Source organism: Notechis scutatus, chromosome 6, assembly GCF_049901735.1.
Source record: "Notechis scutatus isolate UNSWTSFEM ecotype Mainland chromosome 6, rNotScu1.2, whole genome shotgun sequence".
In the NCBI taxonomy this organism is placed as follows: domain Eukaryota; kingdom Metazoa; phylum Chordata; class Lepidosauria; order Squamata; family Elapidae; genus Notechis; species Notechis scutatus.
In genome coordinates, this window is record NC_142014.1 from 80545747 (window position 1) to 80667642 (window position 121896).

Below are 121896 nucleotides of genomic sequence, written 5' to 3' on the forward strand. Positions count from 1 at the left end.
GAGTTTGGTCTATGTTGTGCCATGCATTCGTGAAGTGGGTATTTTTTTTTTACAAATGAGGGTCCCCAGGTACAGAGGCCAACCACACCTGCCTTACCTCCAAGCGTTTGGGGTGACAAGGTCCTTGCATGGCAAATATTGCCAGGCTACGTATTACTAAAACTCGTTGAGAGCGCATCATAGAGGCAGCGCATCATAGAGGCAGCGATTTTGGAACCAAGGTCTCTCCAGTGTGGCCAAAATCTGGGACCTCGTTGTGGTTCACCGGCAGCCGGTGCAGCCAGCAGTGGAATCGGACAGTGAGGAAGAAAGGGGACCAGTCAGGGAGTCTGGAGAGGACTCGGACGAGGATCCTGCATCCGATGCAGAGATAGGGCCAGGACCATCTGGGAGTGGGGTGCTGCCTTCGGAGCCTTTGGAGTTTGGCAGCAGTGAGGCAGAGGAACAAGGGGAGCCTGTTCCCAGTACGTGCGTGCGCAGAGCTGCTAGAAGGCGAGAGCAGCTGAAAAAAAAGGGGTGAGTTGGGAGTAAGGCTAGGAAGTGATTGCCCCTCCCATAAGGGATAAAAGTCAGGCAAAGATGACGAAACCTTTGCAGGAAGCAAAGTAGTTCGATTGGTTCCAAGTCCTCCTTGAGGCTCTGTGTACTTTGGTTGGTTTTTTTCTTGTACTTTGGTTGGTTTCTTTTATAATTAATTGGATATTTCTGTTTTTGGCAGCATTCGACAAAACTGAAAGGTATGTGCTTATCTTGGGGAACTGTTTAAGATCTGGCTGGGAAGGCAAACAATTCCCAGCATATAAAGCAATAAAATAGGTTTTGCTTTTAAAACAAGTTTGTGATTAATTACGTTTGACGAAGCCTGGGTCAGAACAGACCTGTTATTCCTCCGGGAATGAAATTTGGGGAAATGGTGGCTGCTTCGTTGCTGCTAGTTGTAGCTTGTAGTCACACGATCTACATTTTCAGCGTACTGTGACAGTTTCCCAGCCGCTCTCGCAATCCCTCATTCCCTCTGATACTTGTACGGGTAGTCCTTGACGTGGAACAGTTCATTCAGTGATCGTTCAAAGTTACAACGGCCCTGAAAAAAGTGACTTATGGCCATTTTTTCACACTTACGACTATTGCAGCATCCCCATGGTCACAAGATCAAAATTCTGATGCTTGGCAGCTGGTTCATATTTATGATGATTGTAGTGTCCTGAGGTCATGTGATCATCTTTTGTAACTTTCTGATGAGGAAAGCCAGTGGGGAAGCCAGATCTTAACTGTGTCACTAGAAGACCTCTGTTATTCTGTAGTTCAAGCCTTGGAAGGAAAAAAAAAATCATGAGGCCAAGAAGGTCTGTTTCGCCTCATCACTGTCATGTACGACTCCTATTTCTTGCGCATTTTCACATTGCTGTTCTGACCAAGACTTATGGAGACACTAACAAACACACGTTAGTCCCAAAACCCTTTTTTCTTATTTCAACAACTGTGAATGTTAGTCATTCACAGCCCGTAATGAGTCCCAAACAGTTTGTAATCGTCCCATGGAAGTCTGCCAAAGTCCTTCAGGATAAGTCTGATAACCTTTATCTTCCTTGAAATGCTGCCAACGACTAAATGTTCAATTAGTTATACGAGGCCAAACAGAGCACAAAGTCAACATGGAGCTTCAGAATTTAAACCAACCAGAACAAACAAAGTTGCTTCCTGCAAAGGCTCCTGTCTCTTTGCTCCCCCTTTATGTCTTATGGGAGGGGCCAATCATCTCCAAGCCTTACTCCTGAGTCTCCACTTTTGTCTTAGCCTTCTGGCAGCTCTGTGCAAGCAAGCACTGGGAACAGGCTCCTCCTGTTCCTCTTCCTTGCTGATGTCAGATTCTGGAGGCTCTGGAGTCAGCACATAACTCCCAGATGACCCTGGCCCCATCTCTGTATCAGACGCAGGACCCTCATCCAAGTCCTCCCCAGACTCCCGGACTGGCCCATGTTCCTCCCCACTGTCCGACTCTGCTGCCAGCTCTGCAGGCTGCCCACAAACCACAACAATTGCATGTAGCCTCCGTTCCGTGGGGATGGGACTTTTTGATGGGAGGGTCTCACTTGGCATTGCTGAAAGTATCTAAGGGAGCATTGCAAATCCCACTTGTTTGAAGTGTCATGGGCTCATGTCGTGTACTTTTGTCTCCTTCAGGTAGCGGCTCGAACCCTTTCCAACATTTGGAAAAAAGCGCGATCCTCCAGGAGGTAGGGTGGAGTCTTCTTTGACTTTATTTTTTTGTGGTTGGTTCTATCTCTGTGGCCATCCATTTCTGGTTGATGTGCAAAGAGATCACAATATTTATTTTTGTGTGTAATTGCTCGTCTCCTTTGCTGAGGTGGTCAGCCGGTGGGACTGAGAAGGGCCTTCTCTGCATTGGCTCCCCTCCATCATTTGGAGGAACACGCCCTCTCCTGGTGATTGGCCCAGGGACACCCACCTGTCTTTCATGCCTAAGGTGGGACTAGAACTCACCCTCTCCTGGTGATTGGCATATATAATTTTTATATAATAGAATATAAGCAATAACTAGATGGAAAGATTAGAGGTTAAAATTGATATTACTATGCATGCTTAAATAGTATTACCATTGGCATTAAATGGAACATTGAAATATTGAATAACTACTTTAAAACAAACATGTATATTAATACTAGTATTACATAACTTTGATTAATGTAACAAATATTACTACTACTAGCTCGATACCCATGCTTCGCTACGAAAGTATGTGATCGGGCTTAGTTTTTAGGGAGGGAAATAAGGGGCAAAAAAATTCTGCCTCTGCCTACCAGCATCCATTGGTATTCATCTGGCTAGCGTCCTGTCAGTGTGTGAGAGAGTTGAGGGCTGTTTGGAAACTGAAGCAGTATTTGCTGTGTGAGCAAGGAGACAGCAAGGAGCCTGGGCTTGGCTTAGCTCAACTGTTCTGTACTAAAGCTGCTTGCTGCTGTGAAACTGAAACTGAAACTAAAACTTTTCTGCTTGTGTTTTGCATTTGGAAGAGATTTCTTTTTTCAGGTGGGGAGGGAGTAGAACTCCTTAGCATCAGAGTGTAATTAATAATAATAATAATATAGGAAATACTCTAAATGCTCTGATGGTCACTTGGAAAAATCCTTTCTTAGTGAGCCCCTAGAAGCCAAGAGGAACATAGGTGCCAACTTTCAATTTTGTAGGCTTTATGGTTCTGGAGATTTTGTGATGATGCCTGAGGGGGTCTTTCACTTTTATATATATAGAAGATTAAATATCTTTATTAAATATACTGTGTGAAGTACAGTCATATAGATGCTACTTGTATCAACATGAATTATACCCAGAGGGCCACACTGTTCATGTATTGATATTGATGTATGTATAAAAATAAAAATCCAATAAACTTAATAATAACGATGATGTCCTTGGTTTTTCTCTTTCCCTCTCCAGGCTCGTATTTTCAACGAGACGCCCATCAACCCACGAAGATGCCTGCACATCCTAACCAAGATCCTTTACTTGCTAAACCAGGTAAATGCAGCTGGTCCAGGGCAGGACAGCGGCGCGTTGCTCCGTCTGGGCCAGCTTGTGGGGAGCAGAGGGAGGCTCTGGGTGAGGGGAGTTATTGCAGCCTCCCTGAAATTCGGGACGGGGCCAGCGTTCCCATTTTAAGAGGGACCCCAAGGAATCGGGGTAATCTGCCTCCCGCTCTCCCCAGGCCTTCCAGGAAGGTTGGTGGAAGATCAGAATGAGGGTTGCAGAGCTTCTGGTTTCCATGCTGGAGGTGTCGGAGCAGCAGAAAACGGCCCGAAAAATGGCCAAAAAACAGGCTGTTTTTCAGGCCGGTTTTCAGGCTGATTTTCAGGATGTTTTTCAGGCCATTTTCTGGGCCGTTTTTCAGGATGGTTTTCAGGCCTCTCAGGCCGGTTTTCAGACTGTTTTTCAGGTCGGTTTTTAGGCTGTTCGGGCTTCTGGGCCATTTTCAGCTTTTCAGGCCTTCAGGCCTGTTTTAGGCTGTTTTCCGGGCCGTTTTCAGGCTGTTTTTCAGGCCGGTTTTCAGGCTGATTTTCAGGTTGGTTTTCAGACCATATTCTGGGCCAGTTTTCAGGATGGTTTTCAGGCCTTTCAAGCCGGTTTTCAGACTGTTTTTCAGGTCGGTTTTTAGGCTGTTTTCTGGGCCATTTTCAGGCCATTTTTCAGGCCTCCTTCAGGCCTCTTTTAGGCTGTTTTCCGGGCCGTTTTCAGGCTGTTTTCCAGGCCGTTTTTCAGGCTGGTTTCCGGCCATTTTTCAGGTTGGTTTTCAGACCATTTTCTGGGCTGGTTTTCAGGCCTTTTCAGGTAGTTTTCAGGCCATTTTGGGGCTGTTTTTGGTCTGAAAAACACCCCAAAACAGGTTGGTTTTTTGGACCATTTTCAGACTGAAAATGGCCCAAAAAACAGCCCAAAAATGGCCTGGAAACACCCCCCCCCCCAAAAAAAAGCAGCCAAAAAACAGGCATGCACACAGGTGTCTGGCACATGCGCATGCACGCATGTTCTGCTTTGGGCACTCGGTGCTTGAAAAGGGTCGCCATCCCTGCGGCCTAGCCCATCTCCTTTTGCCACCCAGAATCCGGTGTGAAATTAACTGGTGTCTGTTTTGGTTTCCTTTGTGGGGCCGTCCCATCATTTGAGACCAGGAGAAGGGACAATGGAGCCTTTAGCCGTTGGAGGACCCTGGGCCTTGGCCTAAAGCACCACTGATTTGTTTGTCTTCTCTAGGGGGAGCATTTTGGGACCACGGAAGCCACCGAAGCCTTCTTTGCGATGACAAGATTATTCCAGTCCAACGATGTGAGTGATTTCTTCGCTGGGACCCTTGTTTTCCTATTCCTGGGTTGGGGGCTGCTGGCAACCTCCTTAGGGGTGTCCTTCCTTTAAAACGGGGTCTACAGCCTTGGCCACCTTAAGACTTCTGGACTTCAACTCCCAGAATTCCCCAGCCAGCTATGCTGGCTGGGCAATTCTGGGAATTGAAATCCACAATTCTTAAGGTGGCCAAGGTTGGAAACCGCCACCCACCCACCCACCCCACCCCCAATGCTCAAAGGCCCTTAGACAGGTCTTGTGCAGTGATAAAACTGCAGTGGCTCAGCAACCCCTTGGAAAATTCAACTTTAATTGTGGTCTTTCTGCAGCAAACCTTAAGGAGAATGTGTTACCTTACCATCAAAGAGATGGCCAACATCTCAGAAGACGTGATCATCGTCACCAGCAGGTATCTGGTCTTGATTCTGGGGTTAGAAGCATCATATTTCAGCTGGAATAAGAATAGGAATAGGAATTGGAACGGAATAGAACAGAATAGAATAGATTATGGAATGGAGAAGAGAATAAGAAGAGAAGAGGAAAAGAAAAGAAGAGAAAAGAGAAGAAAAAAAATGGAATGGAGAAGAGGAGAAGAGAAGAGAGAATAGAATAGAATATGGAGAATAGAATACGGCATGGAGAGTAGAATAGAATAAAACAGAACAGAATAGAATAGAATAAGGAATAGAACAGAACAGAATATGGAATGTATAGAATAAGAAGAGAAAAGAGAAGAGAAAATATGGAATGGAGAATAGAATAAAAGAAGAGAAGAGAATCTGGAATGGAGAATAGAATTATTTCCATTCCCAGCCAGAACTAATCTTAAACAGTTCCCCAAGATAAGCACACGCCTTTTGGTTCTGTGGAATGCTGCCAAAAACAGAAGTATCCAATTAACTATAAAAGAAACCAACCGAAGTACAAGAAAAAAACTGACCAGAGTTCACAGAGCTTCAAGGAGGACTCAGAACCGATCGAACTACTTTGCTTCCGGCAAAGGTTTCGTCATTGAGGTCTGACTTTTATCCCTTATGGGAGGGGCAGCTGAGGAAGCTTCTGGATGTGAAGCGAAATGTGTCTCCAAAGCAAAACCAGAAAGTCCAGTTGCCTCTTGAAAAATAAAAAAAGCACTTTTGAGACCATGATGACCTGGAGGACTGAGAATCTCCATAATCATCTTAATTCGAGTGTTGTGTTTTGTGTTTCAGCCTAACTAAAGATATGACAGGGAAAGAAGACGTTTACCGAGGCCCGGCAATCCGAGCCCTGTGTCGGATCACGGATGTGAGTATGACATCTTTCCAGTTGTAAAAGAGGAGGATGAAAACGAGGGATGTTTTGGGTCATGGATGAGATTTTGAACCCCCGGCTGAATGCTGGGGGGGGGGGTGGGGTCTCCGGAGATGCGGCCTCCAGCCTCAGTTTCTTTTATAGGTAGTCCTCAACTTACCACCACGGTTGTGAGTCATGATGATTGTCAGGGCTCCAGTAGTAACCCCCATTTAAATCATGAGTCTCTAGCCTGATTTTCAAAGCTCAAAAAAGATTCATTAGGAGAAGAAATGCCGGTGTAGCCAACACTGAGGCACATCATTCATGGTCACCCTTGACCCTGGTCCCCGTCCCCCCCGGGCATATCGTAATTCATATTCTCCAATGGGATACCTCCATAGCCCAGAGTCACCAATCAGGCTCTCCAGTTAGAATTTTCCCCGGCAGAAACTTCAGTCACCTGGAAACTATCTTTGAAAACATTTATGGAATACAGTTTCTGTTTTGCAGCTGCTGCATTGCTCCCCTCTCCCTTTTCGTTGGCAACTCTAAAAAGACCCTAGAAATATTTTATGAGTTGATAACGACGATCGGGAAACAGACCATCGCCCAACCGATGGGGCATCGTCAGCTGGGGAATTCCAGGAGCTGGAAGTCCAGCCATTTTAAAATGGCCGATGTTTGGGAACTGCTGGTTAAGAGCAAGGGTCTTGCCAAACTTGGCAACTTGAAGACTTGTGAACTTTCAACTCCCAGCCACTATGACTGGCTGAGGAATTCTGGGAGTTGAAGTCCACCCATCTTAAAATGGCTTAAGGTTGAGTAACTGCTGTGGCCTGTTGGCCCCTGGGCACTCCAGCAGCCGAATCAGAGGTGGAGGAGGAGGCGTGGGAGTCAAGGTCAGCATCAGGGCAACCTGGGAGCTGCGAGAGGGGGAAGAGGGAATGGAGCTGGCAGAGAGAGGCGGAGCCTGGGCCACCCGTCATCCCTCAGATGGAGAGTCAACAGCCCCCAGGTCTGGAGGTGGCTGATGAGGAAGAGGAGGAACAGCTGGGTCCAGTGCCTGATACGTAGATATGCAGAAGGCAGAGGAGAGGAGAGCAGTGGAAATCTATAGGCCGGTCCTTGGGACGGAAGAGCCACCGCAGCTAAAATAAAGGAATCATTGCTTCAACTTCAGAGGGTTTGTCGTCTTTGGGGAGCTGGGTCAAAATAGAAGCACTAAATTGCTGGCTGAGGAATTCTGGGAATTTAAGTCCACAAGTTGCCACCTTTTGGACTCCTCTGGTTTGGGGGCAATTGGTTTCCACAAATGTGAAGGGCTAGAAGCTTAACCTTTTAAGCCAGAAATGGCGAATATCTCGGCCAACAAAATTACTCAGCTTTGTTTTGTGAAATACTAAAGGTCCTCCAGTGCAGTGGTCCCCAACCTTTTTTATTCTGGGAGTTGAAGTCCACAAGCATCAGCTGGACCGCCATCTTGTTTTGATGAAAAAACTTCCGGTGAGCTTTCTACCGTGAAGGGCTAGAAGCTTAACCTTTTAAGCCAGACAGCGAATATCCTCGGCCAACAAAATTACTCAGCTTTGTTTTGGACGTCCGGTCCGTGGACTAAAGGTCCCCTGCTCCAGCGAACGTAATTCCATCTTCTGTCATTTCTGGCCAATGTGCCATTAGAAAGTCTGATCTCGCCTCCATTCTTCTCGCTTTCTCAGGGAACGATGCTCCAGGCCATCGAGAGATACATGAAGCAAGCCATTGTCGACAAAGTCCCCAGTGTGTCCAGTTCTGCCTTGGTGTCGTCTTTGGTGAGTAAAGAAGGGCCAGAGCTCTCGGTCCTGTGATCTAAATTTGAATTCTGGGCAACCAGCATGTATTTTCGACAAGCAAAGTCTATGACAGAAGCCAGATTTGCTTAACAAACCCGCGATTCATTTAACGACTGGGTGTTCTGACCCAAACCTTGTTCCAAGGAAAACAACACCAAACAGAGGTAACAGCAAAAACCTTTTAATGATTCTTTACTCATTCCGTTCCTTCCCAGTGAAAAGGCTGTTTCAAACTAATGAAGGATGAGCCTTGCGAAAGTGGTGCAAGGCTGCCAAGAACTCTAGATAAAGTTGCCAAGGAATATTTCAACACAAAGAGTCTCCAAACACACCAACCAAGATATTCTGAACATCCACAAGGCTTGAGTGGAAAAACGTCTTTGCTTCCTGCAAAGAACTCCGGTTTCTCAGCTGGCTTTTATCTCTTTAGGGAGGGGCCATTACCTTGCAGCCTTCCTCCCAAGTCGCCCGTGCTTCTGCAGCTGCTCTTTCCTTCGAGCAGCCCTGCGCACACACGCACTTGGCACAGGCTCCTCGGGGGCCTCTTCCTCACCGCTGCCAGCCTCCACAACCTCCGAAGGCAGCACTCCACTCCCTGATGGTCCTGGCCCCATCCCTGCATCACACACAGGCCCCTCACCTGAGTCCTCACTCTCCGAGACCTCAGCCGTCCCCACCTGCTGCCGGCGAACCACAACACTGGGCTGGGGTGGGCTTCAAAAATTTTAACAAGGGGTTCTCTGCCCTATTGTTGGGTGGACGTGACCATGGTGGGCGTGGCTAGTCGGCCTCCTGCACCATAGCGGGGGGAGCGTTCTTGTCCTCCCTGGGCTCCTGAGGAGCCTTCATGCAGGCCCTGTACTTACCTGCGATTCAAAATGGGCTGCATGGTGATGTACTTACCTGCGATTCAAAATGGCCAGCCAGGGATGGGATTTGCTGGTTCGCCAAACCAGCCATCAAAAAAAATGATAAAATTCGCTACAGCTTCGCCTGAACCGGGGAGAACCAGGTAAGTAGCCCCCCCCGAACTGGACTGTATCTAACAACACAAAATGGAGTGTAGAGAAAAGGAAGGGTTTTTAACATTTAGGCAAGTGAAAACCAAATGCACAAGTATAGCGTGACCTGGGGGTGCGAGACGATATTCCAGGGGGTACGAAAACTTGGGTTCAGAAGTTTCAAAACGATAGCACGTATGTATAATTAGCCTGTTTCTCCCAACAATACGGCCTCCCCCAATAGGACGTCCCAGCATGTTTTATAGGCATGAAATGAAATGAAGCCCCTCCCCCCCAAATTAAGGCCTATATTAAAACATGCGAAATGGGGGGGAATGGCGGGGGGGCTTGCCGTTAGGAAGTACTTTTGTTGCACACCCGGATATGGTGCTGCCTGCGTTGACCCCGATACGAAGTGCCCCACCAACGCCAAGGTCAACATCCAAACCGTCGCCACCCGCCCGAACATGCAAGGGGGGGAGGAATTAAGTCACCCCCGAAAAGACGGCCTAGCCATTTTTGGGGGGCTCAAAAAAAAATAAGACCCGGCCTTATTATATGAGAAACACGGTATATGTATATCATTATTTACTTTTTTAAGGGGTGTGAGAATATATCAGAAGCGTTCTAGGGAGTGGTGGGATTCAAATAATTTAACCACCGGTCCTCCGCCCTAGTGATTTCTTCCAACCACCAGTTCACCAAACTGCTCAGAAAGTTAACAACTGGTTCTCCCGAACTGGTGCAAACTGGATGAATCCCACCACTGCTTCCAACCCTTTTAATCTATTAAATCTAGCTCACCCTCAATGCCTTCTTATCTCCCGTTCATTTCCCCTTAACAGTCAGTTGGCCAGTTTCTTGCAGAGAGCTTAAGCTGGCCATAAATATCTATACAGGAAGTCCTCAGCTTACAACTGTTTACTTAGTGACCTTTCAGACGTTGTGGGAGCTTTGTCGCTGGCAGCTTTCAAGAAGAGACTGGACTGCCATGGTGTAGGGTCTCCTGCCTGTGCAAGGGGTTGGACTAGATGACCTACAAGGTCTCTTCCAACCGGTGGTGGGATTCAAATCATTTAACCACCGGGTCCTCCGCCCTAATGATTTCTTCCAACCACCAGTTCAGCAAACTGCTCAGAAAGTTGACAACCAGTTCTGTTGAACCGGTGCAAACCGGCTGAATCCCACCACTGGTTCTAAGGGTGCAGAGTTTAGAAAAGGTTGGGAATCCCTGGCATAGGTGGTACCTGGCTCAATTGTAGTAATTGTGAGAGAGATCTTGGAGTCCTAAATGAACCAGTCCTAAATATGAGCCAGCCTTATGCAGCAGCTGCCAAAAAAACAACAACGCAATCCTAGGTTGCATTAACAAGAGGGATAGAATCAGGATCACGTGAAGTGTTAATATAATATAATGCCTTGGTAAGGCCACAGTTGGAATTATACTGGAACAACCCAATTCCTACAACCGTTCTTCGTATATTTTAGCCTCCGGCCACTAATCCTCTTGGTTGCTCTTCTTGGCACGCTTTCCAGAGTCTCAACCTCTTTTTTTTTATATTGTGGCGACCAAAACTGAACATAATATTCCAAGTATGGCCTTACTAAGGCATTATAAAATGTATTTATACTTCATGTGTTAATCTTGAATGTTAGATACAGTGTCCTCCTGGTTTGGAGATGCAACCCTTCCAGATAAATCTCTCCTCCTTCAGCTTCCAGACTCTTCAAAACACACACACACACACAGACACACCCCAAAAACCGATCACTTGATGGGCATGACCTGGGATTGGGCATTAACCCAGATCGGTTTTGACCAGAGCCACAGCTTGAGATTCTTGATTCTTGACCCTCTTTTCCAGCATATGATGAAGATCAACTACGATGTGGTCAAGAGGTGGATCAACGAAGCCCAGGAAGCTGCTTCCAGTGACAACGTCATGGTCCAGGTAGGGATCCCCAAGAGCAGGGGAGGGGATCTGGGAAGCTTTCTGGATCCAGGCTGCAAGTTGGAAGTCTTCTGGAGGCCACTCTGGTCAGTCCACCTTTCCAGCGGTTTACAGAGTCAGCCTCTTGCCCCCCAACAATCTGGGTCCTCATTTTACCAGCTTCGGAAGGATGGAAAGTTGAGTCAACCTTCAACTAGTCAGGATCCAACTCCTAGCTGTGGGCAGCATTACCCTGCAATACGGCATAGTGGAGGGATGGATGGATGGATGGATGCAGAGGTGGGTATTCAGCAGGTTCTGACCAGTTCTGGAGAACCGGTCGCAGAAATTTTGAGTCGTTCGGAGAAGCTGCAAATCCCACCTCTGACTGGCCCCATCCCCATCTCTTCTCCGCCTCCCATTGAGTCCCAGCTGATTGGCTGGGTCTTCTTTGGTTGCCCTGCACAGGAAAATGGAGCTGGAAAGCAGGTTAGGTGGGTTGGGGAGGGAATGGAGATTTTACAGTATATCCTTCCCCTGCCACGCCCGCCAAGCCATGCCCACCAAGCCATGCCACGCCCACCAAGCCACACCCACAGAACCGGTAGTAAAAAAAAAATTGAATCCCATCACTGGATGGATGGATGGATGGATGGACGGACAGATGATAGATATGGATGGAGATAGAGATAGAGAGATGATGGATGGATGGATGGATGGATGGATAGATAGGATAGATAGATAGATAGATAGATAGATAGATAGATAGATAGATAGATAGATAGATAGCAGTAGCACTTGGATGCCACTTCACAGTGCTTTCCAGCCTTCTGGGGTTTACAGAGTCAGCCTGTTGCCCCCAACAATTTGGGTCCTCGTCTTACCAACCTGGGAAGGATGAAAGGCTGAGTCAGCCTTGAGCCAGTGAGAATCGAACCGTTGGCAGTTAGCAGAGGTAGCCTGCAATAGTGCATTCCAACCACTGCACCCGCCCTGTACCATCATAATTCTCACACAGCTTACTGAGGGCCTTGTCATCACCAATCAGGAAAGTCAGTAGCGAAGCAGCTGTGTTCCCACATTCTAGGTCAATCCCCCCCCCCCTTCCAGGAGGCACACCTGAGAAGGTACTCTACCTGTGTTGAGGTCTCCTTCGACCTTTCCCTGGCTTTGAACTGACCCCGGTTCAGGGAATGAATAAATCCTGTTTTTCTTCTTTCTTTCTTTCTTTCTTTCTTTCTTTCTTTCTTTCTTTCTTTCTTTCTTTCTTTCTTTCTTTCTCCCTCCCTCCCTCCCTCCCTCCCTTTCTTTCTTTCTTTCTTTCTTTCTCCCTCCCTCCCTCCCTCCCCTCCCTCTTTCTTTCTTTCTTTCTTTCTTTCTTTCTTTCTTTCTTTCTTTCTTTCTTTCTTTCTCTCTCTCTCTCTCTCTCTCTCTTCCTCTCTCTCTCTTTCTTTCTTTCTTTCTTTCTTTCTCTTTCTTTCTCTTTCTCTCTCTCTCCCTCCCTCTTTCTTTCTTTCTTTCTTTCTTTCTTTCTTTCTTTCTTTCTTTCTTTCTTTCTTTCTCTTCTCTCTCTCTCTTCCTTCCTCTCCTTCCCTCCCTCTCCTCTCTCTCTCTTTCTTTCTTTCTTCTCTTTCTTTCTCTTTCTCTTTCTCTTTCTATTTCTCTTTCTCTCTCTCTCCCTCCCTCCCTCTTTCTTTCTTTCTTTCTTTCTTTCTTTCTTTCTTTCTTTCTTCTTTCTTTCTTTCTTTCTTTCTTTCTTTCTCTCTCTCTCTCTCCCTCTCTCCTCTCTTTCTTCTTTCTTTCTTTCTTTCTCTTTCTTTCTTTCTTTCTTTCTTTCTTTCTTTCTTCTCTCTCTCTCTCTCTCTCTTTCTTTCTTTCTTTCTTTCTTTCTCTCTTTCTCTCTTTCTCTCTCTCTCTCTCTTTCTTTCTTTCTTTCTTTCTTTCTCTCTCTCTCTCTCTCTCTCTTTCTTTCTCTCTCTCTCTCTCTCTCTCTCTCTCTCTCTCTCTCTCTCTCTCTCTCTCTTTCTTTCTTTCTTTCTTTCTTTCTTTCTTTCTTTCTTTCTTTCTTTCTTTCTCTCTGGTCCACAGTACCATGCTCTCGGTTTGCTTTACCATCTGAGAAAAAAGCGACCGACTCGCCGTCTCCAAGATGCTGAACAAATTCACCAGATCCGGATTGAAGTCCCAGTTTGCCTACTGCATGCTGATCCGGATTGCCAGCCGGCTGCTGAAGGAGTCTGAGGAGGGGTAAAGACATCTGGGGGGAGGGGTTGTCGGCAGGGGGTCCAGAAGAGCATCTGGAAGGGCTCTAGGTTACACGAGGGAGGCTGCTGGTTTTGTGGCAGGCTTATGATTGTTCGCCTACGGACAGAATCTTGCCACGCTAAAGCCATTGTCTGAATAACTAAACCGGTCGTCCTCACTTGCAACCACAATTGAGTCCGGCATTGTCAGAAGGTTGCAAAAGGGGGAATCACAGGAGCCCGGGGACAGCGCTACCGTCATAAATACAGGTAGTCCTTGACTTACAGCCATTCATTGACTGATGATTCAAAATTACAACGTGTTGTGTCCTGTCAGCAGCCAAATCAGAGGAGGAGGAAAAGGTGTGGGTGTTTTGGGAGCATTGGGAGCTGCGAGAGGGGGAAGAGGGAATGGAGCTGGCAGGGAGAGGCGGAGCCTGGGCCGCCCGTCATCCCTCCGATGGAGAGTCAACAGCCCCCAGGTCTGGAGGTGGCTGATGAGGAAGAGGAGGAACAGCTGGGACCGGTGCCTGACGCGTGGATGTGCAGAAGGCAGAGAGGAGAGGAGAGGAGAGCAGTGGAAATCTATGGGCCGGCCCTCGGGACGGAAGAGCCACGGCTGCTAGCGAAGCCCCACCCGAGCTCTGGGGATAAAAGGCAGGAGGTGGAGAGGAATAGATGTGACAGACAACTATTCATGTCTCTGCTGGACAGGCTAGTTAGCCTGCGTTGAGAGAGAAACTTTTTTGCTGGGGTTGCCGGCGCTCCTCATAAAGGAATCGTCGATTGATGACAGAGGGCTTGCCGCGTTTGGGGAGCTGGGTCAGAACACAGCGGCACTGAAAAAAAGGGACTTAGGACCGTTTTTCGCACTTAGGACCGTGGCAGCGTCCCCACAGTCTTGTGATCAAAATTCAGGTGGTTGGCAGCTGGTTCATATTTATGACGGATGCCGGGTCCCCGGAGGGGAGGGGGGAAATGTCACGTGATCCCCTCTTTCGAACTTCCGACAAGCCAAATCAACAGGGAAGCCAGATTCGATTCACAGCCGTGTGACCAACTTAACGAATGCAACGATTGGCTTCCCCCACCGCAGCAAAGAAAGTTGTAAAAATGGGGCAAAACTCACTTAACAACTGCCTCTCTTAACAAGGATGAATTTTGGGCTCCATGGTGGTTGTAACTTGAGGAATACCTGTAGGAGCCAGTTGCCAAGTATCCTCATTTCGATCACGTGACCATAGGGGGCAAGGGGGAAGCTGCGGCAGTCGCAAGTGTGAAAAACCATCGTAAGTCACTTTCAGGGCAGTTGTAAGTTTGACCAGTCACTAAATGAATGGTTGTAAATTGAGAACTAGCTGCAGATATCCCTTGTGAGCTGCTAGGGAGGAGCCAACCCTCTTCCTGCCCACCAGATGTTCTGACCGAGGCTTCCCAAAATCACAAAGCAGACGCCTCGTCCCGACAAAGCCCCTTTTAGTTAGGCTCATGTGAATTCCTCTCATTCACATCCAGCAAAGTCCAGGCAAATCGCCTTTCGTGAGATTTCACAACGACAGACCTTTATCAAGCTTGGAGAGTTGCCAGGCCGATAGCTTCCAAACGCCATGCTGTAGCAGCAATGACTTGGCAAGAAGTCAGGAACAGATCTTCACTCCCCTATCGCTCCTCTTTATTCCCTCTGGGAGGGGCCAATCACCGTCCACCTGTATCCTTACGCCCTTGTTCCTTGCCGTTCCCTTCGTCTGGCAGCTCTGTGCATGTGCACACTGGGAACAGGCTCCAGCTGTTCATCGGCCCCACTGATCTCCAACTCTGAAGACAGCTGATAACTGTCAGACAGCCATGGCCCCATTCCCCAGACTCCGGGACTGGCCCATGTTCCTCTCCAACCTCCTCACTGTCCGAGTCTTCTGCCAGGTCCGCTGGCCGCTGGCAGGCCACAACACCAGACATACTGAGCTCCGCTCCCTCCTTTTCCCTCTGGGAAGCTACCCCCCTCCCTCCTGGGAATCCAGACTACAATCCACCACATCAGCTGGGATATTAATGGTGACGTCGCACAGCCTGTAAAAGCAGCCGTGTCTTTTCTCGGCAGGCACGACAACCCCCTCTTTGACTTCATCGAAAGCTGCCTGCGTAACAAACACGAGATGGTGATTTACGAGGCTGCCTCGGCTATCATCCACCTCCCCAATTGCACGGCCCGGGAACTGGCTCCAGCAGTCTCAGGTGAGTGCAACATGGGAATCCGTCCTTTCGCTTCAGACCCCGGAGTCCCAGGTGGACAAAGCTATCAGTGACCTGGGAAATCTTATTTATTCATTTTATCTATAAAACCGATCGTTGTGGCCACCAAGTCCGTTTTTTTTTTAATCCACCCTACACAGGTAGACCTCGACTTACGACCACCATTCAGCCCAGAATTTATGTTGCTAAGTGAGACATATTTTAAGCGAGCTTGGCCCCCCGTTTTACGGCTTTTCTTGCCACAGACGTTAAGCGAATCTTGGCAGTTAGGAAGTTAGGAACACGGTTGTTAAGTGAATTTGGCTGTCCCTGTTGACTTCACTCATGGGATGATCGCCAGAGGGGATCACGTGACCCCGGAACACTGCAAACCGTCATAAATATGAGTCCGTTGTTAAGCATCTGTATATCACGCAGCCATGCGGATGCTGCAACGATCATAAGTGTGAAAAAGCGGTCATAAGTCACTTTTTTCAGTGCTGTTGTAACTTGGAAAAGGTCACTGAGCGAACTGTTGCACGTCGAGGAACTACCTGTGATAAAAGCCTATTTTGTTATTTTAAAAAAATGTCCACCCCACCTGGGTAGCAACCACACATCAGGTAGACGTCTCCGAGAAAAGACGGTCATTCAAAGGACCCAGCCCCAAACACGAAGGATTTTAAAGATGAGGGTCTTCCAAAGTGGATTTGGTACAAGAAGAGCGAGATTGAATGGTCAAACAATACATTTTATACCCTCTACACCAGGGGTCTCCAGCCTTGGCGACTTTAAGACTTGTGGACTTCAACTCCCAGAATTCCTCAGCCAGCTTTGCTGGCTGAGGAATTCTGGGAGTTGAAGTCCACAAGTCTTAAAGTCGCCAAGTTTGGAGACCCCTGCTCTACACAACGCACGCCATGCTTTGCTGGCTGAGGAATTCTGGGAGTTGGAGTCCACAAGTCTTAAAGTCGCCAAGTTTGGAGACCCCTGCTCTACACAACGCACGCCATGCTTTGCTGGCTGAGGAATTCTGGGAGTTGAAGTCCACAAGTCTTAAAGTCGCCAAGTTTGGAGACCCCTGCTCTACACAATGCACGCCATGCTTTGCTGGCTGAGGAATTCTGGGAGTTGAAGTCCACAAGTCTTAAAGTCGCCAAGGTTGGAGACCCCTGCTCTACACAATGCACGCCATGCTTTGCTGGCTGAGGAATTCTGGGAGTTGGAGTCCACAAGTCTTAAAGTTGCCAAGGTTGGAGACCCCTGCTCTACACAATGCACGCCATGCTTTGCTGGCTGAGGAATTCTGGGAGTTGAAGTCCACAAGTCTTAAAGTCGCCAAGGTTGGAGACCCCTGCTCTACACAATGCACGCCATGCCTAAGAAGCCCTCCCTGCCCCCTTATTATCTCTAAGTCATATTATAAGGTAAAGAGTCCGCTTGAAGGTTTCTTCTTGGGCACCAGATATTTTATTTACTTGTAGTTTCGCCTTGGGTGGATGTTCCTCTTTTCTAAGAAGCCTGCAGCTATCCATCCCGTCTCGTTTAACTGAACATACTTTGTGGTTAGGATACAGCAAAAAAAGACAACACAGCGTGTTAGGGATATACACCCTAGCAGAACGTGCAACGGCAGTCTAGCAGGCAGGCAGATATGTGAGACAAAACGTTGTAGTAGCTTACAATCAGTAAAGACAGATACACTGTGCAAGTTAAATAGTTTTTATTCCAGCAAGAGTTATAGCATAGTCAAACGGTCCATATTTCATACACTAAGTTCAGTCAGTCCGGGGGTTATTCAGTTTGCAAAGTCCAGTGTCGAAAAAGAGTTCATTAAACTTACAATCAATCAGTCCAGTGATATATCTCTTTTGCAGTCAGAGATATGAGGAAAAAATCAAACCCCTTTTCTTCTCTCAGCAAACACGCAGTTATCACCATCAAGCCATCATTGTCAGCATTCCAGTAAAAGCCGAGCAAACAGTGAGCTCTCTTGCTCCCTCTTATGGTGATTTTACAACTGCACCCAAAAACTTGGTTTACAGTTTAAAGTGATACACACAATCATAGTTTATATATATTATTTTTACACAAATAAGTTAGGTAACCAATGTTATCCCTAACACAGCTTAATGATGCACTTCATATTTCTAATTCTATGATAAAAGAGTAACTTAATATTTAGTTCCTTCAATATGAACGGTGTTAGGGTTTGTGGATTAACCCCTAGAAGAGTATTGCAGCAGTAGTCAAACCAGGCAGGGGCCCAGAGTATACACACACTGAACACAAACACTGTTTGTAGTTTAAATAGTTTTTAATCCAGTTAGAGTTTAAGAATTGTCATTCAGTCCATTAAGTCATTCACAGTATTTCCATCCAGTAAGACTCACTAGTATAGTCCAAGTTAAGAGTCCTTGCAATATCTTTATCAGCCGATAAAGATATCTTCTCCTCCTCCGGTTTCACTCTCCAGAGAAACAAACGCTGGATATTCAGTAGAATTACGCAGTAAATCAGCAAACAGTAGCAAACAATAACAGTTCAGTCACAGGCACTCACAGTCAGTAATCACAGTTAGTCGCAGTAGCACACAGTAAGTCGCAGCAGCACTCAGTTACAGCCAGCTTTCCAGCTTCTAATGCTTCCTTATATTGTAACTTCTAACCGCACCCTTAATCGGCTAATTGCCTGCTGCATTGTGCTTAAAGTGATAAGCACTTAAACCATGATATCTAAGTTTTATATATTTATTCACCCAAACCATATTTGGTATCAATGTTATACCTAACATACTCCCTTTTGGGTGAAATAAATATATAATACCTTTACAATCTAACCCCATAGTTTTCACAACTCTCCTGGTGTTTACTGGCACCTTGGGCTTTAGTAAAATTATCAGCTAAATTGTCCTCCGACATACAGTACTCTAGCTGAATCATCTTACTTCTTACAGATTGTCTCACGTTTAGGTATCTTAGATCTGTATGTTTGCTCCTTGTTTTTACTGCAATATTTGTGGCCATTTGAATTGCTGCCTGATTATCTTCATGTATAATTATAGGATAATCTACAGTTATACCTATATCAATTAACATTTGTTTATACATTATTAATTCTGTACATAACAATGATAAACAGGAGAATTCTGCCTCCATAGTAGACAAACTTATATGCTGTTGTCTTATTGACTTCCAGCCTATTAATGTATTACCCAGCATTATGGCTGTTCCTGAAGTCGACTTTCTAGTGTCTCTTTCTGATGCAAAGCTAGCATCTGCATAAGCACACAGAATTAAATCACCCTTTGGTTCTAAATACAATGAATAATTCATTGTCTTTTTAAGATATCTTAATATCCTCTTAGCTGCTATCCAGTGTCTTACACATGGTGCAGAATTGAATCTAGCCAACTGATTCACGCAGTACGATATATCTGGTCTAGACCAATTACTAATATAACTCAAACTACCAATTAAAGATTGATAAATCACCTTATCAAACTCAGGGCTTTGTACATCAGTGTTGCTAAACTCCTGACTCATTGGAGTCTTAGCTGGCTTACAAAGCTCCATCTTGTAATCTTTTAGCAATTTGCTTATCTTATCTTCCTGAGATATCTTAAAACCTTTCTGAGTTTTCTTTATATTCAAACCGAGATACTTCTTTATCTCCCTAATTGCTTGATCTTTATTCTCTTTCCTAATGATGCTATTATTTTATTTGCTTCATCATTAGTTTCAGTAATCAAAGCAATATCATCTGTGAATAGTAATAATAATGATACTTTCCCATTTGTCTCCCTCTTAAATAGACATGGATCGGCTAAACCAGCTTTAAATCCTATATTGTCTAGTTCCTTTACAATATACTGGTTCCATTCATAGCCTGATTGTTTAAGACCATAGAGGCTTTTCTTTAACAACCAACAATCATTATTATCCTTATTTTCACTTTTAATACCAACAGGTTTTTTCATATAAATAGTATGTTTTAATGGGGCGTGCAAGTAAGCAGTTTCCACATCTAAATGGTTAACTATATAGTTTTTACTAGCTGCCCACACTAAAGCTGCTCTCAAGGTTGCTGCCTTAAGACTAGGTGCAAACACCTCATCATAGTCATTAGCATTCTGCCTAAAACCTTGGGCTACTAACCTTGCCTTATGGATTAAATTACCATCCTTATCTATTTTTACCTTAAATATCCATTTGCAGCCAATGGATTTCTTTCCTACAGGTAATTTGGCATTTTCATACACTTTCATATCTCTTAATGAATTCAGTTCCTTATTCATTGCTGCATACCATTTTTCTTTTTCCTTAGTAGGATACTTTTTAATTTCTTCAACAGAATTAGGAACTTGATTAATCTGGCACACTGTGTTAGCCTGGTACCTATCAGGCGGTCTAGATATACGTGTAGTTCTTCTGGGAATTACAGGGCTTACAGGAGGACTTTGTTGAACTACTACCTGTTCATCTTCCTCATCCTGTTCAGCTATTGAATCTGTTTCTTCCTTTATGGGCACTATTTCATCCTGTATTTGTCTCTTTACTTTATTTTTAAAGTTACAGGGATAACTAATGGGATTTCTATAGGATTCAATAATTACATCTTTATTGGCATCCTGTTCTAATTTCTCCCATCCTTCATGTTCTAGAAATTGGGCACTAGCACTACATAACACTTTAGATGTGCCTTTCTCCCAAAATCTATATGCCCTATGGTTTGCCTGATAACCAACGAAGAAAAATCTTTAGCTCTATGTTGCCCTTTTTTTCTGAGTTGTGCAGGAATATGCACCCATGCTGGTGCACCAAATGTGTGCAGGTAACTTAGATCAGGTTTCCTGCCATGCCACCTGGTGAATGGTATTTCACCTGTTGTTGTATTAACAACGTTGTTCAATATGTTATTAGCACACATTGTAGCCTCCCCACAAAGAATCAGGTAACCCAGAATCATTTAACATTGTTCTAACCATTGCCTGTAGTGTTTGGCCTCTTCTTTCAATAAAAGCATTATGTTCTGGCCTGTATGGAGCAGACTTCTTATGCTCTATTCCAGCTACCTTAAGTCTGTTCTGGAATTTGTTATTAATAAATTCCGTGCCGTTATCTGTCACCAGGGTTATCAGTTGTCGTTTAGACTTTCTTTCAGCAAACCTAAGCCAATTGAAAAAATGTTGATATGTTTCAGTTTTGCTTTTCATTAAATAGCAAAACCCATATCTAGAATAATGGTCCATAATGCTCAGTATATATCTAGCACCTCCCATACTGGGTTTCTTTGGACCTATTATGTCTGCAAATACTACTTCTAAAGGTTCTTTTGTTTTGAAACCATTTAGCCTATTTGCAGGCAATACTTTGCTCTTATCTTCACAGCAAACATTACAACGCAAATATTTATCACAAGGTTTTAACCTTATTCCTTCAGATAACTCAACTGTACGTTTTAGCATTTTAAAATTTACATGCCCCAAACGCCTATGCAATAAATGGATACATTCTTCATGAGGCTTTATATTATTAAATACAATTTGAGCCCCCTTTCTTACTATTATCTAAGACATATAATGTTCCATTTAAAGCTGCAGTTACCCTTTTGTTATCTTTTTCAATTATGCAATTATTATCTTTAAAAGTAATTACATAACCTAATTTATCTAATACCCTTACTGAAAGCAAATTAAACTTTAGTTGCGGTACATACAACATTTTTATATCCTGGTTTATGTACGGACAACGTGCAAAACCTTGACCTTTCGCTTTCAGGTTCCAGCCATTGGCAAGAGATATATGTTGAGAGCTTTTAGACATTTTTATAAATTTTGTCTTATCTCTTGTGATGCAGTGGGATGCGCCACTGTCAACCACCCATAAATTATTCTTCACATCAGAGTTGCTAAACGTGGCTAGTTCAAATGCTTTCTTTGGCTTTTTTACATTCTGGCTTTTTCTCTTTTTGCAGAATCTTGCCAAATGTCCTCTGCCTCCACAATTAAAACACTTTTTAATTGTGTATGCTGTTGAAGATAAATTCTCTTCTTCCAGGTGCTTTACTTTGCTTTGCTGGTTTCTTTCAAACTTTGAAGATAATTTCTCTTCTTTCTTATCTTCTCTCAGCTCGTCACGCTCACGCCTTCTTCTGGCTTCTTCTAGTAGCCTGCCTGTAATCTCGGTTAATGAGAGGCTTTCTTTTGGCAATACTTCTAACGAAGTCACATAGTCATCATAGCTTTGATCTAATGAAGATAATATTATGTAGACTTGTTGCAGTTCATTAAATATAAGCTCTTTTTCTTGCAAATCTTGAAAAATGCTCTTCATACAGTTTAAATGAACTAACATATCTCCATTCCTCTGAAGATGCGTTCAAAAAGCTTCCGTGTAAGATTTATATGTGCTCCTACACTGTCCCGAACATAAATCTTTCTGAGGTTCTCCCAGCAGTTTGCAGCATTTTCTTCTCCACGAATATGGACAAGCTGCTGATCACAGAGAGTCAGTCCTATGATGCATAAAGCCTGCTCATTTTTCTGTTTAAAGTCTTGTAACTTTTCGTTATCATCATCATCAGCAGGATCCCATCTACTCATATCTGGTGGGTTTGCTATAATGTCCCACAAACCTTCTCTGCGTGAAGTAAACTACATTTCATTGACCATGAAACATAGTTTGTTCCATCCAGCCTGGATATCATGGACAGTTGTGACAAATTTACTTGTGCCATTACTCTTCAGATATTTTGACTATTTTAAACTAATTAAAACAGTTTGTTTTTACAGTAATGTGCAACTCACACCAACTCTCTCTGCTATATCCTGGTTAGTTAGACTATGCTGCTGGGCCCATAACCAATGTTAGGGTTTGTGGATTAACCCCTAGAAGAGTATTGCAGCAGTAGTCAAACCAGGCAGGGGCCCAGAGTATACACACACTGAACACAAACACTGTTTGTAGTTTAAATAGTTTTTAATCCAGTTAGAGTTTAAGAATTGTCATTCAGTCCATTAAGTCATTCACAGTATTTCCATCCAGTAAGACTCACTAGTATAGTCCAAGTTAAGAGTCCTTGCAATATCTTTATCAGCCGATAAAGATATCTTCTCCTCCTCCGGTTTCACTCTCCAGAGAAACAAACGCTGGATATTCAGTAGAATTACGCAGTAAATCAGCAAACAGTAGCAAACAATAACAGTTCAGTCACAGGCACTCACAGTCAGTAATCACAGTTAGTCGCAGTAGCACACAGTAAGTCGCAGCAGCACTCAGTTACAGCCAGCTTTCCAGCTTCTAATGCTTCCTTATATTGTAACTTCTAACCGCACCCTTAATCGGCTAATTGCCTGCTGCATTGTGCTTAAAGTGATAAGCACTTAAACCATGATATCTAAGTTTTATATATTTATTCACCCAAACCATATTTGGTATCAATGTTATACCTAACAAACGGGATGCGCTTTCGACTCCAAACGGCCGCACCGCTCTTTCAAACTCCTTTCCCCCTCCATCTTTCTGTTGGCAACTATAAAACGGACAGAGATATGTTTGATGAGTTGACAGAAGGGGTCTGATTTGTGTTCTGACCAAGGCTTCCTGAGACTATAATTTCAGCACACGCTCAGTCCAAACAACTCTTTGTTTTATTTCAACGCTGGGAATTACGTTCATTCCCAGCCGGTAATGAGTCCCAAACAGTGCCTCGAGATAAGCACCCACCTCTCTCTCCTTTGAATTGCTGCCAACAACTAGAGTGCCAGATGAACTGCAAAAAAACCAACCAAAGTACAAAGTCCACACAGGGCTTCAAGGTTTAATCCGAACAGAATGAACGACTTTGCTTCCTGCAAAGGTTTCTCTACCTTTGCCTGTCCTGTATACCTTATGGGAGGGACAATCACCTCCAAGCCTTACTCCCAAATCGGCCCTTTTGTCTTAGCTGCTCTTGCCTTCTAGCAGCTCTGTGCATACGTGCACTGGGAACAGGCTCCCCCTGTTCCTCTTCCTCACTGCTGTCAGATTATGGAGGCTCTGGACTCAGCACCCCACACCCAGATGGCCTTGGCCCCATCTCTGCGTCAGACGCAGGACCATCGCCCGAGTCCTCTCCAGGCTCCCAGGCTGGTCCCCTTTCTCCCCCACTGTCCGATGTTGCTGCCGTCCGCACAGGCTGCCGGCGAACCACAACAATTTGGGTCACAAATATGCTAAAGGATGAGCTGTCCGTCAAGTTTGTGATCCCCTCCCCTCCTCGCACGGTGTGACAAAATGGTGCGACCAAACTCCAAATTGTCCGTTTTTGCTTCTCCTTTCAGTGCTTCAGCTCTTCTGCAGTTCGCCGAAGCCTGTTCTGAGATACGCGGCGGTCAGGACCCTCAATAAGGTAAGCGCTATCAGAGGGGGCCCCGTCTGTCACAGTGGTCCTCAACTTACGACCGCAACTGAGCCCACGATATATGTTGCGAAGGGAAAACAACATTTGTTGCAGGGAGTTTGTCCCATGGTACGACTTTCCTTGCCGCCTTTTTTTTAAGCGAATTGCCGCCGTTGTTCAATGAGTCACGCAGTTGTTAAGTGAACCTGGCTTTCCACCACCCCCATGGACGTAGCTTGTCAGAAGGTCGTAAAAGGGGATCAAATGAGCCCGGGAAACGCTGCCACTGTCGTAAATGTGAACCGGTGACCGAGCATCCGAATGTCAATCACCTGGGGATGCGGCGACGGTCATAAGTGTGAGAAATGTTCACGAATTGCTCTTTTCAGGGCCGTTGTAACTTCGAACAGTCACTACGTGACGTGTTGTAAGTTGAGGACCACCTGTGTTTATTTATCAATTAAATTTAGATGCTATTTGTGTCACCGTCAGGCAACTGGGCGCAACTTTTACAACGTGGTAAAAGCAAGGACCAAACGTTACAACATTAAACACGTACAGTCCTCCTCTTATGACGGTTCTTTTAGTCAGCAAAGTTACAAGGGTGCTGAAAAAAGTGACTTTGGACCATTTTTCATACTTAATGACCATTGCAGCGTCACCACAGTCAGATGATTTACATTCAGCCGCTTGGCGGCTGACTCACATTTATGACAGTTGCAATGTTCCAGGGTCATGTGATCCCCTGATCCCCTTTTGCGACCTTCGGACAAGCCAAGTCAATGGGGTTCACTTAACAACGGTGTTACCGAATTAAAAGCTGCAGTGATTCACTTAATTACATCAAGGAAGGTCATAAAATAGAGGAAATCTCATTTAACAACTGCCAACTTACCAAAAATGTTTTCTTTTACATTTTATTTTATTTTGTTACTTTACTTATTTTATTTTATTTTACTTTAATTTTATGTTTTATTACTTTAGTTTTATGATTTATTTCATTGCATTTTATTTTTATTATTTTATTTTACTTTATTTTATTTTAGATTTTATTTTAGCTGATTATTTTATATTGCATTTTATTTTATCTTATTACTTTATGATTTATTTTATTGCATTTTATTTTATTTTACTTTATATTTTATCTTATTGCTTTATTTTATTTTAGATCTTATTTTATTTTATCTTACTACTTCAGTTTAGTTTTGTTTACAATTTATTGCATTTTATTTTATTATTTTATTTTACTTTACTTTATTTTAGATTTTATTTTATCTGATTACTTCTTTTATATTGCATTTTATTTTATTGTTTTATGTTATTTTTACTTTATTTTATTTTATATTTTATCGTGTTACTTTAGCTTAGTTTATGATTTATTTTATTTCATGTTATTGCATTTTATTTTATGGTTCTATTTTATTTTAGATTTTAGATTAATCATTGGAGGCTGCAGGATTCCTATTGGCAGCCTTCCTGTAAGCCTTTCTGGGATGTACTTTCAGGTGGCAATGAAGCATCCATCCGCCGTGACAGCCTGCAATTTGGATCTGGAGAACCTCATCACCGACTCCAACCGCAGCATCGCCACGCTGGCCATCACCACCCTGCTGAAGACTGGCAGCGAGAGCAGCGTGGACCGGCTCATGAAACAGATCTCCTCCTTCGTCTCCGAGATATCAGATGAGTTTAAGGTCAGCCTTCTAAGTATGAAGCCTGGCCTAGCTGGCTGGGGAATGCTGGGAGTTGAAGTCCGGCCTAGCTGGCTGGGGAATTCTGGGAGTTGAAATATGGCCTAGCTGGCTGGGGAATTCTGGGAGTTGAAGTCCGGCCTAGCTGGCTGGGGAATTCTGGGAGTTGAAGTCCGGCCTAGCTGACTGGGGAATTCTGGGAGTTGAAGTCTGGCGTAGATGGCTGGGGAATTCTGGGAGTTGAAGTCCGGCCTAGCTGGCTGGGGAATTCTGGGAGTTGAAGTCCAGCCTGGACTGGGGAATTCTGGGAGTTGAAGTCTGGCGTAGATGGCTGGGAATTCTGGGAGTTGAATCCGGCCTAGCTGGCTGGGAATTCTGGGAGTTGAGCCTAGCTGATTGGGGAATTCTGGGAGTTGAAGTATGGGAATGGCTGGGGAATTCTGGGAGTTGAAGTATGGCCTGCTGGCTGGGAATTCTGGGAGTTGAAGTCCGCCTAGCTGACTGGGGAATGATGGGTGAGTCGCGAGATGCTGGGGAATGGGAGTTGAAGTCTGGCCTAGATGACTGGGAATGCTGGAGCTGAGCCGCCTAGCTGGCTGGGGAATTCTGGGAGAAGTCCGCCTAGCTGGCTGGGGAATTCTGAGAAGTCCGGCCTAGCTGGCTGGGGAATTCTGGGAGTTGAAGTCCGGCTGCTGGGAGTTGAAGTCGAGATGGCTGGGGAATTGGGAGTCCAGCCTAGCTGACTGGGGAAAGTGATGGGGAATGTTGAAGTCTGGCCTAGCTGACTGGGGAATTCTGGGAGTTGAAGTCTGGCCTAGCTGGCTGGGGAATTCTGGGAGTTGAAGTCTGGCGTAGATGGCTGGGAATTCTGGGAGTTGAAGTCCGGCCTAGCTGACTGGGGAATTCTGGGAGTTGAAGTCTGGCGTAGATGGCTGGGGAATTCTGGGAGTTGAAGTCTGGCCTAGCTGGCTGGGGAATTCTGGGAGTTGAAGTCCGGCCTAGCTGATTGGGGAATTCTGGGAGTTGAAGTGGCTAGGGAATTCTGGGAGTTGAAGTCTGGCCTAGCTGGCTGGAGAATTCTGGGAGTTGAAGTCTGGCCTAGCTGGCTGGAGAATTCTGGGAGCGTCATTAAAGTGGCCAAGCTCGAGAGGTGCCATCTTAGAGAGACGGACTCTTGTGTCCTGCCTACATCTCTCCATCATATAAGGTCAACCTTCTGCAACTGATGCCCTCACGTTGCCCAAATGAAGATAGTTTTGTTTCCCAGAAGCTGTTTAATTGACCTGACACAGAGAACCGACCGGTCCTCACTTAACGTCGTATTGTTGTCGCCTTACAGGTGGTCGTGGTCCAAGCCATCAGTGCTCTGTGCCAGAAGTACCCACGGAAACACAGCGTCATGATGACCTTCCTGTCCAACATGCTTCGGGATGACGTAGGTCTCTTTGTCTCCATTAGAGGCTCCTGCAGCGCCCCCTATTGGGGGAACTTACTTAGGGCACTCCCGGAAACATGTCTTGAGACCTATAAACTTGACAAGCCTAGAGACCCCAGAACAGTGGGGGCTAATCCATTTTGGGCTCCCATACCGAAAATTGTGCACGCACTCGCACTCGCGTGCCAGCATCCCAGAAGGCAATGCGCGTGCACAACACCCACCTTACCCCGCACCCTCTTACCTGCACTGTGCATTTTCAGCCCATTTGAGGCCCTTTTCAGCCCTTTCCCTGAGGCTCAAGGGAAGCCTCTGCAGCTTCGGGCGGCTGAAAAACGGGCCCGTTTCAGCACTTCCTGTATTTCCGGAAGGCCCGTTTTTTGGGCTCCTGAGGCCGCAGAGGCTTCCCTCGAATGTCAAATGGGCCGTAAATCAGCTGGGAAGCGCACGCATGCGCAGTGGAGGTAAGTTTGGCTGGGGGGGTCACATGCCCGCACAAATGACTCCGCGTGCCACAGGTGCCGTAGGTTCGCCCTCACGGCCCCAGAACGAGAAAGTCTTTTACAGTCGTCCTCGACGTACGACTGTAACATAGCCACGATGGTCCGCCGGGACGTTAGTAAAGCGGGTCATGTTGGGGGTTTATTGCAGAAATTCAGATCCAGAAAGCACACACAGATGACTGATTCAACCGGATTCATTCGCTTCTTTATATACATAATCATCCCGAGAGCCAGAAACGAGTGGCACTTATTATTTGCAAGGGGATAACTTTTATCTTTACCTCAAATATTGGAAGACTGCTGTCATGTCACCCCCAATCCTTCTTTTCATTAAAGAAGTTGTGCCATAGTCCTCGACATATAATCGTTCACTTAATGATCGCTCGCTACGACAGTACTGGGAAAAAAAGGGACTTATGACCAATTTTCACACTTAACAGCCATTGCAGCATCCGCACGGTCACAAGATCCAAAATTGGCTTGGCAACCGATACCTATTTATGACAGTCGCCCTGTCCCCCAGGGTCACCTGTTCCCCTTTTCGATGACCTGAGGAAGCCAGATTCACTTAACAACTGTATTACTCAGGGGTGGGATTCAAATGTCTTAACAACTGGTTCTGTGGGTGTGGCCTAATTTATGGGTGTGGCTTGGTCATGTGACTGGGTGGGCATGGCTTGCTGACTGAGTGTGGGTTGGTGGTCACGTGACTGGGTGGGCGTGGCTTGTATGTAAATATTGCAAATTTTTATGTAAATATTGAGTTCTTTATTTTAAAAAAGATCAATTTTTACCCAAAATCAGACAAAGCAGGCAGGCATTGCTTACAGAATCACAGTTTCACTTAGAGATCTATCTTTCTGCAATCTGCTACCTGAGTCTGCACTAAAACAAAAATAGAAGCTTCGGTCCTAAGGAAGGTTCGGCTCTGCTTTTAAATTAGCTAGAAAGCAAGAAATCCAATTCCTGCTTTGTAGCTAATGTAAATCTCCCAGCACAGCAGAACAGCTGATGGTTGAAAAAGAAAAAAAAAAGAGGAAAAATAGCAACTTAGCAGGCACCTTTGCCAGGTAAGGAGTGAGTACGCAGGGAGGAGTCGGTGCGCAGCCTGTGAAAAGCCTCTTCGTTCCTGCTTTTTCAACCTCAGTTGCGCCGCGCAAAGCAGCGGAGGTTGAAAAAGCAGGAAATAAAGGACAGCCAAGAACCCGGGCAGGTGGGCCAACCAGTTCGGTGTCAGCTGCTCTTCCGAACTACCAGTTCTATAGAACCGGGCCAACCCGGTAGCATCCCACCCCTGGTATTACTCACTTAACAACTGCAGCGGTTCACTTAACAAACGCGGCCAGAAAGGTCTTAACAACAGTCTTAAAAATTCAACTGCCTCGCTTTAGCAACAGGGATTGCGGTCGTACGTTGGGGACTAGCCGCCATTCTGCTGCTGCACACCCGTGTTTTGTCTGCCTCCCGCAGGGCGGCTTCGACTACAAGCGGGCCATCGTGGACTGCATCATCGGCATCATCGAAGAGAACCCCGAGAGCAAAGAGACGGGCCTGGCCCACCTCTGTGAGTTCATCGAAGACTGCGAGCACACAGTGCTGGCGACCAAGATCCTCCACCTACTGGGCAAGGAGGGGCCCAGGACCCCCACCCCTTCCAAGTACATCCGCTTCATCTTCAACCGGGTGGTGCTGGAGAATGAAGCCGTTCGGGCTGGTGAGTTTCGCGGGGGAGGGTGGGGGGGAGGTTTGGCAAACTGTGAGACCAAGAAGGAGAAGATCTGTCGCCTGCTGGACAGAATCTCTAGATGGGTGTTCGTCAACTTTGTGTCAGGATTCCAGCCATCGCCCACATTAAATCATGATTCTCGAGCCAAACTTCAAAAACCTTCAAAGGATTTATTAGGAGCAACATGTCAGCATTAATCTAAAATGAAACCAACTCTGCCCTACGTCATTTACAGTCCCCTTTGCCCCCTCCCACCTGGGTGTGTCATAAATCGGATTCTCCAATTGAGCACCTTCACATTCTCCAATCAAAAATATTCCCGAGCAAAAGCTCTGGTAGTTTAGTTACAACCTTTTAAAGATAAAGAGTTGGAATGGACTTTGTCTTCCAGACTGCTGCACGGCTCTTCCAAATTTCCTTCCTCCCCCACTTTTCTATGGCAACTACTAAAAGAGGCCTAGGGATGTTTTATGAGTTGACACTTTGACAACTTTCAAAATATGCGTTGATGGAGGATCTCCGCCATCCCAGTCATCCCAAAGGTGCTTTTATTCCCCAAGAGATGTTATAGGGGTTATGTCGGCTGTGTAGGCAGTACTAAACCCTTTCTAGCATTCATCTCCATTGTTCTGTGATGCATTTCCTGTCTCTCTAGGATTTACCTCTATCTGCTCCTGTGAGGCAATTCCTGGTTCCTGTTTTTTGTGTGTATTTGTGTATGTATCTATATGTAGGTCTAGGTGTGTTCGGGTCTTTTCCCGTGTAAGATTAATGTTACATGGGAAAAAAACCGAACACACCTAGACCTACATACCTGTACCCGTGAAAATCTACGAAAACATGTATGTATGTGTGTGTGTGTGTATATATATATATATGTGTGTGTGTGTGTGTGTGTGTGTGTTTTCTGAAGATTTCGCGGGTATTTGTATGTGGATCTTTGGTTATTCGGGTTTTCTCCCACATAAAATTGAAAGTATCTAGGCAACGTTTCGATGAAGTCTCATTCATCATCTTCAGGCTTGTGTCTTCGGCTCTGTGCTTCTCAGAGTGATGTGAGCTTGCAGCTGCTTCTTCCTTTTAACTGCTAGTGGGGGTGTGACTTGATTGGGTGGGAGCTTGGCTGTGTTCTGAGCCGAAGACACAAGCCTGAAGATGATGAATGAGACTTCATCGAAACGTTGCCTAGATACTTCCAATCTTACGCGGGAGAAAACCCGAATAACCAAAGATCCACATACAAATACCCGCGAGAACCTCAGAAAACAAAATATATATATATATATATATATATATATATATATATATATATATATATATATATACACACACACACACACACACACACACACACATACATATACATATATACATACATACATACATACACACACACACACACACACACACACTCCCAGTAACGGCTTATGACTTTTAACTGCATTTTGATTAAACTTCTTGAAACAAGACGCAACTGGACTTTCTTGGTTTTTTTCTTTTTCTTTGAAGACATTTCTCTTCTCGTCCAAGAAGCTTCTTCAGCTCTGACGTGGATGGTGGAGAATGGAAGGATTGATATTCCTTGCAGACAGCTGGTCGTTTGCATCCTTTTTAGAGAACCATTGAGGCACCTATAGACTTTTAGCTATGCATTTTGGGATGGACACTCTTTGAATGGTGGGGGAGGTTTGAAGGGATTTCCAGAAAAAAAATGGCAGACTGCGGGAAACATTTGCACCACTCAGGTGACCCTGAGGACACAGAGAAACCTCCAAGTGGCCTCAATGACCCTCTAAAAGGATGCAAATGACCAGCTGTCTGCAAGGAAGATAAATCCTTCCATTCCTTACGATCCTGTCAGAGAAGAAGCAGCTTCTTGGATGAGGAGCGAAATGTTGTCAAAGAAAAAAAACAGAAGCTCACCCAGACTACCAAGCCAGAAAGATTAGGGAATTCTATCTTAGAGCATAAAAATCAGTGGTGGGATTCAATTTTTTTTTTTACTATGGGTTCTGTGGGCGCGGCTTGGTGGGCGTGGCAGGGGAAGGATCCTGTAAAATCTCCAGTCAGAGGGTGGGATTGGCCGGTTCTCCGAACGACTCCAAATTCCCGCTACCCGTTCTCCAGAACGGGTCAGAACCTGCTGAATACCCACCTCTGATGAAAATATTGAAAAGGAAAATAGGAACATCGCCAGCTCCAACACGACGAAGCGGATCAAAGGAAACCATTAACCTTTTGCCTCCAACCTGCCTTCCCCTTTAGCGGCCGTCAGCGCTCTGGCCAAGTTTGGGGCTCAGAATGAGAATCTCCTGCCTAGCATTTTGGTGCTCTTGCAGAGGTGAGTTCAGCCCTACGCACCTACCGTATTTCCCCCAAAATACGACCTACCCCGAAAGTAAGTCCTAGCTTGATTTTTTTTTACTCGTGCACCCAATATAAGCCCTACCTCCAAAATAAGCCCTAATTAAGATCCCGCCCACTCCAGAGCGGACAGGTAAATATTAAACTAGGGTGGGGATGGCAGGGTGGAGCTGCCCTACTACTTACCTTTGGACAGGTGTAGCCAGGCCTCGCACACCCCGACACCTGCCTTGCGGGCCCATTTCTTCTGCAGCCGGCAAGGCTGGCAAGGCTCCAAATGGATTCTCTCTTTTCTTGGCTCCCAAAAGCTGGCCAGGCCTGGCCAAGGATACCTTGAAACGACGGTGAAGCCATATCTGGCTATGTTCGTTTTTCTCGGCTTTCGTTGGAGGTTGAACTGAATGACCTGATCGAAAACGGGGTGATTTCGACCAGGGAGGGTAGAGGCCCCGTTTCGGTGTTTAGGGAGGGCTGGGCGACTTCGGGCCAGTCTCTCTCTCTCTCTCTCTCTCTCTCTCTCTCTCAGCCCAACCCACCTCACAGGGTTATTGTAGGGAAAAGAGGATGGGGAACATTCATTGGATATAGCACTTAGGAGTAGCACTTAGACTTATACGTCGCTTCACAGTGCTTTTACCCCCTTTCTAAGCGGTGTACAGAGTCAGCCACTTGCCCCCCTTACAATCTGGGTTCTCCATTTTATCGGAAGGATGAGTCAAGCTTGAGCCAGTCAGGATCGAACTGCCAAACTGCTGGCAGCCAGCTGCATATCTCTGCCACCTTGAGTTATTTGTAAAGATAATAAAGGCAGGATAACCTAACAAAATCTAAAGAGGCGAGAGGTATGTGTGTTTCTGGACTTCGTGGGCTTAAGCTGACTGTTCATAAGTTGCATTTTAAGGCTGGTCGTTTTTGTCCACGAAGAAGCTTTCAACCAGTGTTGGTCTTACATTTCTTCTTTTGCTTCCTCCTCCTCCTCCTCCTCCTCCTCCTCCTCCTCCTCCTCCTCCTCCTCCTCCTCCTCCTCGCAGGTGTGTGATGGACAGCGATGATGAAGTCCGGGACCGAGCCACTTTCTACCTAAACGTTCTGCAGCAGAGACAGCTGACTCTCAATGCGGCCTACATCTTTAATGGTAGGTGGCAGAATAACAGAACTGGAAGGGACCTTGGAGGTCTTCTAGTCCAACCCCCTGCTCAAGCAGGACACCTATAACATGCCAGACAAATGGATGTCCAATCTCTTCTTCAAAACCTCCAGTGATGGAGCCTTCAAAACTTCTGGAGGCAATTTCTTCCACTGATCAATGTGTCTAGCCCTCAAGAAATTTCTCCTTAATTCCAGGTTGCTTTTCTCCTTGGTGGGTTTCCACCCGTTGCTTCTCGTCCTGCCTTCTGGGGCTTTGGAGACTAGCTGGACTCCCTCTTCTTGGGGGCAGCCCCTCAAATATTGGGACATTGCTCTCATGGCACCCCCTAGTCCTCCTCTTCACTAGACTAGACGTACCCAATTTTTGCCACCGTTCTTCGTATGTTTTAGCCTCCAGTCCCCTAATCATCTTCATTGCTCTTTTCTTCACAGAGCCTCAACGTGTTGTTTTTTTTATAATACTGGATTCAAATGTTCCAAATGTGCCCTTACCAAGGCCTTATAAAAGTGGCATTAATCCTTCACGTGATCTTGATTCTATCCTTTTTGTTCATGCAACCTAGGATTGCACTGGCTTTTTTGATAGCCGCTACGCACTTGCTGGCTTATCTTTAAGGGATCATCCCCCAGGACTCCAAGATCCCTCTCTCAGTTACTACTCTTGAGCCAGGTACCACCTATTCTGGGTACCTGTGCATTTTGATTTTTCTCGCCTCAATGTAAAACCTTCCTTTTTTTTTTTCCACCGCTGAATTTCATTTTGTTAGATAGCGCCCCCATCTTCAAATCCGTCCAGATCCTTCTGGATCATGATCCCATCTTCTGGAGCATTGGCTATTCCTGCCAGCTTTGGTATCATCTGCAGTGGCTTCCACAGTTCTCCGCTGCATTCAGCCCCGTGTCACCCTGGGGGCCTTCGAGCTCTTCTGAACGCCTCCTGGTTTCAAAGCCCCTTTCTTGTCTTCGGCAGGTCTGTCCGTCTCCATTCCCGGCATGGAGAAGGCCCTACACCAGTACACGCTGGAGCCTTCGGAGAAGCCTTTCGACCTGAGGTCCGTGCCGCTGGCCACGGCCCCCACCTTCGAGCAAAAAGCAGGTACTGGATTCGAGGGTTGTCAGGCTAACAACCAAGCTCAGAAGACCAACAAGGTCCCCCACAGTCCTCCTCTTCTCCACAAACCCCACTCTCCTTTCTACCACATTTCCCCGAAAATAAGACCCTGTCTTCTATTTTCTTGGCCACCAAAAAAAGGCACCAGGTCTTATTTTCAGGGGATTTCATCCACTGATTTCATCCACTGCCCCCCGGCCTCTTTTTCATTGTTGGAGGCCTTCAGGAACTACTACTTCTGCGGCAGGCAAGGCTTTCCTGAAGGCCTCTGCAGCCTTCAGGATCGATCCAGAGCTTTGTTCTCAGCTCCAGAGGCCTTCAGGAGAGCCTTGCCAGCCTTAATTGCTGCAGAAGAAGAAATGGGCCGGCCAGGCAGGTGTCGGGGTGTGCGAGGCCTGGCTACACCTGTCCAAAGGTAAGTAGTAGGACAGCTCTACTCCCCCCAATCCCCACCCTAGCTTAATTGTTACCCATCCACTCCAGAGTGGATCTTAAGTAGGGCTTATTTTGGGGTAGGTTTTATATTGGGCGCACGTGTAAAAATCAAGATAGGACTTACTTTCGGGATAGGTTGTATATTTTGGGGGAAAGAGGATAGCACTGATGATGTTTACGATGGTTCAGCGTTTTTTTTCAAGTGGGACCACTCTGTCAGGGCAAATATACAAAACTGTTTTTTGTGTTAAATTTATGTTTTACCGACAAAGAAATAAAGCGAGACCAGTATAGATCTATTTCAAGCTATTTAGCTCTCGGCAGCTAGCCATACCCTTCTGGAATTCGAACTCTGGGCTGCTTACATACGCTGTTTCCCCCGAAAATACAACCTACCTGGAAAGTAAGTCCTAGCTTGATTTTTACGTGGGTGCCCAATATATGCCCTACCCCCCCCCAAATAAGCCCTAATTAAGGTCCCACCCACTCCAGAATGCATGGTTAAAAATTAAGCTAGGGTGAGGATGAGGGGGTGGAGCTGCCCTGCTACTTACCTTTGGACAGGTGTAGCCAGGCCTCACATGCCTTGACACCTGCCTTGCCAGTCCATTTCTTCTGCAGCCGGCAAGGCTGGCAAGGCTTTCCTGAAGGCCTCTGTATCTGAGAACAAAGCTCTGGATCGATCCTGAAGGCTGCAGAAAAAGGAATTCCTGAAGGCCTTCCGACAGCAAAAAGGAGGCGGGGGGCGACGTGCCCAAGTGAGGTTAGTCAGTGGAGGACGTCCCCCAAAAATAAGACCTGGTGCCTTTTTTTGGTGGCAAAAAGAAATAAACAAGACTGTTCAGAGTTTTTACAGTGTTAATTCAGCGCCAGAAAAATAAACCCAGATGGCTGATGCTTCTTTTAACATCTTTATAAACACAATAAGTAGATTTTACAATACCAGTTGTAGCTTTTCTCCAACGTGGAGCAAACTCAAACAGAAACAGACATCAGTTTCACTTTAGTTCAGCAGGCAAGGCAAGACACACAGCAGAGGAGAGAAGCAGTTTCATTTTCAATAGACAGACTCAAAGCTCAACATCGCTTCAAAGCTGCAGAGCTTAATATAGAGCCACGCCTAGGCTGCTTCTAGTTTCAGTTTCCAGCCTAGGCTGCTTCTAGTTTCAGTTCTAGTTTCAGTTTCCAGCCTAGGCTGCTTCTAGTTTCAGTTTCCAGCCTAGGCTGCTTCTAGTTTCAGTTCTAGTTTCAGTTTCCAGCCTAGGCTGCTTCTAGTTTCAGTTTCCAGCCTAGGCTGCTTCTAGTTTCAGTTCTAGTTTCAGTTTCCAGCCTAGGCTGCTTCTAGTTTCAGTTCTAGTTTCAGTTTCCAGCCTAGGCTGCTTCTAGTTTCAGTTCTAGTTTCAGTTTCCAGCCTAGGCTGCTTCTAGTTTCAGTTCTAGTTTCAGTTTCCAGCCTAGGCTGCTTCTAGTTTCAGTTCTAGTTTCAGTTTCCAGCCTGGCTGCTTCTAGTTTCAGTTCTAGTTTCAGTTTCAGCCTAGGCTGCTTCTAGTTTCAGTTTCCAGCCTAGGCTGCTTCTTGTTTCAGTTTCCAGCCTAGGCTGCTTCTTGTTTCAGTTTCCAGCCTAGGCTGCTTCTTGTTTCAGTTTCCAAACTGTCTTCATTGGCTGATTTAGTTGCTATGCCTATTCGTTGGCTGCCCTTGTTACCATTCCACTTCATGAATCTACTCTGACAAAGACAGGGTCTTATTTTCGGGGAAAACACAGTATTAGAACGATGTATTAACCTCTAAGCCACGGGCTCTCCTAGCTCTGTCGGCTATACCAGGGGGGAGATTAAGTGGTTGTTGTTTTTTAATCGAAGCAACCTGGTCTACCCAATTATGGGATGGAGCACCTTACTTCTGCTTTCGCCTTTCAGCCCCAATCCAGGAGCCTTTGCAGGCGGTCGCTTTCACCACAAACTAATTTTGTGTTAAATTTATATTTGCTGACACATGATTTAGCGATTGATGATGGTTGCCACATCCACAGGTTTCACGATCACGAAGAAGTGATTTGCTAGACAACCGTGGCCAAAAAAAAAAAGCCTTTTGTAAAATAAGATGTGAGTCATTTCACAATTGCCTCGCTTAACAACAGAAATCCCAATTCTGGTCATAAGTCAGTGTCTGGTTCCGTTGCTTTCCAATCCTTGGAGGTCTGGGCTTCTCCATAACCTGCCATGCAAGGCTCCGTTACAGTCGTAACTCGGGGAGCGACCTTGTATGCCTGTGAGATTTTTCTCCTGGCATTCCGTTCCCTTGCACTCCCTGGTCAGGAACATTCATTGGTTGTTTAATTTTCTGTTTCAGAGATTTCCCTGGTAGGCAACAAACCTGAAAAAGTGGCCCCTTCACGACAAGACATATTCCAAGGTAACGGCTGTTTCTCTCCTCTTCCTCCGGCCATCAAAATTCACTCCGAGAGAAGATGTCTCCCCATAGAGGTTAAAGATTTTCTTTCTTCCTTTTCTTTTTTACTTTCTTCCTTTTTTCTTTCTTTCTTTCTTTCCTTCCCTCCCTCCCCTTCTCTTTCTCTTTCTTTCTCCTTTCTTTTTTCTTTCTTTTTCTCTCTTTTTCTTTTTTACTTTCTTTTTTCTTTCTCCTTTTTTCTTTTTTCTTTCTCTTTCTCTTTCTTTTTACTTTCTTTTTTCTTTTTCCTTTTTCCTTTCTTTCCCTTCCTTTCTTTCTCTTTTCTTTTTCTTTTTTCTTTCTCTCTTTCTCTCTTTTTCTTTACTCTCTTTTTTCTTTCTCCTTTTTTCTTTTTTTTTTCTCTTTTTTCTTTCTTTCTTTCTTTTTTACTTTCTTTTTTTTTTCTTTTTTCTTTCTCTTTCTCTTTCTTTTTTTTACTTTCTTTTTCTTTTTCCTTTTTCTTTCTTTCCCTTCCTTCCTTCCTTCCTTCTTTCTTTCTTTCTCTTTTCTTTTTCTTTTTTCTTTCTCCTTTTTCTTTTTTCTTTCTCTTTTTTTCTTTTTCTTTACTCTCTTTTTTCTTTCTCCTTTTTTCTTTTTTCTTTCTCTTTCTTTTTTACTTTCTTTTTCTTTTTTTTCTTTTTCTTTCCTTCTTCTTTTTCTTTCTTTTCTTTTCTTTTTCTTTCTTTCCTTCCTTCCTTCCTTCTCTTTCTTCTTTCTTTTTTCTCTTTTCTTTTTCTTTTTCTCTTTCTTTTCTTTTCTCTTCTTTTCTTTCTCTTTTTTTTTTCTTTTCCTTTTTCTTTTTCTTTCTCTGTCTTCTTTCTCTTTCTTTTTACTTTCTTTTTCTTTTTTCCTTTCTCCTTTTTTTTTCTTTCTCTTCTTTTTTACTTTCTTTTTTTTCTTTTTCTTTTTCTTTCTTTTCCTTCCTTCCTTCCTTCCTCCCTTCCTTCCTTCCTTCTTTCTTTCTTTTTCTTTTTCTTTTTTTTTTTCTTCTTTTTTCTTTTTCTTTTTCTTTTTTTCTTTCTTTTCCTTCCTTCCTTCCTTCCTTCCTTCCTTCCTTCCTTCCTTCCTTCCTTCCTTCCTTCCTTCCTTCCTTCCCTCTCTCTCTCTCTCTTTCTTTCTTTCTTTCTTTTTTTCTTGCCTTGATTTTTACAAATAAATCAAGGCAGTGAACATATATACCCATACCTTCCTCCTCCTCTTTTCCCCATAACAAGAAACCCTGTAAGGTGGGTTGCGTTGAGAGAGAGGGGCTGGCCCAAAGTCGTCCAGATGGCTTTTATGGCTAAGGCAAGACTAGAACTCCCCGTCTCCTGGTCATTGGGCCAAAGTCACCAGTCAGCTTTCATGCCTAATGGGGGGACTACAACTCACTGTCTCTTGGTCATTGGGTCAAACGCACCCAGCTGGCTTTCATGCCTAAGGCGAAAGTAGAACTCCCCGTCTCCTGGTCATTGGCCCAAAGTCACCCAGTCAGCTCTCATGCCTAAGACAGGACTAGAACTCCCTGTCTCCTGGCGATCAGCCCAAAGTTACCCAGCCACCTTTCATGCCTTGAAGGCACTGCCTCCTCTTCCTTACCTGTCATTACCTGACCCCGAACTCCCTTCCTTTCCCCATTTAGAACAATTGGCCGCCATTCCTGAATTCAAGAACCTGGGCCCGCTTTTCAAGTCCTCTGAGGCCGTGCAGCTGACAGAGGCTGAGACCGAGTATTTCGTCCGCTGCATTAAACACGTCTTCTCCAATCACGTTGTCTTCCAGGTATATATATAAATATGACAAAATATGACAAAAATGCAAAGCTCAGGCAGAGTAAATTCATGAGAACGACTTGAAGCTAGTTGAGTTGGTATCTTCATCGTCGCCTCTGCGTAGAACGGGGGTGTCCAGGATTGACCCCTTTAAACCCCCGTGGACTTCAACTCCCAGAATTCCCCTGGGGGTGGGGGGGAAGGAGAATTCTGGGAGTTGAAGTCCACAGGTGTTAAAAGGGGCTAATGCTGGATATCACTGTCCCAGAGCAATGTTCCTCACCGGGAGCCATTTTAAGAGGGCTGGACTTCCAATGCCCAGAATTCCCCAGCCAGTCACGTGGGAGATACTGATGGAAAATTAGAACCCGGATCCTATACAGAGAGGTCCCCAGATGGGATCAACCTGTGACCCATGTTAAAATGGGGCAGGGGGCTTCAGGCACATGGATGCGGCCACCATTTTTGCTGAGGGGGGGTCCATGGTGCTTTCTGAGCTTGGTGGCTTTCTCGCATGACGTTTCGTTACCCACCTAGGTAATGTCATCAGTGCTTGAAGGGAATAGGGTTTGTGAAGTAAAAGAGGCAAAGAAGGAGGAGGAGAACTGTGGGGGTCCTTGGTGCTCTCTCCGCTCAGTTTTCTTGCAGACGTTTCATTACCCAGTTAGATAACATCAGCAGTGCTAGAAGGGAATGAGGCATAAGGAAAGGAGGAGGAGGAGGAAGAGGAGGAGGACGGTGGGGGTCCTTGGTGCTCTCTGAGCTGGGTGGTTTCCTTGCAGACGTTTCATGACCCAACTAGGTACCGTCATCAGTGCGATCATGATACACATCAGTGGCTCTCAAACTTCTCTTTAGTACGGACTCCCTTCAGATATCTTTCATGGCCAGGGACCCCCAAGACTTAACTCGAGTTAAATCATATACATTGCTTCAAGCCTTTTGGTTGAGAACACTGATGACATGACCTAGTTTGGTAATGAGACGTCTGCAAAAAGACAGCCAAGCTCAGAGAGCCTCAATCCTCCTCCCCACAACCCCCCCTCCCTTCCAGCACTGATGATATTACCTAGTTGGATCACGAAACGTCTGCAAGAAAACCACGAAGCTCAGAAGAGTACCGAGAACCCCGCAGTCTTTTTCCTCCTCCTCCTTTCCACAACTCCCCCTCCCTTCCAGCACTGATGATGTTACCTAGTTTGGTCATGAAATGTCTGCAAGAAAACCACCAACCTCTGAGAGCACCAAGGACCCCACAGTCCTTCCTCCTTTTTCCTCATTTTCATTCCTTCTTTCCCTTTCTCCTCCTCCTCCTCCTCCCTTCTAGCACTGATGATGCTACCTAGTTGGGTGAAAAAATGTCTGCAAGAAAACCACCAAGCTCAGAGAGCACCAAGGACCCCACAGTCCTTCCTCCTCTTTCCTCGCTTTCATTCCTTCTCCTTCCTTCTTTCCCTTTCTCCTCTTCTTCCTCCTCCTCAATCCCACTTCCTCCTAGCACTGATGATGTTCTCTAGTTGGGTCATGAAATGTCTGCAAAAAAAGGACCAAACTCAGAAAGCACCAAGGACCCCACAGTCTTTTTCCTCCTCCTCCTCCTCCTCCTCCTCCTCCTCCACAACCCTCCCTTCCTTCCAGCACTGATGACGTTCCGTAGTTGGGTCATGAAACGTCTCCAAGAAAACCACCAAGCTCAGAGACCACCAAGGACCCCTCATTTCAACCTCCAGCTACAAATATTTGCCTCTATTGGTTCCCTCTTGGCTGTTGGATAGAGCCACCCACCGGCACCTGGTTTTTACGTCGAGCGTTCTTGTTTGTCAAAGTTAGGATGCTCAGCCAAACTCCGGAGTAAAAGGCATACTAGCAATCCCAACCAGGCGCTCTCCTTTTTTCTTTTTTCTTTTTTTTTAGTTTGATTGCACCAACACCCTGAACGACCAACTCTTGGAAAAAGTGACGGTTCAGATGGAGCCTTCGGAAGCTTACGAAGTCCTCCGTTGCATCCCGGCACCCAACCTTTCGTACAACCAGCCGGGCATGTGCTACACGCTAGTGCGCCTACCTCTGGACGACCCCACCGCAGGTACTGCAAGAAAAGCTCCTGAGGTTCTCCCAGATATTCATCCCCTCCCTGTGGGTGGTACCTCTCTGATTTGAGGTTCACATTCCCCCTCCATTCCTCTTCTCCGTTTCAAAACTTTCTCGGGCCAATCTTTCCGAAAGGCACTAGAATTCCCAGCCGCCCACTTAGCTCAGTAGCCGAAAGAGTGAATCGTAGCTTAGCAAGACGTTTCCCCATCCAGGTGTTTTTGGTGTAATGTGCAACTAAGAGTAGCATCTCTGTTTGGCCCGCTCTGCAACACGTGGGGGGCATTGGTTAGTTCACGTGGTTTCCCGGAATGGCTGAACCGAGAAAAGCAGGGGGTTGGACTAGAAGACCTCAAAGGTCCCTTTCAGCTGTGTTTGGATCTTAAGATCTGAAAATGGATCGCTTCGGTGAACAAGAGTCGGTTTGGGCTAGAAAGCCAGATTCAAGGGGGAGAGGGAGGTTTTGCCCAGACGGAGTCCTCTTTTTAAGGTCAAATCACTTTTAAATGCAATAATTTTCAAATAAAAAAACTTTCTTTTTTTTTTATTAAGAATTTTTAGTTTTAAACAAACATACACAAACAAAACATAAAACCATCTTCCAGTTACATACAGTGTGTCAGTTGGTTACAAGTCTGTTGTGCTTCATAGTCCTCACTTACAGTTTATATAAATTCTCATATTATCCTAAACCAAACAACTTTCAAATCAGACAACTTTCAAATTAAGTAACTTTCAAATCAAATAGCTTTCAAATCACTTTCAAATCAAATTGTTTTCGAATCAAATCACCTTCAAATCAAATTGCTTTCAATTCAAATCGCTTTCAAATCAAATCATTTTCAAATCAAATCACTTTCAAACCAAGTCACTTTATTGGGCCATTCACCAAGAAAAAGAAAGAAGAAAAGAAAAGAGTTGTCAGATACTCAGAACATCCCAAAATAAATTTAAGAACAATGTGTAGAAAAACACATGAAAAAGCTTCATTCCTATTAATTAAAACTATCCTAAAATCTAGAATTACAGGAAGTCCTCGCTTTACGACCACAGTTGAGCCCAAAATTTCTGCTACTAAGCGAGACAGTTGTTAAGCGAATTTAGCCCCATTTTGCAACCTTTCTTGCCACCGTTGTTAAGTGAATCACTGCAGTTGTTAAGTTGGGCAGTGGGTCGTTAAGTGCATCTGGCTTCCTTCATTGAGTTTGCTTGTCAGAAGGTCGCAAAAGGACATGGCGACTGTCGTAAATACGAGTCAATGGCCAAGTAGCTGAATTTTGATCACATGACCACGGGAGATGCTGCAATGGTCATAAAGGTGAAACATATGGCCATCGGTCACTTTTTTTTTCAGTGCTGGGGTACCTTTGGTCACTGTGATGACCCGGAGTGTTAACACAAACGTAACAAAACCCAAAATGTAAATAAATGTCCTTTAATGCCTCCAACTTGGCCCCACTGTTCAATAATTCTCATTTGGAGATAAAACTTATTCAAAAATAGTCTTCAAAAGAAAGCAATACAGTCCGAACTTAATGAGCAGATAGAGGTGAAATTAAAAAAAACCAAACAAACTACAATGAAATTTTCACAACAGGACAGAAGTATTTACCAAATTCAAGGAGATAACAAGGCAGAGTCTGTTGGAAGGACGCCAACCAAGATAACTTCAGCCCAAAATAACACACACTTTGCTTCTGGCAACGTCGTGTTTTAACCGTCTCTCTTATATACTATTCTCCCCACCTGCCATCAATGAGGGGGATCATGGCCGCTTCCTCTCTCGTAAGCCAAGTTGCTCCCTTCTCCGTTCTTCCCTGCGTGTCCTAGGATGAAGAGGGGATGGGCCTGGTTCTTCCTCTGATTGCCCAGCCGGCCTCTGCCCTTCCCCAGCCTCCTCCACAACCTCCTGAGCCACACTTCCACTCCCTGTTGGCTGTTCCTCCTTTCCCTCAGAGTCCGACTCTGCCAAGGGCGTGACAGTCACTAAACAAATGGTTATAAGTTGAGGACTACCTGCATGGAATCCTTGAGCAATCGGAGGAAGGTACAGTGCAATACAGTTAGTCCTCGACTTACAACGGTTCATTTAGTGACCGTCCGAAGTTACAACAGCACTGAAAAAGGACCGTTTTTCACACTTACGACCGTGGCAGCCTCCCCGTGGATCCCTTGATCTAAACTTGGCAATTGACTCGTACTTACGACAGTTGCCGTGCCCTGTTGCAACCTTCGGACAAGCAAAGCCTGTAGGGAATCCAGATTCACTTAACCATGATAATTTCACAAAAGTTGCAGCGAGTTCCCTTAACAACCGGGGCAAGAAAAGTCATCAAACGGGGCAAAACTCACTCAGGCATGATATTCCCCTCTGAAAAAAAAATCGGGGCCGGCCAAAAGAGACCCCCCCACCGCGCGCCAAGAAATTGCTGCCCAGCTCCCTTTTCCTGCCGCTCAGCGGGCTCCGCTCGCACCGCCCACCCGCCCAGGCTCCGCTCAGGTATCCGGCTGGGACTGTCAGGAGTTGCTACGGCTGGCGCAGCTCGCGCGGCTCCAGTCCCGCGTTGCCTCGGGAAGGGAAAGGCAGGAGCCGCTGCTGCCGTTGCAAAGCGCCGCCGCGGCGCTTCCTTTTTGCCTTTCCTTTCCTGAGGCAACGCGGGACTGGAGCCACGCAGAGCCGCGCCAGCGGTAGCAACTCCTGACTCGGGGCCTCCGAGGGAAGGGGAAGGAGGAGAAGGAGGGGGGAATGGTGGGGGCGATTCCCCAAAAAATCGGAATTCCGATTTTAATCGGAAGAATATCATGTCTGCTCACTTTAAAAAATGTCTCACTTAGCGAGAGATGTTGGGCTCCATTGCGGTTGTAAGTCGAGGACTGCCTGTAGCTAAAGTATTTTTTTTTAAAAAAAGGACCAGTGGGTTAATCTGTCCACCTTTCCCGCCTTGTCTCTCTCTGCTCCCCCTAGTGGCTTGCACGTTTAGCTGCACGATGAAGTTCACCGTTCGAGACTGCAACCCCAACACCGGCGTGCCGGACGACGACGGTTACGACGACGAATACGTGGTAAGACCCGGGGAGTTTGCAGTCGGATGTAGAGGAGGAGGAGGAGGAGGACTGGGTTCCTCTCTGAACTTGATTGTTTTTTGCAGACGTTTTATCACCCAGCTAGGGAACATCATCAGTGATAGATGAAGAGAGGGGTTTGTGGAGGAGGAGGAGGAGAAGGAGAAAGTGTCAGGGTTCCGGAGATTGCCCTAATTAAATCACAAGCCTCGAGCCAAGCTTCCAAAAAAATCCGAAAGATTTATTAGGAGCAACATGCCAGCATTAACCTAAAGGAATCCAACTCCGACATACGTAATTCGCAGTCCCCTGTGACCCTGTTTCCCTCCGGCTCCTTGGTGTCATCAATCAGATTCTCCAAACGAAGCAGGCTGGGTGTCATCGATCACATTCTCCAATGAAGGATGCTCGAGGGAAAGAAGATCCCGGTCGCTTAGTTACAATCTTTTTTTTAAGATAATGGTGGAATGTACTTAGAACATAGAATAACAAAGAGTTGGAAGGGACCTTCGAGGTCATCGAGTCCAACCCCCTGCCATACTGCTCCTTCAGATTTCCCCTCCCCCCCCCTTGTTTATGGCAACTTGAAAACAGGCATAGGAATGTGTTCTGTCTCACCTGTAGCCACAAGGTGAGAGTCCAAATGTCCCAAAGGAATAAACACGAACAAACAAAATCAGGGACAAGAGAGTTAACTTTTCTCTGTAGTCGTCGTCGGCAGCTTTCCCAGAAGCTGTCTTCAAACCCAGATAATTCACACGATAATTCAGAGCCGAAAGGCAAACAGAAGGCTTCTCCCAGACTACGAACGTAATTAACGAAGTTTGACCCGGACAAGGATCGTTAGCTAACACGCCTCCTTATATTCCTTGAAGGGGCGTGTCAGTCTCTCTAATTAGTCTCTGACTTGACGTTTCTTTTCAAATTGTGCTTGATGTCTCAACCTGCATCTAGTCCTTGCATCAACCCAACTTTCGTCATTTTGATCATCACTCAAGGACTCTGGTATGTTCTGTGGATCAGCTGCTGACACCTGAGGCATGATTGATGTGGAAGGTCCTGGAGAGGATGGCGATTCCGACACTCCTTCATCCTCCTGGCTCACGTCTGCGTCTCTCATTAGAGCAGGCTCCAATTCCAATGCCAAACCCTCCTCATCACTCGAACCTGTGTCTTCTGACACATCAGACTCAAAGCTCACAGCAGGCTCAAACCTTCCAGTCACAACAGGAATGTTTTACGAGTTGACACGGAGTTTTGATCGTGCAATTGCAGCCGCCATCTTGACTTTTTTTCCCCACACACCCGTCAGACCCTCCTGATCGCTGGAGGACCACGACGGGAATTAGCATTTTTTAAAAAGTTTGTCATATGGCAAGTCCTTCGCTTACGACCACCATGGAGCCCCAAATTTACATCACTAAGCGAGATATTCTTTTCAGTAAGTTTTGGTCCTTATCGAACGACCTTTCTTGCCACGATTGTTAAGTGAACCACTGCGGTTGTTTAGTCACATGGTTGTTACGTGAATCTGGCTTCCCCCCCCCCACTGAATTTGCTCGTCAGGTCGTAAAAGGGGATCATGTGACACAGGAAACACCGCGACGGTCATAAAGTATGAATCAACCGTCGTAAACGTGAGTCGGCCAAGCATCTGAATTTAGATCACGTGACCCTGGGGATGCTACAACAGTCATAAGTGTGAAAAACGGTCGTAAGTCACCTTTTTTCAGTGCTATCGTAACTTTGAACAGTCACTAAGCAAACTGTTGTAAGTCGAGGACTAGCTGTCTATCCAAAACTAGAAAAAGGTGTTTTCTCTCTTTTAAGGCAGTGGTGGCTAACCTTTTGGGGCGCCTATGCCCAAAAATGTGTGCAATTACATGCTCCCGCTCACATGCCAGCACCCAGAAGGCAATGCACACGCCCCCTACGCATGCGTGTGCAATCCCCACCCACCCACCCCGTCACCCCTTAACTGCACTGCGCCTCACACTGATTTTCGGCCGGTTTGAGGCCTTTTTAGCCTCCCAGAGGCTTGAGGAAGGCTTCTGCAGGCTTTGCAGGCCGAAAACTAGGCCCGTTTCGTCACTTTTGGTATTTTCAGAAAAACTGGAAATGACAAAACGGGCCTAGTTTTTCGGCCTGCAAAGCCTGCAGAAGCCTTCCTCAAGCCTCAGGGAGGCCAAGAAAGGCCTCAAACCGGCCGAAAAACAGTTATGAGACACATGCGTGCGCAGTGAGGTAAGTTTGCCTGCAGCTTGCATGCCGGCACAAATGGCTCTGCGTGCCATCTGAGGCACGCGTGCCATAGGTTCACCATCACGGCTTTAGGGGTTTAAAAACTTTGCAATAATACAGGGAATTCTTGAAATATAAAATTACGACACTTTATAAAGTTGAATGAGTAAACAGAATATATACTAAAGGAGAAACAAGAGATGGTTAAATGAATTCTTTTTAATTCAAAGAAGAGAATCCAGATAGCGTCAACTCATAAAACATTTCTATGCCCATTTGATAGTTGCCAACAGAAAGAGGTGGGGGTTAAGAAGTTTGAAAGAGCAGTGCGGCAGCTTGGAAATCGAAAGTGCATTCCATTCATCTCTTGCAAAGATTATAATTGGGCGACTGAAGTTTCCGGCGCGCAAATCTCTAATTGGAAAACATGATTGATGACTCTTGGCTATGGACGTGTTTCATTGGAGAATATGAATTATGACAGACCCAAAGGGGTAGGGGGGAAAAAACAGGATCAAGGGCGACAGTGAATTACGTATCTCAGAGTCAGCTACACCTAGGTCATGCCGACATGTTCGCTCCCAATAAATCCTTTGAAGTTTGGCTCGAGGCTCAGGAATTAATTGGGGTAACTGCCGGAATCCTGACAGATAGTCCTCAACTTACTTACCTCATTCACTTAGTGACCGTTCAAAGTTACAACAGCACTGGGAAAAGTGACTTATGTCCATTTTCCACACTTGCAACCGCCGTCGCATTCCCCACAGCCACGGTGATCAAAAACTGGACGCTCAGCGACAGACTCACGTTTACGACGGTTGCAGCATCCCAGATTTACTTCACCACCGTGTGAGTCACTTAAGAACTGCTCTGATTCACTTAACAACTGGGGCCAAAAGGTCGCAAGAAGTGGGGCAAAACCCACTCCACAATCGTCGTTAAGCAGTGGAAATTTGGGGCTCCGCTGTGGTCATAAGTCCGAGGACCACCTGCATTGCTTTTCTGGGCTTCCCTTCCGCAGCTGGAGGACCTGGAACTCGCTCTCTCTGACCACGTCCAGAGGATCCTGAAGCCAAACTTCGCTGCTGCTTGGGAGGAAGTGGGCGATGACTATGAGAAGGAGGAAACTTTTGCACTCAGCACCATCAAAAGCCTGGAGGGTGAGAAGATGGCTGCCCTTTCCATTTGGGGTTCAAACCAGAAATGGGCTTTGGGGGAGGCAAAATCTCTGCACGGTCAACGGTTTTTAACAATGGGGCAGGATTCTTGGTGGCTGGGGAATTCTGGGAGTGGAAGTCCACCCATTTTAAAGGAAACTGACTGGGGAATTCTGGGAGTTGAAGTTTGCCCATCTTAAAGCCTGCTGGCTGGGGAATTCTGGGAGTTGAAGTCCACCCATTTTAAAGGAAACTGACTGGGGAATTCTGGGAGTTGAAGTCCACCCATCTTAAAGTATGGCTGGCTGGGGAATTCTGGGAGTGGAAGTCCACCCATCTCAAAGCCTTCTGGCTGGGGAATTCTGGGAGTTGAAGTCCACCCATCTCAAAGCCTTCTGGCTGGGGAATTCTGGGAGTGAAGTCCACCCATTTTAAAGAAACTGACTGGGAATTCTGGGAGTGGAAGTCCACCCATCTCAGCCTTTTGGCTGGGGATTCTGGGAGTTGAAGTCCGCCATCTTAAAGCCTGCTGGCAGAATTCCGGAAGTTGAATATAAATCTTCAACTTGCCCAGACTAACAGATAACAGATAATCAGAGTTGGAAGGGACCTTGTAGGTCATCTAATCCACCCCCCACCCCACCTCCCGCCCAAGTGGGAGACTCTACACCATTCCAGTCTCTTCCTGAAAGCCTCCCGGGATGAAGCTCCCACAACTTCTGTTCTTGAGTTACGACCATAATTGAGCCCGCAATTATGGTCGCGAGTCACGACAGTCCTCAAGGGAGTCACCCTGGGATTGACCCCAGTTTTACGCCCTTTTTCTTTTAACCGTGGTTGTTAAGCAAAACACCCAAGGCTTTCACTAAGGGAGCCCATTGTTTTGGCCAGAAGCCTCTGGATCCCCGTGTCTTGAACCCTGGACCTGTGGAGGACTCACCTCAGCTCTTCTTGTTGTTTCCGAAATCCTTTTCTCAATGTAGAAGCCGTGAACAACATTGTGAAGTTCCTTGGCATGCAACCCTGCGAGAGATCGGACAAAGTGCCCGAGAACAAGAATTCCCACACCCTCTACCTGGCAGGTACAAAACCCATCGGGAAATTAGGTGTGTGCATGTGTGTGTGTGTGTGTGTGTGTGTGGAGGGGTAGGCTTCAAAAGGGGTTCTCTGCACGGTTGCTTGGTGGGCGTGGCCATGATCGGCCTCCTGCACCACAGTGGGGGGGGGGGGCATTTTCACCCTCCCCTCACTCCTGAGGCTTTTCTCGAGCCTCCGGGAGGGTGAAAACGGCCTCCTCAGGCTCCGGAGGCCCTCCGGAAGCTGGAAACAGGCCCATTTCTGGCCTTCCGGAGCCTCAGAGAGGCCCATATTTCACCCTCCCCAGGCCTCCGCGCACTTACCTGCATCCAAAACAGGCCACGAACTAGCCATAAAATTAGCTACTGGTTTGCCACTCAGCCAGTATATATGCCTAAGGCAGAACTAGAACTCACCGTCTCCTGGGTTCTCCACCTGCACCTTTATCACTGTGCCCTACGGCCAATTGTGAGGTGGGAGCACCACCTCTAGGCCAGTGGTCCCCAACCTTTTTTTACCAGGGACCAGTTTCACGCAGAAACACTTTTTCAAGGACCGGGAGTCGAGCGAGGAGTTTGCTTGCAGACGTTTCATTACCTGACTAGGTAACATCTGATGTTGTTACCTAGTCGGGTAATAAAACGCCTGCCAGCAAACCACCAAGTTCAGGGAGCGCCAAGGCCTCCTCATTGCAACCCTGAGCGACAGATATTCTCTTCTATTGGGACATTTAAAACGGAGGGTTTCAGCTGCAGATTCAGGAACTGCGCCGGGCTGAGGAGCGCCTTCAAAACTGAGCGCTGGGCGGCGGCGGCCCACGGCTCGGCCCTGCCTCCCTCAGCCCCATCCCTCAGGTGTCTCCCTCCCTCCCTCAGCCTCATCCTCAGGTGTCTGCCTCATTCTCTCTCAGTCGCTCTCTCCGCTCCTCCACCAGCCCAGGAAGAAACTGCTTCAAAGAAGCGGCAGGGGCTTTTCCTGTCAGCGCAGCTCCTCAGCGCCGTTCACCCCCCACCGCCGCCGCGCAGTTCAATCCAGTGCTCAGCTGCCTGCCTGCCTGCTTGGTTTCTGGTTGTTTCAGAGAAGCTTCGCTGATAAAAAGAGGCGAATAGTTATTATTCTCAGCTGAAGCTGTCCGAAACCACCAGAAACGAAGGCAGGCAGGCAGAACGGAGCACTGGATTGAACCGCAGGCGGGCGGGTGGGGGTAAACGGGCGCTTGAGGAGCTGCGCTGACAGGAAAAGCCACCACCCCCACCTTCTTTGAAGCAGTTTCTTCCTGGGTTGGTGGAGCAGCGAGAGAGCGACTGAGAGAGGAACGAGGCAGGAGGAAACCAAGCCGCTGAGCCAGAGAGCAGGACAGGCTTTGATTGCTTCCTCCCTCCTCTTCTCTCATTTGTGTCCTTGATCCCCGATCCCAGCAGCATTCACCGAAGGCGAAGAAAGCCGCCATTTTTATTTTATTTTTATTTTTATTTTCTTTGCGGCCCGGTACAAAATGATCCACGGACCAGTACCGGTCCGCGGCCCGGTGGTTGGGGACCCTGCTCTAGGCCACCGCAACCCTCTATCTTAGGGCCTCCCACGGTCTTCCCAAAGGGATTGACCGATAGAGGTGGAGGCTCTTGCCTCACAACCAGGAGGCTGTGGGTTCAATCCTGGGTAGAGGCAGATATTTTTCTCTGGGCGCAATGAGAATATATCTGCGGAACAAAACTCTGCATTGGTGACAGGAAGGGCATCTGGCCAGTCAACACTCGGCTCCATTCAGTCGCTTAGACTCCACCCCGATGCAAGGGATGATGGGGCCCGTTAAAAGATGACGATGGAAGACCCTAAGATAGGACCGTCTCGTTTCTGCTGAAATCTTGAATCCCAGCCTACCTTCTCTCATTTCTCCCCTCCCCCCCTCTCCCTCCACCCATCCCCAGGTTTGTTCAGAGGTGGCTTAGATGTCCTGGTCAGAGCCCGACTCGCTCTTGGCGACGGCGTGACAATGCAGGTTACCGTCCGAAGCATCGTAGAAACCCCCGTGGACGTCATCTTGGCTTCCGTCGGCTAACGGTCGTAACCCGAGGCTGCCCCGTCCCTGACTCCTCTTCCGTCGGGGGCAAGGCGCAACCCGGATCCCGGGTGGTGCGTTCGTTCGGTTCGTTGGGCGATTCCCTTCGATGGTTATTCGTCTTTCAAGGAATGTTGGCGTTCCTTTTTTGCGTGTTCCCCCCAAAAGGCAAGGCAAAAACTCTGCCGCATCTTCCTCCCGGCTATAAATTATTGCCTTTGCGAGTAAGATTAGATGGGGGGGTTTCTAATGGGGGGCATTTTTTTCTTTTTTCTTTTTAAAAAAAAGAGTTCCTGGATTGATTTTGATCGGCCGCCAATAAATGGGCTGTTTATAACACTTCCAGATGTTTTCGTTGGGTCTGAATAATGAAATGCACTTGATATATACAGTTTCCCCAAAAATATGACCTAAATTTAGCCCAAAAACAGTTTTGTATATTTGCCCTGAGAGAGTGGTCCCACGGGGGGGAAAAAAACACGCTCAACCATCGTAAACAGCGCTACCGTTTCGTCCAAAATATATGACCTATCCCGAAAGTAAGCCCTAGCTTGATTTTTAACATGTGTGCCCAAAATAAGCCCTAATTAAGACCCCACCCACTCCAGAGTGGATGGGTAAAAAATTAAGCTAGGGTGGGGCTGGGTGGTGGTGGAGATGCCCTACTACTTACCTTTGGACAGGTGTAGCCAGGCCTCGCACACCCCGACACCTGCCTTGCGGGCCCATTTCTTCTGCAGCCGGCAAGGCTTTCCTGAAGGCCTCTGTGGCTGATAAGAAAGCTCTGGATCGATCCTGAAACCTTGCCGGCCACAGAAGTAGTAGTTCCTGAAGGCCTCCAACAATGAAAAAGAGGCTGGGGGGCAGTGGATGAAATCATTGGATGAAATCCCCCGAAAATAAGACCTGGTGCCTTTTTTTGGTGGCCAAGAAAATAGAAGACAGGGTCTTATTTTCGGGGAAACGTGGTAGAAAGGAGAGTGGGGTTTGTGGAGAAGAGGAGGACTGTGGGGACCTTGGGGGTCCTCTGAGCTTGGTTGTTAGCCTGACAACCCCGAATCCAGTACCTGCTTTTTGCTCGAAGGTGGGGGCCGTGGCCAGTGGCACGGACCTCAGGTCGAAAGGCGAAAAGGAGGTCAGGGCAACACGCGCAAGTGAGTTAGTGGAGGACGTCGGACCTGGTGCCTTTTTGGTGCCAAAAATAATACAAGACAAGGTCTTATTTTGGGGGGGAAATAAGTGTGTTTCAGCTTGAAAGCGTCTGGGCTCTTAACTCTCGAAGCTGGCTGGGGAATTCTGGGAGTTGAAGTCCAGACCTCTTTAAAAAGTTGTTAAAAGTTAAAAAAATGATGGACGAAAAGCAACTGAGGGAAAGACCTTGGGGTGTTTCAGCTTAGGAGAAAAGCAAGTAAGCCCTCAACTTACAACAACAGAGAGTCCGCGACTTACAACAGTTCGCTCAGTGACTTTCTGGAGTTACGGCGGCGCTGAACAAAGGGACTGGTCCATTTTTCACCCTTACGACTGTTTCAGCATCCCCTGGTCACTTGATTGACCTTCAGATGCTTGACGACTGTCTCGTGTTTATGACGGCTGCAGTGTCCCTCGGGGTCACCCAATCCCCCTTTGAGACCTTCTGACCAGCAGGGGGAAGCCAGATTCACTTAACGACCGTGCTACTAATTTAACAACTGCAGTGATTCACTTAACCAAGGCGGTGAGAAAAGTCTTAAAACGGGACAAAACTCACTTAACGAACGTCTCGTTTAGCGACAGAAACATTGGGCTCAATTGTGATCGTAAGTTGAGGACTAGCTGTAGCTCATTTAGTGACCATTTACAAGGGGACTGAAGGAAGTGACTTAGGACCACGGCAGCATCCCCAGAGGTCATGTCATCAAAATTCAGACGCTCGGCTACTGACTTGTATTTACGACGGTCGCAGGGTCCCGGGGTTGCGTGATTCTCCTTTGCGACCTTCTGATGAGGAAAGTCGATGAGGAAGGCTCACTTAACGACCGTGTGACTAACTTAACGAAAGCGGCCAGGAAGGTCGTAAACACGGGGCAAAACTCAGTTAACCAGTCTTGTTTAGTGACAGAAACCTTGGGCTCGATGGTGGTCGTAAGCCGAGGACTACCTGTAATTGGGGTGTGTAAAAAAGGCAGCATGGATAATAATTCATTCTTAACTCTTTCAATTCAAGGTTGTAAGTATGGAGCCTGGATCCGTGGGAATAATCAAAAAGAATCTCTTTATATGATGCATAGCTGCCCTCCCAAATTTACAATTTAAACAGGCTGAAAAGGAGACGAGGCAAACTTCCAGAAGACAAAGCTCATCATGGATGCCATAAGGCCGTCCTCAACTTACAGCGGTTCACTTAGCATCCGTTCAAAGTTACAATGGCACAGGAAAAAAATGACTTTTTTTTCCCCTACGGCTTATGTCCATTCCAGCACCCCCTCTGTCCCCGTGATCAAACTTCAGGCCTGCGGCAAGGGACTTGTACTTACGACGGTCGCGGGGGTCCCTGGGGTGTGTGTCATGTGATCCCAACCTTCCTAACAAGCCAAGTCGGGGTGGGGAGCCGGATTCACTTAACGACCAGATGACTCACTTAAACAACCACGGAGATTCAGTGTGAGATGGCGGCAAGAAAAATCACGAAACTGGCCCACACGCGCGCTTTACAAATGTCTCACCGCAACAAGATTTGGGGCTCCGTTGTGATCCTAAGTTGTTACAGTATTGCAATTTAAGGGCTGACCGGGTGTGGCTGATGCAAGACGAGGCTGATGCAATTGAAGATGGATCAGCATTGGTACTGCTCCTTTAAGACTGGGGATGGGTTCTACCCCTTTAAGAGGGGTTTATATAAAGGCAGCCATTAGAGGGCATGTCCGGTATTCATTGCAGTGGTCTCCATGTAGAGTTAAGAAGAAAATGTCAACTCATAAAACATTTTATATGCACATTTTATAGTTGACAACAGAAAGAAGCGGGGGGGGGGGGGAGAGTGTCAAAGAGCAGGCGGCAGTGTGGAATCGAAAGTGCATTCCACTCGTATTTTCTTCAAAGACTGATTAGATGACAAGCTTCTGCCGTGCAAAAATCTAATTGGAGAGCAAGATTGATGACTCTTGGCTATGGACATGTTTCGTTGGATGATACACCCAGAGGGGTGGGGGGAAAAGCAGGATCAAGGGTGACGGTGAATTACGTATCTCAGAGTTGGCTACGCCCAGGTTACTGCCGGAAGTAGAATATTAACTTCAAATAAATCCTCTTTAGTTTTTGGGAGGGTGGCTCAAGGCTCATGATTTCATTGGAGTAACGGCCGGAACCCTGACAGGAAGATTGTGAGGTATTTTGCCTACCACGTATATGTCTGTATATAAGTCTCTGGGCTGTAGTTTTGCTCCTGGGTTGTCTCACAATAGCAGTCATGCTGCCAACGCTCCGACATAAGTCGACGACTACCAGTAGCTTGTGCGCTGAACGACTGGGGCAAACATTCTGTGTCAAAAGGCGCCGAGTACCAAATTTGATGAGTTTCATAACAGCAGAGTTCCCAAAATATCCCATGACCTGGGACACCACAAAAACTGTCTTAAATATGAGTCAGGTGCCAAGCATCCGAAGTTTGATCACGTGACCACAGGGATGCTGCAATGGTCGTAAGTGTGGAAAAACGCTCACAGGTGTGAAAAAGGCTTGTAAGTCCCTTTTCCGGTGCCGTTGTAACTTTGGTCATTAAACGAACTGTCGTAAGCACAGGGCTACCTCTACTGTTATCATCCCGTTCCTGATGGGCCCTTCTCATTTCTGCTCGTTCGTTCATTTGGTCTTCCTCTCCCTGCATCCTCCAGAGACAAGTCTATTTTTGGAGGGGGGGAGGTCTCCCTTCCAATGCTGCAGGCCCCTCCATCCAATATCCCCCCCACCAATCCGTCGCCTAGATTCCGTCAATTGCACTCGCCGACGCAGAGATTGCTTCAAAGGCTGGTTCACCGCCGTCCGGAGTTTCGCCTCGTGCTCTTCCCACACACCTCTCCTATGGCTGCAGAGTTCCAAATTTGTACCTCCGAAGAACGGGAACGCTTTCTGTCCGGCGTGTTTTGTGGCTCAGAAGGAGTGGATGAAGTTTAAGTAGGCGTTCAGAAAACCCTGAGGCTCCTCCAGCTGCGGATAATGGCTGATGTGATCATCCAGCACCGTCACTGTCGACGTGGGAAGCATCTGTCTGTGTCCCCCCCCCCAAAAAAAGACCAGAGGTTATGGGGTGCTCCTTCCAAAGGGGCCTGGGGAAGAGGAGGAACTAATTTAGTTTAGTTTATTTATTGTCATTGCACCCCATACAATGAAATCAAACACCATCTTCAATGCACACCGTGACCATGAAAATAAACACAAACACACCTCCTTCACACTCCACATATTGAATGGAAAACCCCTGATATCGTACCAACACTGCACTATACAGCAGAATTCAACAGAGCTCCTGCCCTGGGATAGAAGCTGTTTTGCAGCCTATTTGTCCTTGTTTTTATTATTCTCCTGTACCGTCTGCCAGATGGTAATAGTTCAAAAAAGAGGGTGCCCAGGATGAGATGGATCTTTGAGGATGTTTTGAACTTTCTTAAAAGCTCTTCCAAAGAGGGGAGAGGGCAACCCATGATCCTCTGGGCAATGACATTAACCCTCTGGAGCGCTTTCCTATCTGCCCCTGTGCAATTGGCAAACCAGTGCAGAAAGTTAAGATATTCTCTCCGGTGCAGCGGTAGAAGGTCACCAGCAATTTTTCATTCAGTTGTTGTTTCCTGAGAAGTCTCAGGTCGTATATATTCTACTACCGACTTCACCAAGCTTTAAATTTTGGGCTTGGACAACCTTGAACTACGCTGCCTACGGTTGGACTTTAAGTGTAGTACACAAAATTATCTGCTACAAGGTCCTGCCAGTCGATGACTATTTCGGCTTCAGTTGCAACAACACAAGAGCACACAACGGATACAAATTCATGGTAAACTGCTCCAAACTCGATTGCAGAAAGTATGACTTCAGCAACAGTCAATGCCTGCAATGCACTACCTGACTCTGTTGTGACATCCTCAAACACCCCTTCTTTAACCTCAAACTATCCACTATTGACCTCACCCCATTCCCAAGAAGTCTGTAAGGGAGTGTGCAAAAACAAAAAAATAAAAGAAAAGGAGAACAGGGAAGGGAAGGGAAGGAAGGAAGGAAGGAAGGAAGGAAGGAAGGAAGGAAGGAAGGAAGGAAGGAAGGAAGGTAAGGAAGGAAGGAAGGAAGGAAGGAAGGAAGGAAGGAAGGAAGGAAGGAAGGAAGGAAGGAAAGAAAAGGGAGGGAGGGGAGGTGGGAGGGAGGAAGGAAGGGAAAGGAAGGAAGGGGAAAGGAAGGAGAACCAGGAAGGGGAAGGAAGGAAGGAAGGAAGGAAGGAAGGAAGGAAGGAAGGAAGGAAGGAAAGGAGGGAGGAGGTGGGAGGGGGAGGAAGGAAGGAAAGGAAGGAAGGGGAAAGGAAGGAGAACCAGGAAGGGGAAGGAAGGAAGGAAGGAAGGAAGGAAGAAAGGAAGGAGAGAAAAGAATGGAGGGAGGAGAGAAAGGAAGGGAGAGAATACGCATTTTCTAAGAGGTTCTATAAGGGGCGTGCATAAGTGCACCATCGTGCCTACCGTCCCTGTCCTATTGTCCCCATTTATTCGCACCTATTTCCTGTATTCTTACTCATGTTTATACCTATATCTATTATCTTGTACGTGATTGAAACAAATCAAATCCAGGGTAGCGGGGAAAAAAGTAAACATTTAATCTCTGTATGGGCCCTTTTGACCAGGGCTACAATTGATTCCCCAGGTCAGTCATTTTGGGTAAGAAACTTAAAACTGTCCACAGCTCCACTCGGTCTCCCTAAGATAAGCCAGAGCTGGAAGGGTTCCTTCTATAGTCCTCTTAGCTCCTTGGTCTATACCAAAGTGCAAAGGACTTAATTTTGCTCCGATCAAGAAAAGGACTAAGTCCAACTTGAAATATGGTGGGGAGACTCATCCCCAAGTGGACTCAACTATGTCAGGGCCAGGGGGGAGAGAAGAGCTTGGGGACTTCAACTTCCAGAGTTGGACAGAACTGAGGAGGCTTTTTAGGGAGAGGAAGGTGGGAAAGAAAAAAAAAAACCTGAGTCCAGTTGCCTTTGGAAAAAGCTTCTACGGAAGTCTAAGTTAGTCCTCTGCGTTACGCAGAGACAGAGATGGGGCCAGGACAGGTCAATCCGAGCAGTTACCAGCTGCCTTCGGAGTCAGAGAACAGTGGGGCGGAAGAACAGCTGGAGCCTGTTCCCAGTGTGTGCATGCACAGAGCTTCCAGAAGAAGGGAACAGCTAAGGAACACAAGGCAGAGATGGGGCCAGGGCCGTCCGACAGTTATAAACTGCCTTTGGAGTTGGAGATCAGTGGGGAAGAAGAACAGCTGGAGCCTGTTCCCAGTGTGCGCATGCACAGAGCTGCCAGAAGGGCACAGCTAAGGAATACAAGGCAGAGATGGGGCCAGGGCCATCTGACAGTTATAAACTGCCTTTGGAGTTGGAGATCAGTGGGGATGAAGAACAGCTGGAGCCTGTTCCCAGTGTGCGCATGCACAGAGCTGCCAGAAGGGCACAGCTAAGGAATACAAGGCAGAGATGGGGCCAGGGCCATCTGACAGTTATAAACTGCCTTTGGAGTTGGAGATCAATGGGGAAGAAGAACAGCTGGAGCCTGTTCCCAGTATGCGCATGCACAGAGCTGCCAGAAGGGAACAGCTAAGGAACACAAGGCAGAGATGGGGCCAGGGCCGTCTTGACAGTTATAAACTGCCTTTGGAGTTGGAGATCAGTGGGGAAGAAGAACAGCTGGAGCCTGTTCCCAGTATGAGCATGCACAGAGCTGCCAGGAAAAGGGAACAGTTAAGGAACAAGGGCTGACTTGGGAGTAAAGCCACAGGTGGACGGTGAATGGCCCCTCCCATAGGGAATGAAGAGGAGTGAAAGAGAAGTGGGGTTTGCAGGAGACAATTACTTCATTAGGGTGAAGATCTGTTCCTGACTTCTTGCCAAGTCATTGCTGCTATAGCGTGGCGTTTGGAAGCTATTGGCCCGGCAGCTCTCCAAGCCAGATAAAGGTCTGTAGTTGTGAACTATCTTGAAAGACTTGTTTGCCGGGACTTTGCTGGAGAGGAATTCCCTTTAATCCTAAATAAAAGGGGTTTTATCGGGACGAGGAGTTCGGCTTCTTGCTGTTGGGGAAGCTTAAGTTAGAACACCTTCTGCCCACCCACCCCCAGCTTACTTGTAAAGCCGAAGAAATTCGGGGTGAGGGTTGACCGGATCCAGAGGTCCATAAATCATATGCACTGGAAGAGAGGAAGGTTGACACAAAGACCCAAATGAAAACAAATGTCCTAAAATTCTTCTCCGCCCCGCTCTTACAACGCCCGTCAAAGCCCCGAGGAGCCCATGTTACTCACAGGGAACCGAGGTGGATTGCAGGGCTCCGACCCAGCGGTCTCTGTGTTGCTTCCGCTGGTTGATATAGTGTAAAAGGCTGCGAAGCAAAATTCAAGGGGTGAAGATTTTCCAGGGTAAACGGAGTCAGAAGGGACCTCAGAGGTCTTCTAGTCCAGCCTCCTGCTCGAGCAGAAGACCAGACTACTATACCAGTCCTCAACCATGGCAACTTTGAGACTTGGGGACTTCGACTCCCAGAATTCCCCAGCCAGCCATGCAATTTACAGCATTTTCTTCCAGAAACCAGTAACTTTTATTCCCCACACAAATTGAAATGAATAGAATAGAATAGAATAGAATAGAATAGAACAGAACAAGATAGAATAGAATAGAATAGAATTAGAATTAGAATTAGAATTAGAATAGAATATGGAATGGAGAATAGAATAGAATAGAATAGAATAGAATAGAATAGAATAGAATAGAATAGAATAGAAGAGTTGGAAGGGACCTTGGAGGTCATCTAGTCCAGGGGTCGCCAACCTTTTGGACCTCAGGGACCACCAAACTCGTCATTTTAAATCCTGCAGACCAGAAACCCTGGGAAAATCCCCCAAAAAATCTGCAGGAAAATCCCCCACCCCATTTTCCTACCGATCAATCATTCTTTATTTGGGATCGCAGGATACCGTCTCCAGCTCCGTTCGCGGGGAGGGGGGGGGGAGAGAGAGAGACTTTTGGCTTCGTGCAAGGAAAGCAGCAGAAGCCGCAGAAGTCTTTCTTTCTCTCCCCCAAACCCCGCCAGAAATGAATCTTTGCCGGTGCAGCCTCTTGGAGCAGGAGGCCTTGCAAAGACTCACTTCTGGCGGAGTTTGGGGGAGAGAAAGAAAAACTTGGGCTGCTTTCCTAGCATGCAGCCGAAAGCAGGAGAAGAAAGAAGCGGAAAGAAGCAGCCCGGTGGCCAAGTGAGGAGTGTGGGGTAAATGGGGCAAGTCCCCCCTCCCTTTCCCCCCTCCCCCTCACTACCTTGTGTTGTTCGCAATGCAAGCGACGCAAACCTTGTGTTCTCGCGGGCCATGTGGGCAGCGCAGCCTTGTGTTCCCGCGCAGCCCCGATTAATTGCTTTGGGGGGGGGGGACATTTCTCTGCAGACCACCAACATTTTCTCACGGACCACCAGTGGTCCCCAGCCCACCAGTTGGCGACCACTGGCCTAGTCCAACTCCCTACTAGGGCAGGAAACTGATATTTGTTTAAGGACCCACACAAAAAAACAAAAACAAAAACAGAAAAATGGATCTCGTCATTACAGTCATCATGTCTCACTACCGTGATTGGCAGGCTCAATGACAGTCGTAAGTCAAGGACTCAGCCTGTACTGCATTTGGGGGATTTAACCTCCTACCTGTCCACCACAAGGTTTCCATCGTTTGTTCGCAGGGCTGTCCACATATCCCAGAATTCGGCCTCCGTAGGCTGTGTGTGCGGGCCAAAGACCTCGGCCAGGCTGGGGGGGATTCAAGACGAAATGAATTAGCACTGTAGGATTCACACAAACGAACCCCCCAAGCCTGCCACTCAATACTCTTGACGAGTAGTTCTCCAATCCAAATGGCTTCCTATGGGCTTCAATCTGATGTTTAGGGCTCTAGGAAGATTAATTGAGGATCCTTAAATCTAGAACAAATTTTCTCAAACTTAGACCTTTGAAGACATGTGGACTTCAATTCCCATAATTCCCCAGTCAGTTTCCTTTAAAATGGGTGGACTTCCACTCCCAGAATTCCTCAGCCTGAAGGCTTTAAGATGGATGGACTACAACTCCCAGAATTCCCCAGCCGGCATGCTTTGAGATGGGTGGACTTCCACTCCCAGAATTCCTCAGCCTGAAGGCTTTAAGATGGGTGGGACTCCAACTCCCAGAATTCCCCAGCCAGAAGGCTTTGAGATGGGTGAACTTCCAGAATTCCTCAGCCAGAAGGCTTATTTAAGATAGGTGGACTTCAACTCCCAGAATTCCTCAGCCAGAAGGCTTATTTAAGATGGGTGGACTTCAACTCCCAGAATTGGCCAGCCAGCAGGCTTTGAGATGGGTGGACATCCACTCCCAGAATTCCCCAGCCAGCATCCTTTGAGATGGGTGGACATCCACCCCAGAATTCCCCAGCCAGCATCTTTTGAGATGGGTGGACATCCACTCCCAGAATTCCCAGCCAGCATCCTTTGAGATGGGTGGACATCCACTCCCAGAATTCCCAGCCAGCATCCTTTGAGATGGGTGGACATCCACTCCCAGAATTCCCAGCCAGAAGGCTGTGATGGGTGGACTTCCATTCCCAGAATTCCCCAGCCAGCATCCTTTGAGATGGGTGGACATCCACTCCCAGAATTCCCCAGCCAGCATCCTTTGAGATGGGTGGACATCCACCCCAGAATTCCCAGCCAGCATCCTTTGAGATGGGTGGACATCCACTCCCAGAATTCCCCAGCCAGAAGGCTGTGATGGGTGGACTTCCATTCCCAGAATTCCCAGCCAGCATCTTTTGAGATGGGTGGACATCCACTCCCAGAATTCCCCAGCCAGCATCCTTTGAGATGGGTGGACATCCACTCCCAGAATTCCCCAGCCAGCATCCTTTGAGATGGGTGGACATCCACTCCCAGAATTCCCCAGCCAGCATCCTTTGAGATGGGTGGACATCCACTCCCAGAATTCCCCAGCCAGCATCCTTTGAGATGGGTGGACATCCACTCCCAGAATTCCCCAGCCAGAAGGCTGTGATGGGTGGACTTCCATTCCCAGAATTCCCCAGCCAGCATCCTTTGAGATGGGTGGACATCCACTCCCAGAATTCCCCAGCCAGCATCCTTTGAGATGGGTGGACATCCACTCCCAGAATTCCCCAGCCAGCATCCTTTGAGATGGGTGGACATCCACTCCCAGAATTCCCCAGCCAGAAGGCTGTGATGGGTGGACTTCCATTCCCAGAATTCCCCAGCCAGCATCCTTTGAGATGGGTGGACATCCACTCCCAGAATTCCCCAGCCAGCATCTTTTGAGATGGGTGGACATCCACTCCCAGAATTCCCCAGCCAGCATCCTTTGAGATGGGTGGACATCCACCCCAGAATTCCCCAGCCAGCATCCTTTGAGATGGGTGGACATCCACTCCCAGAATTCCAGCCAGAAGGCTGTGATGGGTGGACTTCCATTCCCAGAATTCCCCAGCCAGCATCTTTTGAGATGGGTGGACATCCACTCCCAGAATTCCCCAGCCAGCATCCTTTGAGATGGGTGGACATCCACTCCCAGAATTCCCCAGCCAGCATCCTTTGAGATGGGTGGACATCCACTCCCAGAATTCCCCAGCCAGCATCCTTTGAGATGGGTGGACATCCACTCCCAGAATTCCCCAGCCAGCATCCTTTGAGATGGGTGGACATCCACTCCCAGAATTCCCCAGCCAGAAGGCTGTGATGGGTGGACTTCCATTCCCAGAATTCCCCAGCCAGCATCTTTTGAGATGGGTGGACATCCACTCCCAGAATTCCCCAGCCAGCATCCTTTGAGATGGGTGGACATCCACTCCCAGAATTCCCCAGCCAGCATCCTTTGAGATGGGTGGACATCCACTCCCAGAATTCCCCAGCCAGCATCCTTTGAGATGGGTGGACATCCACTCCCAGAATTCCCCAGCCAGCATCCTTTGAGATGGGTGGACATCCACTCCCAGAATTCCCCAGCCAGCATCCTTTGAGATGGGTGGACATCCACTCCCAGAATTCCCAGCCAGCATCCTTTGAGATGGGTGGACATCCACTCCCAGAATTCCCCAGCCAGAAGGCTGTGATGGGTGGACTTCCATTCCCAGAATTCCCCAGCCAGCATCCCTTTGAGATGGTGGACATCCACTCCCAGAATTCCCCAGCCAGCATCCTTTGAGATGGGTGGACATCCACTCCCAGAATTCCCAGCCAGCATCCTTTGAGATGGGTGGACATCCACTCCCAGAATTCCCCAGCCAGCATCCTTTGAGATGGGTGGACATCCACTCCCAGTTCCCCAGCCAGAAGGCTGTGATGGGTGGACTTCCATTCCCAGAATTCCCCAGCCAGCATCCTTTGAGATGGGTGGACATCCACTCCCAGAATTCCCCAGCCAGCATCCTTTGAGATGGGTGGACATCCACTCCCAAATTCCCCAGATCCTTTGAGATGGGTGGACATCCACTCCCAGAATTCCCCAGCCAGCATCCTTTGAGATGGGTGGACATCCACTCCCAGAATTCCCCAGCCAGCATCCTTTGAGATGGGTGGACATCCACTCCCAGAATTCCCCAGCCAGAAGGCTGTGATGGGTGGACTTCCATTCCCAGAATTCCCCAGCCAGCATCCTTTGAGATGGGTGGACTTCCAGAATTCCTCAGCCAGACGGCTTCAAAATGGGCAGACCTCAATCCCCAGAACTCCCCAGCTGGCTCAGGTATTCAGGGATTTGAAGTCCTGCCTCCATTCAAGGGGCCAAATTTGAGAAACACCGTTCCAAAAGGGAGCAAATATCTTTTTAACCCTTTAAAATGCAAACTCACCTTTTGGTGAAGATGAAATAGTTCGTTAGCCGAGTAATAATGGCCGAGAGCAGCCCGCCATCTTTGAGGATCTGAAAAGAAGTAGGACACTTGAAGCAGTTTGCATGGGGAGGAAGAGGAGGAGAGAACAAGAAAAGGAGGCTCTTTGCAGCAGCAAAATGGAAACGAAAACAGGTCAGCGGCTAGCAGGGAAAAAAAAAATCCCTTTCCAAAATTAAAAATTCCTATTGCATTCTTACCATTTCCCCGAAAATACAACCTACCCAGAAAGTAAGCCCTAGCTTGATTTTTACACATGAGCCCAATATAAGCCCTCCCCCCCCCAAAATAAGCCCTAATTAAAATCCCACCCACTCCAGAGTAGACGGGTAAAAATTAAGCCAGGGTGGGGATGAGGGGTGGAGCTGCCCTACTACTTACCTTTGGACAGGTGTAGCCAGGCCTCGCACACACCCTGACTTGCGCCCATTTCTCTTCTGCAGCCGGCAAGGCTTTCCTGAAGGCCTCTGGAGCTGAGAACAAAGGTCTGGATCGATCCAGAGCTCAGTTTCGGCTGCAGAGGCCTTCAAGACGCCATCTTGGCTTCCGCCGGCTAACGGTCGTAACCCGAGGCTGCCCCGTCCCCGACTCCTCTTCCGTCGGGGGCAAGGCGCGACCCGGATCCGGGGTGGTGCGTCCGTTCGGTTCGTTGGGTGATTTCCTTCTATGGTTATTCGTCTTTCAAGGAATGTTGGCATTCCTTTTTTGCGTGTTCCCCCCCAAAGTCAAGGCAAAAACTCTGCCGCATCTTCCTCCCGGCTATAAATTATTGCCTTTGCGAGTAAGATTAGATGGGGGTCTAATGAGAGGAGGGGGGGACATTTTTTTTTTAAAAAAAACAGTTCCTGGATTGGATTTTTATCAGCTTTTTCAGGCCATTTTCTGGGCTGTTTTTCGGGCCGCTTTTGGAGCATTTTCTGGGCCATTTTGGGGGGGTATTTTTCAGGCCATTTTGGGGCCATTTTCTGGCCATTATGTGGGCATTTTTCAGGCCTTTTTTGGCCTCCAAAATGATCTGGAAATAGACTGGAAAATGGCTCCAAAAATGGCCTGAAATAGGCATGTGCACACCAGACAGCTGGTCTTCATGGGTGCCAGAGTGACAGAAAACGGCCTGAAAAATGGCCTGAAAACAGGCCGGATTTTTGGGGCCATTTTCACGCCATTTTGGGGCAGTTTAGTGGCTGGTTTTCAGGCCGGTTTTGGGGCCATTTTCAAGCCATTTTGGGGGTTGTTTTCAGGCCATTTTGGGGCTGTTTTGGGGCCAAAAAACTGGCCTGAAAACAGCCCCAAAACCAGACTGAAAATAGCCCCAAAACCAGACTGAAAATAGCCCCAAAAACGGACCGAAAAAAATCAGGCATGCATGCATCGGCTATCTGTTCTTCAGTTTTCCAGCATGCACATACATGCGCCTTCCAGTTTGGGCACTCGGTGCCGAAAAGGTTCGCCATCACTGTTTCTAGGTGTTTTTACTTAATCTGTTTTTATAATAATAATAATAATAATAATAATAATAATAATAATAATAATAATAATAATAATAGCTGTCTGTTTTGCAAGAAAGAAATTTCACTGCCAGAGCTTAAGCAGACATAACACAGACAATCCAAGAAAGGAATTCTTCAGAAGATAAATCTTCAGCTAAACTTTTCTGTTAAGACAAATTACCTTTTGGATGAATCTGGGATAATAAGCTTCTGGAAAGATGCCTGCAAATTTAAGACAGGAAATCAGACGATTCGTTCCAAAATGGTTCCATGCCACGAAAACAATTTTTTTTATCCGGGGGGCGGGATTACGCTAAGATGAACTGCGGCGGGAGATGGGGCCAAAACAGGTCAGCGATCAAAAGGCATCTCCTAAACATTTAAATTGCATAGAATCCTAGGGCTGGAAGGGACCTTAGAGGTCATGTAGTCCAACCCGCTGACTGAGCAGGAGACCTTATGCTATTCCGGACAGATAGCTGCCCGATCTTTTCTTGAAAACCTCCAGCAATGAAGCACCCACAACTGCAGGAAGCAAACTGCTGCACTGATCAACTCTTCCGTCAGGAAATTCCTCCCGATTCCCAGATTGGATCTTCCTTTGGAGATCCACCCGTTGCTTCTTGTCCTGTCCCTGGGTGCAACCCCGTCTTCTGCGACGGCCCCTCAAGTCTTGGAAGGCAGTTATCAGGTCCTGCCCTAATCCTTCTCTTCCTTAGCAGTTTTCCTCATATGATTTCATCGTGTTCTTTCCAGCAAGAATGTCGAAGGAATAATGGGAACGGGAGTGGAGTGGAATAGAAAATAGAATTAGAATTAGAATTAGAGTTAGAGTTAGAGTTAGAATTAGAATAGAAAATAGAATAGAAAATAGAATAGAATAGAAAATAGAATAGAATAGAAAAGAATAGAAAATAGAATAGAATAGAATTAGAATAAAATAGAATATAGAATAAAATATGGAATGGAATGGAATGGAATGGAATGGAATGGAATAGAATAGAATAGAATAGAATAGAATAGAATAGAATAGAATAGAATAGAATAGAATAGAATAGAATAGAAAATAGAATAGAACAGAAAATGGAATAGAATAGAACCTGGAAGGGACTTTGGAGGTCGTCTAGTCCAACCCCCTGCTCAACCAGGAGACCCTCTACCATTTCAGACAAATGGTTGTCCAGTCTCTTCTTAAAATCCTCCAGTGATGGAGCATTTATAACTTCTGGAGGCAAGCTGTTCCACTGGTTAATTGTCCTCACTGTTAAGAAATTCCTCCTTAATTCCAGGTTCCTCTTTCCTCTTGGATGAGTTTCCATCCGTTGTTTCCCGTTCTGCCTTCTGGTGCTTTGGAGAATAATTCGACCCCCCCCCCCTTCTCTTCTCTGTGGCAGCCCCTCAAATACTGGAGGGCCGGAAGGGAACCTGGAGGTTTTCTAGTCCAACCCCCTGCTCAAAGTACAGGGAGTCCTCAACTTATGAGCCCAACGCTGATTGTGGTTCAGTGAGAAATTTCTCAAGTGAGTTTTGTTCCTTTTCACAACTTCTTTTGTCCCATTTCTTAATCGAATCCCTGCGTGGTTGCTAAATGGATCTGGCTTTCCCTGTTGACTTTGCTTGCTAGAAAGTCGCTAAAGGGGATCGCATGACCCCTGCCCCCACCCAGGACACTACAACCTTCACAAATGAGAGTTGGTTGCCAAGAGTCTTGTTGTGGTTAGCCGGCAGCAGCTGCGGACGGCTGAGGAGAGCGAGGTGGTCAGATGAGGGGCCAGGACCATGAGGGAGTGGACTGCTGCCTTCGGAGATTGCGGGGGCTGGCAGCAGCGATGAGGAGGGTCCCGAGGAGCCTGTGTCAAGTGCGCATGCGCGCAGGGCTGCTTGCAGGAAAGAGCAGCTGCAGCAGCACAGGCGACTCGGGAGTAAGGCTGCAAGGTAATGGCCCCTCCTTCAAGGAGATAAAAGCCAGCGGTGAATCGGACGTTCTTTGCAGGAAGCAAAGACGTTTTGAAACTCAGCCTCGTGGACATTACAGTAGCTTAAGTTGGTATTTGAAGACTCTTGTGTTGTAAAATATTTCTTATCCGTGATTCTTGGCAGCCTTGCACAGTTTTGGCGAGGCTTGTGCTTATCAAAGTTAATTAGTCTGCAGCAGCCTTTTAATCGGGGATTTGTAAGACACATTAAAAGGTTTCCTGTTCCCTTTGGTTCGTGTTTGTCTTATTGGAAAAAAGAGTTTGGGTCAGAACACGTCTGAATTTTGATCACATGACCACGGGGGGATGCTGCAACGGTCGTTAAGTGTGAAAAACGGCGCTGAGTCACTTTTTTTTCAGTGCCATTGCAACTTTGGACGGTCACTAAGCAAGCAGCCATAAGTCGAGGACCCCTGTACCTGTAAATGGGAGTGGGGACTTGGGTGATGATGGCATGCTGTCCTCTAACTTGAACGACGTCCCCTAGGGTGGATTCATCTGTGTGTCCCCCCCCCTCCAATCCCCCCACCCAAAAGACTGCTCCAAGTAATTTTGCAATGGTGATTTGCGGGAGATTTCCCCCATAAATCGCTCACCTCCGTTCGACAGACACAGGCTGTTGATGAGGACGCACCCCGTTCTATTCTGTTCATACCTGAGAGTAGAGAAAACGGTGTAAAATACAGTTAAACGTGATATAAATATAACCAATTCATCGAAGTAAGATTTGGGGGGGGAAGTTCTGAGAATGTTCTGGTTGCGGCCTGTCGGCCTCTGGCCCCTTCAACAGCTGAGAGCTCCAAGGGGGAAGAGGGAATGGAGAGGTCAGAGAGGGAGGGAGGGGAGGGAGGGAGGGAGGGAGGGAGAGAGGCGGAGCCTGGGCCGTCCGTCAGCCCTTTGATGGAGAGGCAACAGCCCCCAGGTTTGGAGTGGCTGATGGGGAAGAGGAGGAAAAGCTGAGTCCAGTGCCTGACGTGTGGATGTGCAGAAGGCAGAGGAGAGGAGAGCAGTGGAAATCTATGGGCCGGTCCTCGGGACAGAAAAGCCACAGCTGCTAGCGAGGCCCCATTCTAGCTCTGGGGATAAAATGCAGGGGACGGAGACGAATAGATGTGACAGACAACTATTCATCTCCCTGCCGGATGGACTTGTTAGCCTGCAGTGAGAGAAACTTTTTGCCGAGGAGAGGAGAGCAGTGGAAATCTATGGGCCGGTCCTCGGGACGGAAAAGCCACCACTGCTAGCGAGGCCCCATTCTAGCTCTGGGGATAAAAGGCAGGGGGTGGAGATGAATACATGTGGCAGACAACTATTCATCTCCCTGCCGGACAGACTTGTTAGCCTGCGGTGAGAGAGAAACTTTTTGCCGGACTGCCGACGCTCCGAATAAAGGAATCTTTTGAGTTCACTTCAGAGGGTTTGCCGTATTTGGGGAGCTGCAATAAGAAGCATCAACTGTCAAGGCTACCTGGATTCCAGGTGTATGTGTTTTACCTGAGGACATACCCAGTCTCTTGCCCGAAGGTTGAAATACAAAGTAATACAGGGAGTCCTTGTTTAGTGAGCGCAATTGTGACCAGCGATACGGTCATTAAACAAAGCAGTAGCTAAGCAAACTCCCAACCGCAGGTGACAATCCTTCTTGGCTTTACACAAGGAGATCACAAATGCGAGGACTGGCAGTTTTCCTCACCACCCTAACTGCAAAGAGTCACTAAATGAGGCTGTCACTAAACAAGGACTGCCTGTAAGGATTAAGCGCAACCCAATTCTACAAAACAGCACCAAACCCCAGCCGTTACTCTGCAAAATCTCAGGAAGGTTCCTGACAGCTTATAGGCGGTCCTTGACTTGTAACAATTCATTTAGCGACCATTTGAAATTATGACGGCATTGAAAACAGTAACTTATGCCCGGTGTTCACATTTAAAGGCCGTGGCGGCATCCCTGTGGCCACAGGATCAAAATTCAGGCGCCTGACCACCCACTGACTCATATTTATGACGGTTGGAGCACCCTAGGACCGTGATGACGAACCTGTGGCACGCAGAGCCATTTGTGCCGGCACGCGAGCCGCAGGCAAACTTACCTCACTGCGCATGCGCGCGCCTCACAGCTGATTTTCAGCCCGTTTGAGGCCTTTTTCGGCCACCCGGAGGCTTGAGGAAAGCTTCTGCAGGCTTCTGCAGGCCGAAAACTAGGCCTGTTTTGTCACTTCCTGTTGCTCCAGAAATACTGGAAGTGATGAAACGGGCCTAATTTTCATCCTGCAAAGCCTGCAGAAGCCTTCCTCAAGCCTCTGGGAGGCCGAAAAAGGCCTCAAACTGGCTGAAAATCAGCTGTGAGGCGCAGTGCAGGGAAGGGGGTGGCGTGGATGGGTGGGTGGGAATTGCGTGCGCATGCGTAGGGGGCTTGGGGGGGGGGCGCATTGCCTTCTGAGTGCTGGCACGTGAACGCGAGCGTGCAAGCGCATAATTTTTGGCACAGGCGCCCCAAAAGATTAGCCACCACTGCCCTAGGAGGTCACATCATCATTATTTTGTGACCTTCCCATCCAGCTTCTGATAGGCAGGTTCAAGGAAGGAAGCCAGATTCGCTTAACGACTGTACTGTGATTCACTTGAAGAACCATGGCGACTCGCTTAACAACCTTGGCGGAAAAACAGGTCGTCAAAATTGGCCATGGCACGCTTAGCGACCGGCCTGGCCTTGCTTCGCAATGGAAACCCCGCTCCCAACGGTGGTCGTAAAGCGAAGACTTCCTGTCGTCCTTTGAGAAACAGGCTGAGGATGAAGGCAAAAGGGTGGGAAGAGTTTCCACCCACCTGTAGAGCAGCTCTTGGGCGACGGTGTCTCCGTAGTCGTGAGAAAGCAGGTTGATCCGTTGATTCAGAAGGCCCAGGTGGCGCAACAGGCTTTCCACAATGCTGGCTTGTTCGAAGATGGAGTACGTGTGAGGCCGCTGTTTGCCAGGAAGAGGGAGAGAGGGAGAGGGAGAGGGAGGAAGAGTGGGAAGGAGGGAGAGAGAGAGGGAGAGAGGGGGAGGGAGAGAGAGGGGGGAGCACTGAGTTTGAATCAAGGCCTGTGTCAGGAATCCAGCAGTTTCCCCCCGTTTAAATCCTGAGGCTCGAGCCAAACTTCCAAAACTTCCAAAGGATTTATTGGGAGTTAACATGTCCGGCACTGCCTGGGTGTAGCCGACTCCGAGGCACATCATTCATGATCACCCTTGACCCTGGTTTCCCCCCCTTCACCCCTTCGGTGTCTCGTAATTAATACTCTCCAATGGGACACCTCCATAGCCCAGAGTTATCAAATCGAGTTAGAATTTTGTGCGGCAGAAACTTCTACCTCTTACCTCTAACCGTTGACCCTATCTAACCCTAACCCTATTCCACATTAAACATTACTCTGTATATCTCCTTTGTCTTTTATTTTTAATGTCGAGCTATCCATCTCTGCAGGCTCCAGTATTTTCCCAATGATGCTTGCATCAAATGGTGTTTTTTTTCATGTTTCCAATATTGTGCAAATGCAAATTCTCGCTGCGGTCAATGCATGTAGCATTAAGTATATAATCCCTTTGTCGTAACTTTCTGGTATTCTACCTAACAAAAACATTTCTGTACTAGCTCAATCCCCGTGCTTCGCTACGAAACTATGTGGTGGGACTTAAGTTTTTGGGTACGAAAATAAGGTTAAAAAAATTCTGCCTCTGCCTACCAGCATCCATCGGCATTCATCTGGCTAGCGTCCTGTTACTGTGTGAGAGAGTTGAGGGCTGTTTGGAAACTGAAAACAGTATTTGCTGTGTGAGCAAGGAGACAGCAAGGAGCCTGGGCGTGGCTTAGCTCAACTGTTGTGTACTAAAGCTGCTGAGTGCTGTGAATGTAAAACTGAAACTCCTCTGCTTGTGTTTTGCATTTGGAAGAGATTTCTTTTTTTCAGGTGGGGAGGGGGAGTCGAACTCCTTAGCATCAGAGCGTGTTAATAATAATAATAATAATATAGGAAATATTCTAAATGTTCTTATGGTCCTTTCGAAAAATCCTTTCTTAGTGAGCCCCTAGAAGCCAAGAGGAACCTATGTGCCAAATTTCCAAGTTTGTAGGCTTTACAGTTCTGTAGATTTTGTGATGATGAGTGAGGGGTATTTCACTTTTATATATATATATAGATTTTCAGTGTCAATCTATCCGTCTCTGCACAGTCCAATATTTCCCAAATCATGCTTTCGTCTGACGGGGTGTTCTCATTTTTCCAACATCGCGCCAATGCAATTCTCGCTGCCGTCTACATGAAGCATGAAGTATAGTCCCTCTCTGGTATTCGGACAATATTTGGGGAAAGAAAGGAAATTAAGATTGTGGAATGTCCTTCGAAATGTACTCACGGGCTTGTCGCTGAAGCCAAACCCCACAAAATCCAGCGCAATCACACGATGAAATCGTTGCGTGAGCCCTTCCCAGATCTGCAGGTGGGACGAGAAAGAGAAGGAGGGACAGAGGGAGGGAGGGTTGCCATTAGTTCTTACGGCATCTCGATAGCCCACCCTGCCCTCATCCAGCAGGTCCGATCCCCCCGCCACTCACCTTGTACCAGTCATAACTCGAGGTCGGAAATCCGTGCAACAGGACCACAACGTCCGAACTCCCGACAGCGCCGGGCGAATCTAAAGAGACAAAGCAATATATTTCCTTAGAGAACTTTGGGGTTTTTGAGCAGAGTGTCCCAAAAATAAAACAGAAGGTTCTCCATTTAAATGTGAATTCCATCGTGAATTCTTAACAGGGGATTTCAATTTCGCTTCGAGATAAAAGAGTTCGGGCCTTGGGTTTTCCAACATTTAATATTATTTGCAGACGAGCAAAAAGAGAACGGCATCCTGAAGACGGAATTACCCGATTGGTCCAACATTGCAGAAAGACACACAAATACACAAGCAGGTTGCTCTTAAATTTGCAAAAAGGCAGCACGCCCCCCTTGTGTTTAAAAGAATCCTTCGGACCCTGGGTGGGTTTCCCTCCCAAAGGTATCACTAGACCACCATTTTTGCCTCTGCCAAACCACAAACTAGCCTCAACAAGATTTACTACAAGTCTGTAGAGATTCTCAGTCCTCCACGTCTATTTTCAACTGGCAACTGGACTTTTTTAGTTTTTCTTGGAAGACATTTCGCTTCTCATCCAAGAAGCTTCTTCAGTTCAGACTTGGATGGTGGGGAATAGAAGGATTGATACTCCTTGCGGACAAAGCTGGTCATTTGCATCCTTTTTAGTGAGTCGTTGAGGCCACTGTGTCCTCAGGGTCCCCTGAGTGGGGCAAATGGGTTTGGAGCCTTCTGACTGGATGGTGGGGAATGGAAGGATTGATACTCCTTGCGGACAAAGCTGGTCATTTGCATCCTTTTAGCGAGTCGTTGAGGCCACTTGGAGGCTTACCTGTGTCCTCAGGGTCCCCTGAGTGGGGCAAATGGGTTTGGAGCCTTCTGACTAGATGGTGGGGAATGGAAGGATTGATACTCCTTGCGGACAAAGCTGGTCATTTGCATCCTTTTAGTGAGTCGTTGAGGCCACTTGGAGGCTTACCTGTGTCCACGGGGTCACACCTGAGTCGTGCCAATGGGTGTGGAGGCTTTTGGGAATTGCAGAGTCCTTTCAGAAGTCCCAAGAAGGCAGCACATTCCTTTGCACGACTCAGGTGACCCTGAGGATACAGACAAACCTCCAAGTAGCCTCGCGACTCACTCAAAGGATGCAAATAACCAGCTATCTCTAACAGAATATCAACCCTTCCATTTCCCACCATCCAGTCAGAGCTGAAGAAGCTTCTTGGATGAGAAGTGAAATGTCTTCAAAAGAAAAAAAAAAAAAACAGAAAGTCCAGTTGCCTCTTGAAAAAAAAAAAGCATCTTCGGGACAACCACGACCTGGAGGACTCTCTGCAGACTTTTTAGCTATACAATTTGGGATGAACACCCTTCAAATGGTGTCACAGTATGAACGGGTTTCCAGGAAACAATTGCAGAACCATTTTCACCACTCAGGTGTGACCCTGAGGACACAGATAAACCTCCAAGTGGCCTCAACGACTCTCTAAAAAGGATGCAAATGACCAGCTGCCTGCAAGGAATATAAATCCTTCCATTCCCCACCATCCAGTCAGAGCTGAAGAAGCTTCTTGGATGAGAAGCGAAACGACTTTCAAAGAAAAACCAGAAAGTCCAGTTGCCTCTTAAAAAAAAAAAAAAGCACCTTTGGGTAAGATTCGCTGCCTTTTCTGGATGCCATTTTGCTTCAACTCTGCCCAAGCCCTCAATGACCCAGGATTGCAACATGCCAAGAATCACCTCTTTCTAAACGACGCACACACACACACACACACAAATCTCCTCCCATGTTTTGAATGTAACTCTGCTCAGAAAAGGAATTTCGACACAGCCAGGAGTGCCAAACGCAGCTCCCACCCTGCAACGGATTAAAGCAGCTGCCTCCCTTTTACGGCTGTGTGACTGCAGAAACTTTGCTGGAGGATGCCACGGCTGCTTTAAGGAGAGTGAGTTTGGGATTTTGATGTCTTTTTTAAAAAAAAACGCTCTTCTGAATCGAAGTGGCACCTCCGTTCACTTGCAGGAAGTCCTCGACTTAACCGCTGTTTTGTTTAGTGACCATTTGAAGCTACAATGGCTGCGAAAAAGGGGAATCTTTAAGCACTACAATGCTTGAAGTAATGAATGAGATATTGACAAAAATGAAAGTACCTTAGTCATGGACAGAGGCTTATATCATCACTCTTATACCAAAAGAAGATACTGATTTACAACAGATAAAAAACTATAGACCAGTGGTGGCTAACCTTTTGGGGCTCCTGTGCCAAAAATTGTGTGCGCTTGCACAGAGAAGGCAATGTGTGCCCCCACCATGCCCCCTAAGCATGCGCACACAATCCCCCCACCCCACCCCGCCGGCCCCTTACCTGCACTGTGCCTCACAGCTGATTTTCGGCAGGTTTGAAGCCTTTTCCGGCCTCCCAGAGGCTTTAGGAAGGCTTCTGCAGGCTTTGCAGGCCGAAAACTAGGCCCGTTTCTTCACTTCCGGTATTTCCGGAAAAACAGGAAGTGACAGAACGGGCCTAGTTTTCGGCCTGAAAAGCCTGCAGAAGCCTTTCTCAAGCCTCTGGGAGGCCGAAAATATTTGCCTCAATAATGGCAGAAAGACTTAAAAGATATCTGAATTAGGGATTCTTGCCTAAGAGGCAAATAAAAGACAACATGAGAATAATATTGAATACGTTGGAATACTATGATGCACATCCAGAGAAGCAAATGGCCTTGATGTTTCTAGATGCGAAGCCTTTGATAACGTACATTGGCAATTTATTTTATTGCAAATGGAAGAGATGGGTTTTGGAGAAAGATTTACTAAAACAATTGGGACTCATGACCATTTTTCACGCACGTGACCGTTGCAGTCATGTGATCAAAATTCGGCCGCTAGGCAACTGACTCGTATTTATGACCGTTGCAGTGTGCTGGGGTCACCCTCCCACATCCCCTTTTGCGACCTCGGAGAAGCAAACTCAGCTTAAGTCAGACTCACTTAACAACTGGGGAAAAAGCGAGGTCACAAAACGGGGCAAAACTCAATAACCGTCTCGCTTAGGAATGGAAAAGTTGGGCCCCATGGTGGTCGCAAGTCGAGGACTAGGTTGTTAGCAAACAGCCCGAAGGGCGAAAACTGGCTAAGTTCTTGGCACAAAGCGTCTACGCAACCTCTGAAAAAGATGTTCTGGGTTTTGTAGGTGAAGAAGCTCCCTGAAGAGCGCCAGGAATGCAGGGCCGGAGACAGCTTGGGAGGCGGGATGTGGAGGTAAACGGCAAGCAGGGGCAGCATCAGCAAACCGACTTGGATCCACCACTCTTTCATTCTGGGAGGATAGAAGGGAAGCCAAAGGGGGGGAAAAAATGAAAATAAAAGAAAGCAACTGCCGCGTGTAGAAGAAAAAAATGAGCAGAAGCTGAGGGCGGCGTCAAACGAGGAACCAACCTAGAACCGTGATGGCAAACCTATGGCCCGCGTGCCACAAGTGGCACGTAGAGCCATTTGTGCGGGCACGCGAGCCCGTCAGAGTTACCTGCCTTGCGCATGCGCGCGCACGCCTCCCAGCTGATTTTCTGCCTGTTTTCATCTTCCCAGAGGCCTTGGAAGGCTGAAAAACGGGCCTTCTGGAAATACCAGAAGTGCCAAAATGGGCCCGTTTTCGGCCTCCCGAGGCTGCAGAGGTTTTCGAGCTCCATAAGCCCTCTGGAGGCTGAAAATGGGCACTTCCGGTATTTCCAGAAGGCCCGCTTTTCGGCCTCCCGAGGCTGCAGAGGTTTTCGAGCCTCCGGGAGGGCGAAACGTCCTCCACAGGGCTCCATAGGCCCTCTGGATGCTGAAAATGGGCACTTCCGGTATTTCCAGAAGGCCCGTTTTCGGCCTCCCGAGGCTGCAGAGGCTTCCCTCAAGCCTCAGGGAGGCCGAAAAAGGCCTGAAATGGGCCAAAAATCAACTGGGAGGTGCACGCATGTGCAGTGCAGGTAAGGAGGCAGAGGGGGGTGTTGCACACACATGCACGGGGGGCATTGCATTGTGGGTGCTCATATACGCGTGTGGGCGCTATCGCTCACACGCACACTTTCGGCATACCACAACAAAAAGGTTCGCCATCACTGACCAAGAATCCCTCCGTCGTCACAAGCAGACCAAGTCCAACTTTCCTCGAATTCTGCTGACCCTTATCTAATTCCAAGCAGGTGGTGACCATTACTTGAGAATATTCCTGTGCATTAGGCCATTTGGCAAGAAATCAGTTTAATTGGACCTTCACTTCTGGACCTGGTCTTTCGCACCTGAGACCGCCAGCCAATTGGGAGTGCCAGCATTGGGAGCGAGAGTGACTTCCGACTTCCCGCCAGCTTCCCCAGTGACTTTGCTTATCGGAAGCTAACAGGGAGCATCGGAAATGCATTCCTTCTCCTTTAGCTGGCTCGTAGAACTGCCTGCCACTTGGCTGGCGGGGAGGAGGCACAGAGGGAGCTGTGGGTTGCAAGGAAAAACTGCACTCCTGCTTCCCCATCCAATTCAGATTAAGAGAATTGGAAGGGACCTTGTAGGTCATCTAGCCCAACCTCAATCTCTGGTACAATTTCTGACAAATGGCAGTCCAATCTCTTCTTGAAAGTCTCCAGCGATGAAGCTCCCACAGCTTCCAAAGGAAAGGTGTGTCTCCGAGAGTCCACCTCCCTTCCAGAGAGGAAGAGGGCTTACCTGTCGGACATTAGCACCCCACAACCAGACCTTCCTCACCTGCAGGCATCCCGGTCCAACCTCCCTTGAATTCCACTAACCCTTACCTAACTCCTAGCTGGTGTCAACTCTTGGTTGAGAAAATTCCTGAGCAGAGGCTTTCAGCAATAAAGCAGTTTAATGGGACTTTCACCTGTGAACCTGGCCTTTTGCACCTGGTGCATGCCAGGATACAGGCAAGGGTTTGCTATCCTCAAAACAGCCAAAAATGCTGTTTGGGGGAGCAAAATTTGACTCCTTTCAGACTAAAACCTTTGCAATTATCCAGCATTAATCCAGCACTAATGGGCTGGGACTACAGCATCCATCATCCTCAGACAGGACAGGAATCCACTGAACTCTGTGAAATGCACCAACACACACACACGCACGTACTCCCCTAAGAAATAATATTTTTTGGGCACTCTGAGTGCAAACCAACACTCCGCTCTCCACACCCCCAAAATGACTAAGAGTGAACCCCAATGAGGGGTCCTCAGTGTTCTCTCAGCTGGGTGGTTTCCCTGCAGACGTTTCATGACCCAACTAGGGAACATCATCAGTGCTAAAAGAGAGGTTTGCTCTGCATTGATGTATCTCCATCCTCTTCTAGCACTGATGATGTGACCTAGTTGGGTCATGAAATGTCTGCAAGGAAACCACCCAGCTCAAATACCCCCAAGGACCCCACAGTCCTTCCTTCTCCCCCCTTTCTCCCTCCTTCCACGCCACAAATCTTACTCCCTACACCACTGATGACGTTACCTAGCTGGGTCATGAAACGTCTGTTAAGGAAACCACCCAGCTCAGACACCCCCAAGGACCCCACAGTCCTCCTCCTCTACCTCATTCTCCTCTTTCTTCTCCCCTCCTCAAACGCCCTCCTTTCTAGCCCTGATGATGTTCCCTAGTTGGGTCATGAAAGGTCTACAAGGAAACAAACAAGCTCAGAGACCCCACCGTTCAACCCAGAGCTGCAAATACTGTCCTTTATTAGTGAACCTCAAATCTTACTGAACTCTTTCCCCCTTAATTCAACTCCTTGGGGAGGGGGGCAGCCCCCAAAGAGGGAGGGGGTGAAGGTGAATCCCCCCACTTCTCTTGTCCAGCAAATGCATCACACCCCCTTTTTTGATTTGTTTGCAAGTTTCCCTCCACCACCCCCAAAAAATCCCTCTTCTTCCTTCCTTCACCCTAAAAAAAAAAAGAAATCCACCCCTCCCCCGCTCCCCACCTTGCAGAGAAAAATAAAACCCAGGGAGGGGGCGTCTATTCCTCCTCGCCCCCCTCCCTCCACCCCTGTCCTGGGGAAGGACGCACATGCGCTCTCGCTCACCTGAGCCACAGTCCGGAAGACGTCTCAAAAGGCAGGCGGCGTGGGCAAAGGCGCATGCGCATCCCCGGGCTCTCCTGCTCTCTTCCCCCCTCCCTCCCCCGCCCTCGGGAGGCGTCCGCGGGTTGCGCAGTGCGAGTTTTGCAAGCCGGGCGGGAGAAACGTGTGAAGGGGCGGCTGCAGAGGGTTTGGGCGGGGGGAGGAGATCAAATCAGGGAGCGGGGGGGGGGGCTGCGTCTGTCTCCCAAGCAGGCTTTGCAAGGCGCCCAAGCGGAGGATCCCGTGCATGCACGCACGGAAACGGGATTTCTCTGGTGTGGCAGGTTGGATGGGGCGGGGGGAGGGGTCGCGCATTTTTTTTAGGAGGGAGGGGGTTTTGCAGGATCTTTTTCTCTCCGGTGACAAGTGCAATAAAGCCTATTGTGAGGGTTTCTCTCTCTCTCTTTCCTTTCTTCCTTCCTTCCCTTCTTTCCCTCTCTTTCCTTCCTTCCCTTTCTCCCTTCCCTTCTTTCTCCCTTCCCCTCTCCTTCCCTTCTTTGTTTCCCTCTCCTTCCTTCCTTCCTTCCCTTTCTCCCTTCCCTTCTTTCCCTCTCTTTCCTTCCCTTTTCTTTCTCCCTTCCCTTCTTTCTCCCTTCCTTCCCTTTCCCTCTCCTTCCCTTCTTTCTTTCCCTCTCCTTCCTTCCCTTTTTATCCCTTCCTTCCCTTTCCCTCTCCCTCCCTTCTTTCCTTCTCCTTCCTTCCTTCCCTTTTCTTTCTCCCTTCCCTTCTTTCTCCCTTCCTTCCCTTTCCCTCTCCTTCCCTTCTTTCTTTCCCTCTCCTTCCTTCCCTTTTCTTTCTCCCTTCGCTTCCTCACTCTCCTTCCCTTCTTTCTTTCCCTCTCCTTCCTTCCCTTTTCTTTCTCCCTTCCCTTTCCCTCTCCTCCTTCCCTTCTTTCCCTCTCCTTCCTTCCCTTTTCTTTCTCCCTTCCCTTTCCCTCTCCTTCCCTTCTTTCTTTCCCTCCCCTTTCTTTTTTTCTTTCTTTCCCTTTCCTTTCCTTCTTTCCTCCTTTCTTTCCCTCTCCTTCCTTTTTTTCGTCCTTCTCGTTCTCTCCCTTCCCTCCTTCCTTCTTTTTCTATATTTCTCCCTCCTTTCTTTGTCTCTTCCCCCATTTCTTTTCTTTCCTCTTTTCCTCTTCCTTGTTTCTTTCTCTCCCCTCCCTTCCTTCTTTCTCCTTCTCTTCCCTCCCTGCTTTCCTTCCTTCCTTTTCTTCCCTTTTCTCTCCTTTCTTTCCTTCACTCCTTCCTTTTTCTCCCTCTTTCTTTTTCTTTCCTCCCTCCATCTTTCCTTTCTTGTTTTTTTCTTTCTCCATCCCCTCCTTCCTTCTTTCGCCTTCCTCTCCCTCCCTTTCCTCCTCCTTCTCTTCCCTCCCTCCCTTCTTCCATTTCTCATTTCTTTCTCTTCTTTCTTCCTTTCTCTCCCCTTTCCTCCCTCCCTCCTTTCCTTCCCCCATCTCAATAAATTGTAATATTAAACAGTTGCCCCTCGTTAAATTGCTCTTAAAATTAAACACACACATATACACATGCACAACTCACTTTGCGTCCTGTCGGGTCATCAATTTATCAATTGATAAATTTATCCTTACCAGATTCCTCCAGGCATTCTGGATAGTGACATTATGCCTGCCTGTAGCATTTCTTACCTCCTTCCAATAGCTTGAAGTCTACTAAACCGCATAAATCAAGGTTTCAGGGACAAGTTTATGAGGTCTTTGAATGCAAATCCAGCATATAGGTAATCCTTGAATTACAAGCAATCATTTAGCAACTGTTCAAAGTCACAACCGCACTGAAAATAGTGACTTGTGACCCCTAGAGCTTAATTTCTTCAAAAACCTCGAATTGCCATTTAAAATTGTTGGGATCCCTTCAGACAGAGAGAAAACAGAGCCCATAGAAACACCCTTGCTCTTAATTTCGTCTGAAATGCAAGGTTTGTGATTTATAAATGAAAACCCAGAAATGACTTGGAATTTAATGTTCATATTTTGGGTTGAAAATGGGAGAATTCGAGTCCCACACCCTGGATGGGGATGGTGAGTCCGGGGGGAAAAAACAAACAAACTTGGTTGCATTCACACAACCACACAGACACACAAAACACACATTAGATGGTTTGGGATTCCAGATCCCAGAATGAGCAGCCAATATAAATGGAGGGTATCCATGGGAAAACATCAAGGTCCTCTGGGTTTTGAATGCACCCACGCAGGTGAGCTGCACCCCACGGAACACGTGTGAGCGCAGAAAGGAGGAAAACACGCATCAGAACCCGCGTTGGAACAAAGGCACTACTTCTTCTCCTCCGAGCCCCTCCCCTCCCGTGCAAGACCCCCCTCAGCGGAAGGACACCGCGGTGAGGCGTCCCAGAGCCCCTGTTACGTCACAATCCCGCCTCAGTATCCCTCGGAAAGGAACCAAAAGAAAAAAACAAACCCAGAGGCGCGCGGAGGCGTCCCTCGTCACCCGGGAAACGGCCGACGCTCGCCTGAGTCCCCCCCCGTGGCCCTCAACGCGCACGCGCAAAAGGGAAAGCCGAACCGGGACTTTTAAAATCCGCGGGCGTGGGGGGCGGCGACGGACTTGGCAACAGCGCTCGGAGGGAGGGGTGGGGAGAGAGCGCGAATGGGCACGGGGACCGGCCAATCGGAGAGGTGGGATGGTCTGAAAGCCGGCGCGGATTGGCCTTGGCGCGGGGCGCGCGGGCCGGCGGAGGGGCGGGACGTGCGCGAGGCTGACAGTTGGGCAGGATGTCGGCGAGGAGGCGCATCGGCGGCGTCCCTGAGGTAAGAGGGGGTGGGCGCCGTGTGGGGGGGTGTCGTGAGGGGGGCTTCCCAGAAGGCGGGAAAGGAGGCACGCGACCCCGGATTTAAGGGGGGGAGATCTGAGGAGGGGTCCCCCCCCCCCAAACCGTGAGGGCCCTGAAGAGGCCTCGGGACCCGGCCTCGGCCCTAGAGAAGCCCCCTCCTTCAGGCCTGGTCGCAGTGAAGGGGGTCCCCAATATCCTGAGGGAATCGTTGAGGGGGCCTGTCAATCAAGCATGGGGCCTGTTTTCTTCTATTTATGCGTTTCTAGTACTTCTGAATGGGGGGGCGGCGCGACAATAGCCAGAAAATCGGAATTTAAAGCAAAAATCGGGATTTAAAGCAACCATTATTGGGTGTTTGGGGGGGGCAACCTGGTCTTTTATATATATATATATAAATACGGCTCTATTTAGCCCGTTCTAGGGGCTTCAGACCCATAAGTGGCGCCCCTGGATCTCTTTGCCATTACAACAACCCTGCGAGGTAGGACGGGTTGAGGGGGACCAGCTCCAAATCTCTCCTGGATTTGGGTGGATGGGGGGAAATACAAGGAGTCCTGGTGTTCAGACTTACATCGGCACTGTGACGTAGGAGCCTTGGTTCTCGCACTTATGACCGTTGCTGCACCCTCACGTCCATGGGATTGAATTCAGGGCCACGTGGATTTAGGAAGGTTATAGTGTCCTGAGGTCCGGGGGGGGGTGTCTCTATTTGTGACCTCAGGGGGCTTTCAGGCAAGCAAAGTCAATGGGGGTGTGTGTGAGAGAGATTCACTTAATGACCTCACTGGCTTGTCGGAAAGGTCGCCAAAGGGGAACCCGTGACCTCGAGACGCTGCAACGGTCATAAACACGAATCAGTCGGCAAGCGCCTGAATTTTGATCACGTGACCACCACAGGGTGCGAGGACCGCTCGTCAGTCGGTTTTTAAAGTGCCGACGTAACTTCCAACCCAAGAAGGTTGGTCGTAAGTGGGAGAGGGCTTCGCGGTATCCGAAGCAGAACATCCGGGTTGCCGTTGTTAAGTAAAATATTAAGTGAGTATTGCCGCATTTTACGACCCCTCTTGTCACAGTGGCTAAGTGAATGGCTGCAGTTGATAAGTTAGGAACCTGGTCGTTAAGTGAATCTGGCTTTTTCCATGGACTTTGGTTGTCAGAAGCTGAAGAAGCTGAGAAGCGAAACGTTTTCAAAGAAAAAAAAAATCAGAAAGTCCAGTTGCCTCTTGGGGGAAAAAAAAACACCTTTGGGACATTAATTCCAAGGTTAACATCAGACCAACAATCAAGTAAACACCACAATCAAGAAACTGACAAAGAGCCAACAGTAAACAGCCCAACCAAGGAACCTCTAAGATCATCCCACCAACATTGAAAGGGCAAGTCAGCAGAATATAAACTAACTACACTCCTTACTAGCACTGATGATGTTACCTAGTTGGGTAATGAAACGTCTTCAAGAAAACAAGCAAGCTCAGAGAGCACCAAGGAGCGCCCTCCCCCCAGTCCTGCTCCTCCTCTTCCTTCTCCCCTTCTAGCATTGATGATGTTGCCTAGTTGGGTAATGAAACGTCTTCAAGAAAACAAGCAAACTCAGAGAGCACCATGTCAACCCTGAGCTACAAATAGTCTCCCTGAAGAGTAGAAGCTCCTTAGATCCTGCAGCTCAGCTATTTGGGCTGGAGAGCCTGGCTTTGAGTCATCTGGTCATTTGTATCCTTTTAGAGAATCGTTGAGGCCACTTGGAGGTTAGAGGGAGGGTAGAGATACACCTCCAAGTGGCCTCAAGGGCTTTCTAAAAGGATGCAAATGACCAGCTGTCTACAAGGAGTATAAATCCTTCCATTCTCCACTATCCAGTCAGAGCTGAAGAAGCTTCTTGGATGAGAAGCAAAACGTCTTCAAAGAAAAAATAAAGTCCAGTTGCCTCTTGAAAAAAGCACCTTTGGGACAACCAAGACCTGGAGGACTGAGAATCTCCATAGATTTTAGCCTTGGACTTTGGGCTGAACACCCTTCAAGTGGTGTGGAAATATGAACGGATTTCCAGAAAAATGGCAGACTACAGGAACCATTTGCACTACTCAGGTGGCCCTGAGGACACAGATAAACCTCCAAGTAGCTTCAATGACTCTCTAAAAAGGATGGAAATAACTGGCTGTCTCAAAAGGAATATAAATCCTTCCCCCCACCATCCAATCAGAGCTGAAGAAGCTTCTTGGATGAGAAGCGAAATGTCTTCAAAGAAAAACCAGAAAGTCCAGTTGCCTCTTGAAAAAAAAAAGCATCTTTACGACTCCTTTTATTAATTATTTAATTCATCTGAATTCATTATTGAATTCTGTTCTCCAGAAATTGGAGGGTGGTAGACCTTCCTGAAATTGAACTTCTTTTTTTTAGATGGATTAGCAACTTTAATAATAGTGTGAAAGTCATAGCTTTTTTCTCCGATGTAGCCTCTTAATTTTTTTAAATATTTATTTATTATTATAAATAAAAAGAAAGAGCAATGTTTCAAAATCCATATATACAATGTGGTGCCTGTATATTGGTGGTTACATTTCTTGGAGTAATATTCATCATAATCAATAATAGTCTTCTCTAATGGTAATTTTATGGTAACAGTGCTTTTGCGTCATAACATTGATACATAATTAGTAAAACTAATCAAAATTAATCACAATAAGTTACAATAAGGAACTCTAATAGTGAGATCTTTCTCTTGTAATCTTCGAGTTTTTTAACTCCTGTTTCTCTTATTTAACCAATGATAGAACAGATCCCATACCTCAAAATATTCAGTGTCTTCCTTTTCTTTAACTGAAATGGAACTTAAGCGGAAAGTAGACTAACCTGGTTTGCTTGAGATATGTTGAAATTTAGTTCCCACAGCTGCAGTAATATATTTGGCAGTGTCGTACCAAGATAGTGTAGGTGGAATGAGGCCAGGTACCTCCCTGTGAGAGGCCCTGAAATTACAGTTTTCCTCTTTCTGGGAATGCCTTTTATGCATGCTGATTGGAATCAAGAAACATACGAGATTAACTCAATTAACCAGCCAAAATTTAACCAAATAGGAAGGTTTATACAACATATAAGCCACCAAAAACAAAGGATTAGCACTACCCAAGTTTAGCAATGTAGTCTAACCCCTAAACTTCATTTGTTGAGCAAATATTGTGAAATCAGGATTGTTAAGCAAATTGTAACAGGGTTTTATTCAACACTTAAGTGCAAAGCATCTAAAGAAGTTTAAATCATGGCAACTGGACCGAAGTCAGAGACTCTCTGCCTAACTAATTTTTTATTTTGACTGATGAAATTATGTCAGTGAGTAACAAAATGTCTCAGATTAACAAGCTTTGGTCCAGTTGCCATGATTTAACCTTTTTATATACTTTTGGCCTGGATGATTGAGTGTTCATTGACACAGGAAGCCTACAGCAATTAAATGCAGGTAGTCCTCACCTTAACTGCCACAATTGGAAAGCAGAATTTCCATTGCTGAGAGGTGAATATTAAGTGAGTCATATCCAATTTTATTAACTTTTTTTTTTTTGCTGCAGTTAAGTAATCCACTGTCATTATTAAGTGAATCACACAGTTAAGTGAATCTGGCTGGGGGACCTTTAGATGATACTTGAGCGCTGTGAAGGGAGCATTATACATTTGGATTCTCCTGTGAATAAAATGCACATTTGGGAGGAAATGACAGGGTCATGGAAATATCATGTTCATTTACTGAAAAAAGAAATTAAATAAGTTGCCAATCGAAAAGGAAAAAAAACCCTGGCAAATGAGAAACCAAATAGACTGGATTATGGCTTAGTGTAATGTGTGAACACATAATGAGCTTTCTTTTCTCTCTTTCTCTCTCTTGACATGCTGGAATTATAGAAATTGGGGAGGAAGAGCAGATACTGCTCCCACCCGCTAAGAGAAAAATCTTAGCATACAACTGAGGTGTATATATAGTACAGGTAGTCCAAGACGTATAACCACAATCGAGCCCAAAATTTCTGTTGCTAAGCAAGAGAGTTGTTAAGTGAGTTTTGCCCATTTTTCGACCTTTCTTTCTATAGTTGTTAAGTGAAACACTGCACAGTTGTATGGTGAAACTTTGCTTGTTAGAAAATTGAAAAAGGTGATCGCATGGATTTATTTATGCAACCATCATAAATAAATATGAGTTAGTGGCCAAGCACCCACATTTTGATTATGTCACTTGCAGTGTTCGTAAACGTGGAACGTGGTCATAAGTCACTTTTTTCAACACCGTTGTAACTTCAAATAGCAAATGGTTGCAAGTCAAGGACTACCTGTATCAACTTTGACGTTTCAGCATCGTGCATCTTTTAGCATGGTAATTCTGTGGTCCTTGTTTTCAAAAGTTGTGTGCATATCGCAGTCGTACTGTTTTTCCCTTCTTCCTGGGTAATTTTCTCATCCTTTTCTTTTCACTTTCTCCCGCTCCTGGTAAGCAGTTCTTGACCAAAAGGATCCCACAGAATCCTAAATACCAGCATGTAAAAACTCGCCTTGACACCGGTAAGTTAAAATCTGCTCCTTTTTGGGAGGGGGGGGGGGGCTAGAGGGGAGGTTTGAAGAGAAAGCAAAGTGCTTTAAGAGTTTTTCATTTGCTACATCCAAGCACTGGACTTCATGTGAGAAGCTGTGACTTCATCCAGAGCCTGTGTGCACCATGAGATCAGGCCATGAGGGCACAATGGCCGACAGGAATGGGTTGCCCTTGAGAGTTTACTAAACTGTGGGGTCATTGGTGCTCTCTGAGCTTGGACTTTTTCCTGCAGGCATTTCTTAACCCAGCTAGGTAACATCATCAGTTCTAGTAAGGAATGGGATTTGCTCTCAGTTTATATTCTTAATGGCTTGCCCAGATGATGTTACTTCATTTGGGCAATGAAACATCTGTAAGAAAATAGCCAAGCTTATAGAGCACCAAGGACCCCTCATATTCTCCTTTACTGGAGACATGTCATTACCCAACTAGGGAACATCATCAGTTCTAGAAGGGAGTGGTGTGTGCAAAATGGAGGAGGAGGAAGAAGACTGTGAAGTCCTTGGTGCTCTCTGAACTTGGTGGTTGTTTTCCTACATTTAATTACCCAATTAGGAAACATCAGTGCTGGAGGGGAAGGAGGAAAATAACAACATTGACAACTATGGGGTCCTTGGTGCTCTCTGAGCTTGGTTGTTTTCTTGCAGACATTTCATTACCCAACTAGGTAACAAAAATTTTGCTGGTCATTGACTGAATAAATATTATTGGTTGGTTCCTGCGTGTGCCTGGCAAAATAAATAACCTACTTACAAGCTGAACCCTGAAGCCGGCTTTCTTTTCTCATCCTTATTAACATAATCTGTTACTGAGAGGACAAACATAGGCAGGGGAAAAATTCTTCTCTTCAGAGAACTTTGGAGCAGGATATGCAAGAAATAAATATTTCTAACCACCCAAAGCCAGACTCAGCAATTCTGAGGATATTTCTGATTTTCCAGTCCTGCTAATCCTGTTAATTATATATAAATAATTAACTTGGAATAAAGAGATGGCTGAGTTGAGTTCTTGGTAAAGATTGTCATCGCTTTCCTAAGTACCTTACTGAGTGTCTTTTCTTCCGCAGGTAGCAGTATGACCAAGTACACTGAAAAACTAGAAGAGATCAAGAGAAGTGAGTACTACCTATTGCAATCATGCACTCAAACATCGATCATCAGAGCTCACACAGGGTTGTAGACTAGTCCAGCCTTTCTCAGACTTGGCAACTTTAAGATGTGAGAACTTCAACTCCAGAATGTCCCAGCCAGCATGGCCACTGATGAGAATTTGGGGTGTTTCAGTCCACACATTTAGAAGTTGCTTGGAGGTTTGAGAAGCACTGGTAGAACATTCGCAAAAAGATGCTGTTTTTATTTTTATTCATTGGTTAGAATTTTATCCAACCTTAATTCCTTTATAAGTAACTGAAGGAGGTGAACATATCTAACACTCTTTCATCCTCCAATTTTCCCCATGGCAACTTTGTGGACTGAGTTGGACTGCAATTGAGGGATTGACCCAAGTCACACAGCCAGCTTTTGCGCTTAAGGTGAGACTAGAACTCCCCGTCTCCTCGTGATTGGCCCACAGTCATCCAGCGGCTTACACGTATAAGTTAGTACTAGAACTCTCACTCTCCTGGTTTCTAGGTCAGCGCCTTCACCGCCACACCAGTCTGGGTCTCTCCTCCTCCCCCTGCTCCATCCTCACTTATTTACTTTTCTCCTCAGCTTCCACAAGAGCCCAGAAGACCCATCTCGACACAAGTTCCATCATCTTCCCAGAATAATTTAACTCCTGTGTTTCGGTATCATAATCTGGCTACACCTTCCTTAATTAGAAGCAGAACATTTCCCTCCACCCCTCTCCTCCACAGTGCTAACATTTCCTGCATCGTGAATTTGGGTGTGTCTGTTTTTTGCACATGGGAACCAACTTAATGAACCAGGGATGGGCGCTGGGTACTTTCTATCTCTGCCTTTTCGAGCACTGCTCCTACGGTCTTTTGCCGCCGGCAATGTTGGCTGATCCTGATGGAATCTGAAAACCCTGTAAGAGGTTTCTAAATTGCCTGCTTTGGTTTTACAACTATTGTGTCACATTGGCAGAACTTCAGGTCTCCTCGTTTTAGGTGTATTTTTCTTTTTAAGTGTTCTTCCTCCGCTCTTCATCCTGACTGCTTCGTTCGGCTGAAAGAGTTGGTTTCATAACATCCTCCTTTTAACGGAGGGCTTTTGAGTGCTGAAACACTAGCCGTGCTTTGTTGTGACACTGTCACAATCCTTGCTGTGTTTCTGCCCTCTTTTTTTTTTTTGTTTGTTTTTTGTTTGCGCTTTGAACTCTGTACTCCGCAGTCCTTTTCTGTCAGCCTTGCATTGTGCTTAAACTCTGCTTAGGTAGCAAAGTGTGCTCTTTGAGTGAATAAGCACCTTGTGCGTGGCTTTAGGTAACTGAGCTTTCTCAGGGATATAGGAGACCATAAGAGGCCATTTGAAAAGCTCGCACAGGTTTGCTTCTGTCTTTCTTCTGTAACTCGACTCAAGTTGTACAAAAGGCTGGAAAATCAAAACCGAGGCGCTCGCAAGTGCCGTCCTCACTTGCCTCTCTGACATATAGAACCAAGGAAGAACAAGTCAAGATTATTTCTCTTTGCAAAACCGGCATCCCCGCCGGTCTGAAAGAAATTTTTTTTTTAAACCGGTGTTGCATCTTGGATTTAAAATGTCTGAAAACTCAAACGGATCTTCTGACTCAGCTCCAGGTAGACTGCGCTGGGGACTTGGGAGGAACTGTGATTTTGGGGGCTGTTTGGGGTGATGGATGTTGTAGCGGGTGTCTCAGGAAAGTCTCAGATTTGGGAGACGTTTATAATCGTGGCTAGGATATTGGAGCCAACAGGCCAAAGGTGCAAAATTTATATGTTGTTAGTCAGGAAGCTCTTGTTGAATGTAGTTGTGGTTGCTTGCTTTTTTATGGGATTTTTAGCAGTAAAATATCTTGGTCTAATTTTCCAATGTAACTTTTTATTTATACACACACACACACTTGCTTATACTTTAATTAAAAGTAAATTTGTAAATCAGTGATTTGCAGACCTCTTGTAGATGCCATACACTAGACAGACAGATAGACAAATAGATAAATAATCTTGGTCTGAACATGATGGGAAATCATCTTTATTTTCAGGCTAGTCTAGTGTCAGGTGATGAAAGATTTTTTTTTTAATAGTGCCAAAATCCATTTCTGTAGACGGTGAAAATAATAAGTCAAGCAATTATTCTTCTTTTCTTTGCTCATATTATCTGGAACTCTTATCATTCCTATTCATCAAACCTCTGCTTATCAGCCTGGGAAGGGCTTGGCACATGCTAAATTGTGCAGTGGGAAGAAACCCCTTAAAAGAGATTGAAAGCAGGCATGTCCAACATTGACAGCTTTAAGAACTGTGGACTTCCAGAATTCCCCAATTATAGCCATGCATGGGAATTGAAGTCCACGGGACTGAAAGTTGCCAAGGTTGGACACCCCTGCTTTCAAGCTTGCTTTAAATGGATGAAATCCAAGGACCAGTTTGGTCTAGTGGTGATCTTAGAAATGAGAACTGGCTGGGTGTCTTTGAACCAATCGCCAGGAGACAGGGAGTTCTAGTCCTGCCTTAGCCCTGAAGCCCAGCTGGGTGACGTTGGTCCCATTCTCACAGGGTTGTCGTGGTGAAAATAGCAGGAGGAAAGAAGGTGGTAATATGTTTGCCACCTTGACTTGTTTATAAAAATAATAAAGGCAGGGTAGATTCAAAATAAAATAAACTGCTTTGTCAAAGCACAAAGAAAACTAGATGCTCTCCTACTGAAGATACAGCTGCACTTTCAAATGACAGCCGTGGTCTGGGCTTTCTCAAACTGCTGAGTCAAGATTAGAGACATAAGGAATTTGTCATGGCAGATCTCAAATTGGGCTGAAGTTTTGCTTCCGTTAATTCTACATAGTTCAGAAACCAAAACTGGAGAAAAAAGTATGTGAACTGGATTTATTTGCTTATTTTTTTGGAAAGATTTACATGGCCACCCCGTTGAAACAACTCTGGGCAGCTCACAATATAAAACAGGGGACTCCAAACATTAAGACTCGTGGACTTCAATTCCCAGAATTCCCCAGCCAGCCATGCATGGCTGGCTGGGGAATTCTGGGAGTTGAAGTCCACGAGTCTTAAAGTTGCCAGGTTTGGAGGAGATGAGCAGGCCGAGCCCAAGGACGGGGTCAAATGCATTCTCAGTTTGGAGTCACTGTGTTCCCACAGAAGACCCAAGTCCAGCCCCTCATGAATTTCCCTTGACCCTTTTCAAGCACCAATTTGTCTTGGCCGTCAGTAAATCAGATGCTTGTGTACAGGTAGCTTGTAATAAACTTTTGAGTGTTTTGAACTCAGCTCCTGTTGTGGGTGACTTGTGCCTGAAACACACGTGTGAACTGTTTGGAAAAACCAGTTTGTTTTTTTCTAAATGAAAAGCAAGGTCCTCCACTGAGTTTGTTAACCGTGTTTTGTGTTTTGCAGATTACAGATACAAGAAAGACGAGCTCTTCAAGAGACTAAAAGTGTCTACTTTTGCCCAACTGGTATGTTCCCGTTTTTGTCCATGAATATGAAATATGCTCCCCTCCCTTACAGCTCTGGCCACCTCAGTGGGGCTGAGTGGGGTCTGTACAGAAACTGGGTGGGGAGTGGGCATTTTCTGCCTTTAGAAAGGCCCTCCCCCACTTCATGGTCTCAGGCCTGCGGTCCTGCAACTTCTCAACCCTGGCAGCCTTACACTGTGTGGACTTCCACTCCCAGAATTTCCCAGCTAGCATCCCCGTCCGTCCGTCCCCCACCCCAATCCAGAATTCTGGGAGTTGAAGTCCTCACACCTTAAAAGTGGCCTCAGGTGAGAAACACTTGGCAAAAGCAACGGAAAGTTCCTTACGTCTGAGTGTTATTGCTGAAGAGACCAACACTCTTAACAGCGCTAGCTGGGGAATTCTGGGACTTGAGGTCCTCACGTCGTAAAGTTGTCAAGACTGAGAAACATTGTACTAGGCCATGGGTGCCAAACGCGCGGCATGTTGCCATCGCATGGCGTTTCGCAACGTTTTTTTCTCTCCGTGGAGCTGGGGTGGGCGTGGCTTGCGCATGTCACATCTGGCCCGTGGGCCACCAGTTTGACACCCCGGTGTAACTGAGCTGATTCTGCCCTTTCTTCTTCCTGCAGGTGATTCAGGTGGCCACTCTGTCGGATGAAACCTTGAAAGGGCCACCTGAAGAAGGCCAAAAACTAGATGGTAATTTGTTTATTTATTAAATGTCTTTGCTGCCCATCTCATCACAAGATGGCTTACAAATTAAATTCACGTTCTTTTTTAAAAAAAATCCTATGATGTAAGGGGGTTGGCTAGAAATGTACTGTCCTTTCTTTCTTTCCTTCCTTCCTTCCCTTCCCTTCCGTCCTTCCTTTCTTCTCTTTCTTTCCATCTTCCCATCTCTCTATCAAATTTATTTGCTGCCCATATGGTGGTTCAAGGTGACTCCAGACCGCTTACAGCAAGATAAAGCACACAAACATTTAACAATTATTCGTATAAAAACTTCATCTATATTGTGCTAATTTATTTTTGTGCTGTTCTGTGTTTCACCTCTACCCCATTCCGGGTTGCATGTCAAACAACAGGTATACACATCCCGAGGCCAGAGACACACCTGAGTCCCTCTGTGGAATTTGGGGGGACTTTTAAATGAGACTCTCACATTTCACACCTGGGGAGGTCTCTGGATGCAAAACCTCTCCCCTGCCTCTTGTCAGAGGCCTAAGTAACGATTGATATGGTATCTGAATGGGGGCAGCCAGCTGGTTTAATGATTAAGCCATTGGGCTAGAAACCAGGAGGTTGTGAATTGTAGTCCCACCTTAGGCACAAATGCTAGTTGGGTGACTTTGGGACAGTCACCAGGAGACAGTGAGTTCTAATCCCGCCTTAGGCATGAAAGCCGGCTAGGTGACTCTGGCCCGATCAGCAGGAACCTATGAGTTCTAATCCTGCCTCAAAAGCTGGCTGGGTGATTTTGGGCCAATCAACAGAAGGCTGCGAGTTCTAGTCCCATTTTAGGTTTAAAAGCCGACTAGATGACTTTGAACCAGTCCCTCTTTCTTAGCCCAATCCACCTCTCAGGGTTATTGTTGTTGTGAGGAAAATAGGAAGAGAAAGCTGTGGTGGTTCTGTTCACCCTCTTGAGCTTTGTAAAAAACAATAAAGGCAGGATACAAATAAATATGTTAAAAACGTGGATGCATTTCAAGGCCTTAGTCTCGAAGACTTCATAATATCTTCGGATCAAGGGGTTCCTGTTGCAAGGGAACAGGGGTGGGGAAAGAGAGGGACGCCGACTCCTGCTTGCCAGCCCTCCATCACAGAGTCATCCTGGCAGAAGGACCCTGGGGCTGCTTCCAGCCTCTCGAGGTGAGCCTCACGCGCCTTTCACTGGGCCCCTTTTTCAGAAGGCGACGCTGCTCCTGCAGAGACCAATCTAGAGATAGCGGAGACCAACGGCAAAGGCAGCCCCGAGGAGAAACCAGCCAGTCCCATCCTGTTCATCAACAACACCGGAGCGGGAGAGTCGTATCGCTCCACCTTGCAGAGGTATCTGATATGCAGAGGTCTCCTCTCCCCTCCCCTCTATTCTCTTTCCCTCTCCCCTCCATTTTCCTTCCCTCTCTCCTCTCCTTTCCGCATGGGGATTCCCTTAGCTCCCCCCAAGAACCTCTGGTTAAACCATGGTGTCTGCATTCTTAGACACAACCCAGTTAGAAGGGAGAGATTGACAGTACAAGGTAGTCCTCAACTTACCCCCACAATTGAACCCAACATTTCTGCTGTTAAGCAAGACAGTGTGTGATGACCCGTAGTCTCTCAAAATAACCCAAAACATACATTAAAGTCCGGTAAGGCCTTCAACTTAACTTCACTGTTTTATTAGGCCCAGTTTAAAGTCACAAAAGTAAATAAGGAGGCAAACAGAAAACCAAAACAAACCGCATTGATGAGATTTCCGAAGCAAGCCAAGATAAACTAATCATTAACTCCAGGAAAAAATAACCGAGAAAAGTCCACGGGAAGAACGCCTGCAAAGATAAGCCTCTTTCAAGGTGGACACTAAATTGACTCCTGCAAATTCTAACTGCGCAGTTGCAAACTTATATCCATCGCTCCCACCTGCAAGCCACGAAGAGGATCATGGTAATCTCCTCTTGAGTAGACCTCGCTTTTCCCTGATCCTCTCCTCCCTGCGTGCTCTAGGATGGATAGGGGATGGGCCTGGGTCCTCCCCTGACTGCCCAGCCGGCCTCTGCCCTTCCCCAGCCTCCTCCACCACCTCCGGAGCCACACTCCCACTCCCTGTTGGCTGTTCCTCCTCTTCCTCACAGTCAGACTCCACCAGGGGCAAGACACAGGGGTCAAATGAGTTTTGTCCTCTCCGCAAACCCTTCTAGCACAGGGGATTTTACCTAGGTTGGTCATGAAACGTCTGCAGGAAAGCCACCAAGCTCAGAGAGCAACTGGGACCTCACAAGTTCAAGCCTGAGCTACAAAGAGTCTCTTCTATCAGATTTGATAACAGGTGACCTTAGTCTGAACCTGTGGGGGTTTGAGCTTCCCTTCTGCCATTCTCCCTGAACTTAGTTTTCGATCTATATCATCCTTATTTTTGCAACAAGCCTAAAAAAAGGAGGCAGAACACCCAAATTCTCAGAAAAAGGTGCTTTTTCAGGAGGCAACTGGACTTTCTTGTTTTTTTTTTTTTGTTTCTTGTGAAGACATTTCGCTTCTCATCCGAGAAGCTTCTTCCGCTCTGACAGGATGGTGGAGGACAGAAGGATCGATCTTCTTTGCCAGACCGCTGGTCATATGCATCCTTTTAGAGGGCCTTTTGAAGCACTTGGAGGATTGTCTCTGTTCTTCCTCCAACCTCCAAGTGGCCTCAACGACTCTCTAAAAGGATGCAAATGACCAGCTGTCTGCAAGGAAGATCAGTCCTTCTGCCCTCCACCATCCTGTCAGAGCGGAAGAAGCTTCTTGGATGAGAAGCGAAACATCTTCCAAAGAAAAGAAAAAAAAAACAAGAAAGTCCAGTTGCCTCCTGAAAAAGGCACCTTTGGGACAACCACGGCTGAGATGACTGAGAATCTCTACAGACCCAAATTCTCAGCCCTCCAACACTTATGATGGGGGGGTGGGGGTGGGGGCATCTTCCCCCTCTCTGCTGACCTCCCCAAAGACTTTGTCTCCGAGAACGACAGCTGCAGGCTGCCAGTTTAGGTCCAGCCAGGGGAACCCTCTTCCGGGGTTCCTAACGTTTCTTCTTTCTCCCAGCGTCATCAGTGGGGTGGGCGAGCTGGACCTGGGCAGAGGCAACCCCAAGGAGACGGAGTGGACGGTTCCAAACCACGGGCCTTATCCCGACTGCCCTTACCTGCTGCTGGACGTGCGGGAGCGAGACGCCTACGAGCAGTGCCACCTTGTGGGAGGTGAGACAAAGGTGTTGTGGCACGTCGGCTGCCAGCGGAGCTAGCGGCAAAGTCAGACCTTGGAAGGCTTTGACGAGGAAGTAGAGGCTGAACCAGGGTCTTCCGTCCTCCCCCAGGTGAAGAAGTAGCAGTCTTCGGGGCCTGAGCTGAGTGAGAGGGTGGAACAGGTGGGGCCCACCCCAGATGCGCCTATGCGTAGAGAGGAGAGGAGAGAACAAAGGAAAGCAATAAGCCGGCTCTCAGGAAAAAGCAGACACAGACCTGCCTGGGAAATAAATAGGAGGGGTTTGGGAGGGGTTAGTTGTCGCAGACAACCGTTCATTTCTAGTCTACGGCAAGCAATTTGGATTCTTTGGGCCAAGCCCAGATTTGTTGGGACCGATTTACGTGTGTTTGTTTTTTGTTCATCCACGTGAATAAAAGACCGTTATCGCCTTGTTACAAAAGGGGGTTTCTTTTACTCACCTCACTACCTGCAAAGGCTGGGTCAGAACCAAAGGCGTAGGAACCGCGGAGGCGCTCACCGTTTCCCTGCGGGGGGCCACTTTGTGGGAGGACAGAAGGGCAGCCCTCCCTGCAACGGATGCTGCCGTCCAAACCGAACAGCCCCGTGTTCAAAATCCTAGCTGGCTGAGGAACTCTAGGAGTTGAAGTCCACAACTCTTAAAGGGGCCAAGTTCAGCTTGTCCTCCATCTCCATATAAGATCTGTGTTGCTTTGGAACCATCCTCTGTTATTTGACCCAGGTTCCTTTGCGCCTTTTTTCTAGCGTATTTCTCTTGCCTTCCAGCTCACTCCTATCCCATCGCTACTCTTTCCCGAACGATGAATCCCTACACCAACAGCATTTTGGAATACGTATCCTTTATGATGAAGTGGAAAGGGGCAACGGAGCAGGCTTATTGGCAGGGATTCCAGCTTAACGTGTAAAAGTAGCAACCGCCAAAGAGCCATTGCTTTACCGTTAGAAATTTGGGAAAGCTACAGCGGTAACCGACCTTGCAGCAAACGGGGATTTTGAAAGAGGACACTGCTATTCCTCAGGTTTTGTGAGTCTGGCTTTGGAATCCAAGATGCCACTTATTATGTACCATGTAAACTGTAGCCATCCACTCCACAACTATAATTGAGCCTAAAATCATCGGTGTCAGGAAGACGTGGGGTTTGCTCTTTCTTTGTATATATCTAAGCCCTTTCTAGCACTGATGATGCTATCTAGTCGGGTCATGAAACGTCAGCAAAAATCTTCCCCTCACAGAACTTTGGATCCTTAACCCCTCCATCCCCTAGAAAAATGCTCATGGGAAGATTATCATCCTTTATGACGACGACGAGAGGGTGGCCAGCCAAGCAGCCACCACCATGTGTGAGAGGGGCTTCGAGAATCTGTTCATGCTTTCTGGAGGTAGGAAGGCTCGGAGGCATTAGAAGCAACCTCCCCCCCCCTCCCCCAGACCTTTCTCCTTCCCAGCTGAGGAGAACCACTGAGCAACAGAGTAAGGCAAGGAAGTTGCCATCTTAAGCTTCAAGTTTGACCGAGAGAAAAAAAAGAACAGAACAGGAAAGAAGGAAGGAAGACAGGACAAATTAGAATTAGAATGGAAGAGAAAGGAGAGAGAGAGGAGAAAGAAGAGAAAGAAGAAAGAAAGAAAGAAAGAGAAGAAAAAGGAATGGAAGGATGGAATGAAAGAAAGAAAGAAAGAAAGAAAGAAGAAGAAGAGAATAGAAAGAAAGAAAGAAGAAGAAAGATAGAATGAAAGACGAACAGCAGCGACAGAAAGAACGTTGACGAGTTTTTTGGCTAAATGTGTTGACGTGGACTGCCCAGCAACTCTCAGGTAAAGCACAAGGATAAACAGACATATCAAAAACAACATCAGACTCAGACCTCAGTCTTTGGGATACGAATAAAAGGCCCACAGGACCCAAAGCCCAAGACCAAGGGGAAGGGAATATTGCAGCCTTACTAGGTGGTTTGACATCCCAGGGCATAAAACAAGCATAGTGGGAATTAGTTGTTTAGTAGAGGGATGGCATGGGGGGAAAAAACTGTCCTAGTGTCTGGTTGTTCTGGTGTGCAACAAATGCTCCGTATAATGTCATTTCGAGGGAAGGAGTTGAAACAGTTTATGTCCAGGATCTGAGGGGTCTGTAGATACTTTCACAGCCCTCTTTTGGACTCAGGGTGCAGTATATACAGGTCCTCCATGGAAGGCAGGCTGGTTGCCACTATTTTTTTTTTCTCTGCAGTCCTACCTATCTATATTTTTGAGACTTCCCTGCCATCCTGTCATCCTCTCCCAGGTCTCCGAGTCATTGCTCAGAAGATCCCCGAAGGCCTGGTGACCGGCTCCTTCCCCGCCTCCTGCCTGGTGGCCAGTCAGCCTGGGATCACCCGGAAGAAAGCCATTCCCCAGCCCCCACTTCCCCAGGCCGCTGAGAATAAGTGGAGGTTCACCGCAGAGGATCTGCAAAAGATACACTACTACCTGGAGGAAGAACAGTTCCCCAGCGACCCTGCCAGTAAGACCTCCCCGCTCCCGTTTGTCTTCAAAAGCCGCAAAGCCACAGACAGCCACCCCCACCCCACCCCCTCCTTCCTGCAGGGCGGTTCTGGGGGGGGAATTTGTGCTGGGCTTAAGAGGGTCCAAACAGGCCAGAGGTGTATTCAGCAGGTTCTGACCCATTCCGGAGAACCGGTAGCGGAAATGTTGAGTGGTTCAGAGAACCGGCCAATCCCACCTCTGACTGGCCCCGTTAACCCCATCTCTTCTCTGCCTCCCATTGAGTCCCAGATGGTCGGCTGGGTCTTCTTTGGTTGCCCTGCACAGGAGAACGGAGCTGGAAAGCAGGTTAGGTGGGTTGGGGAGGGAATGGGGATTTTGCAGTATCCTTCCCCTGCCACGCCCACCAAGCCACGCCCACAGAACCAGTATAGTTAAACAAAATTTGAATCCCACCACTGAATCCGGCCACGTCAGGCTCTGCGTCAAAAGGACACATTGTCCCAAAGGTGCTTTTCCAAGAGGCAACTGGATTTTCTCAGGTGTTTTTTATTTCCCCTGAAATTTTTTTTGCTTCCCATCCAAGAAGCTTCTTCGGTTCTAACTGAAGAAGAACTGCAAAACTTCGGTTAGAACTGAAGAAGCTTCTTGGATGAGAAGCGACCCGTCTTCAAGGGAAAAGAAGAAGAAAAAAACAAGAGATTCCAGTTGCCTTTTGGGGAAAAAAAAGAAAAGCACCTTTGGGTCAATGGGGACAGGCATGACCGAGCATCTCCAAGGACAATGAAGAAGGACAAATTGTGATCCAGAGCACCCACAAGCACCCACCCAGGAGGAGACAGCACGGCTGCTCTCAGGGGTTCCCAACAAATGGTACGGGCACCCCCCACCCCCACTGCCCTCCACAAGACCCTCGTGAGCAGGCCTGGCTACAAGAGGTCGCTAGGTGACCGGTCCGGGGTGTAGCTGCGACAACTTCAGACAACCGGCACAAACGTTGGGACGGCCCTTCGCGTCGCCCCAGAGGACCTCCTGCCACGGCCACGCTGATGGAGCGCTGGCACATGGGAGGTAGGGCTGGATTTGGGAAGGCTCCCCTGCTGTCCTTCATGTACGACGGTCCCAGGCCATTGTCCCTAATGTGACTTTTTAATTGGGCAACCAAAGCAGAGAGGCCGGGGTCTCCAGAATGGATTGTTACCCTGGCTGGTTCATGTGTCAAAAAAGACATAATGGTGGCCTCTCCCAACTTCACTGGCGGATCCTCCTGTGCCTGGTGCTACAATAGTTCGCTTAACGACCATCCAAAACTACAGCGGCGCTGGAAAAAGCGACTTATGACCGTTTTCCACACTTGTGACCGTTGCAGTATTTCCGTGGTCGCATGGTCCAAATTTAGACGCTCACCAACTGACTCGTATTTATGACAGCCGCAGCGTCCTGGGGTCACGGGATACCCTTTGGCCACCTTCTGACAATCCAAGTCAACGGGGAAGCCAGGTTCACTTTACAAATGGGTTACTAACTGAAGAACTGCGGCGATCCCACTTAACGGTGGCCAGGCAGGTCGTTAAAAATGGGGCAAACCCCACTGAGCCCCTGTCTCGCCTAGCAGCAGAAATGTTGGACTCCGTTTTGGTCCCAAGTCGAGGACTACTTGTAAAGGGGGAAGATATATTATTATTTATTATAATAAATCTTATTTTAATGTTATAAATATAATGTTATCAGTCTGGTTTTCACGCCCCCCCACCCGCTAACATAGCTCTCCTGCTAGACCAGCCCGTGTGCCCTGATCGCTTTTCCTCTCGGTCCTTTCTCCCCAGGCCGCCTCAGCCGCGGATCTTCCGCCCGGGATTGCAAAGCCGCCGTCGCCGTGAAGAGCAGCCAGAACCTGCCCAGCGCCAGCCCGGCCACGGCGCCCCTGACCACCCGCTCCCTCAGCAGTAGCAGCCTGCAGAGCCGGCCTTGGCGGTAGCCCGGCACCCTTTGGCGAGAATAAAAGAGAGCCCAATTTCCTCGGGGCCGTTTAACCCGACAGGCCAGGCCCCTCTTTGCTTTTTAGGAAGGTAGTTTGCACCTTGGGGTGAGGAGTGGGAGAGGGGGGGCCCTGGAGGAGCTGATCCCGCCAAGGGTCGTTGTCCTGTCTTTCCTCTCCCCCCAAAAACCCGAAGAGGGAAAGGTCCGATTTAACTCTGCCGGCCACCCAAGAGCTTCCGGAGAGACCCACAGAATAACTGGGCCTGCGCTAGAGGGAAATTAGCCACCAGGAAGCGGCAGATGCAACGGGACCAGAGTTTTGTGTCCAAGCAGCGGGAGAATTTCAGGGCACCGCAAAAGGGGTTCGGGGGCTATTTACATCTCCCCCCCACCCCACCCCCACCCCAGGGTGCTTCCCCATAATCCTTGTATATACTAGGAAAAGTGGGGGGGGGGGGAACCCCTCCCTTTCCTGCCTTGCCTCTAAAGCTATTTGGTTTAATTTATTAAGGCAATTGGAAGCTGTGCAATTGGAAGCCCACCCCTCTTTTTACGCCTGGCACACCTCACAGGCAACTCCTGTTCCCCCATCTTGACCGCTTTGACCCCGGTGTGCCCCCTAACAAAAGGAAGAAATAAGATGGGGCGGTGGCGAGGAATCGGGGGCAGTCAGGTTTCACGGAAGAGCGTTAAATTGGTTGAAAGCTTTGTTCGGTAAAAAAGCTCCACAAATAAGGGATGGTGCCAGGAGCCACCTGACCGTTTAAACCAGGGTGTCCAACCTTGGCAATTTTAAGACTTGTGGACTTCAACTCCCAGAGTTCCTCAGCCAGCAAAGCTGGCTGAGGAACTCTGGGAGTTGAAGTCCACAAGTCTTAAAGTTGCCAAGGTTGGACACCCTGGTTTAAATGCTCTTTGGCCTGCTGGGATTTTCAAGGAAGGGGGCCACCCTGCTCATGGAATAGCCCATTCCTCCCATCCGTCGCCCCTCCTGGGTGATTCCCTGCCCCCTTAAAATGGAACCAATGGGGGGGGGGGAAAAACACCCACTTGTGCCACCCAGGAAAAAAAAAACTTGTGAAATTGCACCCTGTGTCATCCAGAGTTGGAAGGGCTGCTGTGGGCAGCCGCGGAGGGGAGATGGGCATGGCAGAGGGCGGGCATGACTGCGCCTGGCTGATGGGCCAAACCGGTGGGCGGGCAAGGAAGAGCCGGCACAACAATCCCTCTGCCGCTCTTTCTTCGCCCGTAACGGAAAGCAGCCTCAGGGGCCGCATCGCAGAGCAGCACAGCCAGGTGGAGACCAAAGGGATCTGGGCAGGGGAAATGGGCATGGCCCCCTCTCCCTCCACCCCACCACCACCCCTTAAAAAAAAGGATGGAAGAAGCTGTGCTTTGGAGCTGAACTGCACGATCCCTTCCCGTCCTGCTTTTCCCTCTCAGCTCCTTGTTGGCTGCTGAATCGGGATGAGGAAGTAGCCAGAGAGAGCCAGGTGATTTTTGGGCCTGGGATTAGCCTTCGGGGGTGCCACCTGGCCTTGGTGGGGCAGCAGGACAAAGGGTCCCCTCTGCAAAGGAGCGACAGCTGCCGACATCCGAGCCTCTCTGCCTCCCAAGGATCCTGGCCACATTTATCAGGATTTGTCTGATGCTGGAGCGATGCTTTGGGGGCTCAGAATCTCGATCCTAAGAGGCCCCCATCGTGTTATAGTTGTCTCTGCTCCAGAGGCCACCCAAAGGCATCCCATCATGCTGTAATTTGGATACTACCTTGGCTCTCTGCCTGCTGAGCTGAACTCTTTCCACAGTCCACCTCTCTCACCCCGAGCCTAGAAGCTGGCGTGCCCACCTCCCTTCCATTCCATCCCTGGCCCCTTTTAAGACTTGTGGACTTCAACTCCCAGAATTCCCCAGCCCACCATGAGGAACTCTGGGAGCTGAAGTCCACAAGTTCTTAAACGTCACCAAGTTTGGAGAGCCCTGGCTTAGAGGTCTTAACTTCCCACCTGAGAGCTTTTTCCTGGATTAAGAGTTGCACAGTGCAAAAGTCCAAAAGATGCTTCAGAAATAAAGATATCCCCATTGGATACCTGGGAAATCTCTGTCTCACACTTGCACCAGGTGCTCTCTGCCCGAAAGATATCTTGGCCATTGCTGTGAGGCTGCCCTTCTTGCACTAAGCCAAACTTGCTGAGTTCCAACTTTTTTTTTTTTTGGTAGAAGTGATGAGCAGGAATTGACAATTCCTCCTTCAGTTTGGTATTCGTACCTGGATCTGATTCTCCAGGGTTTGTTTTTCCCCAACCTTGGCAGGTTTTAAGATGTGTGGACTTCAACTCCCAGCAAAGCTGGCTGGGGAATCCTAGGAGTTGAAATCCACACATCTTAAAGCTGCCAAGGTTGAGAAACTACTCCAGGATCTTCTAAAGCAGATTCAGAGACAAATCACCGGAAACCCCCCCCAAAATGGACAGCACAAAAAGCCCAAATTCAAAAAAAGGAACTCTACCAGCTCTCTCACCTCATTTCCCACAAGGGAAGTGTTTGCCATCCTTGGAGAACAACATCCAAAATATTTTAAAAGGACTGAGGCTCGACACCTTCCCATCCTATTTATCTTCCCTCATCGCCTCCCAACGCTGATGGTGTCCCTATGTTTTTCCTTCTGTACAGATTTGCGCAAGATGACTATTTTTATATTAACTTAATCACGTGTGTTTTTAAAAGACCGAAGATTTGCAGGGTTTTGTTTGGGCGGGGGGGTTGTGGTATTTCTGATTTTGTGCTGCATTTCCTTGATTTGCAACATCTCTTGTTTGTGAGATTTTATAATTTTTGGCTACAGAGCTGTTTGCTTCTCGGTTGATCGTAAACCAGGCTCTGCTTGGAGACAGCACCCATAAATGATTGCCTGTTGGGTTTTTTGGCTACGCATTTGTCCATTTGGTTATTTGAATTAGCAAAGGCTTCACCAACTGATGAGCAGCTGGCTGTAATGGCATCCCAAATCGGGGCTTCCAGGCTGTGGCCGGCTCCTTTGGCCACAGCAGGACAAGTCACCACAAGTCGTGAGGTTGAGACCCCAAGGATGTCTCCACCCAGCCTCATGATTCTTCTTCTCCAGCTTCCTGATCCCGCCGTCCTTCCATCCTGACCCAGTAGCAATTTCTTGGCAGTTTTGAGACGAGGTTTGTGTAAATATCATGTCTTTCTTACGAGCAGGTTTGCGGTTTGATGCTGGTTTCTGTTCTGCTTCCTCCTTGTTTTTAAATGTACTCGATCCACCTCTGTAAATTGTTCAGGTGAACTAGAATCAAGCATGTATTTCCTTCTTAGATTAGAGTTTTGGTGGGCCTGTGTTTCTTTTTCTTTTTTTTTAAATGTGTGTTATTTAATGTAAATGGTTAGTGCGGGTGTAATAGGTCCTGAAAGCAGCAGCAGTCAAGCTATAGATTAGCAATGCAAGGAAAAATGACTCCTCCAGAAAACTCCAGATTTCAGGATTGTTGGGGGAACGGAGAAAATTTGATTGGAATCGTTGAATACACGGCTCTTGCTTGGTAACCAAAGGTAAACGGCTCTTTAGCCTTGGCCAGTGATATTTTTTTTTCTTCCCACAATTTCTTGCAGGGGTGGGGGAATAAGAGACTGGTTGAAATCAATATAGAAAAATGCCTGGTTTGATTTGCCGGTTGTGGCTTTATCTGAGTAAGGGTGAAACTTCTACAGAGGTTTGACAACACTGAACCCTAAAGACTCACCCTTTCTCTCGAAGCGTCAAGCGTTAGGCTCGTATCCGGAGCCTTTTCGCAGGACCAAGCCTGCTCTTGGGTGTGAAAAATGGGCAGGATGGTGTGTTTTCGGGCCCGACGTCTGCACAAAGGACTGAACACCTGGTGTAGCAGAAGGACGGATGCCACCGCCCGGATTCCTTGACCCCAAAACAGCCTCTCTTAATCCTTGTCGTTGGAAAACCTGACCTGCTCAGTGGATTTTGTATGCTTTACTCATTAGGCTAATGAAGGCGGCAGCTGCTGCTGCTGCTCCTTAGCGCTTCCATTTTTGTGCTGTGTCTGGCTGGCCTTTTATACGGTTTGCCTCTTAATAAAGACAGAACGGTGTGCTTTTATTTTTTAAGCAGGTTCATCCAGTTTCCCCAGACAAGAGGCGAACACAGGGGTGAGAGCACCTGTGGCCCCCTTAAAAAGACCTGTGGACTTCAACTCCCAGAATTCTTCAGCCAGACATACTGGCTGAGGAATTCTGGGAGTTGAAGTCCACAGGTCCTAAAAGTTGCCCCCTCCGGTGCCAACAGCTGAAAAACTGTTCTAAAGCCGGAATATCTTTTCAAGGGGCAAGATTCAACCCTTACACTCAGCATCCAAATAAAAATGGAGGTGGGTAGCTCCTCACTTTACAGTCAGTAGTCATGACGGCCGTGAAGCAAATCAGGTGTGACTGACCCAATTTTACGACCTTTTTTTGCAGCAGTTGTTAAGCGAATACAGCTCTCCTAAGGCAACCACCACAGTTGTTAAGCCAATACCCCGGTCGTTAAACGAGCTCACTGTTCGCTATGAGCAGTTTTTGTGCTGAAAACGGAAAGCAAGTGTCAGTTGTCAGCAAAAATGTCATCAAATGAGTCGGGGGGACTAGGATGCTGCAAACGGTCGTAAAAGGAGTCCGTGGCCAAACGTCCAACAGACAGCCATGTGGTGGGGGTGTGTGGAGGCCATCGTAACTTTAGAACCAGGTTGTAAGTACCTTTAAGGGGATCTGTCGTAACCCTGAATAGTCTCTTTAAGCGACCAATTTTAAGTCAAGGAGCCCATCTGTCCATTAGGAGGTGCCCACACCCCGACAAGTATCCTGTGGCCCCAAAGGGCCAAGCAAATAGTCCCAAAACACCACTAGAAAATTCAAACAACTTGTCAAGGTGAGAACCTAGAGCGAAGGAGAAATGATGAGGGGTCACTGATGCTCTTTGAGCTTATTTTCTTTCAGACCTTTCCTCACCCAAACTAGGCGACATCCTCAGGGCCAGTAGGGAGTGCAGTTTGCTGTCAGTTTATATTCTAATATATCTAATATATTAGATCATCTAATAATAATATTCTAATAGAATATAAACTGAGAGCAAACCACTCCTTAGTGGCACTGATGGTGTTCCCTAGTTGGGTCACGAAACGTCTGCGAGAAAACAAGCCAGCTCAGAGAGCACCCAGGACCCCTTCATGTCAAGCCCAAGCTAGAAATATTCTCCTTTATTAGTAAGGAGGAATTTCTTGACAACGAGAAGAATCGGATCAGTAGAACAATTTGCCTCCCAAAGTTTTTCAAGAAGAGATTGGACAGCCGTTTGTCTGAAACGGTTTGTCCGAAATGGTGTCGGGTTTTGCCCTTGGAAGTTGTGGGAGCCCCATCACTTGAGACTTTGAAGGAGAGATTGGACTGCCATGTGTCCGAAATGGTGTTGGGTCTCCCGCTTGGGCGGGGGGTTGGACTAGATGACCTACAAGGTCCCTTCCAACTCTGATGATCTGTTATCTGTTTCCTGCTTGAGTTGGGCTAGAACGGGGGTCCCCAACAACCCCCCAGTCTGTGGATTGGCACTGGGCCATAGCATGCCAGAAAACAAGCAAAGCCCCATCTGCAAGATGTAGGCAGCACACAAACACCCACACACCCACCCACACACCCCTCAGATCCGTGTGAAAACCTCCACAGAACCGATCCCGGCTGCCCCAAAATTTGGGGACCGCTGGACCAGAAGAACTTCCAAGGTCCCTCCCAACTTCATCATTCTATTCTAAGCTACTAAATCCTGAAACGAGAACTTGTCGAAGTATTTCATAAAAGGGATTTCACTGATAACCTTTGTCTCCCGTCACTTGGACTTGCTTCGTTCAAAAAGTACCGTATCCACACAGGTGACCGTCCGAGTCAAACTGCTTTATTGCGGGAGAGCCCCACGCACCGATCGGCACCTGCTTGGAGTTCGATCTAAGGGCCCGGGGGGGATTCAAGGGAGGTGAGGTTTCCTTTGCTGGTGACAAGGTGTAGGGATGCTAGGCGGTTCCCCTCCTCTGACTCCACCCCTGGGTTCTGCCACGCTACAACGGACAAGAGAAATGCCGCAGGAGCCAATGACATGCCCAGGGGTTGTTCGTAAGGGTGGGAGGCAGGCAGAAGGCGCCCCTGGGGGAATCCCCCAGGTGGGCCGAAGGGCCAGGGGCGCTAAACCCGGCCCCCTCCGGCTTAGTAGGGGTGGTCCCGCGTGTGCTCCATGATGACCCTCAGGGCGAGCCAGGTCTCCTCTGCCGTGGGAAGGATCTGGTTAGCCGGGAGCAGGAACCCATACCGGCCCTTGTCCCTCAGCTCAAAGGTGTAGGAGTATTTAATGCCTTGGTCGTAGGTCCAGTCCACCGTGCCTCCGCTTGCTTGGTCTAGGAGCCAGGAAAGAGAGGGTGCAAAAGAAGGCCGAGCTCGTGAAAACCGCCCCCGCTATCGTTTCATGCAGAACAAAAGCACCCCATAGTCCCCTCTCCCTTCGAGCGCCGATGACGTTGCCTAGCTGGGTCATGAAACGTCCGCCAGGAAGCAACCACGCTCGGAGAGCACAATGGGTTCCACGGTTCTCCTCGCCACAACCCCCTTCTAACACTGGTGATGTTACCTAGTTAGGTAGTGAAATGTCTGCAACCGAATCCGGCACCAAGGAGTTCACAGTAGTACCTCCTCCTCCCCCCCCTTCCTCCCCTTCCTCCTCCCATTGTTAAAGCCTACTCTCCTGGCACTGATGTTGCTGCCTCCTGGTAGTTGGGTAATGTAATGGGTTCAAGAAAACCAAGCTAGGAGCACCAAGGACTCCACAGTCCTCCTCCGCAAGCCCCCTTTCCCTTCTAATAACCTAGTTAGGTAGTGAACCCTCCGCAACCAAACTCAGCACCAAGGAGCTCGTAGTAGTTCTTCCTCCTTCCTTTCTCTTCCTCCTGCCCTCCTCCTCCTCTGCAAACCCCGCTCCTCTGCTAGCGCTGAGGATGTTACCTAGTCAGGTCGTGAAATGTCTGAAAGAAAACCCCCAGCTCGGAGAGCATTAAGGATCCCAGACACCAGATTCCCAACCCAGTCAAGGAGCCTCCAAGACCCTTCCCACCAACACTAACAGAGCAGGCCAGGTGTGCTGTGTGTAAACAACTAAGGTGAGCACAGAGAGGGCCATTTCTTTTCACCGAGACCTAAAATGGCAGTTGTTGCAATTTTGTCTTGTTGCATAACACACCTAACTGGGTCACGGAGAAGGGCGCAATGTCGCACAAAACCAGATCAATCAACTCAATTAGCCTGAATGGGATTAAATTTAGACCTGCAGCCACATGTCTGCTTTAACTCATTAGCTCACTATCCATTTCCTCCAGTTTGTAAAGATTTTCTCCCTCCACCTGTAAGAAGGGGTCTTAGGGAGACCTCACACTCCCCCTATGGCACTAGGACAACTCGCAGCATCCAGGTGGGCATGGCCACCTGAGAGCTCCCAGGTGGGCGTGGCTGGGTGGGCACGGCCAGGTTGACGTGAAAGGTCAGGGGCAGCCATCTTGGCACGGATGACTTGGCCCGGCTGGGTGGGCCCGGCCAGGTGGACGCAACCACATAGGTGTGGTCGGGTGGGTGCCGCCAGGTGGGCTTGGGCAGGTGGGCACAAAAGAAGTCGCCCTGGGCAATTGGACGTGACAGGCTGCTGTGAGTTGTCCCATTGCACAGGGGCCATCTCCTGGTTCCTCCTCCGTGGGAGGACAGAGAACGAAAAAGTGCTTTTTCGTTCTTGATAGATTTCCACGTTCACACATTCACCTGGGAAGAGTCCGGATAAAATCCAACGGACCAAGGTTTCCCCACCATAATGTGACGGTGGTGCTGGGTTGGCCATAAAGAAGAAGATTTGGGAGTCCCGATCAATGGAATAAGTCAAGGACCGTCTCCAACTACCGTGGCTTTAATAATAATGAAAGAGTTGGAAGGGACCTTGGAGGTCTCCTAGTCCAACCCCTGCTCAAGCAGGAAATAATCTACTGGATTCCTTATGGATTCAGACATCAACTAAGCCATCCTGATGTCATCCAGGTCAGGGTTGTCCCAAAGGTGCTTTTATTTCAAGAGGCAACTGGGCTTCCTGGTTGTTCTTTGAAGACGTTTCACTCCTCATCCAAGAAGCTTCTTCGGCTCTGACTGGATGGTGGAGGACAGATGGATCGACACTCCTTGCAGACAGCCGGTCATTTGCATCCTTTGAGAGGGTGGTTGAGGCCTCTTGGAGGTTGATCTGTGTCCTCAGGGTCACACCTGACTGGTGCAAATGGATGTGGAATTGCACAGTCCTTTTGTACTGCAAATGGGCTCCACCCCCGTTTGCAATACTCAGGTGGCCCTGAGGACGCAGGTAAGCCTCCAAGTGGCCTCAGCGACTCGCTAAAAGGATGCAAACGACCAGCTTTGTCTGCAAGGAGTCTGCATCCTTCCATTCCCCACCGTCCAAGTCAGAACCGAGGAAGCTTCCGGGATGAGAAGCGAAACATCTTCCAAGAAAAACCAGATAGTCCAGTTGCCTCTTGAAAAAAAAATTAAAAATGCACCTTTGGGATAACTAATCCTAATCAAACCGTGGGGCCATTCCGATACAGGCAGTCCTGTGACTTACGACCCCAACCGAGCCCAAAATTGCTGTCGCTAACCGAGACACGTATCGTCAGTCTCTCTCCCCCATTTGACCCCTTTCGTGCCACCGCCGTTTAGTGAATCTCTGCCGTTGTTTGGTTAGTCACCCGGTTGTTAAGCGAATCTGGCTTCCCCACGGCTTGTCCAAAGGTCACCCAAGGGGAACGCACGCGACCCCACGACCGTCATAAATACGAGTCCCTGGCCAAGCATTTTTTAAATTTCGACCACGGGACCAGGCAGGGGGGTTGCTGCCACCGTTGCGTGAAAACCCTTCTTTTCAGTGCCGCGGCAACTACGGACGGTCACTAAACGAACAGCCGTAAGCACAGGACTCCCCGGCTGGCCGACGGCCATTGCTTTCTCGGTTTTTTGGGGGTCACTTACAGATCGTGTTGATGATGCTGCCGTATCTGTACTTGGTTCCGTGGAGGGACTCCAGAGCTGCGACGGCCTTCTTAGCCAGAGCATCCTGGGGAGAGAAAGGAGGAGAAGGTTAGAAAGAGGACCGAGGTTTAGAAGGCCTTTTTTTTTTTTCCTTCCCCGGCTTTACGTAGCGATGAGCCACTGAAAGAAATAGACAGAAATTAAGACGAGCTGTTGGGTTGCCCAAGCGTTATAGGCAGACCATGCCAATGCAATCCTAAGCTGTGTTAGCAGAGGGATACAATCAAGATCAAATAAGGTACTAATACCACTCTCTAAAGGCTTAGTAAGGCCACGCTATAAAAAAAGAGGTTGAGACTCTAGAAAAAGTGCAGAGAAGAGCAACCGGGAGGATGAGGGGACCGGAGGCTAAAGCATACGATGAACGGTTGCGGGAACTGGGCCTGGCTGGTCTAGGGAAGAGAAGGACCAGGGGAGACAGGAGAGCATCTTCCAATAGTTGAGGGGCTGCCACAGAGAGAGGAGGAAGGGGTTCAAGCTATTTTCCAAAGCAGAAGGAAGGAAGGAAGGAAGGAAGGAAGGAAGGAAGGAAGGAAGGAAGGAAGGAAGGAAGGAAGGAAGGAAGGAAGGAGAGAGAAAGAAAGAAAGAAAAAAAGAAAGAAAGAAAGAAAGAAAGAAAGAAAGAAGAAAGAAAGAAAGAAAGAAAGAAAGAAAGAAAGAAAGAAAGAAAAGAAAGAAAGAAAGAAAGAAAGAAAGAAAGAAAGAAAGAAAGGAAAGAAAGAAAGAAAGAAAGAAAGAAAGAAAGAAAGAAAGAAAGAAAGAAAGAAAGAAAGAAAGAAGAAAGAAAGAAAGAAGAAAAAAAAGAAAGAAAGAAAAAAGAAAGAAAGAAAGAAAAGAAAGAAAGAAAGAAAGAAAGAAAGAAAGAAAGAAAGAAAGAAAGAAAGAAAGAAAGAAAGAAAGAAAGAAAGAAAGAAAGAAAGAAAGAAAGAAAGAAAGAAAAAAAAAGAAAGAAAGAAAGGAAGGAAGGAAAGAAAGAAAAAAAGAAAGAAAGACATCTGAGCAAACCATGGATGGACCGAAGACAGGCCTAGTTTAAGGAAAAGAAGGATGGGGTGACATGATAGCAGTCTTCCAATATCTCAGGGGCTGCCACAAAGAAGAGATGTAAAAAAGATACTGAGACTCTAGAAAGAGCACAGAGAAGAGCAACCAGGATGATTAGGGGACCGGAGGGTAAAGCATATGAACGGTTGCAGGAACTGGGCCTGGCTAGTCTAGGGAAGAGAAGGACCAGGGGAGACAGGATAGCAGTTTTCCAATATTTGAGGGGCTGCCACAGAGAGGAGGAAGGGGGTCAAGCTATTTTCTAAAGCATCTTTGAAGGCCAGACAAGGAATCATGGATGGAAACTGAACAAGGAGAGATTCAACCTGGAAATAAGGAGAAACTTTCTGACAGTGAGAACCATCAACCCTTGGAACAGAAGTTGTGGAAGTTTCATCACTGGAGGTTTTCAAGAAGAGACTGGACTAGCATCTGTTAGACATGGTGTGTAGGATCTCCCGCTTGGGCAGGGGGAGGGTTGGACTATATGACCTACAGGGTCCCTTCCAGCTCTGATTATCTGCCATCTGTTATCCTCGGCTTACGACCGCAACGGAGGCCAAAATTTCCGTGGCTAAGCGAACTATTTCTTCAGTGAATTTTCTCCCCGTTTTACGACTTTTCTTGCCACCACTGTTAAGGGAATCCCCGCAGTTGTTAAGTTTGCGACACGGTTATTAAGTGAATCGGGCTTCCCCATTGTCAGAAGGTCACAAAAGGGGATCACGTGACCCCAAGGCACTGCAACTATATATCTATATGCATACATACATGTGGTCTATATTTCAATCTTTTGAATAACATACATAACATACATCTGTACTGTGTTCATCTGTGAGTCAGACTTTCACAGCCGTTTCAGTTTTAAATTTGGGGCTAACCTACTGCTGTGCCAGAATGGTTTTTTGGCTAGCCCCAAATTTAAAACAGAAACCACTGTAAAAGTCTGACTCACAGACGAACACAATACAGAAGCCTGATGATGGCAGATGAGATTCTGCCGAAACGTTGCTACAACTTTAAAAGCACAACTACAATGACGTGGGAAAATACCCGAACAAAGCTGAATACCATACATGTAAGTACCCGCGAAAACTTAAGAAAACATATATATATATATATATATATATCTAGAGAGAGAGAGACAGAGAGAGACAGAGAGAATGAGAGCTAGAGAGAGGGAGAGAGAGGGAGGGGAGAGAAAGAGAAAAGGGGGAGAGAGAGGGAGGGAGGGAGGGAGAGAGAATGAGAGCTAGAGAGAATGAGGGAGAGAGAATGGGAATAAGAGCTAGAGAGAGAGAAAGGAAGAGAAAGGGGGAGAGTGAGAGAGTGAGAGAGAGAGAAAGGGGGAGAAAGAGAGAGGGAGGGAGAGAGAGAAAGGGGGAGGGAGAGGGAGAATGAGAGCTAGAGAGAGGGAGAGAGAGAAGGAGAAAAAGGAGAGAGAGAGGGAGGCGGAGAGAATGAGAGCTAGAGAGAATGAGGGAGAGAATGGGAATAAGAGCTAGAGAGAGAGAAAGGAAGAGAAAGGGGGAGAGTGAGAGAGTGAGAGAGAAAGGGGGAGAAAGAGAGGGAGGGAGGGAGAATGAGAGCTAGAGAGAGGGAGAGAGAGGGAGAGAGAAGGAGAAAAAGGAGAGAGAGAGGGAGGGGGAGAGAATGAGAGCTAGAGAGAATGAGGGAGAGAGAATGGGAATAAGAGCTAGAGAGAGAGAAAGAAAGAGAAAGGGGGAGAGTGAGAGAGTGAGAGAGAAAGGGGGAGAAAGAGAGGGAGGGAGGGAGAATGAGAGCTAGAGAGAGGGAGAGAGAGGGAGAGAGAAGGAGAAAAAGAAGAGAGAGAGGGAGGGGAGAGAATGAGAGCTAGAGAGAATGAGGGAGAGAGAATGGGAATAAGAGCTAGAGAGAGAAAGAAAGAGAGAAAGGGAGAGTGAGAGAGAGAGAAGGGGGAGAAAGTGAGTGAGTGAGTGAGAGAGAGAGAGAGAGAGAGAGAGAGAAAGAGAGGGGAGGGAGAGGGAGAATGAGAGCTAGAGAGGGAGAGAGAGAAAGAGAAAGAGAAAAGGGGGAGAGAGGGAGGGAGGGAGGGGAGAGAATGAGAGCTAGAGAGAATGAGGGAGAGAATGGGAATAAGAGCTAGAGAGAGAGAAAGAAAGAGAGAAAGGGGGAGAGTGAGAGAGAGAGAGAGAGAAAGGGGAGAAAGTGAGAGAGAGAGAGGGAGGGAGAGGGAGAATGAGAGCTAGAGAGGGAGAGAGAGAAAGAGAAAAGGAGAGAGGGAGGGAGGGAGGGAGAGAGAATGAGCTAGAGAGAATGAGGGAGAGAGAATGGGAATAAGAGCTAGAGAGAGAGAGAGAGAGAAAGGGGGAGAAAGTGAGAGAGAGAGAGGGAGGGAGGGAGTGGGAGAATGAGAGCTAGAGAGGGAGAGAGAGAAAGAGAAAAAGGAGAGAGGGAGGGAGGGAGGGAGAGAGAATGAGCTAGAGAGAATGAGGGAGAGAGAATGGGAATAAGAGCTAGAGAGAGAGAGAGAGAGAGAGAGAACAAAAACTAGAGGAGAACATTATAAAAGAAGTTTCAGGTGGTTCTTCCAAGGAGGTTTACCAGCTCCAGGTGATCTGCTGCTTGCTCCTTGGTGTAACCATAAGGATAGAGGAGCATCTGGGAGTAACTGTGGATGGAGATGAAAGCCTTGATGTTGCCATGTTGCCGCACAAAATCCACAATGGCTTTCACCTCTGGTTCGGACTCCGCATACGGTCCACGGTAGGTTTCCGAGCACGGGTTCCCACTGGCGCCACTTCCTGCAAAGGACAGCAACCGTGTGTCAGGGCAGAGTTTAAAGATTTATTAGGAGTGAAATAGACCGGTGCTACCTGGGTGCAGCTGACTCTGAGACACATCATTCATTTCCCCCTTGACCCTGGTCTTCTCCCACCCCCTGGATGTATATTCTCCAATGGGACACATCCATAGCCAAGAGTGTAGTAATCTTGCACGCCAGAAGCTTCAGCCTCCTAGAAATTATCTATGAAAGCATTTAAGGAAGACACTACTTCCTCCACTTCCTTTCTGCTGACAACTCCAAAAGACCAGAGAAATGTTTTTGTGTTGACACCATGCCTTGACTCTTGCAAAAACTGAGGGTAGTGCTCCATTTATGACCGCAATTGAGGCCCCAATTTCTGTTGCTAAATGGGACCATTTGTCATGCCCTTGTTGGAGTCTGATTCTAAGGGGGAGATTGAGCAGCTGGCAGCGGGTGGGAGTGTGGCTCCTGTGGGTGTGGAGGAAACTGGGGAAGGGCACAGCCTAGCTGGGCATTCAGAGGGCCACCCCCTCTTCATCCTAGGGCACACAGGGAGGAACAGAGAAGGGAGCAACGTGGCTTATGGGAGAGGAAAGGGCCCTGATCCCTTTCATTAGTTGCAGCTGGGAGAACAGGATATAAGTGGGGCATTTGCACACAGCTCCTTGCTGGAAGCAAAGCGTGCCTTATCTTTGTCGAGGCTTATCTGGGTTTTGGGGTCCTCCCAACTGTGGTTGCTGTGTTATCCTTTGAAAGTCTGCAATTTATCATCCTGGCCTGCCGCGTTAATTCCTTCAGTGTTGGGTTTGTGTTGGGTTTTTTTAATTTCTATTTATCTTTACTTTGAGTTTGGACTGCATTTCTTTTCTTCGTGGACTGTTTTTGGAAGAGTTTGATCTCCAGCTGAGGATAATTGGACATTGGGGACCAAGTTGGAGGCATTAAAGGGAATTTATTCTACTTTTGTGACTTGGTTATTTTTGTGTCACGCCCCTTTGGGTCATCCCACAATTGTTCAGTGAATTTTGCCCCATTTTAAGCACCTTTCTGGCTGTGGTTGTTAAGTGAATCTCTCAACAGTTCTTCAGTTAGTCACACGGTCGCTAAGCAAATCCGGCTTCCCCATTGATTTTCAGAAGGTCACAAAAGGGGAGATCACATGACCGTGGCAAGAAAGGTCATAAGATGGAGCAAAATTCACTTAGCAACTGTCTGCCAACATCCTAAACGCATGCCAGTTGCCCAGCGTCTGAGTTTTGAACACATGACCATGGGGGAATGCTGCTGCAACGGTCGTTAAGTATGAAAAATGGTCATAAGTCTCTCTTTTTTTTTTTCAGGGCTGTTGTAACTTTGAACAGTCACTAAGTGAAAGTATCAGGATTCCGGCACTTAACCCCATTGAAATCATGAATCTCGAGCCAAACTTCCAAAACTTCAAAAGGATTTATTGGAAGTTAACGTGCTGGCACTGCCTGGGTGCAGCCGACTCCGAGACACATCATTCACTGTCACCCTTGACCCTGGTTTCCCCCCACCCCCTGGATGTATCGTAATTCATATCCTCCAATGGGACACCTCCATAGCCCAGAGTCATCAATTCTCTGGTTAGAATTTTGCCCGACAGAAACTTCAGTCGCCTAGTTTACTATCTTTGAAAACATTGATGGAATGCACTTTTGGTTTGCAAAGTGCCGCATTGCTCCCCCTCCCTTTCTGTTGGCAACTCCAAAAAGACCCTAGAAATATTTTATGAGTTGACAGAAAGGTTGTAAGTCCGGGACTTACAACCTGTAACGCTTTTCCGCTCTATCCTGGTTTCTGACTTCTTGCACCTGATCACTGTCTCTCTTCCCATTGGGTCTCAAGAGGTTGTCTCCTCCTTTGAAGTGATGAAGCCCCTCCCCCTATGTTTTACCTCCAAAGCCTGCTGCCCAGTTCCGGTTGGGGTCAACGCCGATGCAAGTTGAGCCCTCCCTCTTCGACCTGGTCTTACGCCACATACGGTTCTGCCAATCAGGAAGGGCCGTCAATAGTAATAGACATAGTACTTAGGACACCGCCTCAAAGTGCTTTTAGAGCCCTCCCTGGATGGCTTACAGAATCGGCCTATTAACCCCCAACAATCGGGCTCCTCATTTTACTGACCGCGGAAGGATGGAAAGCTGAGTCAACCCTCAGCCGGTCAGGATCGAACTGCTGGCAGTGGGCAGAGTTTCCTGCAATAGTGCATTCTAACCACTGTGTCACCACGGTCCTTCCTGCCTTCCTTCTTCTTTTTCCTTCTTTCCTTTGTTTTTCCTTCTCTCATCCTTCCATCTCCTTCCTTCTTTCCTTCCTTCTTTTGCCTTCCTTCCTTCCTCTTATTTGTCTTTTTCTTTTCTTCTTTCCTTTCTCTCATTTCTTTCTCCTCCCTTCCTTTCTGCCTTTTTCTCCTTTCCTTTGTTTTTCCTTCTCTCATCCTTCCATCTCCTTCCTTCTTTCCTTCCTTCTTTTGCTTTCCTTCCTTCCTCTTCTTTGTCTTTTTCTCTCCTTTCATTTCTTTCTCCTTCCTTTCTGCCTTTTTCTCCTTTACTTTGTTTTTCCTTCTCTCATCCTTCCATCTCCTTCCTTCCTTTGCCTCCCTCCCTCCCTTCCTTCCTTCTTTTGCCTTCCTCCCTCCCTCCTTTCCTTCCTTCCTTCCTTCCTTCCTTCCTTCCTTCCTTCCTTCCTTCCTTCCTTCCTTCCTCCCTCCCTCCTTTCCTTCCTTCTTTCCTTCCTCCCTCCCTCCCTCCTTTCCTTCCTTCCTTCCTTCCTTCCTTCCTTCCTTCCTTCCTTCCTTCCTTCCTCCCTCCCTCCCTCCCTCCCTCCCTCCTTCCTCCCTCCTCCTTCCTCCCTCCCTCCCTCCCTTCTTTCCTTCCTCCCTCCCTCCCTCCTTTCCTTCCTTCCTTCCTTCCTTCCTCCTCCTCCCTCCCTCCCTCCCTTCCTCCCTCCTCCCTCCCTCCCTTCTTTCCTTCCTCCCTCCCTCCCTCCTTTCCTTCCTTCCTTCCTCCTTCCTTCCTCCCTCCCTCCCTCCCTCCTCCTCCTCCCTCCCTCCCTCCCTTCCTCCCTCCTCCCTTCCTCTCTTCCTCCCTCCTTTCCTTCCTTCCTTCCTTCCTCCCTCCCTCCCTCCCTCCCTCCTCCTCCTTTCCTCCCTCCCTTCCTCCCTCCCTCCCCCTTCTTTCCTTCCTCCCTCCCTCCCTCCTTTCCTTCCTTCCTTCCTTCCTTCCTTCCTCCCTCCCTCCCTCCCTCCCTTCCTCCCTCCCTCCCTCCCTCCCTTCTTTCCTTCCTCCCTCCCTCCCTCCTTTCCTTCCTTCCTTCCTCCCTTCCTTCCTCCCCTCCCTCCCTCCCTCCCTTCCTCCCTCCCTCCCTCCCTCCCTCCCTTCCTCCCTCCCTCCCTTCCTCTCTTCCTCCCTCCTTTCCTTCCTTCCTTCCTTCCTTCCTTCCTTCCTCCTCCCTCCTTTCCTTCCTTCCTTCCTCCTCCCTCCCTCCCTTCTTTCCTTCCTCCCTCCCTCCCTCCTTTCCTTCCTTCCTTCCTTCCTTCCTTCCTCCCTCCCTTCCTCCCTCCCTCCCTCCCTCCCTCCCTCCCTTCTTTCCTTCCTCCCTCCCTCCCTCCTTTCCTTCCTTCCTTCCTTCCTCCCTTCCTTCCTTCCTCCCTCCCTCCCTCCCTCCCTTCCTCCCTCCCTTCCTCTCTTCCTCCCTCCCTTCCTTCCTTCCTCCCTCCCTACCTTCTTCCTCCCTCCCTCCCTCCCTCCCTCCCTCCCTTCCTCTCTTCTTCCCTCCCTCCCTTCCTTCCTCCCTCCCTCCCTTCCTTCCTTCCTTCCTTCCTCCCTCCCTCCCTCCCTTCTTTCCTTCCTTCCTCCCTCCCTCCCTCCCTCCCTCCCTCCCTTCCTTCCTTCCTTCCTTCCTTCCTCCCTCCCTCCCTCCCTTCTTTCCTTCCTTCCTCCCTCCCTCCCTCCCTTCTTTCCTTCCTTCCTCCCTCCCTCCCTCCTCCCCCTCCCTCCCTCCTTCCTTCCTTCCTTCCTTCCTTCCTTCCTCCCTCCCTCCTCCTTCTTTCCTCCCTCCCTCCCTCCCTCCCTCCCTTCCTTCCTTCCTTCCTTCCTTCCTTCCTTCCTCCCTCCCTTCCTTCCTTCCTTCCTTCCTCCTCCCTCCCTCCCTCCCTTCTTTCCTTCCTTCCTCCCTCCCTCCCTCCCTCCCTCCCTCCCTCCCTTCCTTCCTTCCTTCCTGCCAACATTTGGACTTATATACCTCTTCACAGTGCTTTACAGTCCTCTTTAAGTGGTTTACAGAATCAGCCCCAAACAATCGGGGTCCTCATTTTACTGACCTCGGAAGGACGGAAGGCTGAGTCAACCTTGAGCCGGTCAGGATCGAACTCCCGGCAGTGGGCAGAGTCAGCCTGCAATGCCTCATTCTCCCCCGTGCACCCCCACGGCTCCAACGAACGTCAGGAGGAACCAGAACGTAGAGCGTTTCCGTGGCGCCTCTCGTGTTTGCCACGGATGCCCCACCGCCACGAAGAGTTACCTTGGTGTGCGTGAAGGCATAACCGTCAGGATTGGTGACGATCTCTAAGAAGATATCGAACTGGCTCATGATGGACGCCAGAGAAGGATCCGTCTCGTGATCTTCAAAGATCTAAAGAGGATCAACATGGGATCAGTGGCGTCCACAGAGGCGCCTTAGCAGTGCATTTAGGGCAGCGGCCCCCACGTTTTGGGGCACCAGAGACCGTTTCCGTGGTTTTCCCCCCGTGGTTTCATGCGCTGCCTGCCTCCTGCACATGGGGCTTCCCTTGTTTGCATGGCCCAGTTTCTGGCATGCTGTGAATCCGTCCCAGTCCACAAATTGAGGATTGGGGGACCCCTGATTTATGGGGGATCTCTATGACAGGACACCTTTCACAAGCCAGTTTGTTTTAGGACCCGGAGTGGAAAAAAAGGTAGAAAAGATCAGATTGGCAAATGGCTTTTATTTATTTTTTTCTTTTAGGGCTAAGTGGGAGACCGAAGTGGAGCAGCCATGAAATGGCAGATGTGCTGGATGGTCTCCATTTTTCCTGCATTTGGGGGAAAAATACAAGAGTCATCATCATCCTTTTTTAAAGACCTCATAATTCATTTGGGGGTTGGAGTCTGGAATAGAGTTGTGTGTTTACTGGCCGGATGCTTTTCCTGTCACCAATGCGGAGTTTTGTCCAGCAGATTATATTCTCATCGTGCCCAGAAAGAGAAATATCTAACTCTACCTAGAATCTTGAGAAACCCTGATCTAACCAGGATATGGTGGTTTGGCTTTCCCTTCTCCTGTTTACAGAATGTTTTGCGGCTGTTACCTTCTTTGCAAACCAAACTCCGCTGGCCTGAGTGACCCACTCGCGGGAATGGATGCCGGTGTCAATCCAGATCGCTGGCCGGTTGGTTCCCCCGGTGCTAAACTGTGCAAATCAAAGTACAATGGGAGGCCTTAAATCCAAGCAACCATCTTGGCTTGCATCTTGCAGACATTTCATTACCCAACTCAATAACAGCATCAGTGTTAAAAGGGAGGGGAAGAGGAGGAGGAGGAAGAGGAGGAGGAGGAGGAGAAGAAGAAGAAGAGAGGAGGTAGAGGGAGAGGGAGAGGACAGGGGAGAAGAAGAGGAGGAAGAGGAAGGAAGAAGAAGAGAGAGGAGGGGGAGGGGGACAAGAAGAGGAGGTGGAGGGAGAGGGAGAAGGAGGAGGAGGAAGGAGGAGGAGGGGAGAGGGAGAGGGAGAGGGGGAGAAGAAGAGGAGGAGGAGGAAGAGGAAGAAGAAGAGGAGGAAGGAGAGGGGAGAAGAGGAGGAAGAAGAAGAGGAGCAAGAGGAGGAGGAGAAGAAGAGGAGGTGGAGGAAGAGGAAGAAGAAGAGGAGGAAGGAGGAGGAGGGGAGAGGGGGAGGGGAGAAGAAGAGGGAGAGGGGGAGAAAGAAGCGGAGGAGGAGGAAGAGGAAGAAGAAGAAGAGGAGGAGGAAGAAGGAGGAGGAGGGGAGAGGGAGAGGGGGAGAAGAAGAGGAGGAGGAAAAGAGGAGGAGAAGAAGACGACTGTTGATGCTTCTTGTAGATATTTCATCACTCAACTAGGTCACATCATCAATGCTAGAAGGGTGAGTGTTTTCTCTCTGTTTATGTACTTCACTGATGACGTTACCTAGTTGGGTCATGAAACATCTACAAGAAAACCACCAAGCTCAGAGAGCACCAAGGACCCCGCAGTTCAGCCCAAGCCACAAATGTCTCCTCTCTTAGTTAATCAGGCTGAAAAGACACAGCAACTTTTTTCCGCATCCCGTAGTAGCCCACCCTCCAAAACGAGCATCCAAAGGAAGACTTACCTTCAAGACGTTAATCGGACGTCCTTCAGTTGTCTGGCCAATCTCAATTTTGCTAACCAGGAGGGGTTTCGCACGCACCAAGAGGTCCATGAAGCTATAGATCTAGCAAGCCAAGAGAAGGTGCCAAAATGATGTCTATGAGTTGTCTTCTGGAAGTCTTCTCCAGAAGAATTTGACTATTTGGAATCGTAAAATGGGCGGAGACCCCACGGTCCCTTAATGGTACTTACTGTATCCAAGTCGTGGTAAGCAGCAAAGTTAAAATTGGCGAGGGACAATTCTGGGAGTTGACGTTGGCTCATCATATGACTCCTCTCCTCATCGATCAATTTCTGAAGGAGACAACGAGGGCAATTGAGCAGAAGGTTAGTCTTTCTCCTGCATTTTCCACTCGTTAAGTAATTCCACTCCATCCTTCTGTGCTACGGGGCAATCAAGCTCTTTTTCGGATCCCGTCAATCCATCGAAAACCTTGCTGGAATTTCAGGAAAGCCAACCCCAAACCCTTGGTCATCTTGGCCAACTCATCTGATGGAAGAATGGCCTAGAACTTCTTTCAAGCTACTGTTTCGGTCCATAACAATGACTCAAAACATCTGATGGTCTGGTGGAGGACACCTTCTTAAGCCCGGGTTTCAACATTGAGGTAGGGTCAACTTCCCACACTACATTTTTTGTGATGAGCCCAAAACATGCTGAATCACAGAGTTAGAAGTGACTGTGGAGGTCTTCTATCTGGTCATAGAGGAAGCCCCATTCCATTTCAGACAAATGGCTACCCAATCTCTTCTTGAGAACCTCCAGGTTTTCAGAAGAACAAAAGTTATGGAGGATCACCCATAACTTCTGTTTCATTGATTGATGGTTTTCACTGTCAGGACATTTCTCCTTAGTTCTAGGTTGAATCTCTCCTTGATTAACTTCCATCCATTGCTTCTTGTCCTGCCTTCAAGTGTGATGACCCAAAGGGGCGTGGCACAAAGGCAACACAGTCAGATAATCAGTAGGAGGCCCTTTATTCGCTCCAACTTTGCCCCCAATGTCCTGGTTACCTTCTGACTGGAGAAAAACCCTCCCAGGAACAGCCTTTGGCTGCAGGGAATCAAGTCCAAAACATGGTCAACAAAAACTGTAACTATAAGCCCAATCAAGGCAAGATGAGGTAATTAGTCCGGGAGATCAGGAGCAAGAATTCCAGACATGAAGGCGTGGAATAACTCAACACGGTTGGGAAGACGCCAGGAACACAGATAATCAAAGTCACCACAAGATAAACTCAGGTTTGCTCCCAGCCGCCACCGCACTCAGTATGCATCTCTTTTAAACTCTCTTCCCAGCTGTGGCTAATGAAGGGAATCAGGGCCCTTTCCTCCCCCATAAGCCATGCAACCCACGTTGCTCTCTTCTCCGTTCCTCCCTGCGTGCCCTAGGATGAAGAGCGGGTGGGCCTGGATCTTCCTCCAAATTCCCTCTCCCTTGTTCTACCTCTCCCCTGCTCTGCCCAGCCGGACTTTGCCTTTCCCCAGTTTCCTCCACAGCCAAACGGAGCCACGCTCCCACTCCCTGTCAGCTGTTCGTCTTCCTCCTCGGATTCGGACTCCGACAGGGGCATGACATTCAGGTTCTTTGGAGAATAGGTGGACCCCCTCATGTTTTTGCGGCATCCCCTTCGAATTACCGTTCAAAGTGATCTTCTCCAAACTACACTGGTTCTAATTTCAGATCTTTGAAATTACCAGAATGGTTCTTTCCAGAACCAACACGTCCACCTGTTTGTCTTCTCATGTGGTCAGAGCACTCACCTGAACATTGTCGATCATGATGGAGTATTGGATGTCATTGCTCTCCAGGAAGACCTTGACCCCTTGAAGGCTGTGGAAGGGCACACGGACATCTATGGGGAGGTTGGGGTGAGCCGGTGCTCGCCAGAAATCCAGCTAGGCATCAAAATGAGAGTGAAGGTAGAAGATTATTGACTTGTATCATCATCATCATCTTCTTCTTCTTCTTTTAATGACCCCATAATCCCTTGCATCGGGGCGGAGTCTGGACAACCGAATGGAGCTGAGGGTTTACTGGCCGGATGCCTTCCTGTCACCGATGCGGAGTTATATTCAGCAGATAGGAACTTTGGGAACACGTCTTATATAGCTCAAGAACACTTTCCTCTTTATTCTTAATGAACGGATAACTTCATTACTCTGGCCAGGGACCCCTGATCGTAGGCAAGATTCTTGTTTATCAATACCTGAAGATTCTCCAAAGCTTCCAGCTCCTTCAACTTCTCCACCTGAGCTTCATCAGCAGCCCTGATTCTGAGAACCTGGTGTCTGCAGAGACAAGAGCAGAATAACAAGATTTGGAAGGGACCTTGTAGGTCATCTAGTCCAACCCCCCCCCCGCCCAAGCAGGAGACCCTACACCATTTCTGACCGATGGCAGTCCAATCTCTTCTTGAAAGCCTCCAGGGATGAAGCTCCCACAACTTCTGAGGGAAACTTCTGTTCCATGGGTTGGTTGTTCTCACTGTCAGAAAATTTGTCCTCATTTCCAGGTTGAATCTCTCCTTGTTCAGTTTCCCTCCATTATTCCTTGTCTGGCCTTCAGGTACTTTGGAAAATAGCTGGACCCCCTTCCTCCTCCTCTCTGGGGCAGCCCCTCAAATATTGGAACATGGCTATCCTGTCTCCCCTGGTCCTTTTCATATGGCTTTTCATATTTAGGAAAAGCCAATCTAGTCACCTGCAAATCTTTTGTGCGACAACTTCCCCCAGTTCCACACCAGCCTGCCTCAGTTTGTGTAGGGTGACAGAAACCGAAGCCTCCCCCCCCCACAAAAAAAACAGACTTCTGAAAACAGGTGTAACAGGTACGGTTGCAGGACTTAGGAAGGTGGGATAGGTAGAAGAAGTCCCTGCAATGGCTGCCTGGGCCCAAGAGCTGGGATGTGGGGGACAGCAGCAGGAAAGCAGCCAAGGAGAAGCTGGGAATGCATGACTCGAAACAGTGCACCTCCTGAAGTTAGGCACCTGGGTCCCGGAGCCATTTTTGAATTTTTTTCCTCTTTTTCTTGCCCAAGGGATGTTGTAATGCTTGCTTTCTGCCACTAGGTGTCACTAGGGGGCTTCTTTTTTTTGGCATGGAGGCATACTATGTAAAGCAGAGTTTGTCAATCTCAGCAGCTTGGACTTCAACTCCCAGAATTCCCCAGCCAGCACCAGCGGCTTACAGTAGAGGTTGCCAACCTTTTGGACCTCAGGGACCACCAAACTCATCCTTTTAAATCCCGCAGACCAGAGACTCTGGGAAAATCCCCCCAAAAAAGTCAGCAGGAAAATCCCCCACCCCGTTTTCCTACCGATCGATCGTTCTTTATTTGGGATCGCAGGATACCGTCTCCAGCTCCGTTCTCAGGGGGAGAGAGAGAGACTTTTGGCTTCATGCAAGGAAAGCAGCAGGAGCCGCAGAAGTCTTTCTTTCTCTCCCCCAAATTCCGCCAGAAATGAGTCTTTGCTGGCGCAACCTCTTGGAGCAGGAGGGCTTGCAGAGTCCCAAAGACTCATTTCTGGCAGAGTTTGGGGGAGAGAAAGAAAGACTTTTGCTGCTTTCCCTGCATGCAGCCAAAAGCAGAAGAAGAAAGAAGCGGGGAGAAGCAGCCCGGTGGCCAGGCCAGGCGTGTGGGGCGTGTGGGGCAAGTTCCTCCCCTCCGCCCTTTCCCCCCTCCCCTCACTACCTCGTGTTCAACGCAAGCCTTGTGTTCCCGCGGGCCATGTGAGTGGCACAGCCTTGGGTTCCTATGGAAGGCTGAGTCAACCTGGAGCCTGGTGAGATTCGAACTCCCGAACTGCTGGCAACCAGCAGTCAGCAGAAGTAGCCTGCAGTACTGCACTCTAACCACTGTGCCACCGCAGCTCTTCTATATAAATAATAACTTTATTGTCACTCTGAACGTACACTAATCGGCATACATTAAAATGCAGTTCCATTGCAGACAGCTCTCAAAGGCTTACCATCTCCAACATACACTACACAAACATGACAAAATGAATAAATAAATACAAAATTATGCATATACCCACATATCAGTGGTGGGATTAAAAAAATTTTTTTACTATCAGTTCTGTGGGCGTGGCTTGGTGAGCGTGGTAGGGGAAGGATACTGCAAAATCCCCCTTCCCACCCCACTAACCTGCTTTCCAGCTCCATTCTCCTGTGCAGGCCAGCCAAAGGAGACCCAGCCGATCAGCTTGGGACTCAAGGGGAGGCAGAGAAGAGATGGGGTTGGCAGGGCCAGTCAGAGGTGGGATTTTCCGGTTCTCGGAACTACTCCAAATTTCCGCTACCGGTTCTCCAGAACCGGTCAGAACCGGCTGAATCCCACCTCTGCCACCTATGTTACATGACACAAAGAAACAACGCAATCTAGTTCGGATGTATGCATGCGCATGGCGAGAAAAATGAATCTTGAGAGTATCTCACACGGATGGCCTAGGGCAGGGGTCTCCAACCTTGGCAACTTTAAGCCTGGAGGACTTCAACTCCCAGAGTTCCCCAGCCAGCTGGGGAATTCTGGGAGTTGAAGTCCTCCAGGCTTAAAGTTGCCAAGGTTGGAGACCCCTGCCCTAGGGAACAAAGCTGTTACAGAATCTGCTAGACATACTTCGAAACCTCCTCCCGGAGGGGAGCAACAGAAACAGGCCGTGAAATTGTGTGTGTAGGGGTGGGGGTCTCTAACAATGCTTTGAGCCCTAAGCTTATAAGCTACATCCTGAATAACGGGAAGCGAGCTTCCTATAATCTCCACTGTCCTCACCACTCTCTGTAGGGACTTTCTATCTGAGGCGCTGCGGCCAACAAACCAGACAGGGATGCGGTTTGTTACAATGCTCTCCATCACTCCTTAGTAAAAAGAGGCCAGGACAGAAGGAAAAAGATGGAGCACACACAGCAGGGGCTCTGCTTAGAACCAGGGAAGGGACACCCCCCCCAAATAAATCAGCTTCAACCATAACAACACAAGAGCACACAATAGATACAAACTCAAAGTTAACCGCACCAAACTTGATGGCAGGAAATACGACTTCAGCAATAGAGTGGTCAATGTCTGGAATACTCTACCTGACTCTGTGGTTTCTTCCCCAAACCCCAAAAACTTTAACCTTAGACTGTCTACTATTGACCTCACCCCTTTCCTAAGGGGCGTGCATAAGCGCACCAACGTGCCTACCGTCCCTGTCCTATTGTTTCTCTTATTCTTCTTTTGTTTTTCTTATATGTACCCATTTCATGTATTCACAACTATGTATACACTTATACTTATTATCTTGTAAACAATTGGCAAATCAAATAAATAAAAAATAAATAAATAAAAATGATCAAACTGTCCAGCGACCAATGCTGCTAAGAATCCGAAAGTGGCCCCAGGTGAATTCTCCCCTGGTCCCTGTGTCTTTTCCTACCCATGTCTACCTACCCGTCAAAGGTATCGGTGGCAAACGCCACAGCCAGCAACGTCGCCAAGACCACGAGGACCCTCATCGTCACCAAACCGGGCACCAAATGGGAACATGGTTTCTTCCACCGCTTTTTTATATGCCCACTTTAACCTGGCCAGGTGTTGCCTTGACCATCCACAGAGGACACGGCGGCCGGCTGTCCGCTTTCTCACGGCTCTGTCGGAAAAGAGACACACAAAACACACACACACACACTGGGCTCACCTGCAACTCACCTGACAGGTGTTCGGGGAACACACCAGCTGCCTTGATAGGAGGGAAGGAGGGGGG

The 121896-nt window shown here is 47.7% G+C and overlaps 4 protein-coding genes across 7 annotated transcripts in view; 2 read left to right on the top strand and 2 right to left on the bottom strand.

Annotated features, from left to right (window-relative positions):
* COPG2 (coat protein complex I subunit gamma 2) overlaps positions 1-50383 on the top strand; it is a 54042-nt gene extending 3659 nt beyond the window's left edge. The window contains 24 exon segments of the mRNA XM_087968936.1: positions 2185-2237; positions 3460-3540; positions 4771-4842; positions 5187-5266; positions 6069-6144; positions 7848-7940; positions 10828-10914; positions 12982-13014; positions 13016-13140; positions 15235-15368; positions 23689-23756; positions 25253-25441; positions 26778-26873; positions 28847-29090; positions 31368-31443; positions 32498-32601; positions 33586-33711; positions 36513-36575; positions 38233-38372; positions 40277-40448; positions 43419-43516; positions 46779-46917; positions 47898-47996; positions 49920-50383. Of these exon segments, the coding sequence (XP_087825062.1) occupies positions 2185-2237; positions 3460-3540; positions 4771-4842; positions 5187-5266; positions 6069-6144; positions 7848-7940; positions 10828-10914; positions 12982-13014; positions 13016-13140; positions 15235-15368; positions 23689-23756; positions 25253-25441; positions 26778-26873; positions 28847-29090; positions 31368-31443; positions 32498-32601; positions 33586-33711; positions 36513-36575; positions 38233-38372; positions 40277-40448; positions 43419-43516; positions 46779-46917; positions 47898-47996; positions 49920-50050 (2579 nt within the window). The 3' untranslated portion in view covers positions 50051-50383.
* Positions 50384-53014: 2631 nt separating this feature from the next.
* MEST (mesoderm specific transcript) lies at positions 53015-76391 on the bottom strand. 2 transcript variants are annotated; one of them, XM_087968945.1, is made up of 12 exons: positions 76308-76391; positions 73417-73571; positions 70238-70317; positions 70039-70116; positions 68471-68607; positions 66242-66300; positions 63851-63891; positions 62141-62211; positions 58957-59058; positions 57572-57648; positions 57394-57457; positions 53015-54296 (listed from the first exon to the last, which is right to left on the bottom strand). In XM_087968945.1, exons 1-12 carry the CDS (start codon positions 76367-76369, stop codon positions 54179-54181), a joined length of 1044 nt encoding a protein of 347 aa, XP_087825071.1. In that variant the 5' UTR covers positions 76370-76391; the 3' UTR covers positions 53015-54178. The 2 variants fall into 2 exon arrangements, with proteins under 2 accessions (XP_087825071.1, XP_087825072.1); XM_087968946.1 differs by having other exon boundaries at positions 54108-54354.
* Positions 76392-78860: 2469 nt separating this feature from the next.
* CEP41 (centrosomal protein 41) lies at positions 78861-96806 on the top strand. Of its 3 annotated transcripts, none has more exons than XM_026688730.2 (11): positions 78861-79128; positions 83633-83696; positions 84794-84841; positions 88262-88323; positions 88956-89025; positions 90237-90378; positions 92110-92264; positions 93055-93122; positions 93555-93669; positions 94569-94787; positions 96595-96806. In XM_026688730.2, the coding sequence occupies exons 1-11, from the start codon at positions 79093-79095 to the stop codon at positions 96744-96746; spliced, it is 1131 nt and encodes a 376-aa protein (XP_026544515.2). In that variant the 5' UTR covers positions 78861-79092; the 3' UTR covers positions 96747-96806. The 3 variants fall into 3 exon arrangements, with proteins under 3 accessions (XP_026544515.2, XP_087825069.1, XP_026544516.2); XM_087968943.1 differs by lacking the exon at positions 78861-79128 and adding an exon at positions 79952-80186; XM_026688731.2 differs by lacking the exons at positions 78861-79128; positions 83633-83696; positions 84794-84841 and adding an exon at positions 85803-86470.
* A 5954-nt stretch (positions 96807-102760) lies between these two features.
* On the bottom strand, positions 102761-121648 carry LOC113431355 (carboxypeptidase A1-like). The gene is made up of 11 exons (XM_087969158.1): positions 121584-121648; positions 118359-118632; positions 117913-118047; positions 116341-116442; positions 116111-116212; positions 115096-115197; positions 114288-114398; positions 111661-111751; positions 109538-109737; positions 105848-105932; positions 102761-103194 (listed from the first exon to the last, which is right to left on the bottom strand). The coding sequence occupies exons 1-11, from the start codon at positions 121646-121648 to the stop codon at positions 103007-103009; spliced, it is 1455 nt and encodes a 484-aa protein (XP_087825284.1). The 3' UTR covers positions 102761-103006.
* Between the last annotated feature and the right edge of the window lie 248 nt (positions 121649-121896).

Coding starts and splice junctions, on each gene's coding strand:
- MEST (XM_087968945.1), bottom strand. CDS start 76,369: ATGCGCATGCGCCTTTGCCCACGCCGCCTGCCTTTTGAGACGTCTTCC. Junction 70,318..73,416: donor CCAGAACATCTTTTTCAGAG/GTTGCGTAGACG, acceptor TTGTCTCTTTAG/ATTCGCCCGGCGCTGTCGGG. Junction 70,117..70,237: donor CGAGTTATGACTGGTACAAG/GTGAGTGGCGGG, acceptor TCCCACCTGCAG/ATCTGGGAAGGGCTCACGCA.
- CEP41 (XM_026688730.2), top strand. CDS start 79,093: ATGTCGGCGAGGAGGCGCATCGGCGGCGTCCCTGAG. Junction 88,324..88,955: donor TGTCTACTTTTGCCCAACTG/GTATGTTCCCGT, acceptor TTCTTCCTGCAG/GTGATTCAGGTGGCCACTCT. Junction 92,265..93,054: donor GCAGTGCCACCTTGTGGGAG/GTGAGACAAAGG, acceptor CTTGCCTTCCAG/CTCACTCCTATCCCATCGCT.
- LOC113431355 (XM_087969158.1), bottom strand. CDS start 121,648: ATGAGGGTCCTCGTGGTCTTGGCGACGTTGCTGGCTGTGGCGTTTGCC. Junction 116,443..117,912: donor TCATGATCGACAATGTTCAG/GTGAGTGCTCTG, acceptor TGTCTCCTTCAG/AAATTGATCGATGAGGAGAG. Junction 103,195..105,847: donor CAGCATCATCAACACGATCT/GTAAGTGACCCC, acceptor CCTGGCTCCTAG/ACCAAGCAAGCGGAGGCACG.